This window comes from Lycium ferocissimum, unplaced genomic scaffold, assembly GCF_029784015.1.
Source record: "Lycium ferocissimum isolate CSIRO_LF1 unplaced genomic scaffold, AGI_CSIRO_Lferr_CH_V1 ctg797, whole genome shotgun sequence".
NCBI lineage: Eukaryota > Viridiplantae > Streptophyta > Magnoliopsida > Solanales > Solanaceae > Lycium > Lycium ferocissimum.
The window spans coordinates 18,855-163,033 of record NW_026727035.1 but is presented as its reverse complement, the minus strand read 5'-3'; the positions used below and the strand labels follow the sequence as shown (position 1 = coordinate 163,033).

The following is a 144,179-nucleotide window of genomic DNA, read 5'->3' as shown; positions in this document are numbered from 1 at the left end:
AAGTATTCACCATCTCTGGATCTAAGGATTTAGTAGACCTGACCATTGATGAGCTAGGAAATGACCTCAAGATCTATGAGCTCAAAATAAATGATGTGGAAAAGAAAAAGCAAGGAAAAGAGAAGAAGAAGAAAGTACTCAAGAAAGATGATACAAGTGACTCAGACGGTTATGAGCCTATAATAACTATCATCACTAAAAGGTTGTCAAAGATAGGAAGCAGTAGTAGAAGTGTCAAAGAAAATATATGTTGTCACGATTGTGGGAAACTTGGACGAGTCGTGAAAACATATTCCTTTCACTATCATGAATATCACGAGGATGCTGAAAAGGTAGAAGAGAATAATCAGGTCCCTGACGACAAGCTCAACTCAAAAACTAATGTTGACACTTTGGTAGAGCAGGCTTTGGCTGTTTGGGAAGACTCCATCCTTGATGGATACTGATAATGAAGCTTCAAGATATAACTCTATCCTTGCACTTGTGGAAAAATCTAAAGATGAGGATGACAAAGAGGTAAATCTTCTTGATGTTCAGAGAAATCTGAAAAACTATTCTCAAAAGAAGTTAATATCTCTTGCAAATGTGCTGATTGATGCCTATCATAGCTTTGTAAATGAGAAAAACTCTCTAAATGAGGAAGTTGATATTTTAGAACAAGCTAGAGATGATATGGCAGTCACTATAGTGGATCTAAGGGAACAAGTTGAGGAAATATCTAGAGATAATGCTCCGTTAAATAGCCAAATGAACAAATGGATGAACACTCCTTCTAGGAGAAAACAAGAGGCCAGTAAGATTCATCTTGAGATTGAAGGTGAACTTGAAAAGGCCAAAGTGAATCTCACTGCTGAAGTAGAAAAGAATAGACTACTTCAAGAAGAGATGAAAAGAGTCAGAACTGAACTTGAGAAGTCATTTTATTGGACTCTGCCTTCTAATAAAGTTGTTACTAGGTGTACTGATAATGATGGAGAACAGAGTGTTGCTGCTAAAAGGGTAAAAAAATCCCTACGATATGCATGGAAAATGTGTCTCTGTGACTGAAAACTGGCGTTGCACTCATTATGATCATGCTGGTCATTATGAGGACTTGAGTAAAGTAAAAGCTCAGTCTGTATAGAGAAACAAAGAGGATGTTGAAAATGAACTAAGAAAACAGGGACCTGGTCCCCGTAAGAAGAAGAGTGTGTTACTTGCATGGGCGAACATATATCTAGTTCACCCATTCTATCATTACTTGGGACCCAAGCTTGTTGGGGTTCCTAAGTCCAACAAGTGATCGTGTGTAAAGGTTGAAGTGAGATAGGGGCAGTCAACAGTGGTTGGTATATCGTGATTGTTCTGAGAGTACGGTTGAAAGAATGGAAAACTCTCCCTCACTCAAAGCCTTAAAATGTGGGAGTATGTCAAGTAGTAACAGGAATAGATGATATACTCTTTGTGTGAGCAACATTAGCAAGACACTCTCCCATGAATTTGAATATGTGTACCATGTCGAAGATTTGAACTACAAGTGCACTAAGTGGTATCTCCTGCTAAGTGCTAAGTGCTAATTGGATACTTGATCTCTCTCAGTGATGTGAATGAGAATGTTACTGGTGCTGGAAGCAATGTCACTAGAACTAAGATATGCAAGTCTCCCTCTGATGAAGGACCCGGTCCATATGAAACCAATAGCAAATGACAACAAATTGTGTGCTGAAAATGAGATGATTCAAACATGTTCTTCTGCTCCTAGAACACCCTATATTGTGTTTAGGAAAAGAAAGACAGGACTCCTGAAGATATGGTCAAGTTAATGTTGATAAAGGGTGGTATTTCCGTTATGCTATGTGTTAAATGGGTGCTTGATTTGGCTCCTGCTTTAGAAGACCTTCTGTGAGTTGCTTAATGGAAAAGAAGCCCAAGCTTATTTGACTAAAGAGATTTGGGTGCAAATGCTTCAGTCTAAATGATCGTGAGAAGGACTTGAAAAGGGCTCGACACTAAGAGTATGAAGAATTCCTCTTTGGATTTTCTTCACAAAAGCAGAGGGGTACAGAGTATAAAGCTGAAATGATAACTCAAGTTGAGGCTAGCAAATGAAGAAGGTGCAGCAAAGTGTCCAGAGGATGTAGAAGAACCTTGTCCCTTTATTACTCCACCTAAGGCTGAAGATGGAGTTTCTGATGTTGTGTCAAACACATCTGAGGGTGAGCAAAGAAATGGTGATCAAGGCTTGTAGATGTTAATGATGGATCAAATGTAGAGGTACATGGTACCTCAAATGCTGAATTTCAGTTTCCAACTAAAAGCTCAAAAGATCTCATCCTCTTGATGCTGAAATCACTCCTCTAGACTTTAGCATCCAAACCAGGTCCAAGGAAGAGCTTCATCTCTTTAAGAAGTACAAAGTGTGGAACCTCGTCCTTAAGTACTTAGACAGCTATGGTTAGAATTTGTGACTCAAGGAGACAAACAAGAAGAGGGAAGTAACTATAATGAGATTTTTGTGCTAGTAGAAAGTTAGAAGCAATCAGGGTATAAATTGCTCCTGTATCCCATATGAAATCAAATGGTTCCAAATGGATGTCAAAGTGCTTCTCTCAAATGCATACTTGAAGAGTGAGGGTTGTGTCAAAGCAAACTTGTAAGTTGTTAAAGGTCTCGAGGCTCCTGAGTTATCACTCTAGCTTGATAAGGTTCCTCAGTTCTCAAAGCAAGCACTTTGGGCATGAAATGGAAGATTTATCAAAATTTTCTCCTAAAAATTGGCTTGACAGGAGGAAAGAGGTAAAGAGTGTGCCTAGCTCATGGACAATAACTCTGAAGTGAGAATGGCAAATGAGGCCAATCTCTTCTTGGGATTGCAAATAGCATCTGTCAAAAGGCACTTTGGTCAGTCAACTGAAGTGTATCAAGGAATTGCTCAAAGGTTCAGGATGGAGGATGTTGAGACCACTGAGGTGTCAAGTGGATCTCTGTTGCACATAATTGCTGGAAAACACTACTGTGTGCTAAGTGTTGGGTTGTATGCTAAAAATCAACCAAGCTCAAAAGAGTCTCTTTTGAAGATAGCTAAGAGGGTACATAAGTATCTTGAGAGGTGGAAGGACCTGGTCCTTACTCTTTCTCTGGAGATAACTTCAGCTTGGTTGGATATGTTAAAGATATTTGAACTGGATTCTTGGTGAATATGAAGAGCACTTATGGAATGGGATAATGTGAAGAAAGTGTCTTTTTACATGAAGGACTGCAAGATATACCATTTTGCACGCATCCTCATCAAGGCATTAAGTAGGGAGCATCTTGAGAGAAATCAGCTGGAGTTGGGTTTGTTCAAAATCATCCAATGGCTCCTCAATGACTGGCTATGTTAAGAGAAAAGGTACAATGCGTGAAGTGTTCTTTTGTAGATATCTAACTCACTCTTATACCATTACAGGTATGCTCACATGGCTATATCAGGACAACATAAGCATGCGAGACATTGCACTCATCAGATTTTCTGCCTAAGCTTTTATCAAAATTGTCAACGGACCTGGTCCCTATGACTCAGGTTAGTAGTCTTTTCAAGCACTTACATACTTTTTAATTTTGCCTGAGTGCCATGTCATTATTAGTTACCGCTCTTTCAAAAAAAAAAAACTCAATCGTTACATTTCCTCTGAACCGACCCATCTGAAAAGAAATGTTTCTTAAACCAATATGAATCGGCTCTTTTTTTCCCCTATTTAAACCAAAATTCACTCTTCTCTCTCTTATTCACTTTACTCTCAATATTTCCAAATCTTTCAAACCTTACTCTCTTCTTCATCCCTTTACCCTAAATCGACCATGTCAAGCAGTGAATTTTTATCCCCTGTTGCTACAGAAACAAACCCCATTCTTTCACCTTCCAAAATCCACACTACAACAGATCCACACTCAACCACTTCTTCCCCAAAAGTCCACATCTCTACTACCCAAAACCCCACCATGTCCTCACCTAAACAAACTGTTCCTGGTCCCTCTAGAACTCGAAAGGGACAAACACCACAAGAGTTTATGTCCGTATCTACAAACCCTACTTTATCTGAAAATCCCGACTCTGACACAAGTGAAAAGACCATAATGACCTCCCAAATTCTCGATCATACGGAGGAAATAGTCGAAAATGATGATGGAATAGAGTTGTCAAGTCAAGAGAAAGCCCTAAAATTCGGGTGCGTTAGTGCAAAAGATCAAGGATAGTTGAGAGGTGGTACATGCGAAAAGGGTTGAGTTTGTTTGAAACAAATGTTGGTGATGAATGGGAAAGATTTCGGGGGGGTGATGCATATGTAAGTGATAAATTTGAAAACTTAAAAGATGTTGTTGACAATCTGGTCAGTGGTGTTGCTGAATTGGGAAGTGAAAATGTGATGGTTTGGACAATGTTGGTAAGAACCTTGATTACATTGCAGGGAAGGTTGTAAGTAATATTGCTGAGAGAGAGTCTGAGGAAGCTATAATTGTTGAAGGGGAGATTGAGAAAGAGAGTATGGAAACACAGAAAAAGCAAGGAGAGACTTAGAGACTCAGGGGGAACAGGGGAGTCTCAGAGAAACTGAAGTTGTGAATAAAGGACCTGCTACCGAAGGAGAATGTTTGGTTGTTGCACCCCTATCCACTATGGTTGTTCCAAGGGAAGAATCCTCAGAAAGGAGACCTGGTGTTATACCCCATTTTAACCGGAGTCAAAATGTTTTACAACATTTCGATAATTCCGAGATTAATTACAGTTAAGGAGTCGACACCTAATTATTTATGATGAATTAGGACACCTAAAGTTTATTAAAGTAATTGTCTAAAGTTAACTCCATTTTAAAGTCTACGAAACCAAAAGATTCTAGGTAAGGGTTCAATTAATCTAAAGGGAAGGTATTAAGCATCCTTTAAGATCCATTAACAATAGTTAAGCGCCCGACTTAAGTTTGAGAAAATTGAGGCTGATTGTAGTATACAAATATGGAAGTATTTTTCAAAATACAAATATCATATGAAAAGTAGTGAACTAAATAAATTTTAGGGAAAACGTTTGTGTATTTTGTTATGAATGAAAAGGCAAGTGGGCTTGAGGAGGAAAATGGGCCAGCTGAGAAGGGGATTGTTGGATCAATCCGGAAAGTAAAAGGGCCACAAAGCATCCACAAAAGTTATCTAACTATGTTTGGAAACCTGGTTAATACAAAAGCCTAGATGAGTTTGTTAGGTGACATGGACCTATTAATAGCTGGTAGCAAAATAGAGTAGGCAGCAAAGTTGTTAGCATTTTCTTTTCCCACTATCTGTCTCTGCTCTTTTCTTTTCTGTCTCCCTATCCTCTCTTTCTTCTTCTTTTCTGAGCTTTCTCTTGTAAATTTTTCTAGTTCATATCTGTATCTTTTAATTTTAGTTGTAACTTGCTCATTTTCAATCAATACAAATCCCTGTTACTATTATATCCATTACATTGGTGCTTTTATTGTTGTCTACAATGGTGGACATTGTGAACCCTCCCCCCGTTGCGCCCTTTGAAACTATTTGTGCAGCTCAATCCAGATGTTCCCCTGAATTAAAGGAGTTTCGGGTGGTCATGGAAACCAATACTAAGGTAATGCAAGACATGGTGACTCACATGGCTCTTCTCACTGCTCAGATTCGCCCTTCTGGTGCGGAACTGCCCGTTCCCACCCATCGGACCTTTAGGTGGGTGTTCCACATACGAACGTCGTTCATCTCACTTTGCGACACAAGCTGGCTTCGGTGGAGTTCGGTCGTTTTCTTAGTGATAACGCAGAAGCTCGGGTTTTCCAAGCTAGAGTTATTTCGATTTTTATTCAATTGCCTATGAACACAAATTGTCCTTGGGTGCCTTTTATCTCGATGGCTCGGCTTTGGAATGGTATCGTTGGTTGCACCGCAACAAGAAATTAGTGGGATGGGACCATTTTACAGAAAAGCTTATTATTCATTTTAAACAACGGACATTGGAAGAACCATAAGGTCGTTTGTCTAAGCTCTGCCATGTAACGTCAGTGGCTGAGTATCAATCTCGTTTTGAAGCAATTGCAAATGATTCGGTTCCATTACCAGAGCGGTTCGTGGTCCCTTGTTTTACTTCTGGGCTCCGTAAGGATATTCAAGCTGAGGTCTTGGGTCATAGGCCCAAAACTTTAGATGATGCTATAACCTTCGCCCATATTGCAGAGCAGAAAATTAATTTTGGGTCCAACTCTAGGTCCACATACACAAAAATGCCACCTCTGTTGCCTAACCCTTCAATCTCTTCAAAGACCATTGCTTCCTACTCCTTCATCGTCTCTGCTACCAAGGATTCCCTTGAAACGTCTTACTCCGACAGAAGTAAAGCAGCACCGAGAGAAAGGACTCTGTTTCTATTGCGATGAAAAATATACTTTTACATATAAATGTAAGTCTTCCCAACTTTTGCTCATTACCACCGAGTCGCCGGACTCAGTACCATCCCTGGAGACGTTCGTCTCTGATGATATGACAGCGAAGGAGCTCCAATGCTTGGAGGTTTAGGCTCATTCTGCGATTTCTTACCACGCTCTCGCCGGGGGACACTCTCCCACGACACTCCTATTTCAGGGACATGTCAATGGTTCTCCCGTCCAGGTTCTTTTAGATGGAGCGAGCACTCATAATTTTATTTAATTACGTATGGCCAAATTTTTTAATCTCAAGGTGGAACCGACGCCTCCATTTTCTGTGGTAGTCGGGAGTGGCCAACGTTTAAGCTGTGAGGGAGTGATTCAGGCTGTTCCCCTCACGATCCAGGGATGTCCCTTGATTATAGACCTCTTTGTTCTTATACTACATAGTGCCGATGTGGTCTTGGGTGTCTCTTGGTTAGCCATATTAGGCCCAATTTTGACTGACTATGGGAATCGTCAGTTTGAGTTTAATTTGCAAGACACTCGTTATAGTTGGGTCGGTGAACCGCCTTTGGATGTTCAACCTGTGGAATTCAATTGCTTGTGTCGTATAGCTTCTGTAGATTCTGTTGCTTGTTATTACCGTTTGGAAATGGTTCAAGAAGACGCCACTAAATCACCTGCGCCTCACCCTACTATGGCCAAAGTTTTGACTCGTTTTAGTGATATATTTTCTAAGCCTCATGGTCTGCCTCCCTCGAGACAACAAGATCATGTAATTCACTTACAACCACAGTCCGGATCAGCTAACATGAAACCATATAGATATCCATATTTTCATAAACAAGTGATGGAACAACTTGTGTCCGAAATGCTCAATGAGGGGATTATTCGTCCGAGCACTAGTCCATTTTCCTCTCCGGTGTTATTGGTTCGCAAAAAAGATGGTACATAGCGTTTTTGCGCGGATTATAGGGCCCTCAATGCAACAACGGTCCGAGATCGTTTCCCCATTCCTACTATTGATGAACTATTTGATGAATTATTCAGTGCAAAATATTTTTCAAAATTGGATTTGTTATCTGGCTACCATCAGATCCGTATCCGACCCGAGGACATATCCAAAACTGCATTCCGGACATATGAGGTCCATTACGAATTCCTCGCCATGCCCTTTGGTCTTTCCAATGCGCCATCAACTTTCCAGGCCATAATGAATTCTATTTTTCGGCCTTTTCTTAGAAAATTTGTCTTGGTCTTCTTCGACGATATCGTGATTTACAGTGGATCCTGGGAGCTACACTTGGAACATATTGCGGAGATATTACAGTTTTTGCGTACTAATCACTTGGTGTCGAAGGAGTCTAAATGTGTATTTGGCCAACAACAAATTGAATACTTGGGACATGTCATCACTCCTAATGGGTTAGGCATAGACCGTCCTAAAATTTGCATAATCCAGCAGTGGCCTCCCCCTCGCAATGTTAAGGAGGTGCGAAGTTTCTTGGGCCTCACTGGCTATTATCGTCGCTTTATTCATAAATATGTGTCACTTGCAGGTCCTTTGATTGATTTGTTCCGCAAGGAACCTTTTCATTGGACTGCTCGGGCCCAAGACACTTTTGACTCTTTAAAACAAGCCTTAGGCACTACTTCAGTTTTGTCACTTTCGAATTTTAAGCAAGAATTCCATCTGGAAATTCATGCTTCTGGTATTGGTATTGGAGTGGTGTTGTCTCAAGAAGGGCATCCAATTGCCTACTTCAGTCAAAAGCTTTGTTCTCGAATGCAACGTCCGTCCACATATCATCGTGAAATGTTTTCCATTACTCAAGCTGTGAGTAAATGGCACCAATATTTGTTGGCACGTTGTTCATCATATTCACTGACCAGCATGCTTCAAAGAATTTAACCGAGCAAGTGATTCAAACTCCGGAGCAACAAAAGTGGTTGTGTAAGCTGGTCGGGTTTTATTTCTCCATTATCTATAGATCTGGGCCCTCTAACCAAGCAGCTGATGCTTTGTCTCGCGCCCCTTTTACTTCATCCAATGCAATTTCAGGACACGCATATGCTTTCATTGAGGATCTTCGTCTAGCCAATCAATCCCATCCGGAATTACTTCATCTGCAACAATTAATACTTTCAGATCCTGCGAAAAGTTCCACCTTTTTGTTTCGAGATGGTCTTCTATTCTTCGAAGAAAGGCTGGTTATACCTTCGAATTCATCGGTGCGGATACACCTCCTTACTGAATTTCACTCCGCATCTGTTGGGGGGCACACTGGGGTTTCTCGTACCTTTCATCGTCTTTGCTCTAAATTTTTTTGGAAAGGCATGCGCCAGGATGTTGCTACTTTTGTGGCTGCATGCCAAACTTGCCAGCAGATGAAGGACCTTCTTAGGCAGCCTGCGGGACTATTACAGCCCCTTCCAATTTCGAATTTGGTCTTTGAAGAAGTTACCATGGATTTTATAACATGTTTACCAAGTTCAAAGGGGAAGGCCACTATTCTGACTGTGGTGGATCGGTTGACCAAGTATGGATACTTCATTGCCCTTCCATCTTCATTCACAGCCCAAAGTGTTGCAGCAGTATTTGTCTCTGAAATTATTCGGATTCATGGACCTCCTAAGAACATTGTGACAGATCGCGACCCAAGGTTCATGACCTCTTTCTGGAAGGAAATTTATCGACTGCAAGGTACTTCGCTGTCAATGAGCACCGCTTATCATCCTCAAACGGATGGACAATCCGAAGCCCTCAACAAGTATGTTGAACAATATTTGAGGTGTTTTGTCGCTGACAGTCTGCATGAATGGATGCCTCTATTGCCATGGGTAGAATTTTGGTATAATACAACATTTCAAGCGTCAGCAGGGATGTCTCCATTCCAAGCACTTTATGGACGAGAGCCTCCATCTATTCCCCGCTATGTGTTGGGAAGCAGTTCCAATGATTTAGTGGAAAAATATATGTTGCAACGCGATGAGGTGATGGCATTATTAAAACACAATTTGCTGAAGGCGCAACAAAAAATGAAGGACAGTGCTGATTGGAAACGACAATCGGTGGAGTTCTCCATTGGAGACTGGGTATTTGTGAAATTAAAACCATATCGTCAACACTCTCTTAGGCTTCAGCGCCATCATAAGCTTGGTAGGCATTACTTTGGCCCCTTTAAAGTTCTTAAACGAATCGGTCAAGTTGCCTATAAATTGGATCTGCCTGAAGAAACCAAAATTCATCATGTTTCAATGTTGCGGCGATGTGTAGGAATCCCTGAAACTCAAGTTACTCCACTTCGACTTACTGATGCTCCTGCTGATGTTTTACCAGACCTTGCGAACAAGGTCTTTATTGGGGAGGAAGGTAATGTTATGAATGAAAAGGCAAGTGGGCTTGAGGAGGAAAATGGGCCAGCTGAGAAGGGGATTGTTGGATCAGTCCGGAAAAGTAAAAGGGCCACAAAGCCTCCACAAAAGTTAGCTGACTATGTTTGGAAACCTGGTTAATAGAAAGCCTAGATGAATTTGTTAGGTGACATGGACTTATTAATAGCTGGTAGCAAAATAGAGTAGGCAGCAAAGTAGCATCTCCTCTTCCCACCATCTGTCTCTGCTCTCTTCTTTTCTGCCTCCCTATCCTCTCTTTCTTCTTCTTTTCTAAGCTTCCTCTTGTAATTTTCTAGTTCATATCAGTATCTTTTAATTTCAGTTGTAACTTGCTCATTTTCAATCAATACAAATCCCTGTTACTATTATATCCATTACATATTTCGAAAGTTGTGATTAGCTTAACGTGAAAGACTTATAAAAAGACTAACAGTTCAATATAAACTATGCAAAGGTTGTTTTAAACAAATACATGTTTCAAACATTGGAAAGGAGTTAAAGTCAAAAAGTTGTCTTTAAAAACTAGTTTGCTTTTTTTTATTCTCAAAATAAGCTAATGTTTGGTGTGTAAAATTTGTGGTACTTTGAAATCATATCTTTTCCTTTCTAACTTAAAAAAAAGTGCCAAACCCATAAGAGGAACAATTAAACTCCAAATTGATTTAAGACCTAAATTGCTGATTAAGACCTCCTAAAAATGGATAAAATGAGACTTGGTTAAAATAAAGCAGTTAAGCATTTTATAATAACCACACAACTAGGTAAAATGTTAGTCACACCAAACATGTAAACAAGCAGCATCAACAAAAAAATAAACAGCCAAAATAGGCTCCCGACTGAAAAATTTATTATTTTGTGGTTCTTTTTAAGCAATGTAAAGCTGGAAACGATCGAGGATGTACGGGCTCCATGTGGCAGCAGCGTCGTTGAGTCTCAAAGTGAAACTCTTTGGCTCCGGTGTTCATGCAAAAGAAAGGAAAGAAATGACGAAGTTAGAGAGAAATCTTACTCTCAAAAAGGTAATAAAGAACCAAGCAATAAACCATAACATGATTCTCACAAAGATATATATATATATATATATATATATATATATATATATATAAGACCTTATCATATATTTTGCATACTCAAACAGATTCACGATACCAAATATGACCAATTATAATAGATATGAAAGAAGAACAATTTTTTTTAAAAGAGAAATAGGTACCTCTATACTAAAACAACCAGGAACATACTGAAATCACATTTAAAAAAAAAATAGACAAGCATCAAGTCTCAACTAAGTCATCATCCTGGATTTCAAGAAGCTTAAAGACACAATTTCTAGTATTTTGGGGCGAGGTTAGAAGGACACATCTTCTGCTAGTGTTAGATACAAGAATATACTTTCCTTTAATCATCTTTGAAAGATGAACATTTTTAAATGAAACCTTCTAATAAGATTTTTGATTTAAAAAAAAATCCCAGTAACATAATTTCTAAAATAAGTAAAGAACTTTTTTAACTAACAAATCAGAACATGCACACAAAAAAATAAATTATTATGCAGTTATACAATTTGAGAGGAACCTAATGCATGCCTTCTTGTGACACACCATACACATGATACTTATATGACCCAAACATGATTCATACTATGTATAAAGTTTTGAACATGCTCTGAAACTAAACCCTTGTTGTTCAAAGAAATCCTAATACATATTTCCTACGTAAGCAGTTATTACTGAACAAAGATTAAAAATTTCATAGTAGAAACATGATACTAAGTAAACAAGAAAACAGATTCAGTAACTATTTCATGATATCTAATGGCAAGATCGAAATAAAAGTTAAAGGGAAATACAAACATCACTTAGAATGGATAAAAATAAAAGGAGAACAGTAAGGACCTGTTTTGGGTGCAGTGAACTGAGACGTCGGGGCCTCGAATCTACTCTCTCGTTATGAATAGATCTGAACCTCGACGCAACTGAATTCCAAAATCTATATCATAGCTAAAGTCCTACTGAGATAAAAAGAGGAACTCTAGAAATTAAGGTTCTTGGAGTTAAAAAATTTGCAGAGATTGTATTTGATCCAAGATGGTAAAAAACGTCCCTTTTTGCTGTGGATTTAAGAGATGTATTTAGAGATGAGAGGTTCTGGCTAGAGTTTGTGAGATTCAAATTTTTTGTAGGAAGATTCACGGGTTGTGGTTTTCTAAACGGACAAAGTAGTGACAGCTTTGTTGGTGCTGATGATGAACGTTATTTTCTCCAAAATGGTGAAGCCAATTTGCTGCAATGGAAAGACAAAGAGAAAGTAAGAGAAAGGGGAAAGCTTTTTGATTTTTTTCTATTCTCACTTAAAGGAGATGGTCAAAGCAGCTGACTGGATTTAAATGAGGGGTACTTTTGGTATTTTAATTGTTTGAGAAAGATCTAAAATACATAAACATGGGCTGTTAAGTCTTGGGCTAGTTTGGGCTTACTTTGGACGGATTTGGGTTGCGTTTTAGGCTGGTCGTTTGGGCCATCTAATTGGATTTAATCCTTCCCCCTTATTCATTCCATGTGATTCTCTATATTATAAAAATACTAGGATAATAAATTTAATAACTAGAGTAAATAGGATATAATTTAGCATTATAATCTTACTAGTAATAGTAATAAAAATGTCGTCTGAGTTATATTTTTTTGATTAGCAAGTGATAAATTAGTAAAAATGTAAGATCAAAAGTAAAATAATTATAGATGTAATAATAAAATAAAGATGTCTATTAATAGAAAAAGTAGCAATAGTGAATTGTAGGAAGTATTTAGTTTATTAATAAACTTAGAAGCTCGAGGAAGTGAACTAGAAGAGGGAAGGTCAAAATTGAGTGTCAACACCTGGTTCCTCAAAACCGTATGAAAAGGGAAACACAACCAAGGTCAAACATGTTGCTAAGAAGAAAATCTCTTCACAGCAAAATAAGAAACCATCCACTGATAGACCCAGAACCCGAGCACAACTTGACTCTACTTTTCAGTCAAGTAAAGGGAAGAGTATAGGAAGGAAGAGAAAATTGGTAAAATCTGTTGATTTAAGACGATTAAGAGATGAGGTAGAAGTGCTGACTGTGCTTGAGACACGGGAGGAAGAAGAAGAGCAGGCTACCTTCGAAAGGAAAAATTCTAAATGATAAGGAAAAACTGTGGTTGAAAAGGAGAAAACTACAGTGAGTGAGGTGGAAATTGAGAAAGATGCTGCTGAAGTAAACAAGGGGAAGAGATCTTCCAAGTCCCCAAAGAAAAGGAAGAGTAATGAGTCCGAAGAACCAGGTTCACCTAAAAGGAGAAAGGTGAATGCAAGCAAGGGACCTGGTTCTTCCAAACAAGGAAAACTGAGGAAGGATGAAGAAAAATTGAGACAAGAAAATCTAAGAGGGCAAAAGGTGCTGCTTGGGAGAGTGTTTGATCCTAAGGAGTTGGGCACCAAGGATTAGACGAGTTGATGGAGATTTTGAGAGTTCAACAATGGGACCATCTACTTGAAGGTCCTGCGTTGGCCTATGAGAAGGAGGTCGCTGATTTCTTTGTGAATCTGCAGTATACTGATGATCATACCTTGGTGTACAAGGTTGGAAAGGTTGATTTTACAATGGATGAAACTCAGTTGGGAGAAATTCTGAATGTCTCAACTGAGGGAGTGAAGAAGGTGGGAAATGATAAGGATGTCAAGGCATTTGATGACTTCAAAAGCCTTATAGTCAGGATAGGTGAGCAGGTGACCACTGAGACACTTTACAAGAAACAGAAGAAGCCTCAATATCAGCTTCTATTTGAGTTTGTCAACAAAGTGGTGTTGCCCAGGAATGAGAAGAGGTGTATCGCATCCAAAAATGACCTATTCCTGATGGAGATACTGGATGGTAGACATATGGTCAGCCTACCTTCCATTATGATCGAGCACATGATAAAAGTTGTGGACATAAGAGATGGCAAGCACAGACTCCCCTATGGTTTCCTGCTGACAAAGGTGTTTAAGCACTTCAAGGTTGTCACTGGAAAGGTCACCAAAGGAATTAAGAAACAGATGTTTTCGTTGGGCACACTAGAGGAGTGTGATATTGTGAAAAAAAAAAAGGGGGAGCTGGATTTACTTTTACTATCTCTAGTCTCATTGAGGCAAATGAGAAGACTTTGGCTGAGGTGGAGAGACTGCAGATTGAAAATGCCTTGTTGAAAGCAGAAAATGCTAAGTTGAAGATAGATGGACCTTGTCCCAGTGGGGTGGAAACAACAGAGGTTGCTAAGCTGAGAGAAGACAATTCCAAGCTGAAGAAGAAGGTTGAAGAACTTCAGGAGGAGCTCTTGGCAACTCATAAAGTTGCAGACGACCAGCTAGATAGGATGTTCAGTGCTCTCAACCCCACCAAACCTGTAAATCCATGATCCCTTTCCTCAACCCTGTCCCTATTTTTGTTGCTACTTTGGTCTACAATGATGATATTGGCACTTCGGCAACTTTATTCTGTATGTTTTTGCTACAATTGACTGCTAACTTTTTATATTAACAATCAGTTTCAATGGCAATTTCTCTGATTTGTGCATATGCTTCTCCTTAAGTACTGCTTTAGTTGCTTCTGTTATCGTTCATATTGAGATGCCCAAATGGCCTGATTTAATATCTTTAAACTTCTTTAGGCTTGCGCTAATCTTATGTCTCTTTTCAATGATGCCAAAAGGGGGAAGATTTGATGATAATTGATGTGCTAAATGTGCTAACTGATTGATTCTTGATTAAGTGACTAACTGTTCTAAGAAAGCGTGTTAGTTAATCATATGTTGCACAGTGGATGCAAATGAAAGTGAAAATGTCAACACGATGCTGAGGGCCACATCCACAGGGGGAACCTGGTTCCAAATGAGCTTGATATGGTTGGCTGAATATTGCACAGGTATAAAAGGTGAAAATGTCAACATATAGTTGAGGGTCTAATCTGCAGGGGAACCTGGTCCTACAAGTACAAATGAAAAATTGCATACTCTCATGCTGCTGAGGTTTACTATGCAGAGGAAACCTGGTTCTCATGGGGAATATCAATTACAAGTTTGTCATCATCAAAAAGGGGGAAATTGATGAGTTATGACATTTCATAGTTTTGATGATTTGACAAACATGCCAAGGACCTGGTCCATGATCAGGTCCCCTGGGCACTGTATGTTACATGACAGTTGTAAAGCTGTGACATTGTTCCGACAGGCAATGCCACACCAAAGACAGCTGCATGCATGCTAAAAGAAAAAAAACCAGTGTAACGTCTCTATCCAGGTCACATGCCCCTCACATACTCTCATTTGAGTTCCTATTTAAACAACATGTTGTCATTGTTTAACTCATCACTTGAAAACCTAGAAATCTAGATCTATACAAGTGCAGCCGCCGCAATTCTCTTGGTGCTTTCAAGAACAAATCTAAGACAAGTTAAAGGACCAGATCTCAACAACGGAAGATGTTTTGAGTCCTAGAGTTGTCTAGTCTTTGTCTTATCTCTACATTGTAAACCTACACTTCTTCAAGAAGGGTTTTGTAGGTATCAAGCTTTTGTTGTAAACACTTGGCTAGAGTTAGTCATAGTGGTGTTAAGGTTCAGTTTTGGTGCTTGACTAGAGTTAATCAAGAGTGTGCTTGCAATGGAGTTATTGTAAGGGGAGGGATTAGTGGTCTAATTCCTAGGTTGCAAAAGCTTGTAATCTGAAACATTGCTCAGTTTAGTGAAGTTAGAAATCCTACTGGGGTAGGTTGTAGTTTTTAATCCCTTGAGCAAGGAATTTTCCACGTAAATATCTTGTCTTATTTACTTTCTGTCTTTATCTGTGAAAACAGCTCAGGGACCAGCTTCCTTAGACTGTTTTGGAGGACTCTTAGGTTCTATCACAAGCATTACTTCAAACCCCCCCCCCCCCCCCCCTTTTTTTTTTTTTGCGTTCATGGCTGGCAATAGGGGAAGAAGACAAAAATGATTTAATTCAGAACATATATATACATGGTGGTTGCGTTGGTTTTTTTGCAAGTCTTAAGTTGCTGGGTGAATATGAATCTATTTGCTACAGGTTTACTGGTAGAACAGTGAAGTATTTAGTGGTAAAATTTAACTAAATATCTAAGATCGGGGTCTATTTAGACCATACGATTGGAATATAGAGCAACAACGTCCAATTGGACATCATTGTTTGAGAACTGAATCTCTGTATTGACTGCTCTTTTCATTTCTTATCTTTTATCAGTTCTGTTGTATCCAATTTGTTGGACATTAGGTCAGGTAAATGCACTCACCTAATACTACTGCAACCTCAAGTAATAGACCGACTAATTAGTTTTAGTTTCTAGTGTCCTTTTTTTGACACTAATTGTGCGAGGTTCCATTTTGTGAGACAAAAAAATGAATCTAAAATTTGTGGACCCAAAAATATAAAATGCCGGTCCATTTTTTATCTCACAAAAAGGAGCCACACAATTAGTGTCAATTGTGTGAGTCACGTAGTAAAACTTTTCGTCATTTGAATTGTGAAAAGAAGAGAACGGGCTCTGCCATTACAATGACATCAGCAGGTGGACGAGTTGAAGCGAACAAAAAAATTGTGGCCCCACCATAGAAAGCAATGAGCATGACCACAATACGAATCAGCAAGGATAGCTTTTTCAACCACATAACAGGCATGTAAACGAACTTCTTCGTTTCTCTTTCGCTCGTCCCAAAAAAAATACTCCATCCATCCCGATGTACGTGGCACCTTTCGGATTTCAAAATCCAAACAAGTCTTTCTTTGATCGTAATTCTTTCATATATCTTTTAACTATTTGGCATACCATCTTGAAATATGACGTTTTTAATTCCAATTGGGGTCGTGTGTTGGAGAAGATATGTAAGATTGCGGTGGATAGTTGCCAGGGCCAGTTACTCCAAGTTAGCATCGAGAAATTCGGTAGCACTGACTTGCTCAGAGGTCATCTTTTGCTGTTGTAGTATTAATTTTAACACTGTTAAAATATGATCAAAATGTGATTGGCTTCTCACCTTTGGGCAATTAATGTGCTCAATTGCTTAATTGCATACAACGCCTTTTGGCATATCAATTCTCGATACGTTATGTTGAAAGGAATGGCGCGGCTTGCATTCAGGATGTCATTGTCTGTAATTTTACTTGATGTACATGGACAGTTGCAAAAGATAAGTAACCATAATCTCCCTAGGATCCTGCAGCTATGCTGATCGAAGTTGAGGGTGGTCGTCGTATAATAGCAATGACATGGATGGTCGACTTGGTTACATTATCCTAGCAGTTTTCACTTTGGCTTTTAAGAATGAATTGTCAGTACCATCGCATTAAGATCAAGCTATTAAATAAGGAAGTGAACATGGTTATCTGCAATTTTGTATTCTGCCTCAAGGATCCCATAATCATCCTCTATTATTTGATTATTGTACGTATATTTCACAGCCTTTGTCTCCATCCCTCCTGTTTTGTACATGATATTTGACTGTACATAAGTTTTCCTTATTAAGTAAAGGTAAATTTTATTTCTTTACCAAACAGTACCAAGATGGTAGTGCATCAGCATAACATCAGTGTCAAAATCAGGAAAAAGCAATACACCAAGTCATACGATTCTGAATACAGCTGTTTGTTCAGTTGAAGTTTTGCTTCAGATTTTTAAATTCACTGAAGCATAAAAACACCGAAAATCTGAAATTCTAAAATTCTTCTTCTTCTTTCTTTGTGCATTGTTTTCAAACAAAACATAAGTGTCATGTGATTTGCTGCCGCCATTTGAGTTCGCTGAAGTTCTGCAATTTGCATTGCCACTATTGCAAAATAGTTTTCCATTCGATCCTGGGAGGAATTAATCCATTAACCTTGGCAACTGTGAGGGGATTAGATTTCTTAAGGGTACACAAGAAACTTGTGGGCTCGGAAATATTTCGATTCTTCTACATTTCTGTCCTTAACGTTTTTTTCTATTTTTTGGATTCTTAAAAGGCATAATACATAAAAAGGCCATCAAACTTGGTCTCATTTCTTATGTATGCCCTTCAACTTTGGGTGTGCACAAGCAGGCATCTCAACTTGTCTCCACTTTATCGAAACACTTTAACTAACAAAATGACCATCTAGACACCTCCAAAATTTATGTGTCACGTCAGTGCCACATCAGCATTTGTATTTAAGTGTTTAACTTTTTACAAGTTGAGGTGCCTACTTGTGCACACCCAAAGTTGGAGGGCATACTTAAAAAATGAGGTCAAGTTAGAGGGCCTATTTATGTATTATGTCTTCTTAAAACAGAAACTGGTTTTGTTAAATTACAGTTTTGAACACAGAAAGATAACACGAACTTCATAAGCGGGCATGACTGCTGATAACATGATTTCACTGAGAATTCTCCATCCTTACTGCCTTTCCATCAAGTAGTCTTTGGGTAATTTATCCAATGCAATTCCGTCAGTAATCTTCAGTAACGTCAGTTTCCCAGTCATGAAATTCCTTCTAAACTGAAAATTACAGCAATTACCATCCCAAACATCAGCAATTACAGAACTTCTGTTGACTACTACGCTCTACAAATCAGGAAAGGCATCAATTAAGGAAGTTGTTATCAATTTAAATATTAAGAGCAAAACTCGTAGGACCTTTTTCGGGAAAAATGAAAGAAGATCAATGACTAGTCTATAAGATAGCTAGCAACCAAGGTTTACCTCATCTAAACAAAAAAAAATTATCCTCTTTAAGTTCCCATCTTGCAGATTACAATAAAAAGAGGGGAAGATGTTTGTTAGGCCTCTATATGAATTAGTTACTTTGGCAGTTTTTGCACTCTGTTTGCATTACCTTAAGAATTCGGTTCCCTCGCTTTCCTTTGTCCACCCTCTCCCCAAAAGAACAAAAGAAGAAAATACCTATAAAACTGCTTTTTTGCTACAACTGTCTGCGGAGATAGCATATTGCATTTATAATCTTTTTTTGGTTGACAAAGTAAGATAACATGTTGTTTTTATCCTATTGTGTATTTTCAGTAATCTTCTGTATTGGAACTTGTGTTTGGAGATCTTGCTTCAATCGCTGCCATTAATTCAATTTCTTCTTTTATTCACAAGTTCAGGAAAATTGAAAAGGCTTAGTATTGCATGTTGCTATGGTATGGTATGCAATGGCTTGGTTGAAGCAGTTCAAAAGCTCCCATCGTTAGAAGAGTTAAATCTGACACACACTGATATTACTACAGAGGGAATTGAAGCTCTTGGACGTGCTTGCCCATGGTTGAAGTTGTTTGAATTGAATAACTCGTTTTATATGGGATCATATATGGGCTTAGATGATGATTCTGATGAAGAAGATACAAGAAACGAAGTGGCTCTAGCTATTGCTAAAAACCTACCTGCCTTGCACCACCTTCAACTCATTGGGAACGGTATGACAAATGCAGGCCTCCAAGCTATTCTTGATGGTTGTCTTAATATTGTATCACTTGAACTGCGGCTATGATTGAATGTTATCTTCAACGAAGTTTTGAGTAGCAGAATTTCTCAATAGATTAAAGATGTGAAGTACCCACATGATTCTTTGGCAGGTTGTAAATTTCCGTTTGATTCTTTAGGGTAAGTAGTTGACGAAGATAATTACACGTCTTCTGATGATAACATTTTGAAATGATCTACTAGTGGTCATGTTTCTAGCATTAGCCACATTTCTGAAGTTGTGGGCTTTTTTGGTTATCAGATAATGAACAGCTTTTCATGTGTTCACTGATTGAATTTTATCAATGTGCCTTATTGGAAAGTCTTGGGTGAAACTCAAAATCCTTCTACAAGTTTATATAATGACTCACAAACTCTCCTTGCATCTTCTGCACCTTGGAAATTAGTTTAATTGATTTGCATCTTTACCAAATAACTTTAGCATTAGTATTTCCCATGCAGATCAGCAAAATGTACTTTACCTATTCTAAATTACAAAAGTTTGAAGAGCAAGATGCTCTATTCTAATAATACTCCATAAATCCTCAAGGTAAAGTCACTCCAGTATGAAAATGTAATAAATGCTGCTACTAGTAAAGTCATAAAACTTCCATCAGTGTGTAGAATCATATTACTGTCCTGGGAGTTGTCCCATCTAACCAGGATGCTAGATAATCTAGACCTGTAGTTAATAGCAATATTACGGACTCGACTCCAGCTTCAATATTCGAAGTTCATCATTCTAAATCCTTTTCCTGGGGGCACTTTGATTTGAAAGAGACTTTTGATGCTAGCAGTGATTAATTTGAGCTTTCAGATAAAAGTTTCAAGTTTTGGAGAATACAATTGTTGTCACACCCCAATCCTGATAGGGTATGATGGGCACCCGACCTTTACTTAGAGTCGAGCGAACTCACTGGCTCTCGTTATACTCTTAATCTCACATAAAAGTGAAGATTTTGAGTGACATTTCAAGTAACGAAGTATCAATCGAGGTCCGGGCAACCCGTAGTCGCGAATATAATTTCGTTTAGTGTTGGAGTGGCTTGGGAACAAGAAAATGATGAAGATTTGGCTACCTTCATAAAATAAGGTATGAATCATCAAATCCCTCTCTTTATCAAGTTTGATTAAGGGATATTTGAAAGAATAAAGATTATAGTTGTTGTGTTGATGTTGTTGGATTATGGATTGAGGGTTGAAGAGAAATTTGGATGAAAATACATATAATTACCTTGTAGGATGTTGAGGATGTTGTTATTGATGTTGTTAGTATTAATTTCGACTTCCTTACGGAAATAAAGTTATTAATTAGTCGTATCCCAAGATGGTTGATTGGGAAATTTAGAAAACAGTGTGTGGGCTGTTTTATGGCATATGTTGGTGTTGGAAATGATGTTATTACTATTGGTTTTGTTGATTGATGTTGTTGGTTGTTGAATTGGAATTTCAGGCTAGGTACATAAACAGGGGAAATCTTTTTGCCAATTTCGACAGAATCTAAAAGGACTTTCATTAAGTGTTTAAGACGAGCGTATGACGATGACCCTAATGATATTACGAATGGTTACATATGTAGATTACGAGGCTACGAATAATTCTTCGAGAGTTGCAAGACAGAAATAAGTTGGAAATCGAGAAGTATCTTCCGGGTATGTTAAGGCTAGTCCCCTTCTTTCTAAAGGCATGATCCTTTTCGTTATAAACCTTTATGTCGTACCATAATATCATTGTTTCCGCAAATGCTAGAAATCCACGAATCTCGCGATCCTTATGATGTTATTGAGCTCCCAAAGGCATGATTCTTTTCTTACCAAACTATGCTTGAATTCCATGAAAACTCTCATTTCCAAGAATGTTAGAGATTCATGACTTTTAAAGTTTCTATGATGGTAGAGTTGAATAATTTCTTATATGATAACCATGATGATGATCATAAAGGATTTATTTATCCAAGCTCCAAGGCATATGGATTTCATGTTATTATGAGATAATTTTATTCACAGAGATTTCCATGTACCTGAGCTATATATTATTATGATGACGATATGAGAACGTTGAACCATTTCTTGATGTCTCAATTTTGTTCATGGAAGATGACTATTTCTTTTAAGATTCCAAAAGTACATGACTTGATGCCCTATGAGATTTATGGTCTTATTCTACGTTTTCTCTTAGTTCTATTCTCCATTGATAGTCTCACCTTAAATTAATTGTTCCTTCAAGGTGAGACAAAGTGACGATAATTATTCCATAATATAATCGGAGGTTACCGACCTTACGTCACTCCGATACAGTTGTGGGTTTTGATTGGGCTCTTATGCATGCTTTATATATATGTATGTATTTTCTCACACCGCGCCGCGCTATAGTCGACCGGTGCACGTATATGTGCACACCACCGCAAAGTGGGCATGTTATGATATTGCCCCGACGCGGGAGGCCTGGACGCAGGCTAATGATGATAACACCAAGCCTTCATGGCCGGGCATGTTACTTTCACACCGAGCCTTTATGGCCGGGCATGTTACTATGTATATGTATGAAATGTTTTTTTAAAAAGGCTAAGCATGCATGACATCCGCCTTATGAGGCATCCGGATGTTCAAAGTTATCTCTCTTACTCATTGTTACTTTTCATATCTATATTATGTTATTATTCATGCCTTACATACTCGCACATTATTCGTACCGACGTCCCTTCTTGTGGACGCCGCGCGTTTCATGCCACGTGTGTGTATACGACGAGTAGAGGATATGGCTAGAAGATGTTCCACCGGATTGGCGAGCTCCATTTCTTTCCTGAGTGTTGCCGAGTCGGAGTATCCATGTCATGGTATAATGATTTATGTTAGAGACTTTGCGAGACGCAGTCATGTATACAAGATGCCGATCTTGTAGGCGGCTATTTAAGCCGATGTATCCTTATACATTACTTTACGTATTTCATATGATTACGCATTTGGGTTAAGAAAGACGAAAAGAATATTTTTTTTCTGAAAAGCTTCCGTTCTGCATTTCAAACCCCACAATCCTGATAAGGCATGATGGGGTGTGACAATTGTATTGCACTTTTAGCCCCAACAATATATCTAGCTCAAACTATTAAATGGGGTTTAAAGCCCCAAGTCCTTGCTTTATAACTCTTTTCCTAGCTTTTAGTTTCTTTCTCAAGCAAAGGAAAAGTATTTAGGCACAAATAATGTTGGCCGCCATTAAAAGTCATTAAAGCTTGAAGAGTTAATAGAAAAACATCCACTCACTTCATTAGAAATAAAACATTAGAAATAAAAGTCATTCAATACATAAGCAAAACAAGAGTTTCAATCCAAACTTTAACAAATGAATATTTCCATAAACAAGATTAAAGTGATGGAATAATATGCTACACACTTAGATATACAATAAAAGCAAGAGTTGAAGAAATGGGTAAAGAAATTCTCATTGAGTGCTTCCAAATCTTCAAACCCTAGGTGTAGTTCTTGCTCCTAAGCTTGGGAAATGGCCAAAGATGAAAATAATTTCTCCCAAGTCATGCTCTTATAGCTCAAAATATTCCCACATTAAAATATGACCAAAACATCCCCATATTTTCATATTTGCATATTTGACCCCTTTTTACACATTGAGCCGCTTTTTTCGTTTTCTTCAATTTGGCCTCTTTTGACTTGTTTTCACTTGGTTTATTTTACGATCACTTCTAAATCACATAAACTTGTAAAATAGAAGTAAACGACATTAAATGCACTACTTTATCAATCAAACATAGCAAAAATCTAAGATTAAAGAAGAGATAAGTTGGTAAAATACCAACTTATCAGCCTCTCATTAATAGTTTGACTCATTTATGCCATCGCTGTTACCAAAATGACTTATCCATGTCATTTTTCATTAACGCCAATTTTACAATACCAGATATGACACGTGATAGGAATTGAGACTTTCAATGGTCCGCTCTTCTCTCCTCGTGATCGAAGCTGACCCCAGAAGTTGGGTATTCCTTCTTAAGAGGACACTAACCCTCCCGATCTTGCTAGCCGGGGGCTCAGTCTTTCAAGATTCAATCTTTCCCCTTCCTCTCACCTGTGCTCACTTCCGTTTTAGAAGTCAGATTGGATTTCCAATTGGTGCTCAACAGAAGGGTTCCAGCAGATGATGTTAATAAGTTGTGTTGCATGATTTCTTTGTGCGTTCTTAAAGTTTAGGGATAATGCCGATTTTATTATTGTTTCAATATCTCTTTCCGAACAGATTTCCCCATCAGTAATGGGACGTTCGGGATGAAGCGAGGCTAGTTTAATTAAACGACGTAGACCTCTAATTGGTGGCCACGTGTTATATCTAGTATTATAAAACTGGCGTTAGTGAAAAATGGTATGGATGAGTGATTTTGGTAACGACGATGGCCATAAATGAGCCAAATTATTGATGAGTGTCATAAATGAGACATTTCCGATAGTTCGATGACATAAAAGAGCCAAACTATTGGTGAGTGGCATAAATCAATAGTTCGATGGCATATTTGGGCCTTTTTCGTATTTTTATTTAAGACAATGGAAATGAGTCATTCCACGGAGGATATGACCAATAGGAAAAAAAATCTATTCATACCCATTGATTACATCCAATTTACTACTTACTCCATCTCAAATTATCTGTCGCTTTTTTGTTTTACACGCCCCTTACAAAAATATTAATTAGAAGGAATATTTGACTACTTTACTCTTATTTATGTCTAAGTTATGATCTCTCTTCATTAAATGATTACTCTATTTATATATCATCTCTATTAATACCAAAATTTTGCTAAAGGTAAAAATGAAGAAAACATAATATATTGTGTCTTGAACTTCTAACATGACACCTAATTTGAGATTAGTAACCACAATAAATAACTTGAGACGGAGAAAAATAGGATGTTTAGGGTCTGTTTGGAAAGGCACCTAGCAATTGGGATTGATGTAATTACTAGGGTAGTAATTACACAGCCTAGTAATTACATAGTATAGTAATACGGTGACCTGTTTGTTTATCATAACGTTATTAGGGTCGTTTGGTTGGAAACAAGTTATCCAAGGATAACTTATCCTGAGATTAGTTATCTCGGGATTAGTTATTCCACCCTCCCACAGAGATAAAATAACACTATAATCCCGTGATTAGTTATACCGCAATTTTATCCCAACCAAACGTGGGATAAACTCATCTCAAACATAATCCCAGGTCTATTTATCCTTATCCCTCGTATCAAACGAGCCCTAGGTGTAATTACAAGCGAACTGTTTGGTTGCACAAGTGTAATTATACAGTTTGATTAAATTTAAAAACAAAGATTAATTATAAAAAAAAATTAGATGTTAATATTTGACAAATATGTACATTTTTATGAATGATATTAAATTAGTTATTTGACGTACATATTGTTTCTTCAAAATATATTAATTAATAATCATATATTTGTAATTAATTTTGTAAAAATAATAGATATATATTTCTCAAATTGATAATATTTTGATTTAATTAATTATAAAATCTAAAAGCATTTATTTTGTAAGAATCATGGATGGCATGTCTGAGAAAAGTAAAGGTTGGAAAATGAGAAGAAAGAAAATGAAAGATAAATAATGTAAAAAGAAAAATATATTTTAAAAATAAAATAATTTAAGAAGAAAAATAAAAAATAAATTAAAATAATAGAAATAAAAAATAATTAAAAAGAAAAGAAATAAAAATAAAAAGGAAAGAAAATTAAGAAGTAACCTCGTAATTACACCCAATTCTCAACCCCACTTGAGAATTGGATAGTGTAATTACTACCTCTCAATTACACCCAATTACATGCTGATCATGTGATTTCTTGATCAGACAAACATGTCAATCTGTGTAATTACATTCAATTACACCCAATTCCAGTTACATGAGAGGGCTTTCCAAACAGGCCCTTAACCAATAAATTAAGGTTTTGGAAAATGAAGTTACTATAAATTAAAGGAAAAGAAATGTTATTAATTAAAATAATGCTGAGATAAAAATGTTTATTAATGGCGGGAAAAGATAATAATTACAGTACTATTCATGTTATGTTATAAAATAAAATGAGTACTAGAACTAAGAAGCAATAAAGGCACAAAGAGTGAGAGAAACGAGCAATAGTACCATTTCTTTTCTTTTACTGTTTTTGGGATATCTTTACATATCAACTTTCAGGCTATATATAATGCCTCAATACTTGGAATAGTGTTATTGCTACAATACACAATACTTGAAGTAGTGTGTTTTCTACAGTACACAAGTGGGCCATGGCATCCACATCATCCATTCACAACACTCCCTTGGATTTCCATGCAAAAAGAAAATTTTAGTAGAAAGAAAAGTACTATACGCATTATTTGCTGCCTCATTAAAAACCTTACCAGGAAAACCCAGTGGGACAAAATCTTGGCTAAGGGAAAAAGACTGCAGCGCGTATTTACTCCCCCAGTTGGAAACATCACTTAATGTCTCCAAGACGACGCATTCCAATCATGTATATTAGATTCTCAAATGTTGAGGTTGGAAATGCCTTAGTGAACAAATCTGCTAAGTTATCACTTAAGCAAACTTGTTGAACATCTATTTCATCTTTCTTTTGAAGATCATGAGTAAAAAAGAATTTTGATGAAATATGTTTTGTTCTGTCTCCTTTAATGTATCCTCCTCTTAGTTGAGATATGCATACAACATTATCTTCGTATAATGTTGTTGGAATATTCCTCTCCAAAGAAAGGCCACATGTTTCCTGAATAAGTTGAGTTATTGATCTCAACCAAACACATTCTCGACTTGCTTCATGAATGGCTATTATCTCTGCATGATTTGAAGAAGTAGCAACCATAGTTTGTTTTGTTGAACGGCATGATATAATCATACCTCCACAGGTAAATAACTAACATGTCTAGGATCGAGCTTTATGTGGATCAGACAGATATCCTGCATCTGCATAACCAATTAGTTGTGAATTGGATTCATTTGAATAAAACAGTCCCATATCAATGGTCCCTCAGAGGTATTTGAATATATGCTTAATACTATTCCATTGTCTTCTTGTTGGGGAAGAACCAAATCTTGCTTATAAGCTTACCGAGAAAGCTATATCTGGCCGAGAATTATTGGCAAGATACATTAATACCCCAATTGCACTGAGATATGGTACTTCAAAGACCAACAAGTTTTTCATCATTTTCATAAGGTCGAAATGGATCTTTATTGATATCAAGTGATCTTACAACCATTGGCGTACTCAATAGACGTGCTTAATCCATGTAAAATCTCTTTAAAATATTTTCAGTATATGTTGATTGATAGACAAATATTGCATTTGTAAAATGCTCAATTTGTAGACCAAGACAGAATTTCATTTTTCCAAGATCTTTCATTTCAAATTCGTTTTTCAAACATTCTACTGCCTTTGGAAGCTCTTCAGGAGTTCCAATAATATTCAAGTCATCAACATATACGGCTATTATGACAAATTCTGATCTAGAACTTTTCATAAAGACACAAGGGCAAATTGGGTCATTTTTGGACCCTTCTTTCAATAGGTATTCGCTAAGGCGATTATACCACATGCGCCCTGATTGTTTTAATCCATATAAAGATTTCTGAAGCTTTATTGAATAATTTTCTCAGGAATCGTTATATGCTCCAGTCATTTTGAATCCTTCAGGGACTTTCATAAAAATATCGTTGTCCAGTGAACCATATAAATAGGTTGTGACAACATCCATCAAATGCATATCAAGTTTTTTATGAACAGCCAGATTTATAAGATATCTGAAGGTGATTGCATCCACCACAGGAAAATATGTCTTCAATGCCAGGTCTTTGCGAAAATTCTTGTGCCACAAGTCGTACTTTATATCTTACGACTTCATTTTTCTCATTTCTTTTTTGCACAAAAGCCCATTTGTACCCCCACTGGCTTTACACCTTCAGGTGTTCGAACTATAGGTCCAAACACTTCCAGTTTTTCAAGCGAAGCTATTTCAACTTGAATTGCATCTTTCCATTTTGACCAATCATTTGTCTGTCTACATTCATTGACAGATTTTGGTTCAACATCCTCATTTTGTTGCATTATTTCATCAGCAACATTATAGGCAAAAACATTATCGACAATTATATCATTTCGGTTTCATATTTTTCTTGAGGAGACATAACTTATTGACATCTCTTCATTTTCATTATTTTCAGGTACCTGAATCGCTTCCGAGGTTTTATCAGTTGTTATGTCTCGTTGCTCTTCTTGAGCAACCACCTCCATATTATTATCATTTTGATTATTTGTTCCTTTTCTTTTTCGAAGATTTTTATCTTTGGAACCGATCGGTCTACCACGTTTTAAGTGTGGTTTAGACTCATTTGCCTTAATTGATTTTCCTACCAGGACATCAACTCGAATTGGAGCATTAGCAGCTGCAAAATGAGATTTAGTAATCCTTGATAGGTTAGTGAATGCATCTGGCAATTGATTTGCAATATTTTGCAAATAGATTATCTTTTGAACTTCTTGTTCACATTGATTTGTACGAGGATTTAAATGAGATAATGATAATGAATTCCAATCTACCTCCTTTTTCAGCTGCTTATTTTCTCCCCCTAATGCTGGGTATATTGATTCATCAAAATGGCAATCAACAAATCTTGCCGTAAATAAATCTCCAGTCATAGGTTCCAAATATTTTATAATAGAAGGAGATTCATACCCAACATATATCCCCAACCTTCTTTGGGGACCCATCTTTGTGCGTTGTAGTGGAGCTATTGGAACATATACCACACATTCAAATGTTCTGAGATGGGAAATATTCGGCTTCTAACCAAAAGCCAATTGTAATAGGGAGACTTTGTGATAACTTGTGGGCCTAATCCGCATAAGAGTTGTTGCATGCAAAATAGCATGACCCCATACCGAAATGGGAAGTTTTGTTCTCATAAGCATTGGTCTAGCAATTAATTGGACGCGTTTGATTAATGATTCCGCTAGACCATTTTGAGTATGAGTATGAGCATGAGCAACCGGATGCTCAACTATTATCCCAGTTGATATACACTAATCATTAAAAGCTTGGGATGTGAACTCACCAAAGATTATCGAGACGAATTGTCTTAATTGCATAATCTGGAAATTGTGCTCTTAATCTTATTATTTGATCAAGTAATCTCGCAAATGCCAAATTGTGAGTTGATAATAAACACACAAGTGAACATCTTATATATGCATTTATTAAAACCATATAATATTTAAATGGTGCACATGGTGGGTGAATGGGCCCATATATATCACCTTGTATACGTTGCATAAATGCAGGGGATTCAACCCCAACTTTAATTGCTAATGGTTTAGTAATTAATTTGCCTTGAGAACATGCAAAGACAAGAGAATTCCTTGAAATGAAGAGCCTTCTGGTTCTTCAAAGAGTGCCCGTATGAATTCTCAATTATTTTGCGCATCATATTGGAATCGGGATGGCCCAACCGGTCATGCCAAATAATAAAATCATTTGAATTAATAAACTTCTGGTTTACTATGGCATTTGTTTCAACCATGCTAATACTTGTGTAGTATAAGCCGGAAGAAAGAGCAGGTAACTTTTCGAGCACATATTTCTTACCCGACATCATAGTAGTAATATAAAGATATTCAATCTTTTCATCATTCGGAGTCTCAATATGATAGCCATTTTGGCGAATGTCTTTGAAACTCAGTAAGTTTCTTTGAGACTTACTACAATATAATGCTTCATTAATTGTCAAATTTGTTCCTCCGGATAATAATAAATTAGCTTTTTCGGAGCCTTCAATTAATCTTGTACTTTCAGATATTGTATTAACATTGGCTTCTTTCATCACCAAATAAGAGAAGTATTTCTTATCTCTTAAAATAGTGTGCGTTGTAGCACTATCTATAAGACATATATAATCGTAATTGTTCTCAGGTCCAACTGATGACTGGGGAATTTCCATATTCTGCATAAAAATAAAAGGTACATTATAAGAAATGTGAAAACGAACAATTTTTAGGAAACTGCACTAGAAATGTAGAAACTAGTAAGACATGATGTTTTAGGAAATACACTTAAGAAAACGAATAGTGATAAACATAAAAGTAAACAACAACTTTTCTCATTGTACTATTACCCAGTGAGATGATCAGTTCTTCAGTCAATATCATCATAGAAGTCTCCAGCTACTAAATGAGTAATATTTGAGAGACTTTTAAAATCACATCTTTATAAGCAAGATTTGCCTCAATATTACCGTGTTTGTATGAGGGAGCTGGTTCATCATCATTATTTCGAAAGCTCAAGTGTGCCTCCACGATATTTTCTCTCCCTTTGAGGGAGGCCTGATAAAGCTTGTCAAAATGATCGAGCGTACAAGCACGTGCCCAACGACCTTTCATACCACATCGGTGGCAGATATTAACTTTACCTGTTGAAGGATTATTTTGAGAACCCTTATTGGTCTCTTGTTTATTTTCACCATACTGACGATAATTATGACGTCCCCTTCCACGTCTACGTCCACGACCATGGCCACGATCAAGGTAATTATTTTGCCTTCTTTCAGGCTTATCATAAGTTGTTGCTGCATTCACTTTAGGGAATGGAGCAGACCCAGTGGGACGGGATTCATGATTTTTCATTAATAAAGCATTATTCTGCTCAGCCACAAGTAGGCATGAAATTAAATCAACATACTTTTTGAACCCTTTTTCATGGTATTGCTGTTGTAACAGCACACTTGAAGCATGAAAAGTGGTCAAAGTTTTCTCCAGTAAGACCTCATCAGTGATAGTTTCTCCACACAATTTTAATACGGAACTTACTTGATGGATAGCAGAATTATAATCAGTTACAGTTTTAAAACCTTGAAACCGAAGATGCATCCAGTCATATCGAGCTTTCGATAATACCGTCAGTTTTAGGTGTTCATATTGATCCCTCAAATTAGTCCACAATTCAAGTGGATCTTTCACAGTTAAATATTCAGTTTTTAATCTTTCATGGAGATGATGACGAAGGAAAACCATAGCCTTGGCTTTATCTTGACTTGATGATTTATTTCTTTGTTTAATAGTATTCCCGAGACCTTTAGCGTCAAGGTGAATTTCAAAGATCAAGGGCCCATGAAAAATAATTTTTTCCGGTGATATCAAGTGCCACAAATTCAAGCTTTGACAAATTTGACATAGTGAAAACTGAATAACATGAAACGTAACTTAAGGGTAAAAAGCAGAGTCTCGCAAATTTGATAATGTGTTATAAAATAAAATGAGTACTAGCATCAAGAAGCAATAAAGGCACAAAGAGTGAGAGAAACGAGCAGTAGTACTATTTCTTTTCTTTTACTATATTTGAGATATCTTTACATATCAACTTTCAAGGGGCTTTTAATTAAAGGTGACAAAAAGGTTTAAAAATTGAGTTGGGGTAACTCTAGTTTTTTTAATTGAATAGGGGTGATAAATTTTGGATTAGTGATTAGAGAGTTTTGACTTGCCCCAAAGTTATAGTTTTAACACTTTGACCCCAAGCTTTGTTTTTTACACTTTGCCTTCAAGTTTTGTTTTTAACACTTTGACCCAACTCATATAAATCATAAAATACCCCCGCCCCCCATGCCCCCCGCCCCCACTCCATCCCCGCCCCCACCCCCCCCCCCCGCCCCCACCCCGCCCCCCCCCGCGCCTTGCCCCTCACCCCCACCCCCACAAAAAAATGTTTTTTTTAAAAAAAGATTTTGAAAAGTTTTTTTTTTTGTACCACCCACTCCCCCGCACCACCACCCCCTACCCTCCCAAAAAAATTAATTTTATTTTTAAAAAAAAGTTTTGAAAAGATTTTATTTTTGATTTTTTGCACCACCCCAACCCATCCACCCCTCCCCCCGCCTCTCTCCCCCCACCCCACCCCCACGCCCACCCCCCACTAAAAAAATATTTTTTAAAAAAAGATTTTGAAAAGTTTTTTTTTGTTTTTTGTACCACCACCCACCCTCCCAAAAAAAAAAAATTATTTTTAAAAAAAAAGTTTTGAAAGGTTTTTGTTTTTGATTTTTTGCACTACCCTGTCCCCATCCACCCCTCCCCCTGCCCTTGCCCCCCACCCCCACGAAAAAAATGTTTTCTTAAAAAAGAGTTTGAAAAGTTTTTTTTGTTTGTTTTTTGTACCCCCCGCCCCACTGTTACACCCCGCACTTTCAGAGCATGAGCATGACACGTACTTCACCGTTGTAATGGAGTATCAGAGACGTCCCATGAGGTTTTGAAAGGTACAAGCCATGGGAAGTACGTAACAATGGAGTAAATGATGAATTACGATCTCATAAGTCGTAATCGGGAAGGACAACCTTGAAACACGAGAACATGACCATTATCAAGTATAATAAATGATAAATAGCATGTAGGGAGAGTTCTGGAAGATTCCGGGATCAACCAAATCAAAGAAAATAAGTTAGTTGAAAATTTGGAAAAAGTTGGCAGAATTAAGGACAGAATTTTGGGTCAATTTTGGAGGGGTATATCTCAAGGTATATGAGGAGCTTTAAGGTGTGTCAAAAGCCTAAAATGAAGTTCGTCGAGTCTAGTTTGCAATGCAACAAACCGCTCGTCGATAGGACATTAGAGTGGAGAATTATGAATGTTACAAGTCAGGCTGACAGAACAGAAATGCGTGCTACAGTAACTGCTACAGTACCTGATGCTACAATGCTGCTACAGTACTCGGTGTGAACAGTAAAAATCAGAAATTTAAAAATAAAAATCTGATTTTTTTTCACTCATTTTCTACCATCTTCTCTCCTTAAATTCTCTCTACATTTCCCAAAAATCCTTCTACCAAATTCATGAAGATCTTAATCGAGGCCCGGATAACGCATGGTTGTGATTCTAGTATCGTTTTGCGGTGGATTTTAGCGTGAATTCAAGTGGATATCGGAGATACTGCTATTTTAACAAGAATAAGGTATGAATTTCTTTCTATTTACGTTAATACCGTCTTATTCACGAAGATAGAGTGGTTAAATAATTGTATAGTAAGTTGGTTAGCTATGGAGGTTGGAAAACAGCATGTGGGCTGTTTTAGGGTATATATTGGTGTTGGAAATGATGTTATTACTATTGGTATTGTTGTTGATGTTGTTGGTTGCTGAATTAGAATTTCGGGCTAAACATATAAACAGGGGAGATGCTGCTCGATTTTTGGCAGAATATCGAGTAGTTTGACTTGAAAGATTAATATAAGTATACTATGATAAGTCGAATGATAGTGTGAATCCTCTTAAATGTAGACTCTCGAATTCGGACGAATAAGTGTGGATAACTGGAGGTTGAACAGGTATGTTAAGGCTAGTCCCTTTCTTCTAAAGGCATGATTCCTTTCTTATGAATCCAATAGGTGTTTTCCAAATGTCCCATGATCCCTTTCTTGATAATCCATAAATGTTTTCCAAAATGTCCCTATTTTTCGAGTCAAAGATTTATGATTCTATAAGCTTTTATATCAACAACAACGGACATGTTTTTACAATGTTAATGACGTTGCTAAAGATGAGAATGTTTCAAATGATGATAACACTGAGCTTTAATGGCCGGGCATGACACTATATATATGACACCGAGCCTTAAAGGCAGGGCATGATACTATATATATATGACACCGAGCCTTAATGGCCGGGCATGGTACTATATATATGTATAAAAATATTTTTTTAAAAAGGCTAAGCATGCATGACACCGCCTTATGAGGCATCCAGATGTACAAGTTATCTCCCTTATTCCATGTTCCCTTTCATATCTATATTATGTTGTTATTCATGCCTTACATACTCAGTACATTATTCGTACTAACGTCCCTTCTTGTGGACGCCGCGCTCGTGCCCGCGGTAGGCGGGGAGACGGATCGGACCGTAGGTGTTCTATCGTGAGATTCTCGAGCACTCCACTTACTTCGGAGTCGCTAGCCTATTTGGTATTGTCTTTATGATCATTTGAAATCTATGTAGAGGCTCGTAGACGTGTGTGTACAGTTAGATATTTTATAGCTCTACCAGTTCATATTGTTGTATAATATATTCGTGGCCTTGCCGGCCTTATTTTGAGATCTTGATACTTTACTGTTAGCCTTGCCGGCTTTATGATATACGTTATGATGTGGCGACCTTGTCGGTCCGCATATGAACATATGTGCTGAATGATCCGATATTCCTATGTTCGGCCTTTTGTACGTGCAGGTGTTCTTTGAGTTATGGTTTATAATATTCAAAGTAACGGATAAGTCAGCTGGTTCCCGGCCTACGGGTCGGAGCCCGTCATACTCCTGGTAGGGGTGTGACACCCACCACCCCCCACCCTCTCAAAAAAATTAATTTTATTTTAAAAAAAAGTTTTTAAAAGTTTTTGTTTTTGGTTTTTTGCACCCCCCCCCCCATCCACCCTCCCCCCCGGCGCTTTCCCCCCACCCCTCACCCCCAAACCCCACAAAAAAAAATGTTTTTTTAAAAAAGAGTTTGAAAAGTTTTTTTTTTTGTTTGTTTTTTGTACCACCCACACCCCCGCTCCCGCCCTACCACCCCCACCCTCCCAAAAAAATTAATTTTATTTTTAAAAAAAAGTTTTGAAAAGTTTTTGGTTTTGGTTTTTTACACCACCCCCACCCCATCTACCCTCCCCCCGCCCTTTGCCCTCACCCCCACCCCCAAACCCCATAAAAAATGTTTTTTTTAAAAAAGATTTTAAAAAGTTTTTTTGTTTTTTTGTTTTTTTTTGCACCACCCCCTACCATCCCAAAAAAAATTAATTTTATTTAAAAAAAAGTTTTGAAAAGTTTTTGTTTTTGATTTTTTGCACCACCCCCACCCCATCCACCAAACACCAACCCCCTCCCCGCAAAAAAAAAAAAAAAAACTTGAAAAGTAATTTTTTCTTTGGTTTCTTACTTCACTCACCCACCCAAAAAAATAATAATTTTGTTTTAAAAAAAAGTTTTGAAAAGTTTTTTACATCACCCCTCCCCCCCCCCCCCCCCCCCCACGGAAAAAATTCTTGAAAAGAAGTTTTGAATTAAAGAGAGAAATACCTCCTCCATATGTTGATCCTAGCAAACCCGGAAGAAGACAGACAAAGAGAAGGCGTGGAATCGGGCAATCATTGCGAACGAGGAAAAATAAATGCTCCTTATGTAAAACAGCTGGCACAAAAATAGTTATTTTTTGGAACTTTATGACATTTTAATATTGTTCTTTTTTAGAATGATAATTTATGTTCTTGGTGTTTGTGAACTTGGTTTATATGATATGTTGATCGTGTTCAAATCACAAATGTGTGTATTCTTGTTAATAAATTCTTGAACAGTTTCCAACAAGTGATGAATCTATTGCAACAGCTCTGTAACTTATTGGGTTTTATCCAACAAGTAACAAGACTTGTTGCGGCAACTAGTATCTTGTTGGAACAGGTATCTCACTTGCTGCAACAGATACTACAGTTGTTGCAACAGATACTACACTTGTTGCAATAGATATTACAGTTGTTACAACAGATACTACTTGATTCACCCATATTTAGTGATCAACAAAGGGAATCAATGATATTTAGTGATAAACAAAGGAAATCAACGATATGTAGTGATCAATGTATAATATTTAATCAATTTGATGTATTTTGAGTAAGGAAAGATGATTTACTGAATCAGTACGCACTAAATCGAGTGGTCATTAGAATGAATTGATGTGAACTACTTGATTCACCCATATTTAGTGATAAACAAAGGAAATCAATGATATTTAATGATCAATGTATAATACTTAATCAATTTGATGTATTTTGAGTCAGGAAAGATGATCTACTAAGTCAGTATGCACTAAATTGAGTGATCATTAGAGTGAATTGATGTGAACTATTTGATTCACCCATATTTAGTGATAAACAAAGGAAATCAACGATATTTAGTGATCAATGTATAATACTTAATCAATTTGATGTATTTTGAGTCAAGAGAGCTGATCTACTAAGTCAGTATGCACTAAATCGAGTGTTCATTAGGGTGATTTGATGCGAACTACTTGATTCACCCATATTTAGTGTTAAACAAAGAAAATAAATGGTATTTAGCAATGAATATATATATCTACTAACATCCTTAATGGATTAGATGGGCAATTCTAAGTGTATTCTTCTTAAATCGAGTGATCATTAGAGTGATTTGATGTAAAGTACTCAATTCGACCATATTTAGTGTTAAAAAATGAATTCAATGTTATTCAGTATAAACAAAGGAGTTCAATGTGATCAATATCGTGAATATGTTGCAACAACTCCTCAATATGTTGCAACAATGGAGGAGTTGTTGCAACATATGAGATATCTGCGGCAATATATGAGTAAGTTGTTGCAACATATGAGATACCTGTTGCAACATGTGAGTAAGTTGTTGCAATAATTCAAACAAGGTAATTAATCTGTTGCAACAACTACGCAACTTGCTTAAACATCTGATCCATCTGTTGAAACAGATTAGTAACTTGTTGCAACTTCTTCAACAAATGTATGATCTGTTGCAACAACTAACTTATCTGTTGCGATATATTTTTTAGTTTTTGCAATAATTTAAGCAATTGTTTGATTTTTTCCAACAAGGTGAGTAATTTGTTGCAACAACAAAGCAACTTGTTTAAAAAGATTAGTAACTTGTTGAAACAGATTGTCTACAACTGTATGCATCTGTTGCAACAATTAGTAAGCAAAATAAATAAGTTCATAAATAGAAATTGTTCAATAGACACCTTGGCTGCAAATACCACAACTTAAGTAATAATTTGTTCAGCAACTGCCTTATGGGGTGTAGCACATTTCCTTGATCTACTCCATCTCCTTTATTTCCATCGTTAGTTTCTTCATCTTCTAGTTCTTCTTCACTTTCTTCATTTGTATCTACTCGCTTCTTCTCGTTCTTCATCTCTTCTCGAGGATTGATTGTTAATTTGGTCGTCAATTTGACTATATCTTTCCTCAACATTTGCCGATTCATAAATAGGTTGTCTACTTCTTGCAACAAGTGTAGAACTTGTTGCACTAGACTTGTTGCAGCAACTACAAATCTGTTCTACAAACAGAACCAAATGATCGAAGTCATGTCCAACAGATTTGTAGTTGTTACAACAGATTATATACTTGTTGCAACAAGTGTAGAACTTGTTACAACAACTACAAATCTGTAGGATATCTTCTACAAACAGAACCAAATAACTGAAGCTATGTCTAACAGATTTGTAGTTGTTGCAACAGATTGTCTACTTGTTACAATAAGTGTAGAGCTTGTTGCAACAACTACAAATTTGTTGGTTATCTTCTACAAACAGAAGCAAATAACTGAAGCTATGTCCAACATATTAGTGAGTCGTTGCAACAAATTGTCTACTTGTTGCAAAAAGTGTAGAACTTGTTGCAACAACTACAAATCTATTGGTTATCTTCTACAAACAGAACTAGATAAATACCAGGACAAGAATAAAAAAATTATATGTTGGATATATTTTCCTAAATCCTGAACCATACTGGGGCAACAGCAGAAAAACCATATATTTCACTATAAACACACAACAACAACCTGGATTTCATCCAAACTTTTCCTAAACCCAAAAAAAAAAATAAAAAAATTCAAAACTTCCTTTCAAGATTTTTTTTTTTGGGAGTGGGTGGGGTGTGCAAAAAACCAAAAATAAAAACTTTTCAAAACCTTTTTTTTTAAACAATTTTTTTTTTGGGAAGTAAGAAACCAAAAAAAAAAAAAAATTCAAAAACTTCTTTTCAAAAAAAATTATTTTTTTGGGTTGGGGGGGGGGGGGGGGGGTGCAAAAAAACAAAAATAAAAACTTTGCAAAACTTCTTTTTTTAAAACAAATTTTTTTTTGGGAGGGTGGTGGATGCAAAAAAACAAAAAGAAAAACTTTTCTAACTTTTTAAAAAAAGGGGAGGGGGATGGGGGAGGGGTGGGGGTGGGAGGAGGCGGAGTGGGGGCTGTTAAAAAAAAAAAAAAAAAAAAAAAAAAAAAATTGGGGGGGGGGGGGGGGGGGGGTTGGGAGGGGGGGGGGGGGGGGAAAAAACAAATAAAGAAAATCAAAAATTAAAAAAAAAATCATTTTGGGGGTTGGGGGGGGGGGAGGGGGGAGCTGGTGAAAAAGTAAATAAAAAAATTTAAAACTTTTTTTTTAAAAAAAAAAAAATTTAAAACTTTTTTTTAAAAAAAAAAATTGGGGTTGGGGGGAGGACTAGGGGGGCTGGTGAAAAAGCAAATAAAAAAATTTAAAACTTTTTTTTAAAAAAAAAAATTTGGTGTTGGGAGGGCGGGGGAAGGGGGGGGGGGCGGAGGAGGCGTGGGAGCAGGGGGCTGGTGATAAAGTAAATAAAAAAATTTTAAAGTTGGGGAGGGGGGGAGTCGTGAGGGGAGGAAAAGGGGGTTAGTGGGTTTTTTGGGATTAAATTGGGGTCTAGTAATTCTATTTGAAAAATGAATAATCATGAAAAGCATACCCATGGTTTTGTAAACTTGTGCAGTTGATCTTCTTCTTTGCTGATTTCTTCTTCTTTGCTGATTTCTTCTTCTGCTGCCTTTCTGGTTTGCATTTCGTTTTGAAGCAATATCTTATAATAGTGTATATCGGTGTATACACCTCTCTTATACACTATTATACATCTATATACGTAATGTATCTGTCTTGTATACTTATATATATAGGTGTATAAATATGTATAAGTCTTATTCAAAATCAGTCCAGATCTATGTTTATACCCACTTATACAATATTGCATAATTGTTTATAAATATGTATATGTGCATATTTTCTTGTATATACACCAAAAAATATGTATATGTGGCGTATTTTCTCGTATAATACTGTATAATTAAATTTTTTATTGTATATATCTACACATTATACACCTTCAAACACCTGTATACATAATATACTTATCATTTGTATATAAGTGCGTAACACTGTATAAAAGTATTTTTGGGCCAAAACTTTGCAATGTAAGTTTCAGGCTATTTTTTTGTAATGTAAGTGAGCAAATTGTATATTTCTAAAAAAATTCCTTTAACTTAATCATATTTTTCAAATTTATCACCATTTCTAATTAGTAAACTTATTTGTCATCATAAGTTAAATCTTGCAACTTTCAGACTATATATAAAGCCTCAATCCTTGAAATAGTGTTATTGCTAAAGTACACAATACTTGAAGAAGTGTGTTTTCTACAGTACACAGGTAGGCATCCACATCATCCATTCACAACATGCTATAATTAATGAGACATTTATGTGTTTTAAAATCGATCAAATCCCCATTTCCAAAAAAGCTTTTTGAAATTAAAGAGGTTTTCTGATTCTCGACAACAGAATCAAAACCCTTGAAGATAAAGCAAAATGTCGAATAAACAAGAAGCATCCTCAATTGCTTCATCGCCGCCGTGGGCGGCGCTTCCACAGGAAATCACGGCCAACATTCTGCAGAGACTGGGAACAATAGAGTTACTTGAGAGTGCACAGAGAGTTTGTACTGCTTGGTGGAAGGTTTGTCATGATCCCACTGTGTGGAGTGTTGTTGACTTGAAATATATGCCTTTTACATCCAAAGAGGCTCCTGTGTTGGAGGAGATATGTCGCACCGCGGTGGATCGTAGCCAGGGACAGTTACTCCAAATTAGCATTCAGTATTTCGGTGACAAACACTTGCTTAATTACATTGCTCAGAGGTACTCTTTTTCTGTCTCAATATTAATTCTTATACTGTTACAAAATGTGATTGTGCTCAATTGCTTAAAAATGATTGAACTCTCCAAATAGTGATATAAGGAGGAATTTAGGGATTTGCATGTCCATAGAAATTGTAGAGAACCTCTAGCGTTAAAGAACCCCAATTTATTGAATATCGGAATGAAATGGGTCCAATTGGAGCAAAATGGATAGTGAGTGTTCATCTAGTTGACCCGAACTAACTGAGGATTGAGGTCACTTGTTTTTGTTGTATTTAGACATGAAATATTTAGAAGCTAAGTTGCTAGGACTCGGGTGCGGGTATCCGAGTGCCGGAATCGGCAAAAGCCAAATTTTAAGATTCGGGGGTGCGGATCCAGGTATAGATACGGTTGCAGGGATTCGGCTAAGATGTCTAAGAAAATTCAAAATTATAAAAATAAATCTATAAAGAACACGACCCCTTGAATTCTTCGTTTCTCTCTGTTTGGCCGGAACCATGAAGCAACGAATATGAGACAAAAGGACTATAATATTGAAGCTATGCCATTTCACATGTCTTAAATCTGTTTTATCTTTCATTTTGGGAAATCAAAATATCAACTTTCCCCCCAAATTTATCCATAGACTCTGGTCAAAATATCCGAAGTTGGTTGACCGTATCCGAGACGTATCCCGCACCCGTCCCGTGTCGAGACGAGAGCGGCATAAAAAACGAAGAGTCCGCGCAACTTGGTTTAGAAGTACTTAAAGTAATATGATGCGTAATCTTTCATGGTAAAAAATGATTTAAAATGTTAAACTTATGAATACTATTAGTGCCAAACAAATTGTGATAGAGTGAGTGATTTATATCTTCTTTTATCTTTGCATAATTTCACTTCTCTACAACGTAAAATGGTTAGCAATTGGTGAAAACCTGCTTATCCTTTTAATATCATTGGGGATTAATAATATGCTCATCGTGCGCGGTAGAAGTACACTTCCAGGATGCAACACCATTAAGGCATAAAATACCAGACATATGATGTGTTATACTATTTTTTGTTTATTGTACTATTATATTATTTTTGTACTGCTAATACTTATTCATTGTAAATGGCATTGTCTTCTCTGTGCAATATTGCGCTAACTAATCAGATATTTTCACAAAATGAATCGTGTGTATTCTATTGGGTGATACTGGTATGTCCTATGCCACGAATCCAGTTTGTCCATCAGGATAGCAGTGGGGTGTCTTCTCTTTTGATTTGCTACTGTGAAGGAGAAACAAAAAATAATGATCTAGCAATTTTCTTTTAAGGCACTCAGAAGTAGGAATAGAATAATGTTGGATGAAGTGGAAACTTGTAACTGATGTTAAAAGTTCAGATGAAGCAACTACTTTTGCTTTTAAAATACCAAAAACCAGGGGTGGACTGGATCTACCTTATAGGGTAGGGGTGCCATGCCACCCACACGCTTCGGTTAAAGTTTTGAACATGTATGGATAATTTGATACATACCTGAAGTGGCACCTCCAATACATAAATTGTATGCCGGTGGATTGGTTAAGCTTGGTATTTAAAATCTTTTAGTTGCTATTGTATCCGAGTTCCATGGTAACATTTTTGTCTCTACCATTATACCTTGCTTCATTAACAATTTTTTCCGGTGAGGTTTCAAGTGGGTTCATATGAACCCACTTCGTTGAAAAATAATACTGTATATACATGTATATTTAATCTGTTTTTTAAAAATATATATGTATATACAGTGTTATTTATATATTTCTTATATATTGAACCCACTTGGTAAAAATCCTAGGTCCGCCACTATCTACTATTGCCTTTTGAAAAATTGAAATGGCTTGATTAGTAGACCGTTTGAGTTGATTATCACAGATTGAAAGTTTAAAACTTTTGCTTTGCAAAGAATTACCATAAAACTTGACAATTAAGATGGAAAGCTAAGCTGGAGAAAGTTGAAGGCAAATTATTCTAGTCAAAGAAAGAATGCTTAGTAATTAAGTTACCTTTTAACCATATTTTTTAATTGAAGGCGCTCTTTCTCTTTTTTTTTTTTTTTTTTTTTTTTTTTAATTTTCTTCTGGAATAGAATTTAAATCATATGTGGACAAGAGTTGAACTAAAGCCAAACTTATTTGTCTGTTGTGGATAAGGACCTAATCAACCTAACCGAATTAACCAAAAAACTTACCGAACCGACCCATCCAATTCCTACTTGGTAGTTGTGGCTGGTGGTACATATATTGTATACATAAAGTAATGGCACCCACAACCTACAAATCTTGGATCTTCCTCTGGGCCAAAAACATGAATGAGTGAACAATGTCTTTCTAGGAAGAAATAAGGGAAGAGAAGGGTGGCAATAGGAGGAATTGAACATGTCTGCTTTTCTTTTCTCCTGGAAAAAAACTTGTCTGTTCTTACTGAGCTTGGGTTTATTCCATATCTTTTTTACCTAAATTCTCAAATCTCTGCCCATGTTATGGTAATAGTTTAATAATGTACTTCCTTTGAGGTGCTATTGTTGTCCTTTTCCTTGTGGTCTTCATGCAATTGCTCATTTCTTTTTGTTGCCACCCCTGAGATAGGAGTTCTCTTAAATTAATGAATTTGCTTTTCTTTCTAACAGATCAAGTCAGCTCAGGCATCTTCGACTTGTTAAGTGCTATAATCGCTTATCTGGGGCTTTGGCTGTAGCTGCCAAGAACTTCCCATTGTTGGAGGAGTTGCACATTTACTTCACTTACATAGCTAAAGATGATTTAGAAATTGTTGGTCGTTCTTGCCCTCTGCTCAAGTCATTTATATTGCATGCCGGTCCATTTGATAAACTGAGACTTCCACCATCAGAAGACAATCATAAAGCTCTAGCTATTGCCAGAAGTATGCCTGAATTGCGGCACCTTGCCCTTATTGATCATAACTTGACAAATGAAGGACTGCAAGCCATTCTGGATGGCTGTCCACACCTTGAATCGCTTGACTTGCGTGGCTGCTCTTGTATCGATCTTGAAGGGGATTTGGGAAGAAGATGTAGGCAACAAATTGTAGATCTAAAGCACTCTCGTGATTCCCCTTGCGATTGTGAATTTGATTATAAAATTTCTTATTAGCAGTCTTCTGAGGATTACTGTCGATCTGCGTTCTCCAATGTTAATAATGACTGCAATTACTTCGATATCAGTGACATCATGAGTATGATTTTTGACTATATTGACTTCACTGATCCATGTTTCAGCGAGTATGTCAATGAAGCAGGTATCTTTTATTGTTGTCATGTTCAAAATGAGATTTTCAGATGGTAAGAACCCAAATTTTCAGCGCTAGCATTCTTCATCCTTTTTTTCTTTTTTCTTTTTCGGTTGTTCAAGGTTGGTTATATAGGGGAAGAAATAAAAAATGGTTTGTTTCAGAACATATATACATGGTAGTTGCATTGGTTTGCAAGTGTTTGGTTGCTAGGTAAATATGAATCTATTTGCTACAGCTTTGCTGGGAAGAACAGGTGAAGAATTTAGTGGTAAAAATTAATTAAAATCTCTAAGTAGTCTATTTAGACCATGCGATTGGAATATAGAGCAACCACATCCAAGTGGACATCATTGTTTGAGAACTGAATGTACTCACCTAGTACTACTGCAACCTTCCTTCAAGTAATGGACCGAATAATTAGTTTTATTTTTGAGTTTACTTTTTAAAAATTTAGAATGCTTTGTATAATTCTTGAAAATAGTATTCAGAATAAATTGGGCGTTAAAATCACTTTTTAACAGATTATTAAATCTATTCTTGAAAATAGTATTCAGAATAAATTGGGCGTTAAAATCACTTTTTAACAGATTATTAAATCTGTCTGCAATTTTGAAACAATAAATACAACCCCGTTGCGCTTTCTTTAAAAGAAAAAACTGTGCAAACAAGTCATATTTCTGTAATATTCTTGGAAAAAAGCAATCAATTCAGGGTGTGTTCGGTATGGAGGATAACATTTTCCAGAAATGTTTTCCAATTTGCTCACGTTCGTTTGGTCAAAAATTTTGAAAAATATTTTCTTTAGGAAAAGAAGTTCCTCAAAAATGAGGAAAATAACTTCTCTAGTAAAAGTAGGGAACAAAAGTCTACAAATGCATTCCACCAACCGCACAATTCACCCCCAACCACCAAATTCCAACCACTCCCACCACCCCCACCCCACCCCCTCCCCAAAAAAAAGAAAAATTAATTTTGTTTTGAAAAAAAAGTTTTGAATTTTTTTTTTTTTTTTTTGATTTTTTAGACCACCCATCCCCCACTATCAAACCCCAACCACTCCCACAACTCATGCACCACTCCCCCCACGCCGCACCCTACCCCCACCCTACACCCCACCCCCATCGTCCCAGCTCCCCACCTCCATGCCCCACCGCCCCACCCCCACGCCCTTCCTCCCTCTAATTTTTTTCTTTTTAAAAAAAAAAAAAATTCTTTTGGGTTTCTACACCACCACATCCCTTCCTCCTCCCCCCGCCCCCAACCACCACCCCCCACTCAACACACCCCCAACCACTCCGCACACCCTGCACCCTACCCCACCCCCACCCCTAATTTTTTTCTTTTTTTCTTAAAAAAAGCTTAAAAGTTTCTTCTTCTTTTTTTTTTTCACCCCACCCACCCCCCCCCCCCCCCCCCCCCTCCAAAAAAATTATTTTTTAAAAAAAGTTTTCTTTTTTGATTCTACACCCACCTCCCGCACGCACCCCCTACCCCTCCTAAATTTTCTACTTCCTATTTAATTTTACCTTTATTAAAAAATTATAAAAATTGAAAGTTTGCGTGGTTATTGGAGGGGGTGGTGATGTAAAAATCCAAAAAAAGTAACTTTTAAAACTTTTTTTTAAGAATTTGCCCTCGGTATCTGACTTTTCTCCCCTTGTTTTCTTGTTTTCTTTTGAGCCGAGGGTTTTTCGGAAACAATCTCCTACCAAGGTGGGGGTAAGGTACGTACATTTAACCCTCCCGGACACCACACTTTGTGGATTCAACCGGGTATGTTGTTGTTGTTGGGTGGTTAGGGGGGGGGGTGTAAAAAACCAAGAAAAGAAAATTTAAAACTTCAAAAAAAAAAAAAATGGACGAGGGGGTGTGTGGGGGTTAGTGTGGTATAGGTCCACGTGGGGGGGGGATGTGGTGGTTTAGAAAATCCAAAAAAAAATTTAAAACTTTTAAAAAAAATTAGGGGTGGGTGGTTATGGGGGTTGGTGTGATATGGGTACACGCCGGGGAGGGGGGGGGGTGGAGGATGTGTTAGTTTAGAAAATTCGAAAAAAAATTAAAAACTTCAAAAAAAAAAAAAATCGGGGTGGGGGTTGGGGGGGGGGGGGGTTGGTGTGGTATGGGGTGGTGGGGTTAGGGTGGAGTTGTGGGGCTTGGGTGGATTTTCACAGAATGTTTTCTATCAACCAAAGAAACGTAAAAATAAATAAATTCACTTATTTTAAAACTACCAAACGAACATGAGAAAATAAATAAAATTCACATATTTTTCAAAACACATTTTCCAGTAAAAGATATTCCATTAAAAACATTTTCCTCCACACCGAACACACCCTCAAAGATAATGGAGAACTTTAATGATCACAAGTATCAGTACAACATCAGAATTAGAACAACTCCATTAACAGCTTAATCGAGCACCTGCAATGGAAGTTGAGCTGAATTATTATATTTGAATAGGAGAGGAGAGATTAGAAGAGAAGATAACGCTTTGATAACATTTATTATATATACGTCGTGATATGACATTTTCAAGTAATGCTCGATATAGGAACGTTTTTTGGATCCTTGGGGTCCATCCTCAAAGAACAATTTTGTGATTGATTCTTTGCAATATAAATTTGAAAATTTGATCATGTTCGAGATTTTGCTTTCAATGTGTATTGATTTATTTACATGTGATTTTGTAGATTTCATCAATTTTTTTAATTATATTATTATCCAGACCCTGATGATCAAGTTTAAATATATCATATTCTCAACGCCCTCGACCATGCTTTTTATAAAAAATAATTAGTGCTTTTCAACGTTCATTCTCATCGAGCGTCAGATGAATTAGCATGTATCCCTCTAAAGTCATTTGATATATCTTCCCTACATGTTTCCCACAAAATTCTAACTCTGGCTGGATTTCGATGTAGTGAAATAGTTGCAAACTATTTTAGGAGAGCCCGACGACATTTTAAAGAGGCTTTTCTGGCATAAGAATTCTAAAACGTTGTTATTGTTATAAAACAATAAAGTATTCGAAGAATAGTGTAGAGAAAGAGAGAAGAGAGGAAAATTCTTTATTTCTCTTGAGGGATGTAAATACAATAAAGAGAACCCCTCTCTATATAAGGGAAAAGTAGTTTGGTCCCAAAGTCACAAACTCTAACTTTTCTCCTAAAGATAGACATCCACAATAATAAATAACATTCCACCTTGGATGTTTATTTGATAGATAATGTGCCTTATTAAAACCTTATTATAAAAAAACCTAGTGGGAATAATTTTAGTAAAAAAAAAAAGAGTACACATTTCTAATAATGAGCATTTTGATTGTCTCATTAAAAACCTTACCAGGAAAACCCAATCAGGACAAAACATTAGTTAAGGAAAAAGAGTCTAATGTCTATTAACTTCCTTGATGAGAACATCAATCCAAAACTTGAATCTTCGCATCCCAATCTTGTGCACCATCTTCTCGAAAGTTGCAGTTCGTAGAGATTTGGTGAACAAATCAACCATATTATCACTTGAATGAATTTGTTACACATTGATGTCACCATTCTTTTGGAGATCGTATGTGAAGAATAACTTTAGTGAAATATACTTTATTCTATCTCCTTTTATGAATCCTCCCTTTAGTTAGGCTATATATGCTGCATCTTTAGTCTTTAGATAGAGTTTTATCATCGGCATATAATATTGTTGAAATCACCCCAATTGTATTCCTGACTTGCTTTATAACCAAATGTTATCTTTATATGATTTAACTGTCATGTAGAACAACATCGAATGACATAATAAAAGTATCCAAGATGATTTAACATGTATGTGCAACAATGACCTTCAAACAACAAAATAACATTTATATCCTGTGTTGTTTTATCTCTTCATCCAGACCCCACATTGTGGGATTTCACTAGGTATGTTATTGTTGTTGTTTTATCTCCTCATGAGGTGTGTTATGGTATTTCTTCATTCACTTCGGGGAATGAAACGCAGTCATTTAGATGCGCTTCATACACAATTTTTAATAACTCATTATTTTTCTCAAGCACAAGAAATTACTATTCCAATATATTTCTCAAACTTCTTTTTCTACTTGTCAAAAGTCATACCAACACTTCTAGATCACCAGAATACACATGGAATCATTCATTAGTAGTACATCCAAACACTTTAAGAAAATTGTAGCAAATTAAATATAAACATTGTTACGGTCACTTTTACGCGGGGTGCATAAAAGCTACTAAGAAGTTGCCGACTCTATTTGGATTTTATTTTCTTAGAGTCGCCACCCAATTATATAAATGAAATTAGGAAAACCGAGTAAAAAGGGTTTATTCAAACAACGAAAAATCCTTTTAAACCAGAGTTCGAGGTAAGGGGTCTGGTAGTCTCTTATGGAAGGTTTTAATTACCCTAGTATTAAGGATCCGTAGAATACGGTTGACCTTCGAGCTTCTATGTGTGATTTAATTGTGATTATTTGATAAAATGTTTTCTTTCTTGCAAAATTGTCTTGCTAATCATAAAACTCCGTTTTTGACAAAAATATTCTTTAAGAAAAAAAGTTAATTTTAAAATGTTATAAGTGATTTAATTCATTTTATTTCCGGACCAAAACACATTTAAGATTTTCTTTCGAGGACTTTTTCAAAGATCCGGAGCCAAGCCTGCGCACCAAAGCGCTCGAAGATCAAGAATCAGTCTTTCATTGGTAAATAGACTGGAAGTCTTTGGCTAGTGCGCTGACCTAGATCGGACAGGTCTTTTACTTGACGGCCGATGCCCCTCCATGAAAGAGGTTTGCACACCATAGGCAAGTTCAGCTTCATTGGGAGCTTGGCTGGATCGAATTTAAGTATACTACAAAAGTTAGGGACGATAGAAATACTGAGAAATGCAGATAGAGTGTATACAACTTGGCGGCGATTGTGTCAAGAACCAGCCATGTGGCGAATTATTTAAAATGCAAAATGCCCGTATCGATTTCTAGGATGGTTTGGTGAAGATGTGTTGTCAAGCTGTGGATCGTAGCCAGGGTCAATTAATTGATATTAGTCTTGAACACTTTGGCAGAGATAATTTGCTCAATTGTATAGCTGTTCCCTTTAAATCAATTAGAAATATTATAACAATAAGCTCAAATTTTAGTGTCAACAGATATTAAAAAGTATTTTCAGCACATTTAAAATATGCACTTAAGGTCGTTTGGTTGCTGGTTAGGAAAGAATTATTTGTGTACTAAAACTAGAAAGGTTATTTGACTATTTTTACATTTTTGTCCCTATTTTGTGCTGATTTTTAATTTTTATCCCTCAATTCAAATAGTTTTTTTGCGGGACATAAGTTTATATTTTCGCATTATAATATTATATAAGTTATACCCCTTGCCTATAAAAAAACTTGCCTTTTTAGACATAAGTTCGGTTTTGAAGGGAAAAAATTAAATACCAACCCGTCTGAAGGGTAAATCGTGCAATTTCTTCAGATATTTTAGCTGTTTCGTATAAAATTCATAAATACGGTGCTTGATTATTGTTTTACAATCTACATAAAAAAAATTCTCCCTCCGTCTCAAAATATTTGTCGTGTTTACTAAAAATAGTTATCTCAAATTATTTATCATTTTACAAGTTCAAAACACAATTAATTATATTTTCCTATTTTACCATAAAAGATAAAATAACTAATTTTTACGTAACTAATCACTCAATAGCTAATCCCCACATTACTAAAACTATAAACTAGTGATTAAGCCACGCTTCGCGCGGTGATAAATAGTTTTAGTATAGTTAATCTTTACCAATTAAATAATTTTTTTATATTTATTTTAATTTGAATAAAAAGAGTTAACAAAAAGAAGTACGTGAGAAACAGTCAAAATTTCTACTATTAAGAAGAGGCAGTTGAGGCTCACTTTCGTCGTCCGGTGGGCCCCTCTTCTTAATAGTAGAAACAACAACAAAATAAATTGTGGGCCCCTCTTTTTAATAGTAAAAAAATAATAACTAATATTAAAAAAAAAATAATGGGTCCCATATATATTTAAAAAAATTGGGGCTCCATATATATTAAACAATAACTAATATTAAAAAAATAGTGCAAATTAATAATGTAAATTTCTACTATATTAGAAGCACCGGTTGGGGTGCTTTTCGTCGTCCGTTGTGGACCCCCCATAAAAAAAAAATTTTTTTGGGCTCCATATTAATCAAGCCCTAAAAAAAAAAAAAATCGTAAAAAAAAATTGTGGGCCCCATATTAAACAACATCAAAATTTTTTTTTTGGGCTCCATATTAATCAAGCCCTAAAAAAAAAATTGTAAAAAAAAAATTGTGGGCCCCATATTAAACAACATCGAGTATTAAAAAAAAGTGAAACCCACTACATCCAAATTCATGGGAAAAAGAAAGTGGACCCCATATTAACAAAATCAAGCAATATTGAAAAAAAAAGTGAATCCCATATTTAAAAAACAAACACTGTTAAAAAAAATGTGGCCCCATATTAAACACGATGCGTATTCGTATGAAACACTAATATAATAAAATTTTAAATACGGAAAGACAAACTGCAATGTTATATTAATCGTGTTTTGAACATAGTATCCCATATTAACAAAATTACTACTATATAGAAAGGTGGGTTTGGGCACTTTTTCGTCGTCCGTTTGTGGGCCCAAAAAAAATTGTGGGCCCACATATTTTAAACAACTACTAATATTTAAAAAAAAAATATGGGCCCACATATTTTAAACAACTACTAATATTTTAAAAAAAAATACGGGCCCACATATTTTAAACAACTGTTAATATTTAAAAACAACTACTAATATTTAAAAGGGTGGGCCCCATACTAAATAACACCAAGCAATATAAAAAATAAAAATAAAAAAAAAGAAGAAACTATATAAAGCATAGGTTTAGACTCATGCTTCATCGTCCGTTGTCCCTTAAAAAAAAAGGAGTGGGCCCCATACTAAATAACACCGAGCAACTAAAAAAAAAAAAGGAAGAAAAAAAATTGGAACTCACCATCTCCAAACTCATGAGAAAAAATAAAGTGGATCCCATATTAATAAAATCAAGCAATATTAAAAAAAAAAAATGAACCCCATATTAAAAAAAAAAAAAATATTAAAAAAAAGAAGTGCAGACTTTGTATTCGTAGCAAACACTAATTTAATAAAGTTTTAGATATAGAGCACAAACTACAATATTATATTAATCGTGTTTTGAACATAGTATATGTATATATATATTATATGCATAAAAATAGTGCAAACTAATAATGTCCAAAAAAAAAAAAAGTGCACCCCATAAAGGGTGGACCCCATACTAAACAACATCAAGCAATATATATAAAAAAAAAAAAAAGTGGAACCCACCATCTCCAAACTCACGATAAAAAAAAATGGACCCCATATTAACAAAATCAAGCAATATAAAAAAAAAAAGTGAACCCCATATTAAAAAAAAATAATGTCAAAAAAAAAGTGCAGACTTTGTATTCGTAGTAAACACTAATATAATAAAGTTTTAGATACGGAGTACAAACTACAATGTTATATTAATCGTGTTTTGAACACACACACACACACACACACATATATATATATATATATATATATATATATATATATATATATATATGCATAAAAATAGTGCAAATTAATAATGTCCAAAAAAATGCACCCCATATTAAAAAATCAAACAATATTCATGTAATTTCCAAAGTATCTCATTAAGTCGATAATGATGGATTCGCTATGCACGTGCGCATCAATTCGTTAGTGGGAGCAAATGAAATTGCTTTTCTTCAAAAGGTTAGGTAGTCAAACCATACAATTTTCTTTCTTTTTTATATTAGCACGAGATCTAATCTACTATTAAACTGTTGTATTTGCTATTCCGCCATGTCATTTATTTGTTATGTTTACTAAAATAAATATACTTAAAATATTTATATTTTAAAATAAGATAGAATTTAATTGCTTTTTTATTTTTATTCTTACTCCAATAAATGTGAAAAGAGATTAATGTCGTAGAAAAATATATATCAAATGGAAATTAAATAATGAATAAGGTAAATCAGTCAAATTATAATTCTAATCGACGTTTTCTTAAAAAACCATGCAAAAGACAACATGACAAGTAAAATGAGCTAAACCGAGAATATTTACCAAAAATTAAAAAATAGTATTTCTTCGTTTAAATAGAAAATCAATTTCTACTTTATTTTGTTTTAAACATGTAAAATTAATTTAATAATTTAAATTAGAATTATCCAAATCAAAATTTGATAAAAAATAATAAATATTTTACACTTTTAAATTAATCGAATTAAAATTAAAAGTATCAACTCCATGCTTAAATATTGCTATTGTTTTATCTCAAAGAGAGGAAAATAGTTTCTTTTTAAACAAGTCTTCTCTTTTAAAAAATATTAATAAATTTGCCAATTTTGTATTCGTAGCAAACCATTAATATAATAAAGTTTTAGATACGAACAAACTACAATGTTATATTAATCGTGCTTTGAACTATATATATATATAATCATTATTCAAAGACAACTATATACACATACGATGTATAATCTAAAGTGTTGGGCGTGTGACGGCATAGACCGCTAGTATATAAAAAATGAGAGAAAGTATACCACAAACCTATAGCAACAATTGAAAGTGTCACTGTGAAACAAATTACAACAATGCGTTCTCCAAAATCTAAAAGGCAAGTTGCCTTTTTGACCGTTGAGGAAATTTATACACAAATTTATTGTGCAGATAACCGTCTGATTTATGAGAAAAGTATTGTTATATTCTAAGAAATCTGCTCCTTGACTATTCCACATTACTGTAACTCCCATTTACTCTTTGTCTCTTAATTAGATAATAACGTATTAATTATCTTGTATTATATTTATTCCTCTTATTTTAGTTCCACTTAGCAAGGAACTATTACCATATATAATGATGAATCCCAATAAATATGGTAGAACATGATTAGATCTATGATTAGGAAAATAAGAAAAAGATAAGTATTGTGTAGTCTTTTGCCGTAAACTTGCAGTTGTCTTGTGAACTGTTTTCTTTCTTCTCATGATTTTTTTTGGCTATTCCCAAAATGGTCATCTTTCTGTTCACATGTGTAACTTACCTAAACGAAATATTAAGAAAAAAATAAAAATCATTCTCTAACATGCATAGAAAGCATTTTTGTTTTACCCACGAAGAATGAAAGAAAAATCATATAAAAGTAAAAAAGGAAGGAGGAAAAAAGTATTAAATCAGATAAAGTTCTCAGATGACAATATGAATAATCAAAGAGATTTCTTACGTAGGAGTCGCATTATACTACTTCTTTTCTTTTGATCGGGTCATTATATTGATTCACCTTATTCTCATATCGTCGCCCTTTGTTATTCATTACAGCTTTTTGCATAATTCATCCTCCTATTTAATCTTTGTAATAAACTATCCTTCAATTATTAATTTGACCAAACATTTTAAAGACTTCAAAATATGGTCTCAAAAACTCCTATATGCGTGTAGGCCTTTTAATAATGGCTATTAGGAGTTAACCAATTAACTAATCATCCTTCATAATTTAAAAAAGTAACATAGTTAAAGAGAAAACATTGAAGCAAGTATTGGCCAATTGAGAGGGTTCACAAACATTAGAATGTGACCATTGGTTATCTTAGGAAAGAAACGGGTGTAAATTTAATAGTAATAAGTATTTGGATTTAATTTTCATTGCTTCTGAAAGGACATAACTCTCAGACTTGTAACATAAATTGAAACGAAGATTTATTTTTCATAAATTATCAATTCATTAGTATCAGAACCTTTCTCCTAAGTTATTCATACATTTAGCTTAAGGCATTTTTCACTACTAAAAAATGATAACTCTTATCACATATGAACATTATGTTATATCCCGCCTTTTTGCATAATCGGGAGACTTGAAATAATTGGGATTTATGAGAAAGAAGGCCATGTTTGAATTTTTCTTAGTAAGTGTGTGGCGGATATGGAAGCTTGAATGTGAAAACACCGAAGAAGGCATAAGGGCAAAATTGAAATCTCGGAAATTTGTTTCGGAAAATTGTAAATTATGATTCGTGAAGAATTGGGCCAAAAAAAAAAAAATAAGAAAGTGAGGCCCAAGATTTAGGGTGGCCGGCCATAGCCTTGGCCTTGGCCCAAATCCATGTTGTTGATCATGTGACCAAGCATGTGATCAACTAATTATATTAAGAGGGCAATTCTTCAAGAAACTTCAAGAAAAATCAAAACAAAATCAAGAACAAAAAAAAGAGGCCTTTCGGCCGTGAGTGGAGAAAGAGAAAGGAGAGAAAAGAAAAAAATTTCTAGCCTTCAATCTTGGTCCAAAAATTGTAGTTTTCATATATTCTTGGTGAGCTCAAGGTGCTCTACAAGTTGATATAATTTTCAAGTCAAGGGAGTGCTTGTTTTGGCAAGAAGAAGTTATTGGAAAAGGTAAGATTTCTATGCTTTTGTGTTATGAAATGAATTATGGAATTATGGAAGTATTGCATGCATGTGTAAGCCGTGTGTATGTGTGTGAAAGGCATGAGCCGTGTGTATGTGTATATATATATATATGGCCGTGAGCCATGGTGATGGAGAAGGCAAGGATTTCATGTTTTCTTTCCATGTTATAGAAGGTTATATGTGTGTTGTGGTATATGAAATTGAATGAAAATCATGGAAGTGTGAGTTGTGGTGTGTAGGCCGTGTATATGTGTGTATGTATGGCCGTGTGTGTGTGCATGGTTGTGTATGAAATGAGTTGAATTATATGTTACATTCTAGTTGTAATTTTGGTAGAATTTATATTGGAGATGGAAGTTGAATAAAATGGGTCAAGTTGGAAATAAGTAGGTTGGCCGTGAGCTATTGATAAAAAAAATGAATTGTCTTGTTTGATGAGTTAGTTGTGTTGTGATGATTCTTATAACATGAATAAAGGTTTAATGGTTTGAGTTGGTATTGATTTGAAAGTATAAAGTTGAAATGAGAATTATGGCATTATGTTGTGTAAGCATGTTGTGTTGGTTGTTATTGTTGTTGGTACTGTGTTGGCTTGTTGTTGGTTAGTTTGAGCCGAGTTGAGTCTCGGGAGTGTGGTATGTATAGAGGAAGTGCTGCCGAAATTTCGGTAGCCAAGTATAAACCAAAGTTGAAATGTTAGCATTCATGAATAGTAATGGCGGTAAGAGTGACCATTTGCGGTTTCGACGAAATTGGAAGTGAAACCAAGCGAGCATAAGGCGTAATTGAGGTATGTAAAGCCTTCCTTTCCTTCTTTGGCATGTCCCGAGTCTAACAAGCTTGAAGCAGCCTCGATGACACTTTTGCTTCTCTCCGATCGAGATTGAAAATAGCGCAAAATCATTCAAGAAGATTGAACCATTTCTTCTAAATTGACCTATAAGTATGTAACTTCCATAAAAGGAGTCGAAACACTTTAAGATGATTATGGACGACTCCCTAAGGTTTATTATCCATAATTTATATATTTTGCTACGGTTGGGTCCGAGGTGGGCCCACAAACCCCGATCCTCCCGATGGCTCAAATTGATCTATTTCGTCCGTTTTTCAAAATAACTCTTAATTATGTTTCCGTCCGCTAACTAATGAGTATTATGACCATCTATCTCGAACTTTGATATTAGTCCGATATCCGGAACGATTCTCGACACTCGTTCGATATAATCGATTACTCGATTTGATCCGTTTTCCGAACATTTCGCTTTTCATTAAGTACGAATGTCGGTCCGTATGCATATGGTTTCTCATTTGTCCGTTTCGTGGATGCCTCAACACTTCCTTCACGCGCGCCGGCCGTGTTCGTGATTCGTGCACTTCCACCGCATTGTTCACCGCGTCCCTCGGATTAACGCGCCGGATCCGTCTCGTATCTAATATGATTTGATATGATCCGATTATTTGATATTACGGGGATGATGGCGCGTGATGGCATTTGATCTCGATTCTGTCTCGTCCACCGCGTCCCGTACTACGAGGGCCGGGTTCCGTTACCGCGTCCCTTGTCAAAGCGGCCGGGATACGTCCGTACGTGATTGAGATTTCGATATCCGTCCGTACGTCCGTATATGATTATGACTTGCGTCCGTCACGATTCGGACGGATTACGTCCGACATATATTTGAGATCGATTCTCGTCTGTCATACGTATCTGACTCGCATTGTGCCTCGAGAGCAATTCCTCGTCCGACACGCTCCGTAAGTCCGACTCGCGCCTGATTCCGTCCGTACATTCTCGTAAGTCCGACTCCGCTACGAATCCGATTTCGTCCGCTTTATTTCGTAATTAAGTCTGCCACGATTTTACATATACGATTCTGGTTATTTTAATTCTGTATGTTATGTTTCCGTTTTACATACTCGCACATCTTCGTATCGACCCCCTTGCTTCTCGGGGGCGTGTTACATGCCCACAGTACGCACGCGCGCGCGTGATACGCACGCCGCCGCTTTAGGGATCGCCGTCCGTCTGTTTGAGAGCTCCTTTGATCCGGAGCTGATATTTTTGGTATATATTTTCTGTTGTATCTCTGTTCTGTATATATATGATCATTTGGGTACGACGGGGCCCTGTCCCGTCTTCTGATTCTGTTCTGTATGTTAGAGGCCCGTGTGTATGTTTGTGGGTGCGGGTTATCACCGTCCGAGTAGTACGTGCGATATGCGACTTTGTCCGATATAATGGCCCTAACGGCTTCGTACGTTTAAGTTTGTATATATATATATATTTGTTCGTGCGATGCACCTTATATCCGTATGAATTTATGTGTGCCTAAACGGAGATTAGCTATTTGATATGCCGGATACGACGTGTAGGTACGTATGGGTGTCCAGTTAGGACACAGTCACGGCCCACGGGGCTGGGTCGTGACAAAAGTGGTATCAGAGCGGTCGGTTCTCGGAATGTCTGAGTCGTGTCCGCAGAGTCTTGTTTATCGGTGTGTTGGGCCCCACATCTATAAACAGAGGCTACGGCATCTAGGATGTTATGTTACCCTTTTTTGACTCTTAGATCGTGCGTTAGATCTGTGTTATCAGGATGTTTTCCCTTCTGACGAACTGTTATATTTTTCAGTAATGCCTCCGAAGAAGGCGACGGCCGCCGTGGGGCAAGCGGTGCTAGCCGAGACCGAGAGACTAGTCGGGCCTGGAAGGGTTACCAGGGCCGTACCCGTGCTATGCCCGAGATGTGCCCCGCCGGAGGGTTCGGCCACTCGCTACCAGATGAGGCCGGAGCAGGCCTTCGAAGAGCCCGCCGCCCGCTCCCGGCCCCTCCGTGAGCAGAGGACAGACATTGAGGGAGGCGGGGCCCACCGGACGACGATAGGGACAAAGCCCGCGGACGCGACAAAGAGGTGACGACGACGATGCGGCGTGATAGCCTGAGGGTCCGCGATTTCCTGACATGTGGTCCCCCAGAGTTCTTCGGGTCTAAGCCCGATGAGGACCCGCATGATTTCATTCGGCAGATGCAGCGCTCGTTGGGATTAGTCCGGGCTTCACCGACCGAGTCTGTTGAGCTTGCTGCACATAGATTGCGGGATGTTGCCCTAAATTGGCGGAGTCCCGGGGGCCGCCTAGGGCAGAGTGCTCCCCCAGCCACGTGGGACGAATTTTCGGCGTCTTCCTCCGCCACTTTTTACCACCGCAGCCGCGGCGGGCGAGAGTTGATCGGCATTTTTGCGGCATGCGCAGGGGGCTCGAGCGTTCGTGAGTATAATTTGGAGTTTGATTCTCTGGCCCGTTATGCGCCGACGATTGTGGCCGATATGGAGGACCGGATGCACCGGTACGTGATGGGACTAGACCCCTATTTGGTTGATTGCTGCATGGCGATGGCAAAGACAAAGATCGGTATGGATATCGCCCTTGCTATGTGCTTGTGTGGCATTGGTGCGTAGAGGACCGACATAAGGAGGATCAACAAGGGTAGTAGTACGACAGAGACGACCCAAGAGGGCCAGATCTGAGGGGTACTCCGGAGATTTCCGAGGCGGACGGCCTCAGCAGCAGTCCGGTAGGTCCCTCCCTCCGTCAGGCCGGGGTACACAGTTCGCCGACAGACGTTTTGACGATGCAGGTCCGTCTGGGGCCGGTCAGAGTTCCGCAGTGCATCGCCCGCGTACGAGTAGGGGTTCCGGGCCGCCCAGGGCCGCTATGCCCCGGTGTACTTATTGTGGTAAGCCCCATCCGGGGGAATGCTACCGTGCTACGGGCGCCTGTTATTATTGTGGCAGTTATGATCATATTGTGAGAGAGTGCCCGTACAAGGGTTTGGGTCTGACCACACCCTGATCGGATGGGTTCGTGCTCATCTTCTCTTTCGGTAGCTAGGCGCCCCACGGGGCAAGATGTACCGGCACCAGTGGGTCGCGGCAGGGGTCGCGGCGGAGCTTCCAGTACGAGCGGACCTTCGAACCGCATATACGCTTTGACTGGTCGGCAGGACCCAGATGCGTCGCCAAATGTGGACCCGTAGTATGCGGTTTTTCCGGAAAAATATGTGTATCCGATCGCGTACCGTGTTCTGGTTAATTATATTCTGTATCTCTGATCGTGATTCTGTACGTCATGTTTCTACGCCCCTGTGTTCGGTGAAACTCTGTTTACTACACCCCTGTGCTCCTGAATCTCATTACGTATCTGTTTAATATGCCTCTGTACGTTCAACTCTGCTCATAGTTCTGTCCAATAAACTTCGGTACGTCTGATCCTGATTCCAAATCTGTCTGATAAATCTCTGTACATCTGACTCTGATACGAATCTGTCTGATATATTTCTGTATGTCTGCCCCTGATCACGGATCTGTCCGACATACGTCTGTACATCTGACCTCGACTGCGAATCTGTCTGGTATATGTGTCTATACGTCTGACTCTGATTTCAAATCGGTCCGATAAATTTCTATACGTCTGACTCCGATTACAGATTTGTCTGACCTATTTCTATGTGTCTGATTCTGACTACGGATTTATGTCTGACTTTGATTATGAACCCGTTCGATATGCTTCATCGTCTGGCTCTGAATTTGAATTCGCTTAAGATAAACATCGGAATATGATTACTCGTCGCCGACCTTTGTACTTCATCGAATCCGGATATGACTCTACGTAAATGTCCGTTTGATCTTTTCAGGTACGGTTGTACCGTCCGCCGTATGTCCGATTTGGAGACGGTATAACGGCTGAATGTGGTGACATCGAAGGAAGATGGATGAGACTGGAAAATGGCAGCCTTTACAAGTTCTTCGATTAAGTGCAAGTATGTAAATGGCAAGTAAACCTCCCCGACTGATTTTGATCTACCATAAGGTTGAATTAACATTCGAGGACGAATGTTTTAAAGGGGGGGAGGATGTTATATCCCGCCTTTTTGCATAATCGGGAGACTTGAAATAATTGGGATTTATGAGAAAGAAGGCCATGTTTGAATTTTTCTTAGTAAGTGTGTGGCGGATATGGAAAATTGAATGTGAAAATCCGAAGAAGGCATAAGGGCAAAATTGGAATCTCGGAAATTTGTTTCGGAAAATTGTAAATTATGATTCATGTGAAGAATTGGGCCAAAAAAAAAAAAAATAAGAAAGTGAGGCCCAAGATTTAGAGGGTTGGCCGGCCATAGCCTTGGCCTTGGCCTGAATCCATGTTGTTGATCATGTGACCAAGCATGTGATCAACTAATTATATTAAGAGGGCAATTCTTCAAGAAACTTCAAGAAAAATCAAAACAAAATCAAGAACAAAAAAAAAGAGGCCTTTCGGCCGTGAGTGGAGAAAGAGAAAGGAGAGAAAGAAAATTTTTTTCTAGCCTTCAATCTTGGTCCAAAAATTGTAGTTTTCATATATTCTTGGTGAGCTCAAGGTGCTCTACAAGTTGATATAATTTTCAAGTCAAGGGAGTGCTTGTTTTGGCAAGAAGAAGTTATTGGAAAAGGTAAGATTTCTATGCTTTTGTGTTATGAAATGAATTATGGAATTATGGAAGTGTTGCATGCATGTGTAAGTCGTGTGTATGTGTGTGAAAGGCATGAGCCGTGTGTATGTATATATATATATATATGGCCGTGAGCCATGGTGATGGAGAAGGCAAGGATTTCATGTTTTCTTTCCATGTTATAGAAGGTTATATATATGTTGTGGTATATGAAATTGAATGAAAATCATGGAAGTGTGATTGTGGTGTGTAGGCCGTGTATATGTGTGTATGTATGGCCGTGTGTGTGTGCATGGTTGTGCATGAAATGAGTTGAATTATATGTTACATTCTAGTTGTAATTTTGGTAGAATTTATATTGGAGATGGAAGTTGAATAAAATGGGTTGAAGTTGGAAATAAGTAGGTTGATGAGCTATGAAAGGTGATAAAAAAAATGAATTGTCTTGTTTGATGAGTTAATTATGTTATGATTCTTATAACATGAATAAAGGTTTAATGGGTTGAGTTGGTATTGATTTGAAAGTATAAAGTTGAAATGAGAATTATGGCATTATGTTAGAAAGTAAGCATATTGTGTTGGCTTGTTGTTGGTTAGTTTGGTTAGTTTTGAGCCGGTTAGTCTGAGTGTGGTATGTATAGAGGAAGTGCTTTGCGAATTTCAGAGCCAAGTATAAACCAAAGTTGAAATGTTAGCATTCGTGAATAGTAATCGTAAGAGTGACCATTTGCGGATTTACGAAATTGGAAGTGAAACCAAGCGAGCATAAGGCGTAACTGAGGTATGTAAAGCCTTGCCCTTTATTCTTTGGCATGTTCTGAGTCTAACAAGCTTGAAAGCGAGCCTCAATTGTACTTCTGCTTCTCGGAATTCGAGATTGAAAATAGCGCCAAATCATTCAGTAAGATTGAACCATCTTCCTCCAAATTGACCTATAAGTATGCAACTTCCATAAAAGGAGTCGAAACACTTTAAGATGATTACGGACGACTCCCTAAGGCCTATTATCCATAATTTATATATTCCGCTATGGTTGGGTCCGAGGTGGGCCCACAAAACCCTAGTCCTCCCGGTATGGCTCAAATTGATCTATTTCTGTCTGTTCTTCAAAAGTAACTCTTAATTATGCTTCTGTCCGCTAACTAATGAGTATTATGACCATCTACCTGAACTTTGATATTGGTCCGATATCTGGAACGATTCTGGACACTCTGTTCTGGTATAATTTGATTACTCTGATTTGATCTGTCTTCTGAATTATTTCGCCATTAAGTCCGAATGTGTCCGTATGCATATGGTTTCTCATTTGTCCGTTCGTGGATGCCTCGAACACTTCCCTTCATCGCGCCCCGGCCAGTTCCGTAATTCGTGCACTTCCACCGCATTGTTCAACAAGGCTGGCCCCTGATTGGTATGGCCGGATCCTGCCCGTATCCGATATGATCCGATTATGATCCGATTATTTGATATTACGGGATGGCGGCCGTGATGGCATTTGATCTCGATTCTCGTTCCGTCCACCGCGTCCCGTACTACGAGTCGGCACCATATCGCGTCCTTTATTAAAGGGCCGGATCCGTCCGTACGTGATTGAGATTTGATATCCGGTATGTACGTCCGTATACGATTATGACTCGTCCGTCACACTCGGAAATCCGATCTCGACTCCGATTCTCGTCCGCCACGTTTGAATTCCGGTCCTGGCCTCGAGAGCCCGTTCGTACGCTCCGTAGTCCGATCTCCGCTTATCATTCCGTCCGCACATTCGTAAGTCCGACTCCGCTACGAATCCGATTTTGTCCGGCCTATTTCTCGTAATTCCGTTCGTTACGATTTACATATCGATTCTCGTTGTTATAATTACGTATGTTATGTTACACTTTTACATACTCGGTACGTCTTCGTCTCGACAGCACAACTTTCTAAGGGGCGTGTTACATGCCTACAGTACGAACGCGCCGCACGATACGCGCCGGATTTAAGTTATCGATGCCCGTTATTTGGAGAGCTCCCTTTGATCAAGGCGATATTTTAGTATATATTTTGTTGTATCTCTCGTTACGTATATATATGATCATTTGGGTACGACGGCCCCGTCCCGTCTTCGATTCTCGTTCGTATGTTAGAGGCACACGGTATGTATGTGGGTTGTGGGTTGTCCTTTGTCAAGGTAGGTACGTACGATATCGACTTTGTAGTGTAATAAATAACGGCTTAAAGTTTAAGTTTGTATATGTATGTATGTTTGTTCGTGCGCAGTATCTTATATCTGTATGAATTTATGTGTGCCTAAACGAGATTAGCTATTTGATATGCCAGATCTGTCAGGTAGGTACGTATGAGTGTCCAAGTAGGACACCAGCCACGACCCACGGGGCTGGGTCGTGACACATTAAATGGAAATAACATAATAATTTGTATTATTGATAAGTTAAAGTCATTAATTCACAGGATGAAAAGAGAAATTAAGAAGTAAAAGAAAAAGAAAAATTAGAGGGAGATGGAAGCAAATTAAATCACGTAGAACCCTCACTGAGAGCATAGACCCAAAATAAAAAACATAAAAAGACATAAATTTGCAGAATAAAAAGGAGAAAATTAAAAAATAACAAATTAAAATCATGTAGTTATAGCCTCAAACCTCTCACTGAGAGTATAGACCTGAAACAAAAAACATAAGAGATCAAAATTCCAAACAGTTAGAAAGTTACAATCTTTTAGATACAAAATAAACATATTAACGAACATAAAAAATTGGAGTAATAATTGAGATTTGAGGGATTCTTCTCCGCGTTGATAAAAAATAGAAAGTTGGAATAGCAAATACTGGCCAATAACGAATATAACGTCAATATGAAAATAGTGTCAAGCATAATTCAAATGCTAAATAAGTATTACGATCCTTTTATAAAGTTAACACTGTAATATGATGTGGTAAATATTCGAATGAAAAAGAAGAAATACCAAGCATGCTATTCATATTTACACTGCATACAACACATCCATTTTGGATACCACAGTACACCAATTACAAATGATGAAAGAATGATACTTACTGGCAAACCCGAAAAACAAATGTTCACTTTCAACCCATGTTCTTATCCTCCTTTTTTTCTTGGAGGAAGGCACCTTCATCCTTGTAACAATGTTTACTGTGAAAATTTATGGACAAAACATTTATAAATATCCATGTTTTTGCCTTTTGAAATTCACAACGCATTCTGGCAAATTTATGTGAATGAATTGTTTGCATCAATTGTAATCATAATTGCTAACCTTATTACTATTGTAACTGTTCATTTGTTAAAGATTTATTAATTGCAACCATTATTACAGCCATTACATTTTAAAAAGAAGGAAAACAAACATTTTTTTAATAAAATAATAAGAGAAAAAGCTTAAAAAAATAAAGATAAATGATATTCTAACCTGCCATGTCACCGTATCTATGTCTAACTTTATATTATATGCAAACCTGTTACCTAGCTGCTCATTCTTACCTAGCTGCTCATTTAATCTCCGCCAAACATTTCATCAACAAAACTAAAACGTCAAAAAATGGAAGAAGAAGATATGGAAAATCCAATTACTCCACCGTGGCTAGAATTACCATCTGAAATTACATCAACGATACTACAAAAGTTAGGGACAATAGAGATACTGAGAAATGCAGATAAAGTGTGTACAACTTGGAGGCGATTGTGTCAAGAACCAGCCATGTGGCGAGTTATTAAAATGCAAAATGCTGGTGCTGATTTCTGGGATAGTGAAGATGATTTGGAGAAGATTTGTCGTCAAGCTGTTGATCGTAGTCAGGGCCAATTAATTGATATCAGTCTTGAGTACTTTGGTACTGATGATTTGCTCAATTATATCGCTGAAAGGTTCCATTTTTAAACCCTAATTTCCTTTTTTTTTTTTGTGCAATCATGACTGTGCTTACTTTTAAGTCAGTTTTTAGGTACCTATCCAGTACAGGTGTGTGTTCTTAGTTTGACTGAGCACGGAGTTTAAGAAATAAAAACAAACTTTTGAATCTTGTGTTCTTAAATTAAATATATGTGTAGTCTGTCAAATCTTTTGGTCTTAAACTTGTCAGGTAGAATATTGGAATTGAAAAACTTACTAAAGATAGAAAGAGCCTCCCTACCTTCCTACGTAGGTAAGGTCTGTGTACACTTTACCCTCCCTAGGCCCCATATTGTGGGATTTTACTGGGTATGTTGTTGTTGTTGTTGTACTAAATATAGAAAGAGATACTCTTTTTGGGATAGACCAAAAAGAACGTAAGACACTTAAATTGGGACGGGGGTTTGCCAGCTTTTAGGGTCTTTTGGTGGATCGTAGCCAGGGTCAATTAATTGATATCAGTCTTGAGTACTTTGGTAGCGATAATTTACTCAATTATATCGCTGAAAGGTTCTATTTTTAAACCCTAATTTCCTGTTTTTCTGTATACTCTGTCTTGTATTCACTTTGAAGTCAGTTTTTAGGTCCCTAATTTCCCGCATAAGTTATACCCTCTCTGTTTTAATTTGTTTGTTTTAGTTTGAGAAACGGAGTTTAAGAAAGTGAAAGAAAACTTTTGAATGTTGTGGTCTTAAACTAAAGATATGTATTATGTATACCAAAATGTCTTTTAGTCTTGTGGTCTTAGATATGCCAAGTGGAATGTTGAAATTAAAGAGTTACAAATTAGGAAAGAGACATTATTTTCGAAAGACATAAAAAGGAAAGTAAGACAAACAAATAAACAGAGGACGTAATTGATATCAGTCTTGAGTACTTTGGCAGTGATAATTTGTTCAATTATATCACTGAAAGGTTCCATTTTTTAACCCTAATTTCCTGTTTTTCTGTGTACTCTTTCTTGTGTTTAATTTGGAGTCAGTTTTTAGGTACCTATCCGGTATGGTTGTGTGTAAGTATCTGTTATTTTTGCTAATTTTTAGCCAGGGTCAAATAATTGATATCAGTCTTGAGTATTTTGGTAGTGATAATTTGCTCAATTATATCGCTGAAAGGTTCCATTTTTAAACCCTAATTTCCCTTTTTTTTTTTTTTGTGCAATCTTGCTTGTGCTTACTTTGAAGTCAGTTTTTAGGTACCTATCCAGTACAGGTCTGTGTAAGTACTCACTCTGTTCCAATTTAAGTGTCTTAGTTTGACTGAGCACGGAGTTTAAGAAATAAAGGCAAACTTTTGAATCTTGTGCTCTTAAATTAAATATATGTGTAGTCCGTTAAATCTTGTGGTCTTAAACTTGCCATGCAGAATATTGGAATTGGAAAACTTACTAAATATAGAAAGAGCCTTCCTACCTTCCAAGGTAGGGGTAAGGTCTGCGTGCATTTTAGCCTCCCTAGACTCCACATTGTGGGATTGAACTGGGTATGTTGTTGTTGTTGTACTAAATATAGAAAGAGATACTCTTTTTGGGACAGACCAAAAAGGAAAGTAAGACACTTATTTGGGACAGAGGAAGTATCTATTATTTTTGCTAATTTTTAGGATCTTTTGGTGGATCGTAGCCAGGGTCAATTAATTGATATTAGTCTTGAGTATTTTGGTAGTGATAATTTGCTCAATTATATAACTGAGAGGTTCCCTTTTTTAACCCTAATTTCCTGTTTTTCTGTACACTCTTGCTTGTTTTTGCTTTGGACTCAGTTTTTTGGTACCTATCCAGTAGGGGTTTAACCCTAATTTCCTGTTTTTCTGTACACTCTTGCTTGTTTTTGCTTTGGACTCAGTTTTTTGGTACCTATCCAGCAGGGTGTGTGTGTAAGTATCTGTTATTTTTGCTAATTTTTAGCCAGGGTCAATTAATTGATATCAGTCTTGAGTATTTTGGCAGTGATAATTTGCTCAATTATATCGCTGAAAGGTTCCGTTTTTAAAACCCTAATTTCCTCTTCTTCTGTGCAATCTTTGCTTGCTTTTACTTTGGACTTAGTTTATAGGTACCTATCCAATATGGGTGTGTATAAGTATCTGTTCTTATTGCTAAATTTTTTGGCGTCTTTTGGTATTCTTTAGGCTTTAGCAACAATAAACCTCAGCATAAAATCCCGTATAAGATATACAATGTTTGGTTTGTCATCTAAGTTACACAGACTCGGGTGTGGGTATCCGATACGGGTACGGATTCGAGTGTCAGATTCAGCAAAATCTAAATTTAACATTCGGGGGTGCGTATCCGGTTATGGATACGGGTGCGGGGATTCGGCTAAGAAAATTCAAAATTATATAAAAAATAGAGCTATAAAGATATTACAAATTTTGAGAGATATTCTTATGAAAAACTTACATGTATATGAAATAAAAGTGCTTCTTGGTTTATCTGAAACATGAAGCAACATATATGAACTAAAAGTACTATAATATTGAAGGTATGTCATTTTCCTTATCTTAAATCTGTTTTATTTTTAATTTTGAGAAATCAAAATCTCAAATTTTCCCCCCAAATTTGTCGACGGACTCCGGTCAAAGTATCCGTATGTGATTGACCGTATCCGGAACGCTTGCCGTTCCGGCACCCGCACCCGTCCGTATCCGGGACGGGGACGGCACCCAAAATGGCGAGTCCGTGCAACTGTCCGAAAAATTAATAAAGCTGAAAATGAAATCGAGAAAGGCTCGAGGCTTACCTTAAAGAAGATATTGCCCGTATACTGATTTGGGGAAAAACATAGATAATTTTCTTCAGTCTTGAGTACTTTGGCAGCGACAATTTGCTCAATTATATCGCTGAAAGGTTCCGTTTTTTTAACCCTAATTTCCTGTTTTTCTGTACACTCTGTCTTGTGTTTACTTTGAAGTCAGTTTTAGGAGTCTATTCAATGCGGGTGTGTGTTAGTATCTGTTATTTTTGCTAATTTTAGGGGTCTTTTCGTGGTACCGTTTAGCAACAATAATCTCAGTGTGAAATACCGCATAAGTTATACAATGTTTGGTTGGCCAAACAAGAAAAAAATAATTGCTGCATAACTGCTTGACCTCAATAAACCCCGCACTGCTAATACCCGGAAATCTGTGTGTCTGTGAGAATACATGTACTAGCAATAGATGGATTATGGATAAGAATAAGCAAAGACAAAAGCAATACCAGTATAGCAATCCTTACATTAATCCATGAAAATCAGAAGGGTTTTTCAAATCTCAAAGGGGTCTTAGACAAGGGGACCCGTTGACTCCTTATCTATTTGTTCTGGTCATGGAAGTGTTTATTAAGACATTACAAAAAGCCTTAAGTAGTGGTTGGTTGACAGATTGAGGGTTTGATGAAAATATTCTGGAAATTAACGACATACTTTATGCAGATGATACTTTGGTGCTATGTGAAGCTGATAAAATGCAACTTTTACACCTGAGAGTTATACTGTTAGCTGTTGAAGCATTCTCTGGACTGAAAATAGACTTGAACAAAGCTCCAACTTGTCTGTAAATGTGGTAGTCTCATTGAGTAGTTTACTGAAATATTGGGATGTAACACTGAGAAGTTCCCTGCTACTTACTTGGGATTGCCTTTGGGTGCAAAAAGACATGACACTGGTGTATGGCCAGGTGTTATAGACAAGTTTGAGAAAAAGTTATCATGATGAAAGAAGCAATATCTTTCTATTGGCGGAAGACTCATATCGTTTAATAGTGTTTTGGATGGGATCCCAACTTATTTAATGTCCTTGGCACCAATTCTAACAAAACTGGAGAAGCATATTAATAAGTTGAGAGGGAATTTTATTTGGGATGACAATGCTGATAACAGAAAATTTCATTTGGTTAAATGGCATAAGATTATAAGGAGTATAAACGTGTTGGGGTTGGCAGGTTCTTCGAGTGGGGGATCTTAAAATGCACAATAAGAGTACCTTTTTAAGCGTTCGGAAAACTGTAACCCATTTGAAGTATGGTAGAGAGGGTTTTTGGGATCCTAAGCCTGTAAACTGTTCTTATGGGGTGGCCTGGAAACAAATAGTAAACTTATGGGGAGAATTTAGTAATAACATTAAATTATGGTCTGACAGATTGTCTGATGAGGGACTGCTAAATGGTCAATTTCTACTATTTATAGCTTGGTGATAAATCAAGAGTGCCTGGTGGTTGGGATTTTCAGTTTATGAGAAAATTTAATTACTTGGAGCTGGAAGAAGTTGCTTCGTTTTTGTAGAAATGCATACGGTAAGAAGATACTCAGTTCCAGCTTGCAAACAATTCAGGAGTTTTCAAGTAAAGTCTAGCTATGAACTTCTTACGAACACAGACTCAAAATTCAGAACTAATTTTGGCCTGGAAAATTTTGTGAAAAACTAAAGCTCCAACTAAATTAAGCATGATTTGGGCGGATTGCTGGATATGGTGCTTGCTTGACTCAAGATAATTACAGAAAAGGGGTTTTAACCTATGCAACAGGTGTTTAGAGTGTGAATGCTTTGCTGAAACTGCCAAACATTTGTTACTGCATTGTGATCAGACATGGTTGACCTGGTCCTTATTCCTAATCTTTATTTTTTCGACAACTGTGGTGTCTCGATCAGCTTACGCGCACCTCGATTAATTCCGACAATACCTGCTACCTCCCACCAACACAGGTACCGGTGTCTCTGTCCATCAAGGTTTGGACAGATGAAAAGAATCTTAGAACATTTGCCTTCGCTGGGATTTGAACCTGAGATCTCATGGTTCTCAACCCATTTCATTGACGACTAGGCCACACCCTTGGGTGCAAGTCCTTATTAATTATTCCTAATCTTTTTTGATGTTCATTGGGTGATGCCACAAAGCTATAAGGATTTATTACATGCTGCAACTGTGATCATACATGGTTGATCTGGTCCTTATTTCTAATCTTCTTTGGTGTTCATTGGGTGTTGCCACAGACCTTTAAGGATTTATTAACTACCGCAAGGACAACGAATGGACAGAAGGCTGAAGAAGATCTGGTGATTAGTCCCGCTATGCGTTATATGGACTCTATGGCATGAGAGAAATGAAGGAAGAAAGGAGATGATAGCCTTCACACAAGTTAGATGTTCTCGGTATTTGTTTTGCTGGCATAGAGAAATAATGTGATTAGTACATCTGTCTTTATGGACTTACTAGATTCTGCTTTTGTTAGCAGCTAATGCGGTAGGTACTAAATGTTTTGCAACTATTGCAGTACTCTCCGGGTACTGCTTTATCAATAAAGTACTTTACCTTAAAATAAATAAATTATGGTCCTTAAATTATTATTCACCGCGTAAACAATCACGGCATTATAATCCCTCATAACTAGTACGTGAACCAAATGACCACATAGTGTATTCTGCAGAATATGAAGTATCTAGACCCATACTGCACCCATTTGAGGCAGGCCTATTTGACGTGGTTTCCCTGAGACAAATGAAGTATCCATGTAACATAGCCCATGAATTGTATAGCAGTACCATTTTCATGTATGTTGAAGGCCAATGTTGCTGACGCTATAATGTGGAGAGTGCAAGCCGATGTATATATTCTCTATGTTCCGTCCATAGCCAATGGTTATGGATTTGAATGAAAATGCTGAATGTTTTCTCTTGTTTGCTTAAAGATTAGAGAGGAGAGGAAGGTACAAAGAGAACAAATTGTAGCATTGCCTTCCAGGTGCGCTCTCAGGACATAAGGATATGTATTAGGAAAGAATAGGTTATCATCAAGATAAAGAAAAAAAAAAAAGATCTAATTTGACTTTGTGTAGCAGTTTTAGACAAGTCCAAAAGTGATCATGGTTTATTAGTGATTGACTATTAGCAGTGCATAAATTTCCTTAACTTTATGGTAGTCATAGAGTTAATGGTTTCAGCTAAAAAGTAGCTCCCTTATCTTCTTGTTTTACCTAACTGTGAAAAGAATCAAAATAAAGAACAGTAGGTTGAAAGATGAATCTTGATATGTCTTTAGTAATACGGGCAAGAAAACAATGCATGGTTAAGTATAGATCTTCCTAATATCTGATAGACTGGATTATCTTTCAATGAAGGCCTCAATATTATATTATTTACCAGATTTCTTTTGTGCTTGTGTTTCTGTTACGAGTGTTATGCATTAGTATGCTTATGGTGCTTAAACAAGTTTGTGACATAGTAACAAATATCTTATTGAGGCGAGGTGTTTTCTAAACTAGTTTCTTGTTTCTTAGGTCAAGCGATTTTCTGTCTTGTTTTTTCTTTTGGGAAGTGTTTAAGTTGTCATTTTATATGCTGCAAGTCAACTAAGTAGAAAGAAATTTTTTGGTCAAGTCTCTCAGATTGGTTGCCCAAGATGACCCTTATCTAGCAACCCTTTTCCTACCCTCTTATCTCCTAGGTGGGAGCTGGATTGATCTTTTCTCTCTAACCAAATATAAGAGGTTTGTGTTTGCACTCAGGAAGAATCAAATTAATCAATAAGGCTCCAGATGTGATAGTACCGTTGTATAAGTTTTCCAGATTGCTTAGCTGATTTTGAGAAAAGTGAACGACATTTAGATGTCATTTAATATTGTCTTAAGCTTGAATAAGAGGGAAGTGAACAACCTCACGACCTTTTATGGCTGTAACATGATCCTTCCCGTTTTTTATATACTCGTGGTAATTTAATTGGGATATTCAGTTGATAAATCTTTTTCTCATACCTTATTATTGAGCTTCTTTAAATTGGACGGCGCAGGTTCGACTGAGTACTGGAGAATTTAAGTGATCCTTTTCATGGTAGAATTAACAGTAGTGATTGTGTTACACTTGAGAAGGGATCATAATCCCTGGATCCTATCGGTGCATCATGACTGATACTGGCTGACTAACACTCATTTGTTTCTGTGTCGTCCTTCAAAATTCTCCAGTGCTTCGAGGAATCTTTTACACTTCATTTCATGATATTTTAAATGTTAAACATTGGAGATTTGGTCGTAACAAGAACAGTAGTATTTAGTAAAGCAAAAGACTTGCAAAGCGCTAAAGCTTGGTTTGTTTGGATTTGAATTGATTGGGAACATTGAAGACAGCTAAGATAAGGTGTGGAATTTGGGAATGCACTTTGAATTAAGCTGGATTGTTTTTTAGGAGCTTCATTAAGTATAAGAACTTAATAATGATCAGCAAATTCTATTTAAGTGGGGCGGGGCATGAGCTGATTGTTCTTGCTTTTGAGAATGGACCACTGGATAACATACGTAAGCGTAAATATGTGTTTCTCTTTCTTTGGGAACTCTTTACTGCTAAATGTGAAATTGGAATCTAGAACTTGAGGAATTTTCATTTAAGGCAACTTCGAGAAAAGCTTGTATCCCTTTTTAAGTCAATAACGGGGAAAAAAGAAAGAGGTTTTGTGGCTCAGTTGAGCAGATTCATTTCGTTCATACTTGATCTGTACCCAACTCAATATCAACTTTGTTCTGCAGGAAGTCACAAGTTTTGCACATTTTGATAAAATGAGACATTATGTGCAAAATGATGAAAATTAGGGCTATAATTACCCGGCCTTAAGAGCTAGGGTCAGCTGCCTTTTTTTTTTTTTTTTTAAAAAAAAAAGATTGAATGGTAGATGTGCGATCCATTATGGAATTAGTGTAGAAACGCGTTGAGGAAGCTTTTCTGTAGGAACACAATTTAATAGTTGAACAAATAAAAAGCAAGCTAATTTATGTTCACAATATTTGAACAGGCACAAGCATGTACTCATAAATGACTACTACATGATGCATCTGAATTATGCACAAAAAACTGTCACGTAAATTTGCTTGACCTACGTAACTCTGCGGCTGTGCGCTACTGCTCAATATAGACTGCTTCTTTCCTTGCAAGATTGACGCTTGTGTATGTTCATATCCCCACTGATCTTTTAAATGTTGCATCCCTATATTCATATCCCCGCTGATCTTTTTAATGTTGCATCCCTCTCTCTTGTGATTAACTCTGAAACCTTTCAACAGGTCACCTCAGCTCAAGCGTCTTAGACTCGTATGTTCCTATAATGTCTCAGGTGATGGGTTGAGTGCAGCAGTGAAGAAGTTCCCATTATTGGAGGAGCTGCACCTGTACTACATCTCAATCACCAAAGAAACCATCGAAACTATAGGCCGTTCTTGTCGTGCTTTAAAGTCTTTTAAATTGAACAACCAGATCTGTAGACACCCCTACATTGACTACGATGAAGAGGCGATAGCAATTGCAGAGAACATGCCTGAACTGCAGCACCTTCAACTCTTTGGAAATAAGATGACAAATGAGGGATTGGAAGCTATTCTTAACGGTTGCCCTCACCTTGAATCACTTGATCTTCGACGATGTCTTAATGTACATCTAGGAGGGGATGTAGGGAAGCGATGTTCTCAACAGATCAAATATCTAAGACACCCTCAGGACCCCACTGAAGATTATGGGCTTGATACTGAAATGTGCGATTATGAATCATTTGATGAGGATTACCCATCTGGATTTTCTGACATCGACCTCATCTCGGATGACGATGATTATTATGAATTTTCTGATGCCAGCAACTATTCTGATGATGAAGAGATGTTCTTTGAATATTAACGGGCCTTCTATTCTGTTGATGACGTACTGCATTAAATCTCTTAGTTTTCATATCATTTGCACACCTATATTGTTATTCTTGTATCCTTTAGTTTTCTCTCTCTTTTTTTTTTTTTTGAAACTGGTAACTTAATTTTCTCCTTATCATATTGTGAAAATATAGCGAATAGGAAAAGCATAACTAGTTGACTGGTTTGTTCAGCCCAAATAATATATAAGGCAACTTTTCTCGGTACTTACCAGGTTACTGTAGCTGGTTAAGTTGCCCGGTGCAAGTGTAGATTTATAGTTGTTAAATTAAATATCCTTTACCTCTCTCATTGTGCAGCTATGGACACGGTTTGACCATTTGACCTTTTTTTTTTTTTAATACCAAGAAACTTGTTTTTTTCAAAAGATGGTGCAGCAAAAAGGTTGAAGAATTGATTGAAAAATGTCTTCCAAAATTTTTATTAAGCATTGGACGGCTTTAAATAGCCAACTTAAAGAAAGAAAATCTGCATTGATGGGTTTGTCCCTTCATCCTTCTCCGCTTAAATACTAGGCTTAGTTCTCTTGGCACAGGTCTCAATCCTATGACTTACGCCACGAAGTCCATCAACCTTTGCTCTTCAGCTTTCTTGTTGATACCACTGATCTCTTAGATGTTTGCCTTTTATTTGTCGAAGTTATCAGTATTCTTCTTCGGAGTTGTTTTTATTTTTCAAGTTTGAGATGAAACGAAAATGGGAACTTTCTACCTGTTGGAAACTTCATTATATTTTGAAGCAGATTGTCTATATGACATAAGCAAACATGATAGATGATGAATCAAAAAGCCTTATTGTGATATACACCCACATCTTCAACCAAAAACTCAACCATTCTATAAGGAATAAAACTGGCCTGTTGGGTGAAATTTTTGTAGCGGAATTCTGATATACTCCTTGATCCTTTAGAGCGAGAGTTACCTAGCAATATCTAGATTGCAGCATGTTCTTTTTATCGTTAACTTCTGTATTGTTGCCTCGTTTCTAAGACTTATAGATGTGTCACTTGTACAAACACCTGAGTAACTAGAGTATGAACGTTGTATCACCATGCCCTTGCTTAAACGCACTCTTTTGTATAGGATGGTTTTTGAATGATTAAACTTGAGGATCTAATTATAGAAAAATTGACAAAGTGACTATTCTTTCTCTGTCCTTGCTGGAATCTTTTGGTAATACCATGACAAGCTGACCCAATTTAAGATATTTGTTCTACTTCTGCTGAGATTATTGTTTTACAAAAAGGAAAAGAGCTGGCATGTTAGGTGAAACTATTATAGAAAAATTGTGATATACTGCCTGATCCTCTAGAGCGAAAATTGCCTTGCGATATCTAGGTTGCTGCATGTTTAGTCACTAGCCTCTCTGTTGTTGCTTTGTTTCTAGGATCAATAGATGCCTCATGTGCACAAGCATTTGAGCAACTGGTGTATGAACATTATTGTATCACCATGTCCTTGCTTAACCGCGCTCTTTCATATAGGATGGTTTTGGATGGACTAAACTTGAGGATCTCATCATATTTGAAGGGGGGAAATTGTCAAAATGATTTATTTCTTTGCTCCTGCTGGAATATTTTGTAACAGCATGATGACCTGAGCCAACAAAAGATGTTATGTTCTACTTCTGCCAAGATTGTTGTACGCTAATTAAAAATAAATTGGCTGGAGATGTCAAGTGATGAATTCCACAATTACATAAAACAATTGAGGTTCGTCCCATTTGTTTTTGAAGCTCACATATAAGCGAGATATATATTTTTTCTTTTGGTGGGCAAATTTTAACTGCAATGTGAACCAATTATCATAAATGTTGTAATTTTAAGATTGAATATATATACTCGAACGAATATCTTGAGAATAATTGAACTGGCAATATCATGTACTAAAAATAGATTTTTCTATTTTACTTGTCCATTTTAACAAATCAAGAGTCATTTATTATTTTCCTTCAATATTGTCCTAGTACTAACTACTAAGTACCCCTACTCCCCAAATTTATTGGATTTCTAACCATTAACAAGGATAATTTATTTAAAAAAGTGCCTGGTCAATAGAGGGCTAGTAAAAACGAACGGACAAAGTACAGTATTTATATTCAAGATTTTTTTAAATTCATATTTGATGTCTTACTTGATTTGACAATATCATTTGTTCACAGTCAAAGTAGGGAGAGGACGAGAAAACAAAACATCACGGTTACTCCTACGGTTCACTTTACATGTTGTCTTTATTAAAATAGATTGTCCAAAATAGTTATCATTTTAGAAAATAAAGACCTAATTAACTATTAGTTTCCACTTTCACCCTTACTCAATAAATGTGAGGAGATATTAATGGGGTGAAAAAATAGAGTAGTATTAATTGAAATTAAAGAATAAATAAAAATAATTTAGTCAAATTATTATTTTAGTTAATATTTTCTTCAAAGACATAGGAAAAAAAAACATGGTAATTAAAACGGAAAAGGCTCAAATACTGTAGTAGAATTATCGGAAATAGTCATTTTCACCCATTCGATCAATAGTTTGGCTCATTTATCTTATCGAACTATCGGAAATGACTCATTTATCCACTCATCAATACTTTTCATTTCCATTTATCTTGTAATAGCCTTGTAAAATGACTCATTCATGCGATTTTCATTACTTGTAGGTTTTACTGATATTAGAAATGACACGTGGCCTCCAACTAGATTATGGTTGTGGGTGGATCGGGTGTATAGATCGGAATTTTTATTAATTTGGGGTTTAAAATTTGGCTGGGGCTGGTTTAATATTAGAGGTCTACGTCGTTTATTTAAATCAGCCTAATTTTAAATCACAAATTAATAAAAATCCGAGCCATACACCCGACCCACTCACAACCATAATCTAGTTGGAGGCTACATGTCATATCTGGTATTGTAAAACCGGCCTTAATGAAAAATTGGCATGGATGAGTCATTTTGGTAACTGCGATGACATAAATGAGCCAAACTATTAATAAGTGGCATAAATGAGCTATTTTCAATAGTTCGATTACATAAATGAGTCATTTTCGATAGTTTGATGGCATAAATGAGTCATTCCCGATAATTTAATGGCATATTTGAACCTTTTCCGTAATTAAAATAAATCGGAGGGAGTATAACAATCGAATTCCAACAAAATTTTGGAGTCAGCCATAAAATCTTATCCATTTCGAGTAAGCCAATATATGAATGACACCTCAGCAAACAAGTATCCAAGTGTATCCGAAATAGCCCCTTCTGTGGCCACAAACTCTTCATGTGGCCATGCCACATAAACTTCTCTACAATAGATGTATAACAATTTAAACAAACAAACGCAAAGAATATTACTCCAAACAAAGAGCTTCCATTCTCTGAAAATCTTGAGCTTGTGCAACAATGGCTGCTACCATGATGACATCTCTCCCACAATTCAATGGACTCAAACCCAAAACTTTCTCAACTTCTCCAGTTCAGGGCTTGGTCAGTTCCCCTTTTTTTTTATTTTTGTAGCTATCATTATTTGTTTGTAAATTTAGCCAGTAATTGTGAACTCAGTAACTAAGACGAGTTATGAATTTGCCATCAAATTCATAACTCATCTTGGTTTCTGAGTTCGCAATTACATACTTATATACATTTAATAGATTGTTTAATCCAAATACAGATCGTAGCTAATGATCTAGCTCCGCCTGTGTTACTATGTTTCGTATGTGGTAGAGTAAGCCAGAAATTTATACAAAAAGATTTAGAGAAATACTACAATGTCACACTTACGATGTAAGTTTATGATCCAAAGCAATTTCTGAACCCTTTTTATCACTGTACTATAATTTTTCCTAAGGAGATTCTACGGTTAATATATAACCTAGAATCTCATTTTTTTCTGGATTTGCAAAGTACATTTTTTTTTAATCAAGGAAGGGGATTTAATTGAACTCAATTACTTCCTATCTAGCTCCGCCCCTAAACAATATTAGGCTTGTTACTCATACTCTATGTTTAACTTAACATGCTCAGTGATGATTGATTTGCTTTAACCACACTGAAAGAGGAAAAAGAAAAAAGAAAAAAAGTAAAAAATGAAAATAAAAAACTTAACATAATAATATAAAAATAATGTACACAAAACTTAAGCTTTACACAAATTTTTATAATACTCTATGTTCTACAATTTTTTTTCTTCCTTGTATGTCTGCGCAGGTATCAGTTCAACCAATGAGGCGCAACAATGGGCAAGGCGCTTTGGGAGCTCGCTGTGATTTCATTGGCTCGTCCACAAATTTGGTAAATAACCAATTACCTAGTGCTAAGACTTAGAATTAAAGAAAATCAGAAAATCTTAATTTTTCAAAATATTAAAATGGGCTCCATTATTCAGTAAAACTCTTGTGTGTCAGTGGATTTGTAGTTTCTATTTTTTTTTTTTAAGAAAAAACACAAACCTTATATATGGAATTTAAAACATTCCGAGAATAAGCAAATTTTCAAAATTGAATAGAATTGTAGAAGAAATTCTACTTTTTCTTTTTTGGTTGAGAAAGCTGAATGCGGAACTTGGTCAAAAGAAAATAGTAACTTGGTCAAAATACTGCCTTCTGTCAATGGCATGATTTCTAATTACTAGTTAGACGTAGTTGGCTCAAATTCTTGACTTAATTAAACTAGTTTTTTTAATGTTAAGTTAACTCAGTCACATGTTCAATTAATAAACTTAATGAAGTTTTAAGTTATATACCCTAGCAGGGAAAGACCTTTACGCTACATGTGTAATTTTACCTATTATTGCAAATTATTAAATTTATTTTCATGGTTATCAAATCATGTTAGTTATAATGATATGTAACTTGTATAGACTATGCTCATAGAGTAATAGCGCAAACAATTTTTACACTATCATTGTAATTTAACATGTTATTTGTGTATTTTGTAGATAACTAGTTCCATTAATTGTGGACGGTTTTTGTAGTTATTTTTTTGCTTTAAGTTTTATGCGCTGACGGTACAAAAGATATTGATTGCAATCTGGTTACCTATTAGTTAATTGCTTTTAAATCGCCTCATAAAATTTAATCGACAATATGGTACAATGGTATAACACATGTTAAAATTTGCTAAGTGTAAAGATCATTTAATTCCGACTCTTGTTAACTTAACAATGGCATAATAGTACTGTACGTTATCAGCTTACAAAACTTAAACTCTGTTCAATTTTTTTAGAGCATGATAACAATTATTTTCATGTTTTGGGACAGATAATGGTGACTTCAACAAGCCTAATGCTGTTTGCTGGTAGATTTGGGTTGGCACCATCAGCAAATAGGAAGGCGACAGCTGGACTAAAGCTTGAGGTGAGGGACTCAGGTTTACAAACTGGTGACCCTGCTGGATTTACACTTGCTGATACTTTGGCTTGTGGCACTGTTGGTCACATTATTGGTGTTGGTGTTGTTCTTGGCCTTAAGAACATTGGTGCTATTTAATTTAAAATTGTATCTCTGTTTATAAACCAAATCTTTTGTGAATTATTCATATTTCTATCACCTTTCTAGCTTGAACGCTTCTTTTTTCCCTTTGAAACTTGATTCGTTTGCAAAGTGAAAGAAAGATAAATGGATGGAAGTTTTGAGAGAACATCGATGGAAATAGGGGCTTCAAATTTACCCCATGATAATATAATATGCCAACCAGTCAAACTTCATTGGCAGCTTATTTTAGGTATAGTCTTGTCACGCCTCAAATTTGAACATATAGCTAATCAATCACACGACTAAATTTTTTTTTTTTTTCATTTATAAATATTGTGCACTCCCTCCTGCTCAATTTATGTGACACAATTTGGATTTCAAGAATCCAATTATACAGACATACAATGTTTTTTAAAAATAACTTACATATTTAGAAACTACACATGGTTTGAGTGCTTTTTTGCTTTTTGAATGTTGAATTTGTTTGCAAAGGAAGGAATGTAAGTGAAAGAAAGATAAATAGAAGGTAATTTCGAGGAGAACGTTAATAATTCTAGGTGTGTCAAATTTACGTCAAGAAAATATTTTGGATATCATCTTGTCACGCTACAAATTTGGAGGAACACATGACTAGCACCCAATGTCTTAAACTGTGCATCGAGTGAACCAACTGAACGATAAACATACTGCATACATGCATATCCATTTCACATTATTGGGGACATCTATCTCTGTTTATAGTTAAATCTTTTGTGAATTATTCCTATTTTTAGAATCTTTCAAGCTAGCTTGATCACTTCTTTTATTTTTGAATCTTGAATTTGTTTCTAAAGGAAAGAAAGTAAGTGAAAGAGAGATAAATGGAAGGAAAATTTTGACTAGAACATTGACAAAATTAGGAGTGACAAATTTCGGATACAACATGTAAAGTTCAACCTGAATCCACCAATTTCACCTCTTCTCCAACCCCAACCCCAAGAATTATCCCCAAAATTGAACCCCTAATATACACAAGCCGGTCTTCAAACCACACCTTTTTTACCTACCCTAGTCCAAATTTCAACTCCAGTTCTAGTTCAACTTTTACTCGTACATCACAATTACCCACACAGGAGATTCCACCTGGGTGTGAAGAAACTAATGTTTATTCTGAATATAATCGAATTTCTGAGCTATTTAAAGAAGCTTTTGCAAGAAGAATGCATCATTTTGGAGATGTTGAGGTTGTGGAACACTAGGATTCTCGTGTTGAGGTTGTGGAAGACCCTGATTCTTGTGCCATTGTAACAGAGAAAATACACCATTAAAAAATGTCTTATGACTAATCTTTATATAAAATGTATTGTCTTATGTACCTTCATATAGAAAATACTTTTCAAAAAGGGGATGTTTTGTTTTGAAATGTTTGTGTTCATTAATTTCTATACTTGATATAAAAAAAATCAGAATAATTGACGTAAGATATACGTGTGCAACACACGTCTATAATGACTAGCCTTATATAAGAAATTTGATTCTTTTACATTTTATGTTGTCAATTTTCACTAAGAACTCAGAAGTCAAGTTTCATTCAAATTAATTAACGATTAATCGTTTTGACTGAATATTTTTACGTAAATGATAAATAGTAAAGTGTTAAGAAGTAGAATAAATAGCGCAGTAGCAACAAATGCAGGCATATTTACTTCCATGGCTCCATCGATTTTTTACTTCACAATAACTCGAGAAGTAGCATCTTCTAGCAAATATTTTGTCACAAAGGGGAGGTTATATTCTTTTTTACTTTTTGTTCTTCAATTTTTGTTCCTAATATATATTTATAATAGATGACGTGCGAAAAACATGCAAGGCCCGTGTTTAGTGACTAGTATGTAATGTACTAAAAAACCTTTGAATCTGGAATTGTAATTACCATAAAAAAAAAAATTAAAATTGGAAGCTGCCACATGGCATTTACATTTAAAAGACCCTCCCATTTAACCCCCCTCCTCTCCAATACTTGACCCCTAGTCAGCCGCTTTTTTGCATTTCCATTAACAAGACCTCTCTCAACATCTCTGCAAACCCCTAAGCTTTAATTTCTTTATCCTTTCATGTCCTAACAACCAAAAACTACATATTTATCCACAAAATTCTTCTTCTTCTCTACTGTTTAAAAAAAAATTGGGTTTTCTTTTCCCATTTCAAGACCTTGATCTTCAACCTGAATCAATCAATTTCACCTCTTCTCCAACCCCAACTCCAAGAATTATCTCCAAAATTGAACAAAAACTTGAACCACTTGATGAATATTCTAGCTGGTTCACTGCTCTCTCTTGCCACATTAGCATTTAAGGGGGTAATTATTCCATTTTTAAAAAGTTTAGGGGGGTAATAGAACCCAGAAAAAGATAAGGTATGTTGTAATAACTTCGGGTATAGTTCAAGTGGGTAATGATGCCTTATCCCAAATTTTTTATAAAAATTCAGTTTTTTCACATTTTGACAAGAAAAAACACTTTGTTCCATATTTTTTTTTAAAAAATAATCCAGAATTTATTTGAAAAATAAAAGTTTCCTAAAAAAAATGAAATCATGAAAATCTAGATTTTTTAAGGCATTTAAAAAAAAAAAAAAAATCCAGTTTTCCATATTTTAAAAAAAATCATTTTTTCCATATTTAAAAAAAAAAAAATTAAATTTTCAGATTTTTTAAATATCCATTTGTCATTTTTTTTAAAGAAATTCTGTTTTTCAATTTTTTTAAAAAATTGCCACGTAAGCGAAAAGAATTAAAAAGAAATAGAAAACAAATAAATATACATGTGGCAAGGAGAATGCATGTCACTCTCCCATAAGATAGTAGATATCCAGTTTCAGGGTAGTAACTATTTCATTTTAAAAAAGTTCGGAGGGGTAATAGGATTCCTGAAAAGGTAAGGTGTGTCGTAGCAACTGCGGCCAAACTTCAGGAGGGTAATAGTAGGTGCCTTATCCCTTTTAAAAAAACTAATGGTAATTACAATTCTAGCAAAGCAACTAATGTCCTTGAGGCTATAAATGGGCCAAAAGTTGAGCAGGGGCACAGATGAACCAAACTTATAACCGAGGATATATGTAGACATTTTGCAATGTTCAAGGGTATATTTGGCCCTTCCCCCTAAATAGAATCATAAGGGGAGAACAATAATCAATCTGCAGAATATCTTGCAAAGTACGCATGATGAGAAGCTTGGATAGATAATCTCTAAAATATGTCTGTCAAATACAAGAAACACAAACTTACAATAATGTTGTCTAAAAATCGAGAAATGTCTTTGTTCCTTTTCTTTTTGGGAGAAATGTTTCTCTCAAAACACGAGCACAAACTTACAATAATGTTGCGGTAAACTAACGGTAAAATATAGATTTGATACGTAAAAGAGAAAATACACGATAAAAATAATGTCTTATGACTAGTCTGTATATAAAATATATTGTCTTCCATACCCCAAATGATAAGATTTGAATTAGGGAAAAAACACTAATTCAACACTAAAACGTGGAATTAAAGGATAACAAGAAATTGTGATGAGAATTGAAGAAAAGGGGATAAGAAATAGAGGATAAAAGCAAGACCCAGTGAATAATGAACCTATGAGCAAATCTAAGTATATGAAACCTAGACCCTCTCAATTTGATTCAATTCAAAGAACCTATAATATTTGAAATCAAGGCAAGGGAAATTCAATTAAATCCACAAATGAACAACCCTTCATGAAATCAATGGAAATCGGTTCAAAACCAACAATGTAATCCACCATTAACTAAGTCTAAACCTAAAGGCTATTAAGCCAAACAAACTATCACTCCTTAGAGTATTCAATACATAATTCATCCAATCTTTTATCCATCTTTGCTATCACCACCGATAGCCTCTCAAGGATCAAATTTGCGCCCTCCATGGACAAGCTCTCCTTCTTTTGAATCCAACTTCGTTGATTAGTCGTTACAATCTTTGGACTAGGAGAAGACATCGGACTTGAGTAGTAGCCACAAGAACTTCCATAACCAACAAGTTGGTCACCTCCCGTCAACACTTCTCTCCTCCTACCCTCCACACCATAACCATATTGAGAACATGACACCTCCGGATTAGGATAAGAATCATAGTTCATTGTGTTTCTTGGATTAGGAAATGTATAATCTCTTCTCCTCCTCGGACTACTCCTACTCGGACCAATCCACACACTTATACCATTTTGCTTGGAATAGGAAGTATTACAAGGCGATGTACGTGAACATCTACTAAAAGACCCCTCATAAGAATTATATGCAATCCCATTATCTTCACAAGCATAATCACCAGGAAGTGCATAGCCACTAGGCTCATCATCACCACATTCTTCCCATTCTTGCAAGTTCTCACCAAGTGGTTCATATCGAAAGTGTGAGGAAGGAGCATACCTCAATTCAACCCCATGTCCATGGTGTGTAGGATGAGACTCTTCATGTTCGTATCCACCATAGGACTCTTCTTCATACTCATCTACACCTTGTTCTTCTTCATAAGCTCCATGAGGTGTTGCCTCGCAATTGCCCTTGGAGTAGTATTCTTCACCCTCGTACGAGTTATGATCATATCGACCATGTTCCTCATACGGCTCATGAGCACCATCACCATCATATTCATTGTAAGAATAGTGATTCTCATATCCCATGTCATCTCCCTCATAGCCCCTATATTCATCATAGTCATACCCTCCATTGCTAGAGGCATAACATTCGTAATCGTCTCCACAAGATCCCTAGGCTACGGAAGATATCCTTATATCTTCTTCTCCTTATGTCTCCTCTTCGTGTACCTACAAAACGAGCAAACAATGTTAGTAGCAAAAGCTCCTCACGTCACTTATATTTGCACTCAAACTTACCTTTCATCCTAAAGCTTCTTCCATGGCAACTCAATTCACAAGGTTGCTAACCTTTGTGGAGGAATACATTCTTGTTAATCGAAAGACGGACGACTCGATAAAGCAAAAAGACTTGAGCCAAGAAAATTCAACGATATCAAAACGAGAAGAGCTTGAAAGAATTGTCATGAAATGAAATTCGGACTCAAGAAGTAGTTAACAATAAGTAAGATCGATTACGAGTTGTTAATTAGTTAAGAGAATTAAAGAAATGAGATGAAGTTTAAAGGAATCGAATCCAAGTATATGATGGACTTACCTTAACTATACGTATTGTGGGGCAATTTTATAGTGGCTCTCAAAATTATACGACCCGTGTATAATTTCGCGGTGGAAATCTACGGTGGAAGTTGACATTTTACGGGGGGAATTGCATTTTATACGGTCCATATATACCCAACATATATCAAAAACGGTGAGCCAAGTTTTGGTGGTCCAATTTTACTGTGCAAATATACGGGATGTGAAAATTATACGGTCCGTATACAAGGACCGTATATTGCTTCAATTGCACACGTCTTGTACTTGTTTCCTCGAACCTTGAGTTGTATTTTTCTGATTTGCTGACTTGAATGGGCCCACACAACCTACTATTTTTTCTTTTTGGGGTAGAAAAACACTTTTCTCACTTTGGGAAAATTCTTTTGGATCAAACCGATCTTTTGGTCACCTTTTTCCTTATGAAGATATGAATATCTTCAAGAACACCAAGAACACTAAGAACAATTCAAGATCCAATGTATGCCCAAATCAACTCCATTTCCTCCCAAATTTTGGCTATGAACTCCGTTTCACTTGTAGAACAAAGCCTACTATCAATTACGCTTCAATTTCCACCCTATCATCAAGACCCACTTTCAAGTTTTTCAAGTCCTTCAAACCTTTAAGACCCAAAAATGGTAGATCCTTCAAATTATGTCAAATTAACTCAAATTTGGGATCTAAGTTCTCTATGATGTGGAGAACAAAGTCCAATAGGTTTCAACCTCCAATTTTACTTCCTTCAATAAAACCCAAACTTGTTCTTCAAGCTTGAAGCTCCAACAATGGTGAAATTCTCATAACACCTTCAAACACACCAAACTTTGTACCCAACTAGATTTGACCCTTGTGAACTCAATTCTACACTCAAATCAACACAAATCCGACAACAAAAGTAATTTTCGATTTTTTTTTTTTGTTGTGAAATTTCAGAATTTTGACTTTTTTGGAATTTTCAAATTTTGAGCCTAGGTTTAGAAATTGTAGAAACAAATCTTAGCCTATTCTCTGGTACCAAATGATAACAAATCGATTTCGGGATGAAGCCAAATCAATTCAAATGCGAAAAATTAAAGGATACGAAGAAAAGGAATGAGAAATAGAGGGATAAATATTTGACATGAATGGGGGAAATCCTATAGATAAATCTAGGTATATTAAACCTAAAACTTTCTACTTTGAATTCAAACACCCAAAAGAACCAAAACAATCTGAATCAAGGCAAGAAGTTCACTTGAAATCCGCAAATAAACAGTCTTCATGAATTCATTGGAAATAAAAAGTTCTACAACCAACAATGGAATCCACCATCATTCTAACACTAAAATTAAGCTAATCCTAGCTAAACAATCTATCACTCAAAGAGTATCTCATATCATCATAATTCAAGCTTTCCTAAATGAGGTAGATCCTCCTACTTGTACTACTAGAAAATTAAAAGACAACTAGCTATTATATAATTTCCCTTAGTGAGGCAAGGGCCTTGTTTGGCTAGTTGGGATATTGACTTGGAATTTGAAATGTTTCTTTCTTGCACAAATAGCCAACTCCCGATATTGTCCAAGTTTGCAAGTGTAGTCAATTTGCAGAAATGCCCCTGTTTGCACGTTTGGCCACTTTACGTTTATACCCTTCTTGCACTTCTAGCCACTGGCACATTTGGTCCCCTTTCTAGTAGCTTCTTCTTCAATCAACTCCCAAGCCACCTTCCACACATCATAAGCCATCTTGTGTGGCTTGTAGGAGCCTCCAAAGGCCTTCAATGCCATCCTTATCATCCATGCCACTTGTAGAGCTTGAAGTTCCATAACTTAGCTTTGGATGTAAGTCTTTAGATGAAGTGTGCCATGTAGGATCATATCAGTCATATAGAAAATACTTTCCAAAAAAGGGAGGTTTTTTTTTCCAAATTTTTGTGTTCATTAATTTCTCTTCTTGATTAAAAAAATAGAGTTATTGACGTAAGATATACATGAAACACACGTGTATACTGACTAGCCTTATATAAGACATATCTTCTTAAACTAAAATCTTTTCATTTTATTTCATCAATTTTGGCTAAGAAGTCAGAAGTCAATTTTTATTCAAAATAATTAATAATTAATTTGACTGACTATTTTTACGCAAATAATAAGTAGAAAAGAGGTAGGAACTAGAATAAATAGTGTAGTAGCAATAAATGCAAGAATATTTCATCTCATCGGATTTTTACTTCACAATAACTTGGAAAGTAACCTCTTCTAGCAAATATTTTTTACAAAGGGGAGGTTTTATTCCTTTGAACTTTTTATTCTTTAATTTGTGTTCCTGATGAATTAAAGTTGCGGAAATGATGATGTTGCGATGGATGTATGTGATGAAAAAAACAATCCAAAATCACAAGTTAGATCTATAGACAATGATGAACAACAGTAACCTCGATCTATTGTGGAGTATCTTTTGTAGAAGTCAATCAACTATCTAAACTTGGATGGTGATCTTCTAAGTCTAAGATATGTTCATTTTGATTTCTTCTCAGTGATGGATTAGATAGGAAAACAAAGCGTACCTGACTTAAGGACCAAACCGTGTATAAATAAGAATAAGGTACCTTTTCAGAAATACCCGTTAAGAAGAGCACCTCTTCAGTTATAGGCCCATCAAAATAACTGAAGGTTTAAATGAGGATCTATACATTTAAATCTCATACATTGTTAAATAATATTTCTATAGCTTATATTATTAATACTTTATTAGATCAGAAAAATTGACTCCTTATTGATAGCAAACCTATGTATAATTATACTAATATATGAGTCCATTAAAATATAAAATTACTAACAGTGCGTACATACTAGGAGAGGTAGGATTAGAAATGCAGATATCCTGGACATGGTGGGAGTAGCCCCGGTGGATGATAAGATGCGAGAAGCGAGGCTGAGATGGTTCAGACATGTGTAGAGGAGTGACACAGATGGCCCAATGCGGAGGTGAGAGAGGTTGGATATGGACGGTTTCAGGAGGGGTAAAGGTAGGCCGAAGAAATATTGGGGAGAGCTGATTAGACATTACATGATGAAGGTCTAGCTTACCGAGGACATGCCGTTAGATAAGAGGCTTTGAAGGACACATATTAGGTTAGAAAGGTAGTCGGTAGTTTTGCGTTGTCCTACTTATTCGCTCATACTAGTTAGTAGTCATAGTATTACTCTTATAGTTTCTTGTCCTTCGATTTCTGCTACTTTCTGTTGTCTCTTATACTTCGATTGTCGTATTAATTTATGGTAGCTATTGCCCTTTTTTCATACTGCTTTATCATGATTTTATAGTATTTTCCAAGACTTTTTATACTGCTATGAGTTGCTTGTCCTTGTGCCGCGGTTCTACCAGAACCAGTCTCTCTACCTTCCAAGGTAGGGGTAAGGCCTGCATACACTATACCTCCCTAAACCCCACTTTATTGGATTACACTGGGTATGCTGCTGTTGTTGTAATTTTTGTTCCCGATATAGATTTGTAATAGTTGACGTGTGGAAGCGTGCAAGGCCTGTATTTAGTCACTGGTCTTTATAGAGTCAAACCTGTCTGTGACAAAGATCGTTAGGTCTAAATTTTTTTGGTTGTTATAGAGAATGATTGTTATACACCTATAACAACATTAACATTTAAATAATATTTCGCCGTTATAGGCAAAAAAGATACATAAAATCTAATTTTTCATTTTTAGTTGTCAAATTCTAAGCTCAATCACACTTTGTATAGTGAAGGAAAATATTTAAATCATGAAAATTATATATTCATATAATAAACTTAGTCATAAATAGTGTACTAAAGGATCAGTTCCTGTTGGTCCCTCTCTCTCTCTCTCTCTCTAAGAAGATAACCCAACGATCTTCTTACCATCCCCCACCCCCTGCCCACCCCCACCCCCACCCTCTAACTCCGGCCAAAGAACCTTCCCGTGAGGTCGCTCTCCAGGTAAGCTGTCTCTTTCCTAGGGTTTGTGATAGCCTTATACCCACCCCTCTTCTTCTCCTATCTTCTTTCTCTTCCCTCCTTCCTTTTTTTTTTTTTGTGTTCTCCGCTCCTTTTTATCGCCTCTTGGTGCCCGCGAATCCGAGTCCGGCAGATTCGAGATTTTCGACGTGAACAGTGATTCCAGAATGAACAGTGAATCAGGCGTGCGTAGGTTCTGTCTAATTGGAGTTGGTACCTCCGGTTGCTTCTCTTTTTTTCTTTTTTTTTTTCCTTTTTTAATTTTAATTCTCTGTCTTTTATCCTTGTAGCTAATTTACATTCTTACATTACTTATATCGTTCTTGTTGTAGTATTTAGACTTTCATCTAGATTATTGCTAACTTGTGTTTTAGTATTGATTCCTGCCTGTTTGAGTAGTTTATATTTGCTTTACTGGCTTTGGTAGATGATGGTAGACTAGGGTCATGTTCTCGGACGGGGGTGAGGGTTGGAGGGGGTAGGTGGGTTAAGGGAGTTTCTAGTCTGCGAGTAGGGTCTTGGAATATTGGGACTTTAACGGGGAAGTCCATCGAACTAGTTAAGATTCTTAAGAAGAGGAGGATTAATATAGCTTGTGTCCAGGAGACTAAATGGGTAGGATCTAGGGCTAAAGATGTAGACGAGTATAAGTTATGGTTCTCAGGTAGGTTGAATGATAGGAAGGGGGTAGGCATTTTAGTAGATAGTGGCTTAAGTGTCCAGGTGGTCCGGGTTAAGAGAGTCAATGATAGGATGATGACGATTAAGCTGGTCGTTGGAGGGTTTATTTTGCACATTATTAGTGCTTCCGTGCCGCAAGCGGGCTTGGGCGAGGAGGGGAAGAGACGTTTTTGGGAGGATTTGGATGAGATGGTAGGAGGTATACCACCCACTGAGAAGCTATTCATAGGAGGAGATTTCAATGGACACATCGGGTCAATTTCGGGGGGATATGACGATGTGCATGGAGATTGTAGTTTCGGGGACAGGAACGGAGGAGGAGTTCCACTGTTGGATTTTGCAAAAGCTTTGGGCTAGTGGTAGCCAATTCGAGTTTCCCGAAGAAGGAGGAGCACTTGGTAACCTTTCTTAGTTCGGTGGCTAAGACGCAGATAGACTTTTTACTCCTTAGGAAGGACGATAAAGGTCTCTGTAAAGACTGTAAGGTGATTCCGAGTGAGAGCCTAACGACCCAGCATAAGCTCTTAGTGATGGATTTAGAGATCAAGATGAGGAAGAGAAAGAGGGTCGTGGATGACAGGCCTAGGATTAAATGGGGGAGTTTGACCATGACGGGTGCCCTGGAGATGGGGGAGAAGTTGAGGGCTATGGGAGCTTGGGAGAGTAGTGGGAAGGCGACCGACATATGGGATTGGAAGGCTAGTTGCATTAGGGAAACAACTAGAGAGGTGTTGGGGGTCTCGAAAGGTAGCCGTGGTCAGCACTAAGGGGATAGTGGTGGAATGGAGAAGTTCAAGAGAAGGTGTAAGCAAAGAAGGTGGCGAATGCGAAGCTAGTAGATAGCAAGGGTGATGAGGAGAATCGGATGAATAGGGAATTGTATAAGATGGCGAGGAAGGAGGCAATGTTAGCGGTTACGGGGACAAAAACAACAGCTTTTAAATGCCTGTATGCAGAACTAGAAGACAAAGACGGGGATAAGAACTTGTTCTGACTAGCCAAGGTGAGGGAGAGGATGGTGCGTGACTTGGATAAAGTGAAGTCCATCAAGGATGAGGATGGCAGGGTACTGGTGGAGGACGCTCTCATTAGACGGAGATGGCAGTCATACTTCCATAAACTCTTGAATGATGAAGGGGACAGAGACATTGTGTTGGGAGATTTGGAGTACTTCGAGAGGTGTCATGATTTTGGATATTGTAGGAGTATAAAGGTTGAGGAAGTTAGGGGTGTTGTTAGTGGGATGAGTGGGGAAGAGCGACTGGGCCCAGCGAGATTCCTTGGGAATTTTGGAAGACTGCAGGCTGGGCAGGTTTAGAGTGGTTGACTCGGTTATTTAATGTCATCTTTAAGACGGCTAAGATGCCCGAAGAATGGCGAGGTAGTACAATGATTCCATTTTACAAGAACAAGGGCGACGTTCAAAGTTGCAACAACTACAAAGGGATCAAACTGGTAAGCCACACTATGAAAGTGTGGGAAAGGGTGGTGGAGATGAGTGTGAGGAGAGACGTTCCTAGTTCAGAGAACCAGTTCGGATTCATACGGGGGCACTCAACTACAGAAGCTATTCATCTTGTATGGAGACTGGCGGAGCAGTATAGGGAGAGAAAGAGGGACTTACACATGGTATTCATCGACCTAGAAAAGACATACAATAAAGCGCCGAGAGAGGTTCTATGGAGATGCTTGGAGGCTAGAGGTATACCTGTGGCATACATTAGGGTGATCAAGGACATGTATGATGGGGCCAAGACCAGGGTAAGGACTATAGGAGGAGACTCGGAGCACTTTCCAGTTGTGATGGGGTTGCACCTGGGATCAGCTCTTAGCCTATTTTTATTTTCCTTAGTGATGGATGGATTGACGTGGCAAATTGAAGGTGAGGTGCGATGGTGTATGTTATTCGCGGATGACATAATCCTGATTGACGAGACTCGCAGCGGAGTTAATGCTAAGCTGGAGGTTTGGAGACAAACTCTGGAGTCTAAAGGGTTCAAGTTGAGTAGGACCAGGACAGAGTACTTGGAGTGCAAATTCAGTGATATAGTACATGAGGCTAAAGTGGAAGTGAAGCTTAGCACCCAGGTTATACAGAAGAAAGATAGTTTCAAGTATCTTGGGTCTATTATACAAGCAAATGAGGAGATTGATGATGACGTTACACACTGTATTGGTGCAGGGTGGATGAAATGGAGGCTTGCCTCCCGAGTGTTGTACGACAGAAAGGTTCCACCAAAACTTAAAGACAAGTTCTACAAAGTGGTGGTTAGACCAACTATGTTGTATGGAGTGGAGTGTTGTCAAGTCAAGAAATCTCATGTTCAGAAGATGAAAGTGGCAGAAATGAGAATACTGCGATGGATGTGTGGGCACGTTAGGAGCAATAGGATTTGGAATGAAGTTATCCGAGATAAGGTAGGAGTAGCCTCGGTGGAGGACAAGATGCAGGAAGCGAGGCTGAGATGGTTTGGGCATGTGATGTGGAGAGATGCAAATGTCCCAGTGCGGATGTACGAGAGGCTGGCTATGGACGATTTTAGAAGAGGCAGAGGTAGGCTGAAGAAGTATTGGGGAGAGGTGATTAGACAAGACATGACACATTTCTAGCTTACCGAGGACATGACCTTAGATAAGAGGGTATGAAGGACTCAGATTAGGATAAAAGGCTCGCAGGTAGTCGCGTTTATCCTTTCTTATAAGTAGTTACATTGCTCTATAGTTTCTTGTCCCTTGATTTCGGCGAGTATCTGTTTTCACAGAATGGTTTATCATGGCTTATTCACTTTTGTTGTTTTCATTTTCATAATTGCTTTGAATTGTTTGCTCGTATCTGACCTTTCCTTTGCTTTTTCTTGAGCCGAGGGTCTTCCGGAAATAGCCTCCCTACCTAAGGTAGGGGTAAGGTCTGCATACACTCTACCCTCCCCAGACCTCACGTTGTGGGATTCACTAGGTATGTTGTTGTTGTAGTGTACTAAAGGGTCAAATATTTGGTCAAAATGTCTACATTTATTATTAGTAATCATAGATATTCTATTTTTTTAAAGATGGTTAATTATTATGTTACTAAAAAAATGAAGATAGTTGCTATATTGGGGGGGGGGGGGGTAATTTTAAAAAAGAGTGTACTGTTATAAAGTTGGTTGTTGCTGTTATAGGAAAAATGCTATTATAGAGAAGTAAAATATAACATAAAAAATCAGTTGCACAAAAACTTGATTGTTATAGAGAGGTGTTGTTAGATGCGGGTGCTGTTATAGAGAGGTCTGACTATATATAAGATAATATATTTTTCTTTAACATCTTCTAAATATGTTTTTCTTTGGCCTCCGACTTCATTATGGTGATAATGGCTATGTGCTACATAAAAGCTCTTAGATTGATTGCATTATAAACTTTTTTAGTTAGGCTGATAGAGTTCTTTTGAACTTGATATCAATCAGAAACATATACTATAGTTGCGCAAGAATAGGTGAAGAGGATAAGATTATAAATGTGAAATCATTGTTTAAAAGAAAAAGTTCAATGGAGAAAGTTTGGTCTTCGATACTTGTCGATGTACATGGAAAGTTCACTAATACTTGTTAAAAGCAATCAAAGATAATGTTTATATTTGCGTAATAGAATTTTCATGTTATGTCGGTAGAGTTTTTCTGAACTGGCAGTCAAAAATACACACAACCATTGCCACGTGGTTAAAATTTTTATTAAATTGATTGCACAATAGACTTTTCTTCTACCGTCGATATCGTTTGTTTGAACTGTCAGTGAAAAATGAATACTATATCCGTCTTAATTTAAATGTCTTAGTTTCACTAGGTACAAAATTTAAAGGAAAAAAAAAACTTTTGAATCTTGTGGTCCAAAATTAATGATGTATGTAATGTACTAAAAAAACCTTTGAATCTGGTGTTTTTAAACTTGTAATGTAGGATATTTGAATAGTAAACTTCCTAAATATAGAAAGTGACACTCTTTTTAGGACAAACCAAAAAGGAAAGTAAGACAGTTAAATTGGAACAGAGGGAGTAGTAACTTTTCGTTCTTCAAGTCTATTCTATAATTCAAACAAATAGTTTTAGAATATATGCAAATAGATGTTTTTGGTACAAATTTAGTAAAAATTAATTGGCGCCACATATGCGTGCATAATACGTACCAAGATACAAGTCTTTTTTGTGGAATTTCTTTTTGCATTTTAGAAAGAAAGAAAAAAAAAGAGTCTTATTTGTGAGGAGAATATGAATTTTGAGTTTTTGAATATTTATGACTAGCGTTTTTAGTTGAGGAAGCACAAAATGAACTTTGATGGAGAAAATTTGTTTCTGATTTGTGTTTATTTATGTGACGGTTTACATGTAACATATTAGTCTAAACTAATTGATGATACATTTCCTTGTCTTTCTCGTTGATGATTCTTTGAGTGTTGTTTTCTTGTAAGGCGTTTACTTATAACTTTACGGATTCGAGGAGTAGAGGCTTCCACCTAGGTTATAACTTGATATTATGAAGATTTATTGTGATTCCCTTATCTTGTTTGCTCCTTGGTTATGTATTGCTCATTAAATGATTGCTAGGTTACTTGGTAGGGATCTTGGTGAGGAGGACACATATTTAAGGATTTGACATTTCTTTCGGGGCCCATGACCTGAGATTGATGTTACATTTTATTTCATTGTTGTGGACCAGTATCTGAATATGCTTATTTACTGTGATTGATTTCCTATTATTCTTATCTGTCGATTTCTACCTGATACATATGTTTTGCTAATTGTTGTTGGCCTGTGATGCTTGCCAGTACATGTGTTGTACTGATACTACTCTTGCTATACCGTTCTTGGGTGTAGAGATTGTTACAAGTTTATATCCGAGATTCGATTAGCTCCCGAGGATCTCACCGAGTCATATCACAAGATTTCTGTTATTTCTCATTCGAACAGAAGTTGTATCTAGTTTAAGGTTGTATCTCATCTAAGGTTGTATTTCATCTTAAGTTGTGATTTAGTATGCTCTTGTACAAGTCTAGACCCGTTTTTGGGATTGGTGGATTTATGAAAGTATTTTCTTGTTATTTTTCATTCTTTTAAATTCAAGTGTTGAAATGGCTAGCTTATTGCTTCTTTAATAGTGCGTATTTCAAAGGTTTGGTTTGGGAAGGGTTCGCCTACTAGGTGGGATTTTGTAGGAGCTCGCTCGGTTCACTTGTTGGGTTGTGACAAGTTGGTATCATAGCTTTAGGTTACCGATCTCACGAGTACAAGAGCAGTGTCTAGTAGAGTCTCATGGAATGGTACATAGACATCCGTACCCATCTGCGACAGGCTATAGGGCATTTAGGAAACTTCCTTTCTTTCACTCCTATCGTGCTACTTCGTTCAAATTGGTATCTGGCTGTATCTAATTGGTATCTAGTAATAATGTGTTTTTGGAGTGTTGTGTGTGCCTGGTTCATGTGTAAAGAAAGATTAGACGGGTTCCGAGTGTCGCGTGAGTTCCTAAGGTTAGCAAATTTTTCCTCCGATTTCAGTTGTCTCGCTGGGGCGAGCATGGGTGTAACACCTCAGACCTTTAACTTAAGCTTTGACCATGATTCTAGACTTAGAAAACCAGATAAAGAATGTGGCAATTGGAAATTTCTCTTCAGTTGTCAGATGGGATTTACCCCCCAGAATGCGGATCGTATTTCAGTATACGGCCCGTATTTCAGTATACGGCCCGTATTTCAAATCGTAATTTGGCATCTAAATCACTGTGCATTATGGAATTTGGCTTGGGGAATTTATATTGTTAAATACGGACCGTATTTTGGAATATGATCCGTAAATTATGGTCTTATTTGAGGAGGAAAATAAAGCAGTGTTTCTGTTTTGAAATATGTTAAATTACGGTCCAGGTTTACGGAACGTAATTCAGAATACGGACCATATTTCTCAGCCCGCACTAGAAACTATAAATACCTGGTTTCAGTTCTAACTTTTATTTTTACAAGTCCCTAGACCCTAGAAGGACCTGTTCCTCTCCTCCATCACCAAGAACACCAAGCTAAATCAATTCTAATTATCCCAAGTGAATTCTAACATAAGATTATGAACATTAAGCATGAATTCAATGTTTTTAACTTAGGGTTTTCAAGAAAGCCCATTTAAGGGTTCAAGACTTCGGCTTTTGGAATTTTTCTTAATTTCAGACATCGTAGTTACAAGACTTGGAGCGTATATAGGTATGTGAGGCTAAATACCTACGTTAGGGAAGGTTCATGATTCTCCCTACGCCTCATTCTTCATACTTGTTAGTAATTAGACTCATAATACAACCCTAGTTTCATGATATGTTGTAGAACTGTTATCTTCTAGGGTTGCAGTTACAGAATTCATTCATGGTTGTCTAAGTATTTCCGCATTATGATATTTCAGTCAGACTTCCAGTTAATCGGCATGTGTTAGTTTTATTTTATAAATCAGTTATGTTTTGGAATCACATGTTGATTCAACCAGCCAGTTGGTTCGCTCAATTACATGCGATCAGGCACCGGGTGCCGTGTTATGTCCAGGCCTAGGTTCGGGGCGTGACAAAGCTTGGTATCAGAGCCTAGGTTCAAGTGTCTTAGGGAGTCTATGAAGCCGTGTCTAGTGGGGTCACTTTTATGTGTGTGAGTGCCCACACATATAAATAGTTGACCACTAAAACATTCAGGATTTGTTTCACTTCTTTCATACTCTAGTTCGTGCAGATAGAGCAATGTTTTTAGGAATTGTTCTAACTCGTGCGAATTATGTATTTCAGAAAAGGCTCCGAAAAGAAAGTACAACAAGAGAAATATGGCTACTAGCTAGAGGGCTACCGTTGATGCAGCGACAAAAGGGGGCACTCTTGCCCAGACAGCCGCCGCAGCTAATGCCGTAGCTACGTCTCCCAATGCTTTGGACGCCGATGTTAGAGGAGCTATTCAGCTGCTCACTCAAATTATGGCAAATCAGGCCCAGTGATAGGAAACGGCCCCTAGCTCAGGTACTAGTAGTGGGTTGAATAGTTCTAGGACTCAGGAGTTTATGCGGATGAAGCCGCTAGTGTTCGTGGGGTTAAAGAAGGATGAAGACCCGCAGAATTTCATTGATGGACTCCAGAAGGTGTTTCGAGTGATGCATGCTAATGATACAGAGGCAGCGGAGCTTGGAGCTTTCCAGCTGCAAGATGTGGCTCATATTTGGTATGAGACATGGGAACAGTCCTGAGGGGAGGATGCATCTTCTGCTTCTTAGGATGAATTTGCAGACGCTTTCATTGAGCACTTCATGCCAATTGAGGTCAGGGAAGCCAAGGCTATTGAGTTTGAGAATCTATGGCAAAATGACATGACGATTCAGGATTATTATCTCAAGTTCGTGTCATTGTCCAGATATGCTCCTCACATGGTTCCTGACATGAGGGCCATGGTTAGAAGGTTTGTACTTGGGCTTAAACTCGAATTGCACAGGGATGCCAACACAGTTGCTCAGAACGATAAGATGACTATTTCTAAGATACTGGCATTTGTGCAAGGTAACGAGACTAGGCTGAAGGAAAAAGAAGCCCTACAAAAGCAGAAAGATAGGGAATTCAGCAAGAGGGCTAAGTCTACAGGAAATTTCAGTCAGAGAGGAACTCAGGGAGGCGAAAATCCCAGTTCTTCAAGAATAAGTCTTTAGGACCTGCTCCGTCTACAGTCAGTGTCCCATCTCAGAGGTCCAAGTTTAGCCAGAAAAGCCAGAATTTTAGAGCAGCCACATATCCTACTTGCAGCAAGTGTGGGAGGAGATACCCAGGAGCATGCCGTTCGAGCATGGGTGGTTGCTTCGAATGCGTTCAGCAGAGCCATTAGCTGAAGGATTGCCCATCCGCAAGATAAAATTCTGGGGGAAATGTAGCTCAGTCTACCAATTCTGCGGCTCCCTGAAATACCCAAGCCCAGCAGGGGCGCGGGGCAGCAAAGTCTGGCAATACGAGTGGTGGTCAGAACAGTCTGTATACACTATCAGGTCATCAGGATACAGAGAATTATGGAGATGTTGTCATAGGTATGCTAACAGTCTTCACCTTCGATGTATTTTCTCTTATGGACCCAGGATCCACTCTATCTTATGCAACCCCTTACATTGCTAACAAGTTTGGGATAGAACCCGAACAATTGCATGAACCCTTCGATGTATCCACACCAGTTGGGGAATCAGTTATCACTAGATGTATCTATAGGGGTTGTCCAGTGTTAATCTACCACCGCAGCACCATAACAGAGTTGATAGAATTAGAAATGGTAGAATTTGACGTAATCGTGGGTATGGATTGGTTAGACTCATGTTATGCCTCAGTGGGTTGTAAAACCAAAACAGTAACCTTTGATTTTCCCGATGAACTTATTGAATGGAAGGTTAATTCAGTAGCACCCAGTGGCAGATTTATTTCCTACCTTAGAGCCAGAAAGATGATTTTTGAAGGGTATATTTACCACTTAGTTCAAGTCAGGGATGCATATGCCCAAACTCCGACTCTTCAGTCAGTACCAGTTATTAGTGAGTTTCCAGAAGTCTTTCCAGATGACTGCACCGGAGTCCCTCCTCATAGGGAAATTGACTTTGGGATTGACCTACTTCCCGGCACTAAGCCGATATCTATTCCGCCATATCAAATGGCCCCAGCAGAGTTAAAAGAGTTGAAAGTTTAGTTGAAGGATCTTCTTGATAAGGGATTTATAAGGCTAAGTGTCTCACCTTGGGGCGCACCGGTCTTGTTTGTCCGAAAGAAGGATGGATCCTTGCGTATGTGTATAGACTACCGCCAGTTGAACAAGGTCACCATTAAGAACAAGTACCCTCTTCCCAGAATCGACGACTTGTTTGATCAACTTCAGGGTGCTTAGTGTTATTCCAAGATTGACCTCAGATCAGGCTACCATCAGTTAAAGGTTAAGGAAGTTGATATTTCAAAAATCACTTTCAGAACCCGCTAGGGCCATTTTGAATTTCTTGTCATGTCGTTTGAGTTGATGAATGCACCAACAACTTTCTTGGATCATATGAACAGAGTCTTCAAGCCTTATCTCGATTTATTCGTCATTGTGTTTATTGATGACATATTGATGTATTCCCTTAGTGAGGCTGATCATGAAGAGCATCTCAGAATAGTGTTGCTGACACTCAAGGATCGTGAGCTTTATGCGAAATTCTCAAAGTGCGAGTTTTGGCTAAAGTCAGTGGCATTCTTAGGCCATGTGATTTCAGGTGAAGGTGTTAAAGTGGACTTTCAAAAAATTGACGCTGTCAAGAACTAGCCCAGACCCACCTCAGCATCAGATATTGGAAGTTTCTTGGGTCTAGCAGGTTATTACATGCGTTTTGTTGAGGGATTTTCCTCTATCTCAGCTCCGTTAACGAAGTTGACCCAGAAGAAAGTCAAATTCCAATAGTCGGATGCATGTGAACAGAGTTTCGAAGAGTTGAAGAAGAGATTGACTTCTGCTCCCGTGTTGACGCTACCAGAAGGAATCGAAGGGTTCGTGGTTTATCGTGATGCTTCGGGAGTTGGTCTCGGATGTGTCTTAATATAGCATGGTAGGGTTGTCTCTTGTGGGTCTAGACAACTTAAGGCTCATGAAAAGAATTATCCGACTCATGATCTAGAATTGGCAGATGTGGTTTTTGCACTTAATATATGGCGTCACTACTTGTATGGAGTGCATGTAGCTATTTTCACCGATCACAAAAGCCTGCAATATATTTTCAAGCAAAGAGAGTTGAATCTTAGGTAGAGAAGATGGCTCGAATTGCTTAATAACTATGATGTGGATATTCTCTATCATCCAGGAAAGGAGAATGTTGTAGCCGATGCTCTCAATCGGCGTTCCGTGGGAAGTTTAGCTCATGTTGATGCAGATAAGAAAATTATGACCAAGGAAGTTCATTATTTTGCCAGTCTTGGGGTTCGACTTTTGGACTCTGAGGATGGCGGTGTAGTTGTTCAGAATAAAACCATTTCCTCCTTAGTCATTTAAGTTAAAGAGAAGCAGTATGAGGATCCCTACTTTTTGCAGCTGAAAGAGGGGATTCACAAGCATAAGACGACAGCTTTTGAACAAAGGGGAGATGACAGTACCTTGAGATATCGAGGCAGATTATGTGTTCCAGATGTAGATAGGCTTAGAAAGCGAATTATGTCAGAAGCTCACAATTCCAGGTATCCATTCATCCAGGTTCCATGAAAATGTGTCATGATCTTAAGGAGATTTATTGGTGGAACGATATGAAAAAGAATGTAGCAAATTTTGTGGCTAAGTGTCCAAATTGCCAGCAAGTGAAAGCCGAACACCAGAGGCCTGGTGGCTTGGCTCAAAATATTGATATTCCTGTCTGGAAATAGAAAATGATCAATATAGACATTGTATCAGGTCTACCTCGTTCAGCTAGGTGGCATAATTCTATTTGGGTGATCGTTGGTCGGCTTACTAAGTCGGCGCACTTTTTTCCGGTCAAGACCACAGACTCAGTAGAAGATTACGCCAAGTTGTATGTTAATGAAATTGTCAGATTGCATGGGACCCCAGCATCTATTATTTCAGGTCGTGGTACTCAGCTCACAACGAACTTCTGAAAATCCTTCCAGAAAGGATTGGGTACCAAGGTTAACCTCAGTACAACTTTTCACCCTCAGACAGATGTCCTAGCAGAGCACACCATTCAAACCCTTAAGGATATGTTGAGGGCATGTGTCCTTGATTTCAAAGGTAATTTGGATGATCACTTACCTCTTATTTTGAGTTTGCTTATAATAACAATTACCATGCTAGTATTGGGATGGCACTGTTTGAAGCTCTTTATAGGCAGAGGTGTAGATCACCAATTGGTTGGTTCGAAGTTGGTGAAGCAGAGTTGTTAGGACTAGATTTGGTCTATCAGGCTATGGAAAATGTCAAGTTAATTCAAGAGCATTTGAAAATGGCTCAGAGTCGCCAGAAGTCTTACACAGATGTGAGACGGAGAGATTTAGAGTTTGAAGTTAATGACTGGGTATTTCTTAAAGTCTCACCTATGAAGGGTGTCATGTGATTTGGTAAGAAGGGGAAGCTTAGTCCCCGCTATATTGGACCATACAGAATTCTGCGAAAGGTTGGTCAATTGGCTTATGAGCTTGAGTTGCCGCAAGATTTGGTTGCCGTACACCCAGTATTCCATGTGCCCATGTTAAGAAAGTGTGTGGGAGACCCGTCGTTGGTTATCCCGACTGATATCATAGTAGTTAAAGATGGTTTGACTTTCGAGGAAGTCCCGGTAGCAATCCTTGATCGCTAGGTTAGCAAGTTGAGAACTAAAAAGGTAGCCTCAGTAAAGGTTTTGTGGAGAAGTCAGAAAGTTGAAGAGGCTACATGGGAAGCCGAAGAAGACATGAACTCCAAATATCCCTATCTCTTTGAAGAATCAGCAGAAACCGATGAAGGTATTGTACTTTCCCCTCTCATATTTTTCCCTCTATAGTTTCCACGTTATCAGTATTCATCCAGTTAGACTGTCAGCTTAGTAGTTACTCAGTTCAATAAATAATTCAGTTCAGCCCCTCTCAGTTCGTTTTTCATGTGCTCATGTCAGTTAGTGTGCACATGTCTCAGCAGTCCCTTTTAACTAAAATCCATCATTCGAGGATGAATGATCCCAAGGGCGAGCATGGGTGTAACACCTCAGACCTTTAACTTAAACTTTGATCATCATTCTAGACTTAGAAAACCAGATAAAGAATGTGGGAATTGAAAATTTCTCTTCAGTTGTCAGATGGGAATTTAACCCCCAGAATACGGACCGTATTTCAGTATACGACCCGTATTTCAAATCGTAATTTAGCATCTAAATCACTGTGCATTATGGAATTTGGCTTAGGGAATTTATATTGTTAAATACGGACCGTATTTTGGAATACGACCCGTAAATTATGGTCTTATTTGAGGAGGAAAATAAAGCAGTGTTTCTATTTTGAAATATGTTAAATTACGGTCCAGGTTTACGGACTGTAATTCAGAATACGGACCATATTTCTCAGCCCGCACCAGAAACTATAAATACCTGGTTTCAGTTCTAACTTTTATTTTTACAAGTCCCTAGACCCTAGAACGACCTGTTCCTCTCCTCCATCACTAAGAACACCAAGCTAAGTCAATTCTAATTATCCCAAGTGAATTCTAACATAAGATTATGAACATTAAGCATGAATTCAATGTTCTTAACTTAGAGTTTTCAAGAAAAGCCATTTAAGGGTTCAAGACTTAAGCTTTTGGGGTTTTTCTCAATTTCAGACCAGTAGTTACAAGACTTGGAGCGTATATAGGTATGTGAGGCTAACTACCTACGTTAGGGAATGTTCATGATTCTCCCTACGCCTCATTCTTCATACTTGTTAGTAATTGGACTCATAATACAGCCCTAGTTTCATGATATGTTGTAGAACTGTTATCTTCTAGGGTTGCAGTTACAGAATTCGTTCATGGTTGTCAATTTGACTATCATGAACTCAGCATGTAATCTTTATAAACTTATGTATTATTATGACATGAGTGTCCGTCTAGAAATTCATTATGCTAAAAAACAGTCAATGTTTCAGCTCAGTCCAAAGATGTCTATTTCAGTTCAGTATTGTTCACTGTTGTTATGGTCTTAGTCTTTATTAATTAATCATAATTGAACATATGTGATTTTTCCCAAAGGCACACTCTTATGTATACGTATACTTGGCCGAGGCTATTGACTGACGCACTACTAGGCTGAGGAAATAGCGTGTACTTATTATTGGGCCGAGGCCCTACATATACAAACACAGATAAAATAGATGATTGAGATACAGAGCAGGGAGTATTCATAGCTCTACTTCTTTTGCTATCACACTTTACAGTTATTAGTTATCAGTTTCAGTTCCAGTACTTTATTCCTTCAGTTGCTTTACATACCAGTACAATTCAAATGTGTTGATGTCCCTTTTTATTGCTTGGGGGCTGCATCGCAATGATATACAGGTTGACGACTCAGTTGTTTAGGAGTGCACGTATCAGCTATTGGTGAGCCCCAGATTTCTTAGGGTCGTTGTCAGCTATCCAGTTATTTCAGTTTTTAGGCAGCTATATTATTCAACATTCTTAGAGGCTTTATAGACACAGTACAGACAATCAGATATTTGTTATGGTAGCCTTGTTGGTAGTTATACTCCGTTGTTCAATTGTTTTGGTTTAGCCATGTTGGCTACTTTCAGATATTTTCAGATTGTCTAAGTATTTCCGCATTATGACATTTCAGTCAGACTTCCAGTTAATCAGCATGTGTTAGTTTTATTTTATAAATCAGTTATGTTTTGGAATCACATGTTGATTCAGCCAGCCAGTTGGCTCACTCGGTTACATACGGTCAGGCACCGGGTGCCGTGTTATGTCCAGGCCCAGGTTCGGCACGTGACACAGCTTGGTATCAGAGCCTAGGTTCAAGTGTCTTAGGGAGTCTATGAAGCCGTGTCTAGTGGGGTCACTTTTATATGTGTGAGGGCCCACACATATAAACAGTTGACCACTAAAACATTCAGGATTTGTTTCACTTCTTTCATACTCTAGTTCGTGCAGATAGAGCAATGCTTTTAGGAATTGTTCTAACTCGTGCGAATTACGTATTTTAGAAATGGCTCCGAAAAGAAAGTACAACAAGAGAAATACGGCTACTAGCTAGAGGGCTACCGTTGATGAGCGATAAAAGGGGCACTCTGGCCCAGACAGCCGCCACAGCTAATGCCGCAGCTACGTCTCCCAATGTTTTGGACGCCGATGTTAGAGGAACTATTCAGCTGCTCACTCAAATTTTGGCAAATCAGGCCCAGTGATAGGAAATGGCCCTAGCTCAGGTACTAGTAGTGGGTTGAACAGTTCTAGGACTCAGGAGTTTATGCGGATGAAGCTGCTGATGTTCACAGGGTTAAAGAAGGGTGAAGACCCGCAAAATTTCATTGATGGACTCCAGAAGGTGTTTCGAGTGATGCATGCTAATGATACAGAGGCAGCGGAGCTTGGAGCTTTCCAGCTGCAAGATATGGCTCATATTTGATATGAGACATGGGAACAGTCCTGAGGGGAGGATGCATCTTCTGCTTCTTAGGATGAATTTGCAGACGCTTTCATTGAGCACTTCATGCCAATTGAGGTCAGGGAAGCCAAGGCTATTGATTTTGAGAATCTATGGCAGAATGACATGACGATTCAGGATTATAATCTCAAGTTCATGTCATTGTCCAGACATGCTCCTCACATGGTTCTTGACATGAGGGCCATGGTTAGAAGGTTTGTACTTAGGCTTAAACCCGAATTGCACAGGGATGCCAACACAGTTGCTTAGAACGACAAGATGACTATTTCTAAGATACTGGCATTTGTGCAAGGTAACGAGACTAGGCTGAGGGAAGAAGAAGCCCTACAAAAACAGAAAGATAGGGAATTCAGCAAGAGGGCTAAGTCTACAGGAAATTTCAGTCAGGGAGGAACTCAGGGAGGCGAAAATCGCCAGTTCTTCAAGAATAGGTCTTCAGGACCTGCTCCGTCTACAGTCAGTGTCCCATCTCAGAGGTCCAAGTTTAGCCAGAAAAGCCAGAATTTTGGAGCAGCCACATATCCTACTTGCAGCAAGTGTGGGAGGAGACACCCAGGAGCATGCCGTTTTCAGCACGGGTGGTTTCTTCGAATGCGGTCATCAGGGCCATTATCTGAAGGATTACCCATCCGCGAAAGCGGACTGTTCTTCAACCTCGAACAAACCCAAAAAAATTCCCCAAAATTTCTCTCAATTATGGACCCAAAATCAGTGTATTACCCTTTGATCATCTAATATTCAAGCGTGCATGGCCATTAGACTTCGTAAAACCCGATTTCCAGCAACAAACAACCCAAAATTCTAGCGATTCTACTCGCCAACTACCATGAACATCTACCTATTGTTCTTTAAGTTTTCAACACCAATTTCGAACATTCTAATGCATTATATTGTGATGAATATCTTATGATGCTAAACTAACATCAAATCTATAGGATTTCTACCACCGCCCATCCAACCCCACATCACAAAATGTGAGAATTTTACCTAAAATGCTCAGTAATTAGGCATGTATAACTCAGATTGTGACCCAAAGTTTGTTCTAGAGTAAAATAAAAGCAAGTATGTACCTTGTATTGAAGATTCAGAGGAGATTGTATAGTTGATGATGACCCTCTTTTGCCTTACGAATTTTTGCTAATTTTGAATGTTCTTGTGTTAGAGTTAGAGTAGAAGTGGGGGTAGAGAGGAGTTTTATGGGGAGGGAGAGAAATCTTGAGGGGTGCAACACTTGGGATTTGGGGAGGAAAATTCGGGTGGTGGGAGTAGTGGTAATGGTGTGGGAAACGATGGTTTTTGCCTTTCTATAACTTTTGAAACTACCGATTCTCGCTTAAGCTAAGAGTCGGCCGCGTCGGCGAGTACGTGGACGCAGATACGCCCACTACCTTCGCAAGCTTTACCTCTTCTAAACGAGTGGCCTCAGTGCCAGACTTGATCGCGTTCGCGGAACACGCCCATGTGAAACATTTCCACCCCTGCGAGTAATGCCCTATTTAGTGTCCGCTGACTATGTATGTAGTCTCTCGTATCAGCGCTTCTCTCGAATAAGTGAATTCAACCTAATTTATTCTCTTTGAAGGAGTGATTGTTCCGTTTTGGTCTGGTTCGAAATCCTACCCCCCGCCTTTCGTATGACCTTTATAAGCTCATCAGTCTATCAAAATTCATCATTGTGTGTTTGCTTAATCCTACCGTAAGGAGGACTAGTATTATTACAAAGAGTACCGATTAGTGCCCCATGACGGCAGCAAATTCTGACGACCCAAGACAGGCGAACAAGGATACCCAGTGGATTTATGATCAACGGAGTTCCACCACCTCTATATTCCTCCATACTGGTATCTAAGTGACCCACGTACTTCCTAGTCTGATCGACGGCGTGCAGCATTATTTCGATCTCCCATGCTGAAATTCTGACCTTTCGTTTCCAGAGATATGACATCGATATAGTTCAAGCTAGGCAACTCGAGTTAATCACGGCAAAGGCTATTCATTAGTAGAGAGGAATACTATTGAGTCTTAGGCATGCGATAAGATATCATTCCGCAATACTCCTTCTATACACTTAAATTCCTTGTAAGGGCATGTGTCAACCCTTGACTGGTTCTGCATATCTCCCTTTCGCTATTCTCCGTTCGAGGAAGAATGATTGTTTAATTGGTATCTAATGTAATGACTCATTTGATCGTTACGAAATTTCCTTATTCATTTCCTAAAACACCCTTGGATGAGTTCACATCCATAGTTGTAACATATGGGGTTTTCATGCAAAGGTGGGTTATAGCCAGGTTGGAAAAGAAATTTAAATCAACTTAGGATTTTCGGGTTCATTTGTTCCACTCCAGTGATCTTGGGCCGCGCCGGTGTGCCCGCACCCATGGTACTTCATCTGCTTCAGTGGAAAATGGTATTTTAAGTTAGTCAATAGATAGTCCAATAGATAGTCCAATAGATATGCTATGGAGAATCCAATAGATAGTCCACAACCATATCCTATAAGAACCACTTTCCAGCTGAGTTCACTCAGAAATGACGAATCGTTTTCTTCACCCGCATTGTTTGTCTCTTGTCTCCGACTACTTCCACAATCTTTCGAAACTGGGAATCCACGTAATCCATCATTGCCTTCATATGAACTTTTCCCAAATGTACCCAATTGAGGTCCTTTCAGGATGGATCCTTCAAGATAATTGCGTGAGAGATTTAAAACTACAAGATATGTAAGAGAAGCAAGCATTTCTAGTATCTCTCCCGAAAGCTGGTTAAATGAAAGGTCCAATGATTCAAATACAGATAATTTTCCAAATGATGTCGGTATATGACCTTGCAACCCATTGTGAGATAAATTCAACACACACAGTGCAATGAAATCTCCCATCATACTCGGAATATGCCCTTCAAATTTGTTACTTAAAATATCCATAGTGGTGTACAAAGACAAGATCCTCACAGCTTCAAACTCTTATCCCTTTGTTACAACAGTTACCGAGTCTTGGTAATATGTTTACGCTCCATCACTTGGTGCCTTCATTGTTTGATCAATTCTCCTCATGCCTTTCAGATCTTGAAAAAGACTTGTTGGTAATTCTGCTGTAAATGCATTGCAAGAGAGATCTATCATCTGAAGCTGAGGAAACAATCTTGTACTACTTGAAGCTCTAACGGGTCTGTGAAATTTATTGGATCTCAAGATTAAAACTCGTAGCTCTGGAAGAGTCCCCAACCATATAGGGAATGTATCATTCAGGTTATTATTTCCTAAGTCAAGAACTTCCAACTCTGTGCAATTGGCCATCGACACTATACGAGTAAGATTCCAAAGCGATTTTGGAATAGGTCCCAAGAGATTACAAAAAAAGAGTGTCAAGGACTGCAATGAAGTTAGATAGCCAAGGGATTCAGGCAAATTACCAGAAAAATTCACTTTAGAGAGATCTAACTGCATGAGAGATGCACTGCTGTTCCATATGGTTGTTGGAAAAAAACCACCGAGTTGATAATTGCCTGACATGGTAAGAACTTGCAAGTTTGGCAGGTGAAAGATATCTCAGGTAATATCCCATGCAATCCTAACTGGTCAAGGCTCAGAGTTGTTATATGAGAAGAAAAATTCAGAGGAATGGTCGAAGAGATGTCCAGAGCAGTAAGATCAAGCTCTATTAACTAGGTCAAATTCTGAAGTAGCACTTTAAAATTGTGAGGCTCCAGTATGAGAGTATTAAAAGCCAAATACGATTTGAGATAAAGAGAATGCAATTTAGAAAGATGAGAGATTTCATAAGGAACTCGACTAGTGAAAAAGGAGTAGGAAAGATCAAGATGTGTCAAGTTGGAAAACCTGCCAAATTTAGGATATTTTCGAAGGAAAGAAGACATTCCTAGAAAGATTGAGCCTTTGGAGATGAGAAAGTTGGAATAGTCTGCTATTGGGATCAATCTTCCCTGCAAGTAAGCGCTGCAACCAAGGTCAAGTTCAATCACATTGCCGGTCATCTCATCACATTTGACTTCATCCCATAAGCAGAAATCTCTGCTCATATTCCATGAACTCATTTTTGCGTGAGATTTCCCAGCAGTAAACGTTTGCTTGAATCTTATAAGGGCAAGACTTTGATCTTCACGGCATGGTTGAGGTGCCAATGAAGAAAAAGCAAGTAGACAGAGAAAGAAAGATACTACTAGTAGTAGAAATCAGAGGTACCATAGCCAATTTTTTTAAGAAAGAAAGATATCCTTAACAAACGGCGCTTTGTATTGGTCCCAAATCAAAATTAATGAGACATATATACAGTAGAGGTGGATGTTAAAAGGGGTCCAAGTCTTGTAGGTCTTCTCAAAGAGGCTATACATTTTTTAGAAAATTAATTTGATAATCTGAATTTTAACTTGGAAATATTATACGAATTTCAATCCAAAGAAATCTGAATCATGTTACTATCGAGGTGATAGGTCAATATGTCATTTTTTTTTTTGCAATGTTATATCTATTTCATTGAGATGAATGCAATAAGTTCAGTAATAAGAAAAATATATGTTAAAACAAATGCAACACTTGTTTTTTAATTGCATCACAAGAGTAAAAATGTTAATCCAATTGCTACAATAAGAATTAGATAATCCCATGTTTAGCACAAGTCAATGCACAAGTCTTTCCATGGAAATTTCAAAAAAAGCTACAGTTGTCCTTTCACTTTGATTTTAGTCATTAGTAAATGTTGAACAGAACACAGCTCAAGTCAATGCATAAATTTGGACTTGGTGCTACTTGTTTGTTCCTATTTCAACATTTAATTTAGCTTTTTCATTGAGGAAAGAAAAAAAATTCCAAGTGAATGAGATATTTGAAGTCGGTACACAAGTCTTTCCATGGAAATGTAATATGAAAGCTACAACAAGATAGTACTTTCACTTTGATGTTAGACATTGTTTAACTAAAGTCATTTCTTATTCTGTTCGCAATTAATTACGGGCTACTTGTCCCTTCATGTCTTCTTTTATAGACGTAATATCAATCACCCATCTAAGTGGCCATGTGACGTAACGGTGTTTGGTATACGGAAAATGACTTCTTGACTATGGCCAGTTCAATCACATGACCAGTCATCTCATCACATATCACTCCATCCCATCAGCAGCAAACTCCGCTCATATTCCACATTCTTTTTTTAGGACAAGATTTCAGACAGACTGAAAGCCATCTACTTCAAATGCCTTCTTGAACTCTATCAGGAAAAGACATTGATCTTCGGTGCAAGATTGATGAAAAAGCAAGTTGATAGAGAAAGAAAGATACTAGTAGAAACAAGAGGTTCCTGTAGCCCATTTTGCAAGTACGATTAGTAAAAAAAAAAAAAAGTTGCTAATAGAGAGATAACAAATAAAGTTGTGCTTTGTGTTAGTCCTAAATCAAATTCATGAGATATACATATATACCGCACAGATGGATGTTAAAAGGAGTTGAGTCTTGTCGGCCTTCTCAAAGATGCTATGAATATTTGACACAATTAGTGTAGTAATATTATGCAAATGTTAATCCAAAGTTCCTGATCACCTTGTTGTCGAGGTGTTAGTCAGTATGTAATTTTGTTTGTAGTGTTCTAACCTTTTCATTAAAATGAATGCAATAAGTTTATCCATATTAAAATAACATGTTAAGAACAAATTACGATACTTGATAACTGAATCATTCAAGTTGATAATTCACTTTGAAAGTCACTTTTAATTTAATCATAATTCATAAGGGGTAACATTATTAATGCACAATTGCTACAGTAAGACTTAAATCATACTCCCTCCATTCACTTTTACTTGTCCACTATAGACTTTACACACTTCTTAAGAAATAATAAATGAAGTGCACATTTTACCATGATACCATATTAATTGATGTATAATTGCATTAGTTTTGGAAAATAATTTGGAATGAGTAATTAATGCTAAGGACAAAACAGGAAAAATAATTTTTTTTTTCTCTTGATATGTGAAAGTGAACAAATAAAAGTGAAAATCTATTTATAAAATAATGAACAAGTAAAAGTGAACGGAGGGAGAACAATGTTTAGCTCAAGTCAATCCACAAGTCTTTCCATGAAAGTTACAACAGACAAGTCTTTTCAAGTTGATGTTTCACGTTAATTTTAGTAATTAATTGTTGAACAAGGAAAGGCTCAAGTCAATGCACAAGTCTGGACCGGGGGCTACTTGTTACTTCCTATTTCTAAAAATAGATTTTTACTTTCACTTATTACTTTTAGCATATCAAGAGAAGACAATTTATATTTTTCTATTTTACCCATAGTATTAATTAATCACTTCAAATCATTTTTCAAATACAATAAAAATATGCATCAAATAATATGGGTACATTGGTAAATTATGTACTCCATTTATTATTTCTTAAACAGCGTGAAAAGTCCAAAGTAAATAAGTAAAAATGAACGGAGAGAATAATTTATAAGCATCTTTCTTGGAGAAAGAGAAGAAAGTGACAATTCTAAACCAATGAGATATTTTAAGTCAATACACAAGTCTATACATGGAAATGTAAAATGAAAACTACAATAATGAGGTAAAGGGAAAACTACAATGAGGTAATAGTTGCACTTTGATATGTTAAACATTATTTAAGTGAACTTATTTTCTGATCGCGGTTAATTACGGGCTAATTGCCCATTAAAGAAGAAATGTACACCCTTGTCTTCTTTTTAATGTTACTATGTTTTATACCATGTTGAAAAGGAAACGTGACAAATATTTTGGGACGTAAGGAGTAATAGTTTTAATAACCATGATATTTGGACCAACTTGCACGAACTTGCACTAATTCTACTAGGTTACCCCAATCTCCCAGCAATATACATAATTGGTAACTCTGTCCATCAATACTTGCAAAATCAGAATTAATAACAATACACAATTTTGTTGTCCTTTCTAATGTCCGCACAAACAAATATCAGCGTAAGTTACATAACAATATATGCAATTATTTTATACAGGATAGTATGTGAACTAAAAATATGTACATTGGCAACATGCCGTAACAAGTAAAACTTCACCAGTGGATATTCTTCCTCTAGGGACTTCTATCTTTGGTGTTTATCCTTCTTGGCTGAATATTTACTTTCCTTCCTCTTTCAAATATAAAATCTGTAAATAGTAAATATATAACAAATTTTTTCTTTAATGTTCACTCTTAAATTAGTTTTTCAACTTGCACAGTTTTTGGCTAGCATCAAGTTTGCTAGCTATTCCCAATATGTTAGACAACGAATCTGCTATAGCAGAGATGATCTTTGACAACACAATGCCCCAAAATATTACAATGGTCTACAGAAATTACCATTCATCAACATTGAAGTATAAAAGCTATTATTCAACCAAACACTACATGCAACACAGGCACACACAACTCTATACTCACTGTCATAAAAGCAAAAAACAATTCACATAGTCTTTCAGATTCTTGATATTTCAGCTGGACGCACTCTTTGCCATTTACATCTCCCGAGTCATTGCCTACATTTATTTCACAAAAGTTAAAAGGAAGAGTTAGATACAAAACAATTATCTCAATTCTATCACATTTATATAGAAATAAAATAATGGAAATACTAGCTAGATCCGCCATTGATGCCGAGTAATTGTTTCAAATGCTTTTTTCGTTTACATTAGCAAGGGAGATGGTCATTCGAATTTCAACACATAATAACACATTATGACTCATAATAACTTGGATGATGGTTAAACATATTTTTCTGTGGTGACTAAAATGATTCTCAATGATTTTGCATACATTCGGACCTGATGATTTACTTCTTCCTTCTTTTCTTTTTGTTTCTTCCTAAGAGTAGATAACAATAGCCCTTGTACAATAGCCCTTGTACTTTTCATGAAATCATTCACTTCTCTTTTCCATTTAGATACACGTAGAACTCTTTTTCTCTGTTATGCCAAGCTAATTAAAGAAGAAATACTCATATAAAGATATTTAATACCAGTTACAATAAACTACTAAAAAATAATTAGTATAGAGATCAATATGAATATACACCTGAAGGTTTTGAAATTGCATCATATTCCTCAGGGAACTTTTCTACACAATAATATTTCATCTTTTGTAGTGCCTTTGCCCTCGCCGCTTATTTCGCCTTCTCATTATGATTCTGTATTCTAGTTCTTCAGTGATCCCGTAAAAGCCAATTTGGATTTCGAGAAGAAAGCATGAAATATGCTATGGAGAATCCGATAGATAGGCCACAACCATATCCCATAAGAACCACTTTCCAGCTGAGTTCACTTAGAAATGACGAATCACTTTCTTCATCTGCGTTGTTTGCCTCTGGCCTCGAGCTACTTCCACAATCTTCCAAAAATGGGAATCCACGTAATCCATCATTGCCTTCATATGAATTGTTCTCAAAAGTAGCAAATTGAGGTCCTTGAGGGATGCATCCTTTAAGGTGATTGCAGGAGAGATTTAAAATTGCAAGAGATGTAAGAGAAGCAAGTTGTTGTGGTATTTCTCCTGAAAGATTGTTAAATGAAAGGTCCAATGATTCGACTACAGATAATTTTCCAAGTGATGTCGGTATATGACCTTGCAAACTATTGTGAGATAAATTCAACACACGCAGTGCAATGAGATCTCCCATCATACTCGGAATATGCCCTTCAAATTTGTTACTTGAAAGATCCATAGTGGTGTACAAAGACAGGATCCTCACAACTTCAAACTCATGTCCCTTTGTTACAACAGTTACCGAGTCTTGGTAATATGTTTGTTCTCCATCACCTGGTGCCTTCATTGTTTGATCAATTCTCCTCATGCCTTACAGATTTTGAAAAAGACTTGTTGGCAATTCTGCTGTAAATGCATTGCATGAGAGATCTAACATCCGAAGCTGAGGAAACAATTTTGTATTACTTGAAGTTCTAATGGGACCATTCAATTTATTGGATCTCAAGCTTAAAACTCGTAGCTTTTGAAGAGTCCCCAACCACATAGGAAATGTGTCATTGAGGTGATTGCTCCCTAAATCAAGAACTTCCAACTCTTTGCAATTGGTCAAGGATCTTGGGATTTTTCCCTCCAGCTCATTGCCATGCAAGTTGAAGCTTTTAAGTCCACTTCCAAATCTAAAACTTGTCTGGAGATTCCCCGAAAGACTGTTGTGTTGCATATCCAAAACTTTGAGGTTAATGCTCATGTTACCCAAACATTGTGGAATTGCTCCCTTTAGATTGTTTCTTGCCAAATCTAGCACTACTAATGATGTCAAATTGCAAAAAGAAGAAGGTATATCCCCAGTGAGATTATTATTTGATAAATCAATAAAATTTAGATGAGAAAAAGAAAATGCAAGTTGACAGAGAAAGAAAGATGTCAGTAGAAACAAGAGGTACCCAACACCCATTTTGGCAAGAAAGATTAGTATATAAAGTTGGTAATAGAGACAGAACAAAGAAAGATGTGCTTTGTGTTAGTCCCATATCAAAATTCATGAGATATATATATACCGAACTAGTGGATGTTAGAATGAGTCAAGTCTTGTAGGGTCTTCTCCAAGATTGTTATGAATTTTTGAGAAAATTAGTTTGATAATATAAAAATAATAATTTTCATCTTTAATTTTCACTTTGAAATATTATAAAGTACAAAATTTAAGCCAAAGAAAACCTGGACTCATCTTATCATCAAAGTGCCAGTCACTACAGTGTTATATATATATTCTCATTGAGACTAATGCAATAAGTTATCTATAATAAGAACAAAATTAAAGCAATACATGATTCTTTTTAATTGCATCATAGGAGTAAAAATGATAATCCAATGTTTGGCTCAAGTCAATGCACAGGTCTTTCCTTGGAAATTTCAAATGGAAGCTACCAAGGGACAACCCCTTCCAAGTCATTGTTGAATAGCCGTGGATTTGGGGCAACTTTGAACTTCCTATTTCTACATATAATTTGGCATCTTTAGTGGAGAAAGAGAAGATATAAAGAGACGATTTTAAATGAATGAGATATTTCAAGTCAATACACAAGTCTTGTCAATTAAAAGTGATAACAAGGTAATACTTTTACATACTTTGATTGGAAAAAAAAAAACTAGCGTCAAAACTATGAATTTGTGTCAGATGTCTTTCATTCACTCCTCTCACTTAAGTGTGGTTAATTAAAATGTTTTCTCACATTGATTTATCACTTAACCATGGTGAATTCACATGATTTGATATAAACATCGGGTAGAAGTGAACACATTTCTTCTTCTAATAATATTCTCTACTTTGATCGTCGTGGATTTGGGGCAACTTGTTACATGCAATTTCTACATCTACTATCGCAATTTTAGTGTAGAAACCGAAGAAATAAAGGAACAGTTCCAAATGAATGAGATATTTTAGGAATTTCAGTGGAAATATCAAATGAAAGTGATAACAAGGTAATACGTTTACTTTGATAGAAAAAAAAAAAAAACCACTCACATCCGAATGTTTACACAATGAATTCATGTTAGATGTCTTTTTGTTACACTTTTCTCATTAAAGCACGGTTACTTTTTTTTTTTTTTTTTTGTGCGTGTCATCCTTGCCTGCGGCCATGCTAATCTTCTTTGTGTCCTTCCAATTTTATCGAATGTCCCCGAAGAGACGCACGGTTACTTAATATGTGTTAATATCACATTGATTTATCACTTAATCGTGGTGAATTCATATAACTTGATGTAAATACCGCATATAAGTGTGACACATTTTTTTTTTATTGCAGAAAATGTTCTCTACTTTGATTGTCGTGGATTTGGGGCAACTTGTTACTTCCTCAATCAACAACTATTAGCGAAGAAAGAGAAGCACAGTTCAAAATAAATGAGATATTTTAAGCAAATACCTCAGTCTTTCCATAGAAATGTCAAATGAAAGCTACAACAAGGTAGGAATACTAGTCTTGAAGTGCACATATGCTTTGTCGTGTCATGAAGGCAATTGTCTGTATTTCTCCAATTAGCATATGGACAATATGTATTTATAGAAAAATTGAGTGACTTTTTGGCTATAGAGGACAAACATTTCCACTTTTATGTCATATATTCCCTACTTTGATTGCCGTGAATTTTGCGCAACTTGTTTCTTCCTATTTCTACTTCCAATGTAGCAATTTTAGTGGAGAAAAAGAAGAAATAAAGGGAAAGTTGTAAATGAATGAGACATTTTAAGTCAATACACAAGTCTTTTTGTGGAAAGGGTGGAAGTATGATTCTTATGAAACTTGTAAAGCATAAACGTTCAAAAATCAGTAAATTATAATAATGTGCATTATAGTATTAATTTTGGTGAGAGATCAAAACACTACTAAAAAACTGCCAAAAACCGACGGACAGCGTCAGTTTTTTCAATGAAACCGACGGGAAACCGACCCTTTACGGTCCGTCGGTTTACATAGCCTCGCTTTTTGAAAACCGATGGACCGCGTCGGTTTTTTGCGACTTTTTATCCAATAATTTAAAAAAAAAAAAAACCAATTCATCGTTTTTTAATTTCCGATTTTTTGTCTTAAATAAAAAAAATATAAATTTTATGAAAAAATCGACGTGGAAATTTTAAGAATTAATTTCCGGAAAACCGCGACAACCGTTGGAAAATTTCCAAAATTAATTTCCGTAAAACCGATGGAATTTTTTTCAACAATTGCTACATATGCGTGTCACACACTCGCTCAAAACCAGTACCTAGCATTAAAATGCTCCAAATCAATTCTAAAAGAGCTACAACACATAAAATCACTCTAAGTAACAATCAAACACATCAAACGTTATCTAAACACATTAAATACCACCTAAATAGACCTTAAAGTTCAAAAATATTTAAATGTCCAACCAAAAGTACCATTAACTAGTTCTACATAGTTTTAACATAAGTCCATAAAGAATAAAACATAAGTACATTATGAAATCCAAACTAAAACTTAAGCCCCACGACTATATAAATGAACCCTAACCGCTTTCGGTTTCAAATACTTCTTACATAATTACCCCTTCATTTTGAAAAGGGTGAAGTCATTGCATGTGTGTAAACTTGTCAACAAATTCATCGTGTACACCCACACGATCACTATTATTTATATTATACATCCACATACGATCCATCTACAAAAATATACCCCCAAATTATTGAGGTTATAGAAATATATTTTAACTTAAGAATTCTAACTTAAAATATAACTTAAGAAAACACAATCCCAACCAATTCTAACTTTGAATTCTCAATAACAATTCTAACTTTAATAACTTATGGATTCTAACTTTAATATAACTTTTAAAAGCACAATCTCAACCAATTCTAACTTTGAATTCTCAATAACAAATCTAACTTTAATAACTTATGGATTCTAACTTTAATATAACTTTTAAAAGCACAATCCCAACCAATTCTAACTTTGAATTCTCAATAACAATTCTAACTTTAATAACTTATGGATTCTAACTTTATTTCTAAAAATCGAAAAGTAAATCTAGTCAAATAAAATCTACGCTTTAGTTTAGAGGTTATAGAAATATTATGACTTAACAATTCTAACTTTGAAAAGCACAATCACAGCCAATTCTAACTTTAATTCTCAATAACAATTTTAACTTTAACAACTTATGGATTCTAACTTTAATATAATTTGGAAAAGCACAATCCCAACCAATTCTAACTAAGCTAACACAAATACATTGACAATGAACATAAAAAATAGAATCTCAAGCAAATATATATATATATATATATATATATATATATATATATATGAAAAATAAACTAGTCAAATAAAGTTTACATTTTTTCACAAATTCAACATCAATAATTTTTAAAAGCACAATCCCAACCAATTCTAACTTTGAATTCTCAATAACAATTCTAACTTTAATAACTTATGGATTCTAACTTTAATATAAGTTTTAAAAGCACGATTTCTAACTTTGAATTCTCAATAACAATTCTAACTTTAATAACTTATGGATTCTAACTTTAATTCTAAAAATTGAAAAGTAAATCTAGTCAAATAAAGTCTACATTTTAGTTTAGAGGTTATAAAAATATTATGACTTAACAATTCTAACTTTAAAAAGCACAATCACAACCAATTCTAACTTTGAATTCTCAATAACAATTCTAACTTTAATAACTTATGGATTCTAACTTTAATATAACTTGAAAAAGCACAATCCCAACCAATTCTAACTAAGCTAACACAAATACATTGACAATGAACATAAAAAATAGCACAATCAAAATATATATATATATATATATATATATATATATATATATATATATATATATATATATATATATATATATTACGTAAACTAGTCAAATAAAGTTTACATTTTTTCACAAATTTAACAATAATTTAAGAAAGCACAACACCAACCAATTCTAACTTTCAATTCTCAATAACAATTCTAACTTTAATAACTTATGGATTCTAACTTTAATAACTTATGGATTATAACTTCAATATAACTTTGAAAAGCACAATCCCAACCAATTCTAAAAATTGAAAAGCAAATCTAGCCAAATAAAGTCTACATTTTAGTTTTGAGGTTATAGAAATATTATAACTTAACATTCTAACCTTGAAAAGCACAATCCTAACCAATTCTAACTTTGAATTCTCAATAATAATTCTAAATTTAATAACTTATGGGTTCTAACTTTAATATAACTTTGAAAAGCACAATCCCAACCAATTCCAAAAATTGAAAAGTAAATCTAGTCAAATAAAGTCTACACTTTAGTTTTGAGGTTATAGAAATACTATAACTTAACAATTCTAACTTTAAAAAGCACAATCTCAACTAATTCTAATTTTGAATGCTCAATAAAAATTCTACTAACTTATGGATTCTCACAAAAAGCACAATCCCAAAAAAAAAAAAAAAAAAAAAAAACTAGTCAAATAAAGTATACATTTTTGCACGAATTCAACATCAATAATATTACAAACAATGATAACTAAGCTAACACATATACATTGACAATGAGCATAAAATATAGCACAATCTCAAGCAAAAAAAAAAAAAAATGAAAAGTAAACTAGTCAAATAAAGTTTACATTTTTTCACAAATTCAACATTAATAACATTACAAATGATGTTTAACAAAGCTAAATAGACTAACATTAGGCCTAAAATCTACAAATAAAACTAAAATTGAAAGAATTTTAAAAGCCCTAATTTAAAAGAAACTACCTCAAATTACAAGTTAAAAACGGGGTACGGGGTTTGGGGTTGAGGCATTAGCGGCGGCGGCTAGCGGCGTCATGGGCGAGAGGGGTTGGGCGGCGGGTTAGGGTTTTTATTTTAGAGAGAAGTGGGTTTTTTTTTTTTTTGGGGAAGATGGCAAATGATATGCCAAACCCGTTTCTATCATATTGTTAGAAAAAAACCGACGCGGTCCGTCGGTTTTTTAAAATATTGACCAGCCTTTGACCAAAAAAAAAATTAAAAACCGACGTAGTCCGTCGGTTTCTTTAAAAAAAATTCGTTTATTAATATTTTACAACACAAAATGAATTATAAATTATTTAATATATTTTAAAAAAAATTAATTAATTCTTTTTTAATAAAACCGATGTGGGACGTCAGTTTTTGTAAAAAAAAATTGGTGGAAATATAATTTCAAAATTTTGCGGAAAAACCAACGTTGTCCTCGGTTTTTTAATTAAAAAAATTAGAAATACACAAAACCGACGCACTGCTCAAAGCGACGCAATCCGGCGGTTTTTTGTCCGTCGAATTTTGCCAGTTTTTTAGTAGTGAAATTTAGTAAAATAGCATAAATTAATTTCCATTCATACGTTCGTTGGCGGAGCCAAAATTTTATATAAGAGTAGATAGTGTCATATCTGATATTTGAAACTTTTATACAAGGTGATTCAAAATTGACAGTTGCAATTTTGATAAAGCGGGGATAATGTGACGAAGAAACATAAGGAATAGAAAAGTTATTCAATGACTATATGATTCGTTCTTTTAGTAAAATTACATTGGAAAACAAGATGACTACGTTGCAATTTTAATAAAGCAATATGATCTATATATATTATGCTCGAACAAGCCAGACCACAACTTAGCATGATTAATTTTCTTTAATATTGTTCAAGTATTATTTGATAAATTTAAAGCATTATATTTAGGTAAAATCTCTGATTTTAATTAACCAAAAAGTCATTACGTATCTGTCCAAATTTATACATGCACTTTCGTTTCTTTAACTAGTCTTTGAGAACGTGTGTTGCACGTTTGTCCCTTTTTTTTTTTTTTTTTTTTTTAATACAATTTAAAAAGTTTTGAGTTAAAATGTTGAGATCAAGATATTTGTTTTATCATTTACATTTTAGTCATTTTAAGTAAAATTCATAATAGGGGGACGACAAAAGTAGATGGGTTGTTTAGATTTGGATGTACCATCAGAAGAAGAAATGAAAATTAAATTACACCAATTTGTACTTAGTAATTAAATAGTTCTCTTTACTCAACCAAGCTGTGTGTGATTTGTCACGTCACATGAAAGTGATGACCAATACTCACATTTTATAGGAATTTATTTAAGCTGAAACTTTAAGTTCTTAATTTCATACTCATCAAATTCAAAGAAGCTAACCATAAAATAAACAAATATAGAAAACTTAGATCAGATTGACGTTTTATCACAGATTCACGGTGAAAAAAAAAAAATATATATGTCCATTCACTAAAATTACAATACCTCTAAACAAAAACACAAACAAAACATATATATTTCAAACTATCCAAATAGTAAGAGAGAAATCTCATTGGGAAGCAGGATACCAATAAAAAAAAAAAAATAACAAAGAAGATAAATGAAGAGACATCTTCAGGCAACAAATTGATTGGCCTTGACAATGATGCTAGAACTCCAAACTTGCTAAAAAGTACATAGCACATATAATAGGGCCTTCTAAATTCTCATTGCCTCACACCTGTATTGAAGGCAATTTTAAGAATGGGGAGGAAAAGAGAATCTAAGTTGTTGTGATCCCTTTGTTTTCTCATTATATAGAGCTTAAAATGACTTTTCATATGACTTATCCTCAATAATCACAAGAAATAAATAAATAAATAATATATCCTTCAAGATGACAAGAATCGATGTTCCCACATAATTCTATATTTATTTGAGTTTTCATGTTCATATACGTTATATGTATGAAATGAAGTACAATAACCAAATAAATAAGTAATTAATATATCATTCAAGATTTGAATTGCAATAATCGATGCTCCGACTTCCCATATATATTCATATACATTGTACTGATAAAAACATGTGCAATAGCTTAATAAAAAAATCATTACAATACATATTTATCTTCTTGTACAGAATTATACTAAGAAATTAAATAGGTTCGAATAAATGATATTAACTATAGAAACATGCACCCACGTACAATCAGTGCCATAATGATTTGTTTATTCAAATTCTCAAATCAAAACAGTCTTCATACGATTTAATTTCAACATTTTTAGGATTCACTTTAATTTATTACTATTATTTATTGAATGATAAATTTATGTTTTAGTACAAAAATATTATATAAATTGATTTCAAGTGAAGGATAAAATGGTTGTTCAATGTTTGATGGGCATATTCGTCTTTCAACTTTGGACTTGGTAGCTTGCTACTTTTAATATAATATGATATGATGATATGCCTGGAAAAAAAATGATATCTTTCAATATTTAGGAATAATTTAATTTTAAACATCTCATTTTTGTTGACAAAATTATTTATAATCATGCAAATATTTATTATTTATTTTACGCCAGAATTTCGTTTTTGTGATTCTAAAACCTGACCCCCTAAACCGTAATCCACCCATATTCGTCCACGTCTTCTTGCAAAATCGAGTTGTGGACCTGTAAGCTTACTTCTTTTCTCCCAATTATTATTTTTGATTTTAGTTGATGTTTTATGTCTTATCTTACTGCATAAAGTTTGTGACACTTGGATACACAAGATTCATATTGCCGACCTCAACTAGTTTTAAATCAGGAGTAGTTGTTCAGCGTTGTTGGTCTTTTTTCTTTTTTTAGTTTGGATTTTATTTTATTTTGTGTTATTGTTTCTAGTTTTGGTTTTTGATTCCCAACTGATTAGGGGTCCAAAGATACAGGATTTTGTGACTTGGATTGTGTTGTTTTGTGCCTTGTGCTACTTTATAAAGTTTGTGATTTTTTATGGCCATGAAAACTGTGAGTATTTGAAAAAAGTAATTTTTGTGAAAGTGAAAAATGATATATGAAAATAGGAGTTGTGTTTGGCCTGAATACAAATTAGAGTTGTTTTTGAATTTTTGTGAGTGATTTGGAGTGAAGAAAAAGTGAAAACAACTTTTTGGTGTTTTCAGATTCTGGAATTCAACTTAAAATTGAAGTCCGAAACTTTCCAAAATTTTATGACCAAACAAAATTTTCGGAATTCAACTCTGGAGAAAAGTCAAAAATATTCATGGTCAAACGGTCACTTAGTAAGTAATATTTGCCTCTCAACCGACAAAGCTCTTTCTCCCAGTTCTTTTTCAATGGTAAAATGCAAACAATAATACGTTAGTTTTGCTTTTTAACTGATAAGCTCTTTTACCTATTCCTTTTAATGGTTAAAAAAATTATATTTTGCTTTTGATGTTAAGCCATTGATGTTGCACCCAAAGATGTAGCCTAGTGATCGGAGGCAAAAGACACTTGATTTCTTCCCATCCACCAAACTATGGTGGGTAAAATAATAGAGAGGTGCGCAAGCTGGTCCGGACACCACCATCATATAAAAAGATATTATAGGGGTTTGATGTTGTAGAAGTTAGAATTTTCTTCCCTTGCGATAAACTCTTTTTCCAATTATTTGGTAAAATTCCAATAATATAATATAATTGGGGTTGTGATGTTTTTGTCATCTCCTACTACATAAAGCTTGTGACTTTTCTTATTATGAATTGCTTCCTAGCTAATGACCTGTTTTCCCATTGTTTTTGTTGGTTTTTAAGTAAGAAACGTAGGAAATAATAGAGAAAAAAAATACTCAGAGAAAAATATACTGCAATGCAGTCAAAGGGAATTATATTATTTAGCTATGTTTAGGTCTGCATTTATAGGGGAAAATAGTAAAAAGATAATAATAAACTAGTCTAGAATATCTCTGCAGAGTATATCTTTAATTAACTAACCTAACCTAGAATATCTTTGCAGAATATATTTCTAACTAACTAATCACTAACAGTAAAACAAAGTTATTCAAAAGTAGTAAAACAAAGTTACTACAGTCCAAAAGCAAATATTCTAACACTCCTCCTTGATTTTGTGACCAAATTCTAGACTTGGCTGGAATTGACTTCGTAAATAAATCCGCCAATTCATCTTTGGTCTTGCAGTTAGCTTGATCCATATCTCCAAGTTGCAGCTCTTGATTATCAACAAATTCTGGCATGTGTTCATCTTCTGTTGGATTAAATGAGAAGTTTTTACCTCATTTTAACTCGTAAAATCTCTTGCTTAGTGGCATCAAATATTCGACAACACTTGTCTTCGAATAACACTTTAAATCTTTTTTCCACTAACTGGCCAACACTTAACAGATTTTGATCAATATCAGGCACGTAAAGAACATCTGAAATTATTTTTGTACCTGAACCTGTCTTGATTCTAACAGACCCTTTTCCTTTTGTAGGAATATAGTCATTATTCCCGATTCTGACTTTCTTGTTTCCCATAGACATAAACTCTTTAAAAAGATTTTTGTCATTTGTCATGTGGTTTGTACAACCACTATCAATCATCCAAAAATCCGATTTCTTGGTTGAAGAATATGTTGCCACAAACAAGTGGTCTTCTTCTTCTTCATTGGTGACTTGGGCATCTGCTTTATATTTTGGAGATTTGTTTTTGCAAATCACTGCTTCATGAATAAGTTGGTTGCAGATCCTGCATTGTGCATTTGGCCTCTTCCAGTATTTAAATGGAGCATGGCCTTTTTTGCCCCAATGCTGACATGTTGGGTAATTTTTTTATTTTTATTTTTTTATTTTTTTTTTCACCCTTGCCTTGAGTCTTGTGGTTGGCTATCAAGGCTCCTTCAGCCATACCATCTTGCCTCATAAGCGCCCTTTGCTCTTGTGCCTTGTTAACAATGCCAAGAAGCCGGTCTAAGTACTCTTTGACGGTCTCAGATTCCTTCATCTTTTGCAATTTGAATTCCCTTATTAAATTCAACTCCTTCATGCCGCTTATTCTTTCATCTCCTATGTATTTTTCCTTCAGATAATCCCAAATTTCTTTTGCTGTTTTTAGAGCCATAACTCTTGTGAAAATTGTTGCAGACGCACTAGCAAATAAAGTTGGTTTTGCCTTTGATTTTCTGATTTTCTCTTCCTTTTGGCTTTTGATCTAGGCCATGGTGGGATTATTTGGCGTACGGAAGAACACCATAACCCTTTTCCACAGCCTTCCAAAGATCAAACGCCTCAAGATAAGTCTCCATTCTTACTGCCCAGAGATGGTAATTCTCACCATCAAAGACAGGAGGAGCTATTTGAGAAAAGCTATTTTCAGAATCCATCTCTCACAGGTCCCTCCAGAAAATGGCTCAAATACCAATTGTTGGTTTTTAACGAAGAAACGTAGGAAATAACAGAGAAAAAAATACTGAGAGAAAAATATACTGCAATGCATTCAAAGGGAATTATATTATTTAGTTATGTTTAGCTCTGCATTTATAGGGGAAAAACAGTAAAAATATAATCATAAACTAGTCTAGAATATCTCTGCAGAGTATATCATTAACTAACTAACCCCTAGAATATCTTTGAAGATTATATTTCTAATTAAATAATTACTAACAGTAAAATAAAGTTATTCAAAAGCAGTAAAACAAAGTTACTGCAGTCCAAAAGCAAATATTCTAACAGTTTTTCAATGGTAAAAGTACAATCTTTTGTGTATTGGGTTGTGAGTTTGCAAGTTATACTAAGTAGTATTTGTTTCCAACTGACAATAAGTTGGGAGATAGGATGTTGTCCTGCTTTGTTTCTGAGTATCACAAACCAATGATCTAAACATGTCTGCCCAAAAAAAGGGGAAAATTTTAGACCTCAAATGACGATTCTTTTTTTCTGTTTCCTTAAGTTACAATTTGCAAAAGATGAAATTTTTATCATTATAGTGTGGCTCTTTACTTAATATTAGATTTGTCTCTTATACTCCTACAATCTTTCTATACACTAAGGTTATCGCTAACAAATGATGTTGGATGAGGAAATGAATGCTAATCATGAGGAATCCGAGCCTAAATAGAATCAGAAGGCGAAGAAGTTGTAAAATTGACTGAACCTTCAAAAAACGTTGTATACGACAAGGAAGGTTTACTTCATAAGCTCAGAGAAATTAGTTGGCCCGATGATTTGGATTGGATTCGCAAGCTTGTTGTCAACTGGAAGGAGCAAGAAAAGGTGGATGGATGAGAATGATGATATGGCGAGGGGTCGCTCCAGAGGCGGATCTAGGATTTGAAGGTGGCGGTGCCACAATTTTCTTCAATATACATCTTGTTAGGAATGTATATTTGGGTCTGGTCCATCTCTTTTTAGTTTATTTGAGTCAACTTAATAGGTTTTTTTTTTAATTTGCAAATATGAAAATTACATTTTAAAAATTAAGAAACGAACATAATTAACATCTTAAATAAGGAATCACACTCATTAACACCCATTAACAACAGAAGTAAAATCAACTTTTTCATCAAGGACCTTGCATCTCTTATGTATATTAAAAAATGACTTTGCACAAGTAAAATAACATCTTCAATAAGGGAATTACACAAATCAAAATAAGAAAAATAATAGAAAAACTCTTCAATAGGTAAATACTCCCCATAAGTAAATGTAGAATTAGATAAACTACAAAGTTCTCAAACATAAATCATAAATTTCATGTTTTTTCTAAGCAGTACCTACGAAATTTCCATCACAATTTAAGTAGTAAAGTGATTTAAATTGAATTTAACAATTATAGAATAGCATAAATTTTTATAATACTCCCTCCGTCCATTTTTATTTGTCTATTATACTAAAAATATATATCCACTTTTACTTGTAAGTTATATAGTTGGGAAAATCAAGACATAATTTACCATTTTATACTTATTATTAAGTACTCCAATTCATTTCTCATTTTATTTATTGCTTATTAAGAGTGTCTCAGGTCAAATATAGACAAGTAAACATGGACGGAGGGAGTAATAAACAAAAGAAATTATTAAAAAAAAAAAATTGAATTTCGATCTCAATCCAAAATTCCCATTGAGACCCAAGTTTTTCGATTTAAATACTCACAGATTTGAGATTAAGAGAAATACTTAATTTAAGGAATTTTGAAGTTTCTATTTGTGTGTTCTCGCTAGAGATCACAGATAAAATAATAGAAAAGAGGAAAATCAATATAAATAATAAAAAGATAAATACAAAATTGGGAGGGCCGAAAAGGGAATTACTGGTACAAAGGAAGTAAAAAGCCCAAAGAAAAACAGAAGTCGGAAAATGTTCAAAATAGATTCAAACTTGTGTCTATCAGCCGTGGCACCTCTGTCTAATTTACAACTGGGGGTGGCAGGATCAAATATTTAACCTAATTTAAGCAAATTACAACATAAGTATATAAAAAATTTATTAATTGAGGGGTGCCATGCCACCCCCATCGTAAAGGGTGGATCCGCCCCTGGGTCACTCTTTCTGCATGCAAGCGTGTATATAGATCACGTATTTACTTTTCTTAATACCATGAAATACATTTATGCATTTACTGATAAATCTCTGAATTGTGATCCAATACAAGGGAAGCAATAGCATTTAAGGTGGAACCAGGTTGTGAAAGATATCTAACTAGTTGTTTCTTTATAGTGGTCACAAGCGTTCTAGGGCTCTTTGGCATTTTTCTGATACAAGTTGCTGCAACATGAATTGGCTTGTGATCTAAAATAAATTCCAAAATCAAATGTAACTACTGCTGATGCCCTTGTAGCTAGTGACTTGAATCCATCGATTGTCAACTTCTTTGAACAATATTGTTTATTCAAATTGAAACATGAAGATACTACATGACATTCACCAATACTGCAAATAAATTGTGCAGGTGGAGAAGGGGATTTGCACCTTTACCCTTATTTGGGGTGGTTTTTAATTTTTGCCTCCAAATGAGCTGGTCTTTAATTTTTGCCCTTCAAAATCGAATTTCCGCATTATGATATCCACAAGTTATGCCCGCACCCTTAAAGAACTTATGTCTTTATAGGCATGAGTTTGATTTTGAAGGCCAAAAATTAAAAACCAGCCCATTTAACGGGCAAAAGTTAAAGACCAGTCCATCTGAAGGGCAAACCATGGAATTACTTGGGTGAAGAACCCTGTTGCTTTTTGACAGAGCTAGAGCTGGTACTAATCTCGCCATCTAAATGTTGTAACATGGGAGTTCAGATTCACTAAGGTCTATTGTGTAGTATAACTTTGTTGGCAAAATTCTTCAAGTCCAAATATAATCATTTTTATAGCAATGATATTGATCTATATTCTTATTGGAAGAAGTGCCTTGAAACCATCAAGCAGAGATATTAGATCTTCCCACGAGCAGTTCCTAATTCAAAAGTATATGCTCCCATCAGAGATATTGTCACGTTTGATTGAGCCATACATCAGAAAGCAAGTTCCTTTATGTCATCTTTTTTAACTAAGAAATCTTTAGGCAAAACTCGATGAATATGGGTCCACTCGTTTACCATTTTCACTTAATACCATATACAAAATTTGTATAGGGTAGAGTTCAATACCATGATGTGCGCCTAATCCATACATCATGTGTTGCGCTCTCACCACTAGATCAAAGTCATGCACACTTTTTTTGTGTCTCATAATATGTTTTGGTTTTAGGCCACCAGTTCTATTGCAACCACTGCCCCAAGAACATGATGTTCAACCAGGTTCATTCACACTCGGTAACTGAATGAAACATTCATTGTCTTTAATGTTCTTGTCATTGTTGTCTTATCGTAATTGGGACTCTATAAAATTTTATTGAGAATGTCAGGGGTGGACGAGTGGCTCAAGGGGAAGATTAGTAACGTCTTGATTTAGGCCCTCGAAATTTTGAGCCCCCAAAAATTTTTGATAGTAAATTTTATAATTTTATTTTAATTTAGATAATTAAAGTTTGCAGAAAAAATAAAAAAGAACAAAATGTTTGTAAAAAAGAAAGAAATTTGTCGACACTTCATCAGTAAAAACATTTAGAACTTTAAAGTAAACTACTTAAATCCTCATATTAGCAAATATAATTTTTTACAACAATATCAAAGGTAATATATTGTAAAGACATGTCTAACATCTTATTTATTTGAATTACCTCTTACTAATATAAATATATTACCATGTGAATTTAAAGAATTTATGTCATTTAAAAAATACTATAAACAACAAGTACGAAAAAAAATGGGAACATTAACTTTTTTGCTTATGTGTGTGCATACATATGTTAGTTCTAATACAAAAAATTATATAAAACCTCTTATAAAATTTGGGTTTAGACGCTAATTTTACTGCGTCTCCCTTGTCAATAACTCTAACTTCAATGAAGTTTTCTGGATGACGAATTTCTTCATGCTTTGTTTATGCACTCGCACTAGCTTTCCAAATATCGGAGTCAATCTCTTGAATCAACTGACGGGGTTTGTTTTGGAGCGACCAAATCTTATCTGCTTCATTTCCCTTATTCAACAGATCCAAGTTAAATACGTCTCGAATCGGCATAAGAATCACAACGTAATCGTGGAGTCGATCGAGTATTCACTTTAATGCATTACGAGTCATACTGAGTTTATCCCTTTCCCTTTGGACACCGTTGGATCCTTGCAAGATTTCCTTTGGGACCAGCGGATTGATTCGGCAGCTCAGTCGTCTGTACAGATCCTTTAAGATGGGTCAGTTCTTGTTGAAGTCGGTGCTGGACAGTTATTTCTGGGCTAAGGCGCAACATCACAAGACTTCTTTTGTGAGCAAGCTCATCTGCTTTCTTGCGATGCTGCTCCTCATGTAGTCTTTCCAAGGCTTGCCCCTTATCCTGTTGCTCCTGCAACCACTACTCTCAAAAGTTTATCCTCTCATCTTGCTCGTTACAGATCTTATTGAAAAACTCATAGCAGTTCAATCGACAATGTGCGAGGATTATGATTATGATTTCACTGCTCGTCTAAATTTTCTGAAGTACGAAGTGCAAGAAATTAAGAACGGCAATGATTCTAAATTAGAAGACGCCGCCTACCTAAAAGAATGTGAACTCAAAATCAAGGAAATGGAGACTTCCGTGCCTGGTAAGATAATTCGCCTAGTGAGTTCATGTGATTCATAATGGCCATTTGAGATATGAGGAATTTGAAATTTGGCGGAAAGTGAAAACGTTCCGTTAATATATACAGCAGGGAGCTGAGAAATTTTATTTGAGTAACTAATGCCAGCTGGCAGTAGGGGGTCCCACATCATACCCCTCCCATATGGAAGTCGAAGATGAGTTGATGCTTTCATTGGTTGTACAGTCTAAAACCACCACTTCGAGGAGCCCTCTCAGTTGCTCTACTAACAAAACATAAATGCGATTATTTTCTCTTTTCTTATTTATTTTTAATTAATGATTCGTTAAATTTTTAGTTGTCGTTAGTTCGACGGATCAAAATAGCACGTTTAACTTAATTGGAGGTTAATTATGCTAAGTCGAATAACACACGGATCAAAAATAAAATAAACCTATAACACAAAGACCAAAATCACTATTTGCCCTTTAGTCAAATGCCCCCTCAATAGAGAAAAATAAAGAAAAGAATAAGAAAATAAATGATTTTTTTTTTTTAAAAAAATGTATACATGTCAGGCGCTTGCACTATACTGTCCAACACATATCTGGGTGTGACTTTTCAAGGGGTTATAAATTCTGCTTTTAAAATGCTCAGGGGGTAATAGGACCCCCGCAAAGGTTGGATGCGTCATAATTAAACCGGCCAAACGTTGAGGGGGCATTTGACTATTTTCTCTCTTGTTCTTATTCCTTTTTAATGTTATCCAGAAATAATAGATTTTGTTGTCAGAGAGGATGTTGGCATACCCATTTACATAAAGAGGATTATGGATAACTCAATATAATGAGTGACTTAAAGTAAAAACTTAATAAGATATCATATATATTAAAATTCATGTATTTTTTTGTGAAATTCACTCTTTGCTATAAATTTAGTCAGAAAATTTGAGTTTAAAACGGAATATAAAACTATCATAAACAGCAAAAAAGGAGAATAAATGTACGGGAAGAAGGAAAAAAAACCAGAACCAACAACGTAAATATATATATACTAATTAATGAGAAATAAAAATTTAACCTAATTTTCCCATTCATTTGAACTACCCCAACTTTTTTTTTTTTTTAAAAGAAACCTTTTATTTATGATAATTACAAAAATTATATATTATATAGAATTAAATACTATTTTCAAATCTTTTTACTATTGAAATCTATACTTGTATAGTGACATAGGAATGCATTAAATCTTCTTTCCACATTTTTAAATTTTTATTTCAATATCTCAAGTTATAATTAATTTTAATTCTTCAACAAAAGTTTTCTTATATCTACTAGAAAATTAGTATATATATATATATATATATATATATATATATATATATATATATATATATCAAAAGTTACAATTAATGTTTAGAAAAGTTCATTATTTCCTTATATGGTCATGACTTTAGAAATGTCGTAAAATTTTCTTTTCAAATTTTAATTTTTATTTAAAATGACAGTAGAACTTTGTGCGCTATTTTATAACTTTGAATTAGACTACTTAAGTATTCATATGGAAGGGTGAGCTTACATTCTATGTCCACCCCGTACTCATCCCAAATTAACAATCCCTGAGGGCGTGGTTTGAGAAGTTCAGTAAGGCCATAGTTTAGTTTGGCTACAAAAATGTCATCCGGCTCCTCGTCTATTGAACTCTCGGCTTACACAATGATCGGATTGGAGGAACTCTTTTCAACCGCCCATGATTGAGACAAACGTAAATGATCCAGTGGTGGAGCCACATAGAGCCAAGGGTGTTCATCCGAACCCCCTCGGTGGAAAAAAATATTATTTTTACAAGGTTAAAATTATTTTTTATGTTTATATAGTAAATGTTGAACCCCCTGGTGCTTCTTTGTATGTTTACTTTTTATATTTTGAACCCCCTCGATGGAAATCCTGGCTCCTCCACTCTTTATATCTACGAATAAGATTTTTGACAACAAGAACTAACGTATTGTGTTGTAAATGACTAACATTTTATTAACTAGAAAGAACCTTTCGCAATTTATATAATAAAACATATACGATACTAACTTTTAAAAATGGTGAAGATGAATTCGAGGAAGATGAAGGTAATTTTGGTTTTTAATGTTAGGGGTGCTAACTAAGTAACTTTTCAAAACGACCCATGCGCTCAAAAGCTTCATAACAACATACAACATTTTTTTTATCAACAACATACAGTATGTCATGTAGGATTTTTGTGTTTAAAAGACATACCTGAAATGAGATGAAATGTTTAAATGGTCACTAATTAATTTTGATTATCTAACTTACAAAACGTGTTAAGTTTGAGGGGCTATACAGATTCACGTGAAAATTAAGACAAATTAATAGATTTAGACATTAGAAATTAGCAGAGCATGTGTTAATTGAATAATTCTGTCCACAAAATTTACATTTTCGAGTTTGTCCATCTTAAGCTGTCTCAACATACTCGAGAATCACTAATCTCATGGTCTTTTTCCATTGTTTTGTTGTAGGAAAAATATTTCCTCTCAAAAAGAAATTGAGTGAATCTCACTTTACCACATTAACATTTAAGGGTTGGGAAATGATACCCCCCTTACATATTAAATGGGAACGATAACCCCCTATCTAATATTTTCCGGTGAGAATAAGTAATTAATTTCAAAAAAATAATAAAAAGTCACTAAACTAGCCATTGAAACGAGATTTAATCTTTGTTAAATCTTACATATATATATATTAACAATTAAAATTAAAACACAAAATTTGGTGGACTGGAAACAAAAGAGAAGATAATTCAATTGCTTATATAAAATAGTGCTTAGTAGTAATTACTAAATTTATCAATATATCTTACGACAAGTAACAAGAGAAAGTTTCTATTTATATTTTTGGACGAATTCAAAATCACGACTAAAATCATATATGATATTATTTTGATTAAACGTAAGATACTAAATGAAAAAGAAAATAATTAAAATATCATAGTAAGAAAAACTGAATGAGAAAAGGGTTAGAGAAAATTAAATCAAATAATATTTAAAAAGATTTAATTTGTTTCCTTTAATTTCACAGAATTATCGTTAATTTGAGTATATTATATCGAAAATTAGATGATATTTGACATTTTGTTATGATACAATGTACTCAAACAAGCGACATCACAATTTAACATAGATTAGTGTCTTTTAACATCGTCCGCTAGCGCGGGTACTAATACTAGACTATATTTAGATTGTATAATAATTAAGATCTTGGCAATCTAGTACCCCGAACGAAATGTAGCTTGGAATTTATTAATGGATTTTTTCAAGTAGTTGTTCTACATTATTTTCAGAAGAATAGGTGAATGAGACAATAATAAGAGTTATATATTGTATTTAATTCTAGAAAGAAAAAGAAAAAAAGATTTTTATTAAAAACAAAAGATTCTCACCGGAAAATATTGGATAGAAAAGTTATTGTTCCCATTCAATATGTAAGGGGGTCTTCTTTCCCAACCCTTAAATTTTAGGGGAATAAATTCTTCGGTCTTTTTCTAATGCTTCTCATACATCTGACACATTCTCATGGTCATTCAGGGACGCTCTGACAACTTTAGTTTTTGGAGACCATGAGATTTCTCATGGACCAGTGTTGGCATGTAGGGAGACACACCACTTGCCGAAATTTGAGTGATGTAATATATTTTAATGACCATTTTTTTTTTATAGTAGATACTCGCGATAACGTCCAAGTTTATGATGTAGCCCTGAATCCAGTGTAAGCCATAGCGGAGGGCAATTGCCGCGTGAATATGTAGAACAGTTCTACATCCTACAATCACTAGGATAAATGTTCATATTTATGAAAGATGGTTCTGGCATAAACAAGATAAATGAATAAGGGCAAAATTGCCCAATTTCAAATAGTTCAAGGCAATATTAGCCCATTTTTCTTTGTTTGGGAGCTACTTGAATAGTTGAACGGCATTTTTGAGGTAGTTAACTAATGACGAGTGTATTTTTTAGCAAAAGTAGTGACGGATGATAAACTTGACCTATTTCGAATAGTTCGGGGTATTTTTGGCCCCTTTCCCTCAAACTAAATCAAAATGTGTAGATAAATCTTATTAGGTGTGATATTGACAAGCAAAGAATGCGGTTACACTTCTAAGATAGTGTATGTCAAAACCAATAACGTGGTTACACATCTCGGTTAAGGCCAATAAAAGTTTTGCAATATTAAACAAATCATAGGCAATTCAAGGCATTAGAGCATAATTTATACAAAATTAATCTAAACTAGATATAAGTCAATTAAGCGACCGTGCTAGATCGACAGGACTATGAGGTGCTTAAAACCTTTCCCCGTCAACAAAACTTTGTACTTGGTCTTTTATTTTCACGGACCAATAATCAAGGAGTCAAACCTTTATATGCAATTTTAATTATTAAATAGATATATTATATGGTCAGTTTGGTTCACTTGTTTTGAGTATTTTTTGCTTAAACCAAAACTAAATCAAATTTGTCGATGTTTAAAATTGAAAATCAAAACCTAATCAAATAAAAAAAAAAGTGTCAATTTTTTTCTTGGACCAAAAAATAAACTAAGAGATGAAGCTTTGCTAATATCGAGCCTTGCTATTAAAGGAATTTTGAAGTGAATTGCTAACTCAGGGAATGGAGATGATCTCAAGATGCCCTCTAATGAGGCTAGTACATATGCATTTATAGTGTTAGTGTCCTACTCCAACTAGGCAACTCAAACTCCAACGCCGGCAAATGGCTTCGGAAATATCGGTCACGTCCGTTGAGGGCGTGATCTTCGGAGATAAATTAGCGAAAGGATAAACTCAAGTTCAGATTTAATCTTCTCGGGCTCCCTTCGTGCAGGTCCGGTTTGTTCCCCTGGTTTTCTCGGATTGAACCTCGATAATCACCCCATATAAGCCTTCGATGAACCGAGATGAACTTTACAAGTTCTCACCGTACACAGATAGTCCCTCCATTTTCCGGAGTAAAGAAATGGATGCGGGAAATAGATTGAAAAGACATCGTCCTTCCCCAAAATCGTGCTCTATTTTTGATGGCGTAACCGACTAACCTGAGTTCGAGCCTAATTAATGTTGTGCCGTCATCTGCCTTGGAAACGTGCACTGTCAGAATCCTTTGGCCTTCCACATTCTAACGTTACTAGAGACCTTTTCAAATTCAACTTCCTCATTATATAAAGCCATGCACTGTATCAACTCTTCACATATTCTAAAAATCTTGGCTTTTAACGCTTATTCTTCTCTACTATTGTTGACCAATACTGGTCTGCCCCCAAATTCTCCTCCACCATCTCCTACTGAACCTTCTGACATGAAAGACCTCGAGCTCCAAGCGGCTGAAATCATTCCAGTTGGGTTCAAATATGAGGATGATTGCAAAGTTGGCCATCACTATGACCATGTGAGGCATTTCGAATCTTTTGTTGTCGATGCCACAATTCCCAGGGTTAGGAGAGAGTGCCATTTAGATGACGGTGTTGAGATTTCCCATGTTGGGCAGGGTGTGCGGATTATTCACCACATCCCAGGTTATTCTCTCGTATACACTTATCCATTTGCCATCGGGTTTACGCTTCCGGTTCCTCAGGTGATCGAAGATTTGTGCCGACGTTATCGAATTTGTGTAGGGCAAATTGCTCCTCAGATATGGCGACTCGTTTATTGCATCCAGTTTTTAGCCGGTATGGTTGGAGTCCCATTTACCTTAGACCATTTAATTTGTATTTACATTCCCCGGGTCATCCATGGGGGCATTATGCATCTAATCCCTCGGGGCCCTCGGGGTCTGATCGACCCCTAGGATAACTTTGATCGGGGATGGTTGCATCGGTTCATTATGATGAGAACGGCCCAATTACAACGTGCCAACCCCGATCCTTTACTGAAGGAGTGGAATTCCGAACCAATTGCCGTTGAACCCAAACTCATACCCGGGATCTTTGAATGGGTAACTACCGTGTTGGGTGCTGCTGAACATGTAGGTCATTCTTGGAAAGACCATGCCCGATTGGATGGACGGGCAAGAATCATGGTAAATCCCATTCTTTTGCTACCATTATTTACAGTTTCCCAACTTAACTAGTTTCTTCGTGTATCAGGGCTTCCGGTGAAGAAAGCACCAACGGCAAGGGCTACCAAAGTAAACCCCGAAGATGCTGCCGAAGGAAGGGCTGCTGGTTCAGCCAAGGCGCCGAAGAGAAGAATCATTCCGGAGGCGATAGTCGTTGGTCCGAGAATTGGTGACAGGGTCAAATCTCGACGGATCTCTCGGAGAGCATCCTCTGAGGAAGGTCCTGCTCCGATCGTAGAGATCGAGGACGATCCCGAAGAAGAGGCTGCCGCGAGTCCCCGTGAAGGTATTCCTCCTCTAGCTCGAATAAAGGAGAACTTTCTCGAGGATATTACCCGACTTCGGGCAGAGAACGAGCGACTTAAAGCTGCTTTATCCGGAGATGGTGATGAGCCCAAGGACGACGAAGTCTAGAGCTCGGAAGTTTAGGATTTCTTATTTTTTGTTGATTTGCTTTGTACGGTCGTTTTGACCGGTGTCAATCTTGTACGGATGTTTAATTGAATAAAAGTTTGTTTCTGAATTGGCTCGTAGCTCGACTTTCCTTTTCCGAACTTAATTAGGCTCGAAGACAAACTATTCAAACTTAACTCTTAAGAAACAAATATCTCATTGGGATTACGCAGGAAACCTAAACGCCCCATCACGTCACTTCTTAATGACACGAGGGACGCGTCGGTTCCCGATTGGTAGCTACGGGGCACGCGGCAGTTCCTGATTGGTCAGTACGGGGCACGCGTCGTTCCGTGATCGGTCGTATGGGAGGCAACGAATAGGAAACGTTCCCTTCTCCTCTATAAATACTTATTCACCCCTTCTTTCACCCATTTACCTCTTCTGAAATTTCCTCCTCTTACTCAAATCTTCGAAAATCTTCAAGTCTTCAACTTTTAAACCTTAAAATCTTTGCCTCAATTCTTCAACTTTCTCAGCAAAACTTCTTCAAATCGTCAACAATTTCTTGTTTAATCTTCATATTTCTTGCATCCTTCTATTCGTTCTGTTCGTATTTCAACACCCTTTTTCCCAAATTTGTTCTCTTTTTCTAAGCTGATATGGCTTTAAGTTCTTGACCTTCCTCTCGTGAAAATACTCCGTCTAGTTCCCTTCTTGCCGTCGATACTACTGCCGAGGCAGATACCGAGGTCCCTTATGAACCTCCTGGAAAAGATGTGATGCCGTTGTCATACAACTTTGACTCGAAATTTGCTCCCGAGAAGCCCCCGAAGGGAGACAATGCAGACCGGGGTTACGAGGTGAGGTGTTACCCCACGGTTATCACTGAGGCGATCTTACCAAAGGTCCTATCTGAGTGTGGCTGGGACGTCAGTCCAACACCCCCACTAGGTGGTGAGTGGAGGTATAGCCCCTCGGAGATCATAGTCTCGGGCCCCAACAAAGATATCACGACCTATGTGGAGGGATATTCAAGTGTGTACACTTTCCCTTTCACGTTCAATTTAAAGTCGGTAATTGACGAAGTCATTCTGGACATGTGCTAGACATACCAACTGTGCCTCAGGAAAATTCGGCCAAATGTCTGGCGCTTGGTCACGTGCATTCGATTTTTAGCCAATGAAGTCAATGCTGAGTTCACTTTGGATCATTTAATCGGGCTTTACTCGCCCCGATTCTTTCGCGGGGGCATAATGAAGCTTTTGAAGAGTGGAAAGTTCCCAATTCTTTCCAGTGTGGATGATAAAGACTGGGCATGGCTAGTACGGTACGTCCGTATCAAGACCGAGGAAATTATTCCTCCGAGCCATCGCCCCTTCCCCGAGAAGTGGAACAAACGACGTAAGTGACTTCGATGCTTAAAAATTTTCTTCGGTTCATTCCTACGCATCTATTTATGTTTTTCCTTTGTTTTATAGCCAAAAAATGGGTCCCCCACTTTATTGATAACCTCGAAGAGTGGCTCGAGGACCTCATGGCCCAATGCCCTCATGTACATCTATCTTGGAGCCACCTGTCATTGGGCAAATGGAAGGCGAAGAATCACGGTGAGTTTTCTTATGCTTTGCGCCCCTGGTTATACTTTTATTTATTTATTTATTTATTTTATTTTTGCTCGTGACTTCCTGTTATATTCGTAGGCTTAAAGCGAAATAAGACCCAATTGAGGGAGCCTCTGTCCGCGTCCCCCGAAGAGAGTTCAATGTTCGATCCGGCTAACACCGAGCAACTTGTTGCCGAGGTGGCCACCAGCAGAAAATGGAGCAGGTCCTCCCAACCTTCATCTTCTACAGGTCAAACAAGGAGGAAACCCGCCACGACCCACAGTGACCCTCTACGCTCACTAAAGGATATGCCCGAGAAGGATAACAATGACTTTGTGATAGCCTTCCCCGTACAACAAACTGCGCCACCCGTGGTTAACCCAACTATGGCTGGTGTGGACTTGCAGCGCATTTATCCACAGGGGGTATCTGAAGTGGGCTTCCAGCAGCCTTTAGAGAGCTCGGATCTCTAGTGATGTCATTGCGATTTAGGACGATCAATCCGGTGAGGAACATGCCACTGATGCGACTAATTTACCCAGAGCTTCTTCTTCCCCCCTTCACATGGGAAGACCTCGATACTATGTTGGACGAGGTTGCCCCAGCTAATGTTGTTAGGGCTGACCCCTCGGATTTTAACCTGCCGATCCCCCAAGGTAGGAGACGGCCTTTGCATATTACTGAATCGGGTTCTCGGCCCCACCTTGTAGGCACGTTTCCCGCTCCAAGTGTTGACCCGAGGAGGATGAGATCTACCGTCGTTTCTGTACCGGAGGATACGCATTTTTTATCCCGTTCGGTTGGTGTGGCCAGCTATCTCCGACCTTTGGTGTCCCAAGAAGATCGGGAAAAGATGGATAATGTATCGTGGTCGTGTCTCCTGAACGAGAGTATGCACGCTTGCAACCGGGTATGTACTGGTGAATTACCCTTTTATTTCATACCTTCTAAATTGTCATATTAACCCGTTCTCAAATGCAGGCCGTGGTGTTGCTGCACGAGGGATTTTTCCGGGGTTCAAATGAGAGTGGTGAGCTGCGAAGTCAGCTTGAGGATGCCCGAGGTCAATTGGATGCCCAGAGTCGTGAAACCCATAAGTTTGAGACTCTTTTCCAGGAGGCCGAAAAGCAGCTATCGGATTCCCAGGATACTTCCATTCTAAAATATGAGGTCGACGCTGTCAAGGCCGACCTCAATGTCGCCAGGGCCGAACTCGAGGTGACTAAGGCTGAGCTTACCCTCGCTAGGGAAGAGAACCTCCGAACAGGGAACAAGTTGGCGGATATGGCCGAGAAGTACACCCTCCTCCACATGGATAAAGAAAGGTTGGCCACGGAGGTTGAGATTTCCGCCGAAGCCTTTGAAGAACGTTTAGTTACCATTTATGCTCTTAGGCAAGAGCTTAATGATCTTAAGTCCGAGTTTGACAAGCTAATAATCTAGCGCTCTGTGGAGAAAGAGATTCTGAAAACGGCCCAAAAGGCAGCGGATGACCAAGCCAAATTCGTGGAAAACCTGACCGAGCAACTGAACCAGTTATTGGCAGCCCATCGCTGAATCCAAGATCAAGCTGTTGCCGATTTTCAGGCAGCCACTGATCGTTCCGTTCTAAAGGCCGAGCATATGAAATGGCTGACTCGGGTTCATACTCTTTGTGAGATCCAGAAGCAAGGCCTCAAGGGCATTGGTACCAAGATTGCTAAGGCCGAGGAGATGGAAGCCAAGATGGATAAGGCTATGAATGGTGAAAGCTCCGGGGATGACCCCTCGAACTCTGAAGAACCGGCCTCCTCGGAAGAGGAGTAAACTTACTTTTATTTTTATTATTATTTTTTTTGTTTTTGTGTTGGGGCTTTAGCTCCCCGTGTAAATTTTGAATGATTCGGCATATTTTGGGCCGATATATATATATATATATATATATATATATATATATATATATATATATATTTTATATATGGTTTGGTGTTAACCTTTATTCTTTTGATGCTTGGGCCGAATACAATATAGATGTTTTTGGACTGAAGTAAGCTCATTCTTATAGGCCATTTTCCGGTCCTTTATCATGGGCCTTACTTTATGCTTGTGAATTCAGACGTCTCCGAATCCATACTAGACATTTTAGGTCGATATATTGTTTGACCTTAAAGAATTTAGATAGTGTTCAGGCTCAGTCCGGACTGTTAACGCCTTTATGTTTGCATCGAGCTTAATTCTCTTAGAATTTGTTTGGGCTCGTATTTTATTTTGTCTTATTGTAGTGGAGAGTCCTTTGCGAAAAGGGAGTAAATGGAAACATGAGCAGCTTGAGTTTTGATTCGAAATTGAAATTCCACAATGTTTGAGACGAAGTGTTTTTCTCATTTCACAATCATAAATGATTACATGATCCAAGGGCATGACTCATTTGGCCATTTAGCCTTTACAAATAATCTATCCGGGCACGACTCATTTGGTCGTTTAGCCTTTACAAAGATAACCTAATACAGAAACCCTTCGATGCCCTCGGTTGAGCATCTCACGGGGGCTATATGCTCTAGTCCCCAGGTGTTTATGTTTGAAGTATGAAAAGAAAAACACTATCGTTGTTACTAGGGAGTCCCCAGTCTGGCTCGTAGGCAGTCTTCGACATTAAGTAACACGCTGTATGTTGTTGCCTCATTAAAAACCTTGCCGAAAAACCCAAGTTGGGACAAAATTGGGCTAAGGGAAAAAAAGTGCAGCTCGTGTTTTCCGACCTAAATCTAGCTATCACCGTTTCGTTTGTGCTATTACCTGCAAGGGTTAAATAACAGGTTCAAGAAATGTTTCAGGGTTAAGTTCGTACCTTAGCAATAGTATCTCTTTAGGTGTGCCACATTCCAATTGTTCGGCACCTGTTGTCCATCCATTGCCTCGAGCTGATAAGACCCTTTGCCCGTTATTCCGGTTACCTTGTACGGTCCTTCCCAATTTGGCCCGAGTTTTCCTTCATTAGGGTTCTTCGTATACAGCGTTACCTTTCGAAGGACCAAGTCCTGATTTGGAAGTGTCGAAGGTTCGCCCTTTGGTTATAGTATCTACCCATTCGTTGTTTTTAGGCTGCTAATCGAACTAAAGCGGCTTCGCGCAATTCCTTCGTTAAATCGAGCTTTATAGCCATAGCTTTGTCATTTGATTCTCTCGTGGTGTATTAGAACCTGAAGCTGGGCTCGCCTACTTCTATCGGAATTAAAGCCTCTGTACTGTAAACCAGAGAAAACGGTGTTTCCCCGGTGCTCTACTTCGGCATTGTTCTGTATTCCCATAATATCTCGGGGAGAACCTCTCTCCATCTGCCTTTAAACTCATCGAGACGCTTCCTCAAGTTCTGAATGATGGTTTTGTTCGTGGACTCCGCCTGTCCATTTGCATTCGGGTGATACGGAGTTGACATTATTTTCTTTATCTTCAGTCCTTCGAGAAAATCGTTTACCTTGGCCCCTATGAATTGACGACCGTTGTCATATGTGATCTCGGCCGGGATATTGAATAGGCAAACAATGTGGTCCCAGATGAAATTGATGACCTCTTTTTCTTGGACCTTTTGAAATGTCTGTGCTTCAACCCACTTAGAAAAATAGTCAGTTATAAATAATATAAAGCGAGCCTTACCTGGTGCCGGTGGTAAAGGTTCGACTATATCCATCCCCCATTTCATGAACCGCGATGGGAAAAGTACCGGGTGAAATAATTCGCCCGGGTGGTGTATCATCGGGTCGTGTCTCTGACACTGGTCGCATTTGCGGACGAAGTTCTTCGCATCCGTTTCCATATGATCCCAATAATAACCTGCCCGGATCAGCTTTCGGACCAACGATTCTGCTCCGGAATGATTGCCGCACGTTCCCTCATGTACCTCTCGCATTGCATAGTCGGCTTCCCCGGGCCCTAAACATCTGGCGAGGGGGCCATAGAAGGAACGTCGGTATAGCCTACCATCGACCATGCAGTATCTCGCTGCTTTAGTTCATAATGCACGTGATTCCTTCGGATCCGTTGGCAGCTTCCCATCCACTAAATAATCTATGTACTTATTTCGCCAATCCCAAGTCAAGCTTGTTGCGTTGACTTCGACTTGATTGGTTTCTATAACCGAACTCATCAACTGGACAGCAGCGCTCAAGTTTATTCCATCCGTTTCTATCGAGGAACCCAAGTTTGCCAAAGCATCTGCCTCGGTGTTTTGCTCTCTCGGGGTATCTTGTAACGTCTATTCTTTGAACTAGTGTAAGACCACTTGAACTTTTTTCAAGTATTTATGCATTCTATAAAGTCCCATTAATTTGGTTCATGACTGTAACATTCCGTAAATCTGAGATAGGTGTGAATGTATGAATCTAGTATAAAGGTGATATTTTAGCTATACGAATCCATTCGAGATGAACTCGGGTGATAAACAGTCGTTTTGAAGTCAAACCAAAAAGTGAAGTTCTTAAGGCCTTCTAAATTCGTCTAAGTCTGAGACTGTCTGTACTTATGACCATTTTTGCGGTATTTGCGTTAGTAATTTGAGAAAACTCAAAACATGAAAGTTGTAGGCCTTTGAAATACCTTTCCAACCATATATTATGGAGCTCAAACAGATATGTGTGCTATAAGTTATGACCGTTTTACTGGACGCTGCGCGAAGTGCTGCGCCACACATATAAACAGTTGACCACCAAGACATTTAAGATTGTCTCACTTCTTTTAACTCTAGATTATGCACTAGAGCTGTGTTCTCAGAAATCACTCGAACTCATGTGTTGCTTCCCATTCTACCGAATACGCCTAGTCTCAATGGATGAGGAAGATGTAAAGCTAGTCATTATCGATGTGTTGCTTTCCGATGGAGGCATCAGGAATTACTCTAACTCGTGCCATGAAGCTTAGAGCAGTAAGTAACATTCTCTTTCCATCGAATTCTGAACGTATCGAATTGCGTAAGCGGCGAGAAGGAAAATTTGAGACCCAAGACTTACCAAATAGTGCATGGTGTGTTTATCAGGTGATAATACCCTTTTAAAAATAAGTTTCGGCATGGTAGTACACGTAGGTTATATACCTTACAGAATAAGTTTATTTGGATTATCTGACCATGGAGCTACAGTATAAGGATGATAGTTCAGATTTAAGACCCTACAGAGTAACATGTTATGAAATTAGCTGCAGCAATTATAAATTGTCCACGGTAGTTTTGAGCAGGAAATAGCCTAAGAGCCAACCACCTGTAATACTAGAAAGTCTTGATTTTTTAAGGATATATATATTTTTTTTGCCATATGATCTATGTACATGACTAGGAAGGGATTGATGCGATAAGAAAATCACGAGCAGACGATATTGAATTTTTTGTAGGTTAGTTTTAAATTATTTAAGCTTATTCAGATCAGACCTAGAGAGTATGACGTTAGTAAGTTACTACAAGAAGCAGATATTACTATGAGATAAAAGATATGACAATTCCCTCTTAGGTTATGTGATTAAGTATTTATCCCTGATGTGTATAGTATGATATAATTTTGAAAGTGTATAGGGAGTTTGGGGTTAGTTATTCCAATTCCTTGTTTGAGACAGATGAAATTTCCCTAAGTGTGATCCATGTCTATGGTTCAGAAAGATAGTATACAACCCCAGAATAGAGTCAGATAAGGAGGAAAAGTTAGAAATAACCTTATGCTTCACTTTAGTACTCAGAGAAGAATTAGAGAATATGATGCTAGCAAGTGGTTAACAGAAGCATAGTGAGTAAGTTTGAATAGATACAGTGAATTAGAAATTTTCAGCAGAGTTAGTAGAAGTACGATTTGAGTTACTTAGTCAAGTTAGCACTACTAAGTGGATAACTGTCTGGGTACACCGAAGGCGTGTTAGAACCCAAAGGGTTTAAGTTAAATTTGAGGTATAGAAATTGGTGAAAGAAGAAAACCATCTAAGTAGTAAGAGAGCAAGCTACAGGAGAAGAGCCTTCAAGAGTTATCAGAAAAGAGTTTTCCTCAAGACTGACAAAGCTAGTATGCCAGTTATGTACATTAGAAACCCGTTCATTTAAGTAATCCAGTTTTCCCAGTAAGTAAGACTTGCTTTAAGTAAGCAGAAGAAATGAGTCTTCAGTATTTTAGAGGAAATTAGCAGAACCACTAGATGACCACTTATCGCTAACTCGAGAGATCCACAGGCTTTAAACGTCAGCTTTTGAACTAAGGGGGAGATCGTGCGATAAGGTGCCGATATAGATTATGTGTTTTGTAAGTTGATAGGTTAAGGAGATTATGTCAGAAGATCACAATTTCATGTAGCCAAGATAAGGTGCGTAGAATGCGATTTTTGTCATGCCCGTTGAGATCAAGTACTAGGTAATTATGTTATGAGATAAAGTTCTAGATCGAATAGCGGGTTTTAAAGGTATAGCGGTTCCAATTCCAGAGTAATTCATGTACTATGTGGTACCAATGCCCAGACGTACTCTACTCGTGCCTTTCGTACCCATATCATGCCCATGTTAGAGCTTAACACTCCACGTTTAAGATACAAGAATTAAGACTACACACGATAGTAATCCATGCAAAAGAAATATTCTTTCATGTTTTGCATATCAGGTTGTGCTCATGTCTAAAGTTACCGCACTCATGTCCCACGTATTTATCGTGCTTTTATACTCATGTCCATGTTCTAGCATCTGAGTGCTTTTCAAATCTGATGATGATCTTGACCCCTATGATTATGTTATCCATGTCACCATATACTCGTGCCCCAATCCATTTCTTTATGCATCCCACTTATAGCGGTATCGTAACAATGAGGTTGTTAGATAATGATGAAGGTGAATCAAGATGGATGTCCGACCCATGATTCTATGTAATTCGTGCTTATGTTTCTCTGGCTAATGTTTTAAACCATCTCGTAGCTTGGCACAAAGGATGCCCTTATCTTTTCGCTAAGTATCTATGCCTTGTTATGTTCAAGGTGACCTTCTACCCATGTCTTAGATGCTCGAGGAACAAATTATTCATGCCTATAATCCATTATTTCATGAACCTTATTTATAACAAGGGCGTTTACTCACGGTGATAAGAGTAAGCTATGTTGAACCATGACCTATTCTTTCGGTATATCTAAATCCTAATGGTAATGTTTTATCCATGCCCTATGTCTCTGACTCAAGAGTGAAGCCTACAAATTGTGCTTCATGCAAGTCACACTTATACCTTAGTCTTACTTCAATACTCATGAACTCAAGTCCATACGCCATGGTATGCAGGTACTCATGTAAATGCCATGTTTTTCATGTACCCATGTCCCATGTCCCATGTCATGCTACTCACGTATTCATGTTAATCCCGTTTCCATGTATGTTCCATGTTACGTCCTTCCGTTTGATGTACGCATGCCATGTTTATGTTCTAAGACGAAGTGTCTCCTATGATTTGCATGAATGACTCCTTGCTCTCAATCCTTTATGATCTGCTCACGATAATAAGCAAGGTATGCCACGGTATTCCCATCTATGTTTCAGAGCAAACAAGAGTTCCTTTCCTGCACCCTATGGTGCTTATCTCAGGAGTATTCTACTTAGATCTGACGTATTCATGTCATGCCTATGCTAGAGATTTATGAATACTTATGTTAGGATCATATTCTTGTTATACGACTCAAGTCTGTCGCATTCACATCGAGTTGCGCTTACATTCAAAGCCTAAGTCATACTCCTATCTCATATTACCATGATGACATACGAACGTCTATGATCAAGTCTCCAAGTATCCAAATCCTACTTGCACTTAGTATTCAACCCTTATGGTGTGACAATCGTATTTTCGACATTCAGATCCCATGTTATGATATCCACGTTTACACGTATTCGTATCTCATGACAGTTTAGCACTCATGTATTCATGTCGGCCAGTCTTCATGTATTTATGACCCACGTCATGCGCCTTATGCCCAGGTAATCATGCCATGTTCGTGCCTATTTCCAGTACTCATGTCATTCCTGCCTACGGATTCTCTTCCAAACCCCATGTATAGTAATCATGTAATCACTCAGCCAATATCCGTGTGTTCAGGCCAGCTCCGTATTCATGTTAGCCACATTCAAGATTCAGTAATCACGTTATGTCACCTAATGCGTATTAAGATACTATGTGAGGTTTGTGTTGGTATTTTAGTTAGCTGGCAGACGTTTGAGAAATGTCGTGAGAGTCCGAATTACGAAGGAAGTCCTGCCAATAATTTTTGTAAATTCCAGAGCTAGCAGAAATTCTTAACCACTATTCATAAATCAAGGACAATTGTTTCACGATTCTCATTCAGGCAGGTACTACTTAGTTTCATGCTCCCATGTTTGTTTCTATGTAATCACATATTCAGTTCTCATGATCCATGACCATGTTCCCACGTACTTATGTCGAGCTTTTATGTTTCATATCGTGTTTCTTCACTTCGTGTATTCAACCCATGTCCAGTCCCATTCTTAACCAAGACCCATCATTCGAGGACGAATGATCCCAAGGGGGAGATATTGTAACATCCCGTAAATCTGAGATAGGTGTGAATGTATGAATCTAGTATAAAGGTGATATTTTAGCTATACGAATCCATTCGGGATGAACTCGGGTGATAAACAGTCGTTTTGAAGTCAAACCAAAAAGTGAAGTTCTTAAGGCCTTCTAAATTCGTCTAAGTCTGAGACTGTCTGTACTTATGACCATTTTGCGGTATTTGCGTTAGTAATTTGAGAAAACTCAAAACATGAAAGTTGTAGGCCTTTGAAATACCTTTCCAACCATATATTATGGAGCTCAAACAGATATGTGTGCTATAAGTTATGACCGTTTTACTGGACGCTGCACAGTCTGCGCGAAGTGCCCTTCAGGTGCGCGATCGCGCACCAGAGGCAGTGTTACTGCCTTCGCTGCGCGATCACCTGCGCGAAGTACCCTCCAGCTGCGCGACCGCGCACCGACCACGACATTCTAAGAGCTAAACTTCGTTATATTCTTTCCCACTTCGTTTTAAACCAATTTTTCTGAGGTAAAGAACCCTAAAGAAGTCTCTCAAGCCCTAAGGACTAAGCTCTTCTCTCCCAACCTTCAAGAAACTTTAAGGTAAGCCTATTCCATGCAATCCAAGTCAATTCCAACATACGTTCATGATCATTAAGCAAGAATCCATCATTCTTAACATAGGGTTTTCAAGAAACCCATCTCAAGGTTCCTTAATTCAAGATTTTGAAAATCTTCTTTAAAGCTCAAGTCTTTAATTCAAGTTTTGGAGCGACTAAGGTATGTAGAGTTACTATCTACGTGTGAGAATATCATTGTTCTTCCCCACGCCTCATAATCCATAAATTATGATTCTTTACGAAAACTAGGGTTTCTATACCATGCTCATGATAACCCTAGGTCCAAGTCCATGATTATACCATGTATGAATTGTTATAATTCCATCATTGAGTTCTTAATATTTCTTTATGATTATTGGGAATCCGTCCGTAATCCATGAAAACCCATATATCTCATTCCATGGGTTCATGCATACTAGTTTATGATATATTATGCTATTTTCAAGAAAATACTATACATGTTTTTCAAGAAAATACTATACATGTTTTACAAGTTCATGCAAGCAAGCTATAATTTATGATATCCATGAACAAGCAAGTTGTATTCATGAAAACCATGGGCAGCAAGTGCCACTTATTTTACATGTTTATGATTTTGGGAGTTGCTTTAATTACCGAGGAAGGCTTGTATAGCCTGAAACTACGTAGCCACCGTAGGATGAGGATCGCTCCACCCATGTCCCGGGAGATCTCTCATAATGACTGGATCCTTTCATATTTTTATTAAATCTCATGTTCCCTGGCCAGGACTGAGTGTTCTGCTGGTGGGACGCAAGCACCAGACCATGGATCGGTTATAAGTTATTGCTCTCCCTACTTATGATATTTTTACCATGCTTTATATATATATATATATTCATGTCCATGCTCATAATCGTTTCGGTTTCACGTTCGATTCTTATCTTTATTACTTCATGTCCCATGTTATTTCATTCGGTTGCTTTACATACCGGTACGTTCAATGTGCTTTGACGTCCCTTTTATTGCCGGGGGCTGCATTTCACGATGCGGTACTAATTTACGGACGACACGTATGCTCGTAGGACAAAGATTCGTATCGGCTATTGGTGAGCCCCATCTCATTCGGGGTTTGGTCAACTTTTGTTTTATGATTAGTTATGCATCTAAGGTATGTTGGGGGCCTTGTCCCAGCAAGTATGTTTTCTGGTCAGACTCATGATAGAGGTTTCATAGACTAGACAAGTCAGTTATGTTATGTCAGACTTTCGGAGTCGTATAGCCATTTTTGGCTCATTCATGTTATTTCCGCACTCATGTTTAAACAAGTAATTTTATTAAGTATTATGACTTATTACGTTTTATAAAGGCTCATCATACATTCACGTTATACTCTGCTCATGTTATGCCTCATGATGATTCAACAAGCCATGTGGTTCGCTCGGTCACATGCAGTAAGGCACCGAGTGCCGTGTTTCGCCCAGGCCATGGTTCGGGGCGTGATAATGACCAGGAGGGAATCGCATTTTGCTTCAACGACCTCGGTTCCCAGTCCCCGAGCTAACTCTAAACCTACAATCAAGGCCTCGTACTCGGCTTCATTGTTAGTCAATTTCGACAATACTTTTATAGACTGACGTATAATATCTCCGGTCGGACTTTTTAGCATGATACCGAGTCCGGACCCCTTTACGTTGGATGCACCGTCCGTATGTAAGGTCCAGATCCCTGATGTTTTACCCGAGGTTAGCAATAGTTCTTTTTCAACCTCGGGTATCATTGCGGGCGTAAAATCTGCCACGAAGTCTGCCAAGATTTGAGACTTTATGGCTATTCGGGGTTTGTACTCGATGTCATACCCGCTGATTTCAACCGCCCATTTTGCTAACCTACCGGATAATTCTGGTTTATGCATTATGTTTCTTAATGGGTAAGTAGTTATTACGCATATGGGGTGACATTGGAAGTACGGTTTCAACTTTCTAGATGCATTTAACAATGCTAAAGCAAGCTTTTCCAAGTGGAGATAATGCTTCTCAGCGTCCCCTAAAGTTTTACTAACATAATAAACTGAAAATTGCGTACCTTTTTCCTCTCAGGACAGGACATCGCCATCGCGATCTCGGATACGGCCAAGTACGACAACCGGCCGTTGGCCTTTGGTGTGTGCAACAGGCGCGGGCCTGATAGATATTGTTTCAATTTATCTAAATCTTGTTGACATTCAGGCATCCATACGAAGTCATT

At 36.8% G+C, this 144,179-nt stretch overlaps 5 protein-coding genes, 1 non-coding gene and 1 pseudogene across 6 annotated transcripts; 4 read left to right on the top strand and 3 right to left on the bottom strand.

The window, feature by feature from the left end:
• The first annotated feature begins 38,541 nt into the window (after positions 1 to 38,541).
• Positions 38,542 to 42,768, top strand: LOC132045800 (putative F-box/LRR-repeat protein 23). Its single transcript, XM_059436379.1, has 2 exons — positions 38,542 to 39,058; positions 41,697 to 42,768. Exons 1-2 carry the CDS (start codon positions 38,730 to 38,732, stop codon positions 42,178 to 42,180), a joined length of 813 nt encoding a protein of 270 aa, XP_059292362.1. The 5' UTR covers positions 38,542 to 38,729; the 3' UTR covers positions 42,181 to 42,768.
• Positions 42,769 to 61,833: 19,065 nt separating this feature from the next.
• LOC132045793 (F-box protein SKIP19-like) lies at positions 61,834 to 71,183 on the top strand. The gene is made up of 2 exons (XM_059436376.1): positions 61,834 to 62,211; positions 70,260 to 71,183. Exons 1-2 carry the CDS (start codon positions 61,886 to 61,888, stop codon positions 70,861 to 70,863), a joined length of 930 nt encoding a protein of 309 aa, XP_059292359.1. The 5' UTR covers positions 61,834 to 61,885; the 3' UTR covers positions 70,864 to 71,183.
• Positions 71,184 to 74,204: 3,021 nt separating this feature from the next.
• On the top strand, positions 74,205 to 76,441 carry LOC132045794 (photosystem I reaction center subunit psaK, chloroplastic). Its single transcript, XM_059436377.1, has 3 exons — positions 74,205 to 74,366; positions 75,087 to 75,170; positions 76,139 to 76,441. The coding sequence occupies exons 1-3, from the start codon at positions 74,283 to 74,285 to the stop codon at positions 76,364 to 76,366; spliced, it is 396 nt and encodes a 131-aa protein (XP_059292360.1). The 5' UTR covers positions 74,205 to 74,282; the 3' UTR covers positions 76,367 to 76,441.
• An 8,055-nt stretch (positions 76,442 to 84,496) lies between these two features.
• LOC132045797 (uncharacterized) lies at positions 84,497 to 86,556 on the top strand. The gene is made up of 2 exons (XM_059436378.1): positions 84,497 to 84,553; positions 85,918 to 86,556. The coding sequence occupies exons 1-2, from the start codon at positions 84,497 to 84,499 to the stop codon at positions 86,554 to 86,556; spliced, it is 696 nt and encodes a 231-aa protein (XP_059292361.1).
• Positions 86,557 to 102,788: 16,232 nt separating this feature from the next.
• Positions 102,789 to 104,759, bottom strand: LOC132045801 (receptor-like protein Cf-9 homolog). Its single transcript, XM_059436381.1, has one exon. The coding sequence runs from the start codon at positions 103,846 to 103,848 to the stop codon at positions 103,342 to 103,344; it is 507 nt and encodes a 168-aa protein (XP_059292364.1). The 5' UTR covers positions 103,849 to 104,759; the 3' UTR covers positions 102,789 to 103,341.
• A 3,311-nt stretch (positions 104,760 to 108,070) lies between these two features.
• LOC132045795 (receptor-like protein Cf-9 homolog) lies at positions 108,071 to 109,801 on the bottom strand (annotated as a pseudogene).
• A 1,086-nt stretch (positions 109,802 to 110,887) lies between these two features.
• Positions 110,888 to 110,988, bottom strand: LOC132045802 (U6 spliceosomal RNA). The gene has a single exon (XR_009412529.1). It is a non-coding gene; the product is annotated as a U6 spliceosomal RNA (small nuclear RNA).
• Between the last annotated feature and the right edge of the window lie 33,191 nt (positions 110,989 to 144,179).

Bases quoted from the DNA above. Each gene is read 5' to 3' on its own strand.
- LOC132045797 (XM_059436378.1), top strand. From the start codon at position 84,497: ATGGCCCAATGCGGAGGTGAGAGAGGTTGGATATGGACGGTTTCAGGA. The intron at 84,554-85,917 runs GTAGGCCGAAGA...CTGTTTGAGTAG, and splicing joins CGGTTTCAGGAGGGGTAAAG to TTTATATTTGCTTTACTGGC.
- LOC132045793 (XM_059436376.1), top strand. From the start codon at position 61,886: ATGGAAGAAGAAGATATGGAAAATCCAATTACTCCACCGTGGCTAGAA. The intron at 62,212-70,259 runs GTTCCATTTTTA...ACCTTTCAACAG, and splicing joins CTCAATTATATCGCTGAAAG to GTCACCTCAGCTCAAGCGTC.
- LOC132045801 (XM_059436381.1), bottom strand. From the start codon at position 103,848: ATGTCAGGCAATTATCAACTCGGTGGTTTTTTTCCAACAACCATATGG.
- LOC132045794 (XM_059436377.1), top strand. From the start codon at position 74,283: ATGGCTGCTACCATGATGACATCTCTCCCACAATTCAATGGACTCAAA. The intron at 74,367-75,086 runs GTCAGTTCCCCT...ATGTCTGCGCAG, and splicing joins CTTCTCCAGTTCAGGGCTTG to GTATCAGTTCAACCAATGAG. The intron at 75,171-76,138 runs GTAAATAACCAA...GTTTTGGGACAG, and splicing joins TTGGCTCGTCCACAAATTTG to ATAATGGTGACTTCAACAAG.
- LOC132045800 (XM_059436379.1), top strand. From the start codon at position 38,730: ATGTCGAATAAACAAGAAGCATCCTCAATTGCTTCATCGCCGCCGTGG. The intron at 39,059-41,696 runs GTACTCTTTTTC...TCTTTCTAACAG, and splicing joins CTTAATTACATTGCTCAGAG to ATCAAGTCAGCTCAGGCATC.